The sequence below is a fragment of the Danio aesculapii genome, chromosome 24 (assembly GCF_903798145.1).
Source record: "Danio aesculapii chromosome 24, fDanAes4.1, whole genome shotgun sequence".
In the NCBI taxonomy this organism is placed as follows: Eukaryota; Metazoa; Chordata; class Actinopteri; order Cypriniformes; family Danionidae; genus Danio; species Danio aesculapii.
In genome coordinates, this window is record NC_079458.1 from 26,604,992 (window position 1) to 26,749,170 (window position 144,179).

General features: G+C 36.5%; 4 protein-coding genes and 1 pseudogene across 5 annotated transcripts in view; 2 read left to right on the top strand and 3 right to left on the bottom strand.

Annotated features, from left to right (window-relative positions):
* Positions 1-32,357, top strand: part of tmem108 (transmembrane protein 108) — a 138,868-nt gene extending 106,511 nt beyond the window's left edge. For both annotated transcript variants that reach the window (XM_056450866.1, XM_056450865.1), the window contains exons 3-5: positions 25,126-26,298; positions 26,527-26,678; positions 30,351-32,357. In XM_056450866.1, the coding sequence (XP_056306841.1) occupies positions 25,126-26,298; positions 26,527-26,678; positions 30,351-30,467 (1,442 nt within the window). In that variant the 3' untranslated portion in view covers positions 30,468-32,357. The remainder of the gene's footprint in view (positions 1-25,125; positions 26,299-26,526; positions 26,679-30,350) is intronic.
* Positions 32,358-37,140: 4,783 nt separating this feature from the next.
* Positions 37,141-47,884, top strand: cdv3 (carnitine deficiency-associated gene expressed in ventricle 3). The gene is made up of 5 exons (XM_056450505.1): positions 37,141-37,552; positions 40,866-40,942; positions 44,078-44,214; positions 44,309-44,474; positions 46,578-47,884. Exons 1-5 carry the CDS (start codon positions 37,358-37,360, stop codon positions 46,702-46,704), a joined length of 702 nt encoding a protein of 233 aa, XP_056306480.1. The 5' UTR covers positions 37,141-37,357; the 3' UTR covers positions 46,705-47,884.
* A 5,795-nt stretch (positions 47,885-53,679) lies between these two features.
* On the bottom strand, positions 53,680-111,244 carry vps41 (VPS41 subunit of HOPS complex). The gene is made up of 29 exons (XM_056450799.1): positions 111,052-111,244; positions 110,177-110,215; positions 98,431-98,538; positions 90,807-90,884; positions 90,650-90,724; positions 84,666-84,728; positions 84,141-84,206; positions 79,318-79,437; positions 79,091-79,237; positions 77,570-77,636; positions 76,707-76,804; positions 74,536-74,665; positions 70,047-70,162; positions 69,902-69,958; positions 69,724-69,785; positions 69,537-69,618; positions 69,111-69,203; positions 68,868-68,995; positions 66,367-66,511; positions 66,097-66,138; positions 64,717-64,767; positions 64,497-64,634; positions 63,790-63,844; positions 63,467-63,607; positions 60,627-60,763; positions 57,803-57,902; positions 57,636-57,680; positions 55,436-55,515; positions 53,680-53,910 (listed from the first exon to the last, which is right to left on the bottom strand). The coding sequence occupies exons 1-29, from the start codon at positions 111,070-111,072 to the stop codon at positions 53,830-53,832; spliced, it is 2,565 nt and encodes an 854-aa protein (XP_056306774.1). The 5' UTR covers positions 111,073-111,244; the 3' UTR covers positions 53,680-53,829.
* A 25,542-nt stretch (positions 111,245-136,786) lies between these two features.
* On the bottom strand, positions 136,787-139,238 carry LOC130218645 (UPF0606 protein KIAA1549-like). The gene has a single exon (XM_056450890.1). It carries the CDS (start codon positions 139,182-139,184, stop codon positions 136,845-136,847), a length of 2,340 nt encoding a protein of 779 aa, XP_056306865.1. The 5' UTR covers positions 139,185-139,238; the 3' UTR covers positions 136,787-136,844.
* Positions 139,239-142,947: 3,709 nt separating this feature from the next.
* LOC130218695 (uncharacterized) overlaps positions 142,948-144,179 on the bottom strand; it is a 2,714-nt pseudogene continuing 1,482 nt past the window's right edge.

The window sequence follows — 144,179 nt, forward strand, 5'->3', positions numbered from 1 at the left end:
AGTCGAAAATACCAAGTAGGTTTATTTCATGTATTTGTGGTTTCATGTAAAGTTTCTTCAAGTCTTTCTGAAATGAGGAGTCTCACACAAATGCCATTTGCAGTACACACATATTAATGTTTACTGATACCATGCGGCTGTGGTGATTATAGCGGTTAAGAATTGCAGAGCACATAGTCTTTTTTACAAACATGAAAACATCTCTAAAAATGAAAGTTGAAACAGATATTTTAAAGAAAAAATGTTCTGTGGACATGTATATACATGTTATTATAGAAACGTGGCACCTGTCAATCAATTCGGTGGGTGGAGAAACTGCACTTCTATGTCACGTTGTGGTGGGCCACAAAATCACAGCGATTTGGGTCCTATTTTAACGCCAGGAATTTAAAAAAAGATATTTATTGTGTTTATATCACTCCAATATGACAGTGGACACACTATACGTACTGTACTGTACATACAGTTCTTTACAATCAGCTTACAAAAGTTGATTTTCATCATAGGTGCCCTTTAAATATTTTAATTATTCTTTTTATTTATTTTTTTTTATAATTAAATCACTTTCTATACAAAAAAACAACAAATATGCTTTATTAATAAGTTGCTTAACTAAGCAAACCTTGCCAATTAAAGTAGTTTAAATGTCTTCTGTAGACATCAGAAGAGCATTATTGTTATTTTGGCTCTTTATTCAGAACACTCGCAGAATATTAGTATTTGCAACACGTGCTTGATATCAGTCTGGCTGAGATCCAACATGAAAGTGTGAAATGCATCTTGAACATAAGGTCAGACAGAGAAGTCTTCCTCTGCTGTAGAACAACTTTAAACAGAGATTTCATCATCACGGCAAATTCTGTTAGACTCCATGCTCACAGAAATCCAACATGAATGTTAACGAAACCTCTGACACCAGTCAATAAAATCCTATGAAAAGTACTTTTCAGACTCAGGTGGATTGTAGTCGTTCATTCAAACAGATCTCAATGGAATTTGTCTGGGATTTTTCTTTTTTCTTTTTCAGCGCTTTGAGAGATTGAGGTCAGTTTTTGATTTGAATGTTAGTGTTTGTCAGCTGAGCCCTGTCTGACCTGAGCTATATAGGGACACTGAAGACCACTGCTGTTCTGGCGTCTCTAGAAATTGGTCCAAATATACTGTGTGAAATCACATCATAATCACATTCACACATAAAGCATAAATACTATTCAACTAAATCCATGTTTATTTATTTAGCGCTTTTACAATGTTGATTGTGTCAAAGCAGCTTAACATAGAAGTTCCAGTAAATTGAAACTGAATCAGTCCAGTTTTCATAGTTGAAGTTCAGTTCAGTGTGGTTAAATTTTACTTCTGGATGTCCAAACACTGAAGAGCAAATCCATCAATGCACTGCTCCACAGTCCCAAACCAAGCAAGTCAGTGGCCAAGTAATAGCCACTTATATTTTTTTATATAGTAGCACAGACATCTAAATGTAAATACTACTGTTTGTGCATCTAAAATTATGTTTTGTAATTTAGAAATTAAGGGAGATATTAGCAATTTGGGTAACTTTCTATGAAGCTCATGTGTATTGTGCTTAAAAGGTTTTCTTTAATGCATTATAGAATGTGCATAGTGTCTTAAACAAGTTGTATCATCTTATGAATAATCGTAACAGTTACAAGAATAAACATTTAAATGCATTTAATGCAATAGGGCATGTGTCAATATTTTTGTTATATATTCAAATGCATTAAATACAATTAGATCCACATTCATTTGTGTGTGTGTATGTATGTTATATTTAACTTAGATATAGTTACAATAAAATGCATAGAACTGTAGTACCATGACTCTTTCCTAAACGTGTGTGTATATTTCAATCTAACATTGTTATTTGATTAAAATTAAAAAGACATGAGAGTTCTGAAGGGGCGGCACGGTGGCTCAGTGATTAGCACTGTCGCCTCACAGCAAGAAGGTTGCTGGTTCAAGTCCCGGCTTGGCCAGTCACCATTTCTGTGTGGAGTTTGCATTTTCTCCTAGTGTTGGTGTGGGTTTCCTCCAGGTGCTCTATTTTCCCCAAGAGTCCAAAGACTGCGGCATAAGTGAATTGAATAAACTAAATTGTCCGTAGTGTATGAGTGTGTGAATGAGTGTGTATGGGTGTTTCCCAGTACTGGGTTGCAGCTGGAAGGGCATCCGCTGCGTGAAACATATGCCGGAATAGTTGGCGGTTCATTCCTCTGAAATAGAAATTAATTTGTGGGAAAATGAATGAATGAGTTCTGAGTAATAGTCAAATTGCAATTCAGAGTCCTCTACTTTTTCCTGTGCCTTTGAATGTGTGTGCCTCTGTTGCCTAGCAACTTTTTGCTGACTGACACATAACTTTGACATCAAAAGCATAAATTTGTTTCAGACGTGTCTTTTAAAAACATTTTCACTTTGATGACGTATGCACTTTTGAGTGTTGTCTAGTAATGTGTAAACAATTATAGGACATATTACAAAACAATATCATTGTGTTGATTTTTAGGCAAATGACTTCATAATATATGATGACAGACATTTAATGCTTAATTCCAAAAAAATCTCAATAGAAGCTTTGAATGTACGTAAATACTGCATGATGTACTGCATATGAACGGTCAGAATGAACCATTATAGAATTGTAATATGTTATAAAATTCTGCTAGTTCCAGAGTTAAACATTCTTCATAGTTTAGTTGTGTTAGCTCAGCTACTACCTCATCAGAATTAAATGCAATTTGTTCTTGCTACTCAGGACAGTCCCCCTGGCGAGGCCTGAGGTTAAGTGCTTTGCTCGAGGGCACACTAAACATCAGTTCAAAGATCAGCATCTGCGGAGTTTAAACATGCAGTTTTAGTTACCAGACACTTTAACCCCTTGTAGATATTAAGTTTATAGTTGAACAGGTAGAAAATAAACATTTTCCTACCAAAACACCTTGCTGCTGATTTTACCAAGTAGATGATGTCTCAAGACCAGTATTTTGTAATCATATTTAAATTTTCTTGTTAATTTACCCATGTTTGCTTCTATTTTCAGAGATTTCATGTAATTTCGCTCCATTAGGAAAATAAAAAAAATTATGTCTCCTACTTGATGTCAAGTTATAAGCTGAGTGATTTCTTTTTTTTTTTACAAAATGCTTGATCGTTGTTGTGCAGTAGGATATACTAATCGGCGATTTGTGGATTTGTGCCAAATGACAACATTTTTGACCCATCCTGATCTAAAGTACCTATAACGTACTGTATCGTACTGTACGTCTATACGCTTTTTACAGTTTCTATTCTAATTTGCAGTTAATTGTAATTAATATCTGTGTAAACCAGAAGTTTCTGAGACTTTTATTTCAGTATGTATATACTTCCAACTGAAATTGAATATTAAGCTAGGGGCAGGGCTATTTGCACATCATTCTCTTATAGCAAACTAACAGAGAGATTTGCACATCATTCTCTTGTAGCAAACTAACGGAGAGATTTGCACATCATTCTCTTGTAGCAAACTAACGGAGAGATTTGCACATTATTCTCTTGTAGCAAACTAACGATGAGTTTGCACATCATTCTCTTGTTGCAAACTAATGGAGAGATTTGCACATCATTCTCTTGTAGCAAACTAACGGAGAGATTTGCACATCATTCTCTTGTAGCAAACTAACAGAGAGATTTGCACATCATTCTCTTGTAGCAAACTAACGGTGAGATTTGCACATCATTCTCTTGTAGCAAACTAACGGTGAGATTTGCACATCATTCTCTTGTAGCAAACTAACGGAGAGATTTGCACATCATTCTCTTGTAGCAAACTAACGGTGAGATTTGCACATCATTCTCTTGTAGCAAACTAACGGTGAGATTTGCACATCATTCTCTTGTAGCAAACTAACGGAGAGATTTGCACATCATTCTCTTGTAGCAAACTAAAGGTGAGATTTGCACATCATTCTCTTGTAGCAAACTAACGTTGAGATTTGCACATCATTCTCTTGTAGCAAATGGTGAGATGAGCATGGTTAAGAAGCTGTCAAACTAACGTCAACAAAGAACCAAATCTACAAAAATGTGGAAGCAAATGCTTAGACTTTGATTGATTGGATTACCAAAACTAAATTTCAGGGGATTAACTTGCACAGATTAACTGTTCACAAATAAAAATGTCTGCTAGCAAAATAAACATTGTAAATTTGGATTTCACATGGTCTTTAAAGTGTCAATTAAAATGCATAGTTAAAGTATAACGTGCAGAAGTAAATTAATATTTTTTTCCCTACCAGCAAATGTTAATCAATGCAAAAGAATCCAAAAGACACCAAATACAAAAGCAGACACTTATTCGCTACACGGCCATCACCATGATTGAATCACTGATAGATTCTCTACAAGTAGATGTAAACATTGCTGAATTGGACTCAGGCAGGGTTGATGGCAGTCACAAACATCAAAATGTACAGTAGCCTATGTCTTTTATTGACATCCAATTATTCATAGCTACAGAAGTAAATCTGACTAGCTTGTCCTGCGTTTCAATGGAAATCTGTGTAAGCTGCCATTACGATGCATTTTAATGGAAATCAGTGTAAGCTGCCATTACGATCCACTGTTTTGCCCACCATGAGACTAAAAACTCAATATAATAATGATAAAAATACATATTTTCTTTAAAGCTTAACATTTTTACATCTTCGAAGTAAGAAACTTAGTTTGCTAGAGTGAGTTAGCCTAAATGCTAACAAACTGATTGGCTGAAGCAGGTTTTGTTCATCATAAATCAGGTACGTCATAATAAAAATGTCCTCAGGAAATCAATCATTTTTTTAAATCAAAAGGACCAATATGTGAAAGACCATTGCTTGTTAATTAGAAGGGGACGTGCACTTGGTTTTGAACAGAAAGTGTGCTTGTTATGTAACGAGTGCAGTTCATGAGTCATAATTACTGTTGAAACTAAACAGTACTGATAACAAGTGCAGTCATCTTTGTCTCTCTGTCAGTTTGTTTGTGTCCTCTGTTTCTATCTGCTCATCTGTAGAAATGGCACCATTTGTTTAAAGTAAACGTAATTTAACTCGAAGGCTTTTTCATGTGGTAATGGCGTGATTGCTGTTTTCCCTGAAGTGCAGATGGAATTGTGAGGCTATTTGAATAAAATGGCTTTTGCCTAAATTGGAATTGCTCCTTCAAAAGCCCCAAAGCACTGTTTCTCTGTATTGTCATTATTTCATTGTCACAACTATTTTGAGCAGTGACATTACTTATGTGTTCAGAATTTCCTGTTTAAAGTGTTTACTTGCTGTGCAGCAGAAGTAATCTGTAAATGACAGACTTGTATTCGGTAAACAAATTGATTCCTTCGGTGCCCAGTGCATCTTTCTTGTCCTCCATCTTGATTGGATAAACATCTCAACGTTCAAAGGCATTGCAGAGAACCAAACGCAACCCAAATCACAAACAGGAAGTCAGTATCAGAGGGTGTTATGGTTCCCGCTTTATCTGTTAGCTCACATCTGCACCACCCTGCACCGCCCTCAACACAGGAAGTGCCCATAGCGGCCCGCAGTCCTCTGGGGTAAATAGCCCTAACTTTAAAGGACGCAACTCCTAAAAGAGACACCAGTGGAATTTATTTATTGGATGGATTCATTGTTTTGGTTTGGTTCACATTTATGGTTTAAAATAAACCTTTTTGTGAGTGTCAGAGAGAGATTTTATTTAGCATCTCACACTCTTAGCATGGACTGTTGAATGACAAAGGGGAGACTTTTTGTTTTGTTTTGTTTTGTTTTTAAAGCCTGCCATTCAGTCATTGTGAAAATCAGTCAGTCAAGTGAAATAACAAAGGCTACAAAAACATTTAATATGTTTAATATTAACGGTTTAATATTTTTAAAAAAGTTTTATTAAATTTTGTACTCTAATTTATTTGGAAAAAAGACTCCGCAGTAAAGCCCTTTGGTTTGTTTTCAGACAGTTTCGTCTACCAACCATTAAAAAAACATTTGGGGAGAATAAGATATTTACTTGGCAAATAATCTGATATTTTAAAGGTGCTGTATGTAAATTTTTGACTCTTCTAAAACATAAAAATGCCATAACATGTATGCAGATATTTAAGAAACATGCCAAAGTAACATTCTCGAACATCTGAAAAACAGTGCTGAAGTCAGTTATTCTGCTTTGAAAATGTGTTTTCCCTGCCGGAACGATGTCTTTGTTTTGGTTCTTTTAACCCTCCCAATGCCAGTTTAAATTGTATTTCAGCACCCCAGGTTGCCTTGTTGGAAAACCGCATATTTCATGAATTCGTTCATTAATTAATTAATTAATTCATTCAGAAAGGCTCTCTAAGCATGTGCCCGTGACCGAAACGCAACGTCCAGTGGACAGTAGCAGACTCCAAAATGAAACGCAGATTCAGAATTCCACATGAGGTTCTTAATTAGCAAAAATATAAATATTACGAGCATAAACATTAGGTGAGCAGGTTACATTGTAACCCCGTGTCCTAACAACACACTACTTGAGATTTGTAGTCACAAGCAATTTGGCTGTTTGAATCAGAGGAAACATGACAGAAATTTAAATACAGCCATTAAGAAGCACAGAATATGCACTCACTCATGAAATGGCAAGGTTTATAATCTTATTAATACATACTAAACCTCTTTAACATTATTAAATGTACATGCTGAATCACTTAAACATGTTGGTTTACACTGAGTCATAGTTCTAAAGTTCAATTTCAAATGGTTTGTTTAATTTTCAAGATCTGAGGTCAACTATCTGCTGCTGCTTTCAGTAGTATGGCATTAAATGTCATGTAAATTGGCAGTCAAAATCACATTGTTAGCATTTAACACTGAATAAAGCACATGAGGTGTACCTGAGGTGATCATTGTCAGTTTTCTGTTGTTCAGCTGCAAGAAATAGAAGCCATTTCTAATATATCAATTTGAGATGTTGGTTAGAACAAAAAACTCCTTTTAATATGGAAAATATTCCATACAAAGATTATTATTTTTTAATTGCATGGGAGCTTGTTTCTGCCACTGAATTAAAAAAGGTTACAAATTGACTTTTGACAAGGCTTTTTTTGTCTTGCAATTTTTTATGACATATATATTTGGAAATGTAAGAAAATAGTATTACCTTCCTCTGAATTAGACATTAGTCATTTAAGCATCAGGCAATTGCAGAATTGTGTGTAAAAAAAAGTAAGAATTACAGTTTATTTTTGCCAATTCTGACTATTTGTCTATAAATTTTCTTCTATTTATCTATTTTAAGGAACTGAAATAGACTGCGCTATAGATCAACTAAAAGCTGGTCTAAAGTTCATTGCAGAGCGAGTTGTTATGCACCTATGCAGGTCCAAATGCTTACACATTGCTTAATACACACAGGATGTACAGCAATACACAAATATCTTTAAAACAAATTAAAGGATTAAATTGTTACAAAAATTATTATTTTCTACATAAATATAAAAACCACTACCTCCATACCTTCCTCATGTTTGGGGGGGTGGGGGGTGGGGTGGGGGGGGCTTTTTCAGTTTATTCATGACAATTTGCATTTGTATAATGTTATTATCATTATGAGTATTATTTATATGCATATTTATATTTGTTTTGATAAAAACAAGTTTACATTTGTCCACCTGTGGGGTTTTGGAGACATATGCATTACCATGTGGGGCATAAGAATAGGTCGTGGGTTTTGATATAACTCTGACCACACTTCGTTATTATTGTTCATTTATTTATTTGCTGGAAAGTAAAACTGAATTTAGAAATAGTTTTAAAACAAATCTTTTTGCTTAACAAATGAAATAAATATGTAGGCTAATAAATGTCTTCAGTGGAGTGCGTACACCTTTTCCTTATCCATGAAATGAAAGGAGTAAAGTAGAGCAAAAATAAAGAGTAAAGAGGCCGAATGGAGGAGGCTCGTTCTTTATCCTCGTGCTGCAGATGGTTTGTTTAACTGTTTTTTCGCTAGTGAAGCATTCATTTTTTCCACTTACAAAGTCCGCCGTGTAAATAGTAAATGCGCCATGGCGCGATGCAGCTGACTCTTAAAAGGAATCGGAAATGAGACTCTGACTGGTTTAATGCATGTTATGCTCAGAACACACATAACTCATGAAGAGCATGAGCACAACCCTGTTACACCATGCGCCATGGCACAGAGCATATTTTACATCCTTAAAATGGCAACAGTGGATTCAGACACACCGTTAATGCTTTTGCGCCGTGTGCTTTAGACTTTGCACCGAGACCGTTGAAATAGAGCCCCTAGTAACCAGCAGTAAACAAAGCGAGTATAATGGAGACAGTTGGTTGGCCACATGGGTGTAGTGTTCACTACATCATGGTCTGTTCTGCAAATGTGTTTCCATCTCTTATTATTTGCATTAACTCGTTCTCGCAACCACAACTAAAACCATTAAGGCATTTTTATTTAAAATTAGGCATTTCCATCACTCTTTTTCTCTCTACTTGGAAATCTGCAGCTACTGACCCCATTTTAATTACTTTTTAGTGTGTTTCATAACTTCCCCCAGTGCATTTGATAACACCACATGTAAACGTGTCTCAAACGGTTTCTGCATCTTGCACAGTATTTTATTGGACTTGTGTCTTGAGGCTAAAGTCATAACCCAGAGCAGAACACTAACTTCAACTGCTGTCCCAGACCAATTAATGTGACAGAGATTAAACACTATTTATCAAAGACTGAGGGGTCAAGCGAGGATATAAAGGTTCATTACCAAAAGAACAGTGTTTACATCTGGTCTTCTGGGAAACTGCCAGAGTTGCCAGTTATTGAGTATCTCAGCAAAGCACTGTTCTAATGCTTAGGCTAAACATCCAGAATAGCCCTTTTCCCTGCTTCTTCCTGCTGCATTTTCTTCTAGAAAATGTTCACAGTGAATTACAGTATCATTGAAAATCATCACAGTGAAGCAGCGTTTAGGATGTAGTTTTTTACCATAAGGTAGCTTGTTCAATTTCCCACTGGACATGTCGCCGTTCGGCTTCATGTGTGCACCAGTAAAGCATTAATGCTGATGTCTGCTGTTGAGTCCTGTTTTCTGATGTTCCTTAGATTAGTTCTTGTGTGTAGTAATGAAGTGGAAGTCATTTAAATCTTCTGCCACACATGCAGATTCCACTGCTTGTTTTGACTGAAAAAATGTCAAGGTTTTGCAGAGATGTCCAAAGGCTGTATTTATCGATGGTTTGTGTGTACTTTATAACAGTTTAAAACTAATTTCTATACAAAAACATACATTTTTAATATAATATAATATAATATAATATAATATAATATAATATAATATAATATAATATAATATAATATAATATAATATAATATAATATAATATAAATTTGGTTATATATCCCTAATGATCCATCAATGAATGTTAGTTGATGTATTTACTAACATTAATTACGTATGAATAATCTTGTAAAGAATTTATTAATCATTGTTCAACATTAACTAATTAATTATTAAATTCTAAAGTTGTTCTTATTAACATTAGTTGTTGCACTGTGAGTTAACATGAACTAACATTAATTAACTTAAATAACATTAACTAACGTTAACAAAGATGAATAATGCCATAATAAGTGTATTACTCATTTTTTGTTCATGTTAGTAACTAATGGACCATTATTTTAAAGTGTTACCAAATATAAATGTAAACATTATCATTGTCACAATCACAAGCGATGTAATCCTGGCAGATCGCTGGTAAACACGCAGATAGCTAAAGGACTACAAATCTGCCTGTATATGGTCTACAAGTTCCAGTCATGAATCGCTCACACGCACCTGTTCCTCATTTGGCAGATTACACACACTCATGGCGTACACACACACACACACACACACACACACACACACACGCACATGCACACACGCACGCACACACACACACACACACACACACACACACACACACACACACACACACACACACACACACACACACACACACACGTTTACACATTGTTTATTTTACGTTGTTTGCTACCTGCCTTCTGATCACTTGCCTGTCATTTGTTTACGACTGCATATACCCGTTTGCTCCTGTATTGACTGTTGCCTGCCTGACCACTCCTGAAATTAAACCTGCATTTGGATCCGCACACCTTTGTCCAGCGTCCCATTCACATTACAGTCATCATGAAATACAAATATTTTGGTTTATTGTTACCAGTAATAAGATTAAGCATAACAAAAAGACTATTACTATTTAAAATCATTATTAAAAAATTAAGCGAATAAAAAAATAGATACTATACATATTGCTATCGAGAAAGCTAAATAAGAAATTCAAAAAAATGTAATGGCTGTAAATAAATTTGTAAATAAATTTGTAATGACTGTATCAAAGTAATATTTAATATCTATATATAATTTAATTTATTTACACAACAGTTCTGTTTGGTTCCTGAATCTGATTGGCTGGTAGCAGTGTGCTATTCTCCAAATAATAGCACTTGTAACCCTTCACCCTTGTGTATTACTACACCCACATACAGCATCAAGCAGAGGACACTCTACATTTTGACAAATATTGCTGCTGTTGGACAACATAATGTACTTTTTTTTAGCTTTTTTTAGATAAGAATGTAGCTGTTTAGAATTATAACTATGCAGTTTATTTATAAGGATAGTGCCTATTTTAAATATTTATCATTTCAGAGAGACAGCGTGTCGACGGCCATTAGCCTGTCATTGAGCAGAGCAAAAATAGTTAACATTGTTCATCCACTAGATGGCGACAGAGACTGCATAATAAGCCTTTAGAGAAAAAAAAATCATCATTTCCAACTACAGCTGATCAGATTATTATTAAACTTACTTTCTGAGTCGATCTCTCTCTTTTGTATGTTGTAGTGCCGTATTTAGACCATATAATTGTAGTGTATTGAGTGTGAGATGGGACTCACATATCAGAAATATGTGTTTGGCCACTCTTTGTGTAACCCTGAGTTGCTTTTTGGTTGGCCATCTGTTTGTTTCTAATGAGTCTCCTGTTTTAGTTACTGCAGATTAGTTCAGTAAAAAGAAAGAAGAAATGCCTGCATGTGTTTAAGGTTTTTCCTTATCGCAAACACAACAGTAATCTGGTAGTGATATCTTGATTGCAACAGAGAAATACAGGGAAATCTCTGTAGACTGATGACATTTCATGCCGTTCATCCTTATAATCTTAAAATGTGAGCAAAATCACCTGTTTTGTCATCACTTTAGACATTACGCTAGAGAATCATTCAAATACTAGCTGTAAAGTGGCGTGTGTGAAGTAGCAATGATTTCTGCTATTCTGATTTTCTTTTTCATATACATGATTATGGTGTCGAACTGTTGTATAAACGCAATATCACACGAGCAGCAGTGCCATGTGGCTGTACATCGTCACTGGTAGGACACATGCTAAATAAAAAAATAAAAACTTGCTATGATTAATAATGCTAAATAAAAAGTCCGAAATATATAGAATTTAATTACAAATTACTAAAATTATAAACACACATAATTATTGCTAAATAAAATTTGTGATTTTTTTTTATATTTGTTGCAAAACCTGTTGGTGATAGCTAGTTCACCAATAACTAAAAACTTCCAAGAAACAGATTGTGAGATTGTTTGCAAATGCCCAAGCTGTCTTAATGAAACCAAAAACTTTCAAGCTTCACAAAAGACAAAAAATCTGATTTATTATGTAATGTAAATTCTGTAAATTATTCTTTGCATCATTTGCGCATATTAAAACCCCACACATTTTGCTGAGATCAGATCAGTTATGACAGCATATATTGAATATCTGCTCCATTCGTTTCAGTCAGCTGTTTCAGTCTCGTACTGCAGACGCCATCTTGGCTCTGTGTCTCCTGAGGTGAAGTTAGTCTGTAATATTGAGTGATGGATGGGAAGATAAACCATAAACCCATGCAATCTGTCGAGGCCGTTTGAGATATCAGTATCTGCAGCTCTAATGCGAGAAACTTCAGACAGTTCAAGGATCACAGGAATCATCTATCCCTGTCAGATATTAAATGCAGGACTTCGGGAAAGTCACAGGCTGCTTAAGCATTCTAAAGATCTTTAATGCAGAATGTTTACTGCATAAATTTCACTTCTAGCATCATTTTTTTTCTGTTAGCTATTGGATAGAGCTTGGCTTTTATCATGAATTAGAATATATTTTAAAGGGCACCTATGGTGAAAAATCTACTTTTCAAGCTGTTTGGACAGACATATGTGCATGTATGGTGTAAAGACCGTCATATTGGGGTGATATAAACACACTCAGTCCTTTTTTTTCAATTTAGCAACATAAAAACGGTGGACCAATTGGAGCGGGTTTCAAATCAACCACAACTTTACATAGGAGAGCGGTCCCCCCGCCCACTGAATTGATTGACAGCTGTGCGTATTAACATGTCCCGGTATCACATGTATAATCATATCAACAAGACCAGACGTGCACAAAGCAACCGGGAATAAAAGGTCTGTTCAGTTTGCTAGGATCATCAATCATCATCAAATGTGATCAAGAGTGAGTTTCACATTTTTAAAAAGTTTTAAAACAGTGCACGTGTGTAATGAATTACAGCGATTTACTCATTGGTAAAGTTCTTACTGTAGTATTTCTCACAAACGCTACATGAGATCTGCTTCCTTTAAGTCTGTCTGTTGTCTGACGCAGCCGAGGGAGAAAATTAAGGCACGCAGAAAGGCACGTAGAAACGGTGGGCGGGGAGGACTAGCCTTAAAGGAGCTGTACACCAAAACCGCCACCCAGTGCAAAAATGTATAAATAGGAATTTAATAAAAGGTATAATAAAAAATCTGATGGGTGTTTTGAGCTGAAACTTTACAGACACATTCTGGAGATGCAAAACACTTATATTAAATCTGAAAAAAGGGCTAACCTAGGTGCCCTTAAAGAAAGATACATCATAATCGCTCCACTATTTCCTCAACCATAGTGAAGCTACCGTCAAGAAAGTGGTTAAATGGTAAACGAACAATTATATAGATAATGTCTCACTATTAATATTAGTTGATGCATTAATTAACCCTTTCATGCGTAAGTTTTAAATATTCCAGCTCACCCTTCTGCATGAGTTTTTTTGTGACCGTTACCAATGCCACCGTTACCTCGGTGGCCATCTTTGAAAGCTTCTCAGGCAGTATGCTCAGGGAAACATCAAATTCTCCAAAACTGTTTGCTAAGCTTACAATTACATTACATAATTGGATCCCCCAGTAAAATTAAATAACAACCGTCTCATAAGTTTAGTTTCTAAACATTCGAAGCAAACAAAATCAGCATTTTTTCAGGCTGCCCGATCTAATGCGCATGTGAAAGGAACGAGATTACAACACCAACCTCATTTATGGCCATTCTACACTTTATCATACTCTGGTTAATGGTCTTCCAATCGCGCTGCTCTTCTGAAGTATTTCACAACTTGGTCTTGATGGTGAATCTCGTCCAGAAATTACAGCGACTCTTTGTTTACTAGTTTGTGAGCGTTTCAGTAGTTACTGCAATGTGATGTGCGTTTGACAGGGCAAACTGTACCTCACGTTCATTTCGTACAGATTACAAGACCAGAAAGCTTTTGTTGACAAAATATATTGTGAAATTTATGATACGCCGATTCTCAAGTATGTGATGGAACATATTTTGTCTCTATGATGGGTAATGGGTGCTGCCGTTGTAGCTAGAAGGGATACAGCTACGATCTGAAGTTAACGAGAAGTATTTATATTAAATATTCAATTACACATTCATTTTATTTTATTAGTTTCTACCCCATACCCCCACCTCAGCCCTAAACCCAATCCTCACGGTAATGTAAAAATATTGTTTGTTGTACAGTGTCACAAATATTATGCTATACTGACGTGAGTATTTTCAGCTGTATCCTATCTAGACTTCACCCTCTCCTGCAGCACGGTGATGTTTAGATGGGATAGAGCTGAGTATACTTCTGTCAATATAGCATAATTTTTGTGACACTACACAAAAAATAATATTCATAATAATACAGTATATAATATAATATTATATATTATAATAATAATTTAATAATATATAAATTATATAAATACTTTCTTTAACTTCCAATCGCAGCTGTATCTTTTCTAGCAACAACCACAGAAGAGATCCAAGCTGCTGGATTTAAGTCATGTTTAGTCATAATTTTCTTCCGAAATTTCTTGAGAAACTGTTTATCTGGCAGAGGAATAGAGAAAATATATTCCAGTAACATAAACAGTGTATATCTTATATGAATAGTTATATAGTGAATATTATATGACATAGTCCAGTTATATTGAAAAAATAACTATTATCGCCATCTCTATAGACATCCGCGTGTCTTTTACAAACCCTAAATGGTATGTTTTACTTGTAGTTATTTGTATTTGAATGTCTGAAACCTAAAATAAATGTTGTTTGTTTGAAAGCAAGGATAAATTGTGATTTATGACAAGCACTTCACACCTCTTTCTGTGCCTGACGTGCGCTCTGAACGTTCTAATCACACCAGTGTGATTGTATGCTTCAGGGACCAGTCAAGGCTGATTACAGCGGTCTGATCGTACTTGTGAAAGGGTTAACTTAACCCGTAACCTTTGTTAATGTTTGTAGCAATACATTATATAAATAGTATAACATATAATGTGTGTACTGCAATATATAAAGTGAGAAGGGAGAACTATTATAAGGCTTATATAGTTGGAGGTTTGTTGTTGTTGTGAAATTTGGTTTTGTGATAGCCATCTATTAATAAAGCAATTTCCAGACTTAGGGAACTTACTAATTGTACATTTGGAAGTATAAAAACATAGGATTGTTAACAAGTGGAGACATATGTAGCGGAAACCAGCTAGTGAAGTTCTGTGCAGGTAAATCTCACTCCTCTGACCTCTAAAAGCCTCCTTGTCAGAGCAACCGACTCCCATGCAAAAGGTTGCCAGTTCGATCCCAGCTTAGAGCAGGTTGAGTGGTGTAGGACCAGGGGGGTTTACACAAACATTGGACTGTTACGTTGTTGAAAAATCTAGTTTATAAGAGATTAAAAAGTATATTGTGTTTTTTTGCGGATATATGCTGACATTACTCGTGCTTAAATCTTTCAAACATTTAAATATTTAAATACTGTGAAATATTGATATTACCTTTCAATAAGTATTGATTTAATTATCTGTTTTATAGCTTTGTGGCACTTTCTTCTTGTCTTTGCTGTTTTTATATTATACGTTTTGTATAAGCTCCCTAAAAAACAAACCAAAACCTGTGAACACTTATTTGTCAGAGAAAAGGCTTTCTAAATTCCGAATGCACAGATGGCAGCGCATGTAATTTTGTAATGAAAGTAATTTTTTAGCCCCAAAACAGAGGAAGCAATTATTGTGAGGTTAATCATTCCATGTCCAAGCCCTAGCCTGTCAAACTAATTTATCTGCTGAAGAAAAACAGTTTTTTCATACGCCTTTTTGCATTTTCTCTCCTCCCTTTTATTCGTAATCTCTGTAGTTTTGTACAGTCCTGGTGTCCTGTCAGTCTCTTGAGTTTCACAGCTCTCCTCTTGTCTTCACAGCACCATTCACCCCATTACATAACCAATGTTCATTAAAGTGTTCTTTTGCTGGTCTCTCCACAATTGTGGTTTTACAATGTGCTTTCATTTCAAAGATCCCTTCTATTTCAATGTGAAAAAGGTGGTCGGGACTTTTTGTGCCAGTTAGACTTGGTTAGACCTTTACTACTGCTTTTGTGCTTCAGCTAATTACATCTCTTTTACCCTGACACCGCATGTACATTAACATAAATGCCCACATACAACACACACACACACACACATACAAACACACACACACACACACACACATGGGTAGGTTTTTATGTTTTATGCACTCAGACATTTACTTTTGCTGCTTGTTCAATCTACCTATTTAAAATGAGTTGAAACAACACAATTTTACAGTTGTTTTTGGTACAACATAACTGTTTTATGTTGAATGCATCAAAATTTGTTAAAACAATTAAGTTAATTTAATCAATTTGTGTTGGGACAACATGAAGGAATTGTATGGAATCCACCGTTTTTTGGGGACTTTTCTATAGAGTAATGAATAGATGTAATGATTGTTATACTGTACAGACTGTATATTCTGTCCTATTCCCCAACCACAACCCTCACAGGAAACATTCTACACATTTCCATTTTCAAAATATTTCATTCTGTATTATTTATGAGCTGTTTTCTTTATAGGGACCAAAATGTCCTCACAAGGTCAACATATCTTGTGAGCTACCTTAACAATATAATACCTTGGTCATGTCCATGTCACTATACTCTTTTGTGTTCTTGTAAACCACATAAACCAGAACAGACACACACTCACGCAATTCAACATGAATACTCTGGAGGGTCGAGTAGCAGAGCTGGTACATATATATATATATATATATATATATATATATATATATATATATATATATATATATATATATATATATATATATATATATATATATATATATATATATACACCTGTACTGTTGTGGAAAGAATTGTAGGGCACACACGAGTTGACAAGCACAACCGCATCGCTCTACATCTGATAAATTTCTAAAACTTGTTCAATTTGGTGTTTGTCCAACGCAAATAGAAAGCAATGTGATGTGCGGCGGTGGTGCTTCTCGCAGAGAAGGCTGTTTGTCTGATATTTATGAAACAGTTCTTCTCTCTCAGCTGCCAACGTTGTTGTGTTTAGCAGTACACTCAAGCAGTGTAACACATTTAAAACAGCGCTCCATCTTTTCAGTTCAGGGTGTTGGAGTGTTCGGAAAAATAGAGCATACACCCCCCTGCCACTTTATTAGCTACACCTGTCCAACTGCTCGTTAATGCAAATTTCTAATCAGAATGGTCCGAAAAGGAGAAAATATCCAGTGAACGGCAGTTCTGTGGGCGCAAATGCCAGAATGGTCAGGTGAGAATGGCCAGACTGGTTTGAGCTGATAGAAAGGCAACAGTAACCCAAATAACCACTCGTTTACAACCGAGGTATGCAGAAGAGCATCTTTGAATGCACAACACGTCCAACCTTGAGGCAGATGGGCTACAGCAACAGAAGACCACACCGGGTGCCACTCCTGTCAGCTATGAACAGGAAACTGAGGCTACAATTCGCACTGGCTCACCAAAATTGGACAATAGAAGATAAAAACATAGAAGGAAAAACGTTGCCTGGTCTGATGAGTCTTGATTTCTGCTGCGACATTCGGATGGTAGGGTCAGAATTTTATGTCAACAATATGAGAGCATGGATCCATCCTGCCTTGTATCAATGGTTCAGGCAGGTGCTGGTAGTGTAATGGTGTGGGGGATATTTTCTTGGCACACTTTGGGCCCATTAGTACTAATTGAGCATCGTGTCAATGCCACAGCCTACATCAGTATTGTTGCTGACCATGTCTATCCCTTTATGACCACAGTGTACCCATCTTCTGATGGTTATTTCTAGCAGGATAATGTGCCATGTCATAAAGTGTGAATCATCTCAGACTGGTTTCTTGAACATGACAATGAGTTTACTGTACTCAAATGGCCTCCACAGTCACCAGAACTCAATCCAATACAGCACCTTTGGGATGTGGTGGAATAGGAGATTTGCATCGTGGATGTGCAGCCGACAAATCTGCAGCAACTGCGTGATGATATCATGTCAATATGGACCAAAATCTGGAATATTTCCAGTACCTTGTTGAATCTATGCCACAAAGGATTAAGGTAGTTCTGAAGGCAAAAGGGGGTCCAAGAATAGTGGTTGGGATGAGAAGAGTAACTTGGTAATCTGTAAATATATAATTTTTTTGGGGCTCAGTACATTTATTTATTGTGGTGGGGATAGCATGGTCGAACACCCAAGAAGCGGCCCACCCGCTGGAGAATGGCTCGCTTAATTCAGCTGGTCATAGTCCAGGAGATTCTTGGCTGGTAGCTGCTGTGTGGCAATCTGGGCTTTGCCCGACAACAGTGGTATGACTCTCACCGGCCACTCGACCTGCGACCAGCCACACGCCTGTGCCATCTTTTCGAACAGGTCGAGGAAAGCTTCCAGGTCATTCTGGAATGCCACTTTCTGAGGGGGAATGGGAGGGAGAACAAGCTCGCTGTCCTCACGCTGGACTTCCACTAGAATACAGAACCATCGTTCTTGCTCGTTCTGTATTTCCACCAGCTCCTGATGTTTTTCGAGATGGAGAACCATGAGCATCTGGATAGCTTCCGCAAATGAGCTAGTATTTCGGCACCACTGTGATAAAGTTCATTCTTGTTGTAAGTTCTTGTCCCCACCACATTCGTTATTATTTTTTAAAGAATTACTGTTGTTCTTTTGAATGATTAATCAAATATGCATCTAGATTTCCACTAAACTGTTAAGCAGCACAATATTTATGTTTGATGGGCGCTGAAAACAAGGTACTAATTTTGTCATTACAGTAATTAATTAATTGAATTTTTTTTTTAAATGCAGTTAAAAACTATTATGTTAAATGGTAACTTGGAATAAGACTATACTGTATTTTTTATCTGGTAATGGCATCCTTGCTGAACATAAGAGACTTCTTCTTAAAAAAAAGATAATAATAAAACAAATCACAGTGCATTAAAAGTATCAAAGTGTACAAAAAGTATACTATGAAAAGATTCAACAATAAATTAAAATAAGGTACAAGACCGGTTTAATGTATCAACAAACTGTTAATTTGTAACAATAGCTGTTAGATTTAACAAAAATCAACCCAGTAGACATCAAATGCGCCTTTAGCTAAAGTAACACTCATAGAACGTGTATGGTCCAGTGCTCATCTTGCAAAGTACAATGTGTGTTTTCAGCCAGTGCTGTGATGTATTATATGCTGTCCTCCTCTGCCTCCTCCTCACTATTACACTGTGAGTCAGACGAGTGTGAGGAGTGTGTGTTTGTGTGTGCTAGCATAAATGTCACTAGAGAGTGAGTCATTCATTGATAGATGGGAGATAACCTTGGTAAAGGCCAGTGTTTTTAAAAGCAAAAAAATAGTAGTATGACAAATAGTTTTCTCTGCTTCATTCTCACTTTCATTCAAACACACACATACTGTATGTCACTCGTGGATTATCGTGATTTACACACATATGACATGTTCCTGTATCATCCTTTGTAGGCTGGAACATCATTCCATTTAAACAATCACAGTCGAGATTCAGACAGAACACCTACAGTCTCTTCAAGGATTGTCTGATGTATATTTTCAGCTATTGCAGAAACTGTCTGAAATAGTCAGATACCATATTGGATGCCATTACCCTACCTCTGGAAGTCATCCAGTGTACTCAGTAGAGTTGTCAGAATTACAGGTTTCTAAGTTAACTACATTTTCTGACAGTATTACAGTATCGAATATTCATTATCATTAAAAACCGTGACTGATTATTGCGATTTTGAAAACTTACTGTAAATCCTTTTTACATTGCAATTAGATGTTATGTAAATGAATGTTTATGTACACACGCACACACACACACGCACACACACACACATACACACACACACACACACACACACACACACACACACACACACACACACACACATATATATATATATATATAGTTAAAGTATGGTGTATTTCTACTTCACAAAATTTAATCGCAAGTCAAATTGCAATATCAGTCAAAAATATAGATATACTGTAAATAGATATTTACATCAAATCGCAAAACCCTGTTTGGCTTTTATAAAGCAGCCTTAGGTACACTCAAAAAATTACTTTTGCTGCTTGATCAAACTTAAAATGAGTTGAAAAACGGGCCTGCATGGTGACTCAGGGATTACCACTGTCACCTCACAGCAAGAGAGCTGCTGGTTTGAGTCCTGGCTGGGTCAGTTGGCATTTCTGTGGGGAGTTTACATGTTCACCCCATGTTCGCGTGGATTTCCTCCAGGTGCTCCAGTTTCCCCCACAGTCCAAATATATGTACTATAGGTGAATTGGGTAAACAAAAATGGCCGTAGTGTAACAAGTTGAAACAACACAATTCTTAAAGGGCACCTATTTTACCACTTTTACAAGATGCAGGATAAGCTCTTATTGTCTCCAGAACGTGTCTGTAAGGTTTCAGCTCAAAATACCCATCAGATAATGTATTATAGCCTCCAGAATATGCTAGTTTTGGTGTCTGAGTACAATGCAGCTGTTTTTGTAGCTTGTGGCTTTAAATGCAAATGAGTTGCTTTTCCCCGCCCACTTGCGTGTCCTCCTGTGTTATGTCAGATAGGCAGCAGTCAGTGACAGAGACAGATTCGGATGAAGCTGAAATACAGCTCATTAGTCAAAAATACCAAGTAAGTTTATTTCATGTATTTGTGGTGGAGTTTTTTCAAGCCTTTCTGAAATGAGAAATGCCATTTGCAGTACACACACATGCACGTTTACTGACACCATACGGCCGTGGTGATAATAGTGGTTAAGAATTACATAGTGATTTTACTGTCTTTATTACAAACATGCTCTGTTTTAAAAACATTTTAAACTTATAAACTTAAACTTGTAACATGTTTTAATCCCAGTTTACTTGCAAAAAATGTTCTGTGGACATGTGTATACATGTTATTATAGAAACAGGATGCCTGTCAATCAATTCGGTGGGCGGGGAAATTGCACTCCTACGCCACGGCCTCAAAATCACTGGAATTTGCCTCCTATTTTAATGTCAGGAAATTAAAAAAAAAGAGAGACATATTTTGTTTATATCACTCCAATGTGACTGTGGACACACTATATATACAGACAGTTCTGTCCAAACAGCGCCCCTTACGTTTTTTGAGGACAGTTTAATTGTTTTATGTTCAATCTACTTATATTTGTAAAAATGATTAGGTCAATGTAACAGATTTGTGTTGAGACAACATAAAGGAGTTGTGTGTTTTAACAGTGTAGTTTTGTGAAAAACAAGATAAAGATATATGTTCCTGTGAGGTATTTTCGAAGTGTAGGTTTAGCAAACATAACCTAACATAGAAAATCATGTTCAACACACACACACACACAAAAAAACTATGTGTGAATACAAACATAAGTAAACAAATCCAAAATTCACAGATCATTGTTTATGTTGTTTGCCACAAAACAGCATAAAGCTGCAAAATGTATTTGTTGTTTGGTCATTTTCAGAAAACTTGGTGGAATGCCTTAAGTGTGTGTGACAATTATTTTTAGCACAAATTTTAAACAGTTTTACAAAACCGTGGTAATATTAATAACCATGAAATATTTAGTCACAATAATTGTAAAATGAAATTTGCATACGTTATATGTCTAGTACTCAGATTGTGTTGAGATTGATGTGTTTTTACTAAATCATTTAAAGAAGAACTTAGCTATTTAGAAAATTTATTAATATTTAGCATCATGTTTGCAAAATTATCTGTACACATAATGTTTAGGCGTATGTGCAGTAGATTGATTTCTAAATACAGATTGTCTGTGTATTTAGTAGTAGGTTACATATGCTAGTGCAGTGTTATTAGGTTTAAATAGTAACAATAACATGCTAGTTGTTTGTTTGTAATATTCTGTTATATATGCTAGCATGCTATTCTACATGACATGATGAAAATAAGATTAGCATGTATGTAAGCTACGGTTACTGTTATGTATCATTGTTTCATTTCGATTTATGGAAGACTGAAAGAACAAGCCAAATCCATTGGTGGTTCCTGCTTCCTACTTATGACACAGATTTATGCTAATGCAAGGGCATAGATTAGCTCTTGACATTGGTGGGGACATACATCCAGCACATGCATTGAACAGCACAAATTCTGTTTCGCGCTTTTAAAAACATGAATAAAATACTTAATAATATAAAATAAACACTTAATAATACAAATAACAATCACGTCCCATGCTGCAAAAGTCAACTTACATGATTTTACTGCAGTCCGCCTTTGAGGAGGTATGAATGTAGGGAAATTTAGAAAGGTGTGTGACGCTATTTAGCAATTTTAGATTGATTAATGTTTTTCGTAATCATGGAGGCCAAAATCACAGTCTTTGTTAATAGTATTACGGTGAACTCGTAGTGAACTTAATTTTGTGCAGGTTACTAAGGGTTGACTGAGCATTATTTTATTTTGAAGTCGATTCAATTTTTGGTAGGGACATTTCAGTAATTGGTGGATATTGGTGCATATCATCCCCTCCGTCCATGCCAATTCTACGCCCTTGTGCTAAAGTATGCTAGTCTTAATGTCTTGAAAGCTATATGTGCCATACATTGATTTGTAAAAAAAAAAAACTATTTGTTCATGAAAGGTTTTAAGACCCAGCAAAATCGTCTGATGACTGGGCATCCCTGCTTCAAAATGAGTGGGACTCATGTTAAAAGTAGTTACCTTTAACCTTCATGCTTTGATTTCAGAAAACCAGTTTGGGTAAATTTAGACAGTTCATGAACTCAACTTTAAGCAAGGAAATGTGCATTGTTGCTGAGGGAAATTGGATAAAAATGGGAGTCCGACTTTTGCAATGTTACATTCACAAAAGTTTAGAACTCGTTGTTAGTATGCTACATACTGAATACTGGTATATATGCTATATGATGCTATAATAGTGTTATATTGCTTATAACAGAAATAATAAAGGTAACATACTACACTGTAAAACCCAGTTAGTTAATGTAACTTAAACCATTTGAGGAAACCATTTGCAACAAACCATTTAAGTTCAAAAACTAATCCTAATGAGTACTGTGAACTTAATCTATTTGAGTAAATGGACCAATTTGATCAAAGTAAACCCAGATAAATGAAGAGAACTCAATCCAACTGAGTGCTGTAAAACCCAATAAATAATGCGGTGGGATTGGTTATATTAGCATGCTAGTATACTAGTATATTGTCTATAATGATGTGAACAATGAGTTGACTTCTGATTTTTCTATGTGATTTCAGTATGTGAGGTTTATTTATAAACTAATTTTGAAAGCATCGCATGCTTATGATTGACCATGCCTGGTCCCGCATTAGCTAACGCATGATTCACCAATCGGATGATTCCTAACTTACTATAAATAACCAGAGTTTCTTACCTCAGGTATCATCGTCTTAAAGAATCCCCCCTTCCACCCCTACTCCTCCTCCCTTTTCCTTGATAGGGTGGCATGGTGGCCCAGTGGTTAGCAGTGTTGTCTCACAGCAAGAATGTCACTGGTTCAAGTTCTTACCAGGTCAGTCAACATTTCTGTGCGGAGACCTGTTCTCCCCGTGCTCCATGGGTTTCCCCCGGGTTCTCAGGTTTCCTCCCACAGTCCAAAGTCATGGGACATAGGTGAATTGACCAAAATTGGCACCATAGTTGAGCTCTTAATCAGCAGTTTTTTTTCTCCATAATCTCTAAATTGTTATTAGCCATACATAAGCAGGGCAGTTCTCGAGACCTACATGAGCTCAATCTCCCCTCGCACCCTGTAAATGGGAGGGAGCCCCAGGCTAGAGGATCTTATGAGCTCAGGGCTCTCTTCTGGGACAGCATGCCAAACATGCTTTATAATCAATCATCAGCTAAGTGTGAACTCTTGAAATCATATAACATAATTTTTGATTATCGTCTAAATACAATATTATTGACGGGATGAATCTCAAAATACCAAGATAATTACTCAACCCAAACTATGTGAATAACAAGATCTGACATATTTTAAAACCATTTTGACAATTGTAATATTTTTATTTGGTAAATTTATCCAAAAATAGTTTGCTGATAGGACTGCAGTGTGTTTACATTGGATCAGGGAGCTCATTTTCAGAAGATTTCAGAGGCTGTGTGAACCTTCAGATCCACAGCTTGTTAAACGCTCTGGGAGTCTGTTGAGGATGTTTGCAATAGGGAGCAAGCTTGAAAGCTTGTGTCTGATCTAAACGCGCCACTTTGTTGTGAAATAAGCAGCGATTCATGTTTTATTTACAGGATGATGTTTTATTAATGTTGTATTAGATTGGTAAGACTGGATAGGAGATACTTTTTTGATTTAAAAAAAAAAACAGGACACTATAAGGACTGTCAATGCTTATGTACTGCAGTAGTGAATTTTGAAATCAGCATGGTCATATTGTCATCACAGTCATGTAGGCTTCTAGCATGGGCATGCTTGTGTTTGATATGGAAATAAGGAATTAGCATCAGAGCTTGAATGAAACGCTGTCTGTTTTCTTTCTTCACAGCTTACTCACCACTGGTGGCTTTTGATTGGTAGAACGCTCCAGATTCACTAAACATCTATGCATACACAGTTCTTGTTGTTAACTAATGCACAACTGTATATGCAGAAATGTATTTGTTACCAATTCTGGTCATACCGTGCAGTTGGTGGATGCTATAACTGCACCTTAAGTAAAATTTCATTAAATGTTCATTATGAAACACTATGATAAAATATAAAGTGGATAAATACAGAAGCTTCAAAGGATTCCGTGTGTATTGTCTAGAGTGAATGTCATATTTTGAAAACCTACAAAACACAGCAATGACAATCATTTAGTTTGAATTGAGGATCGTTCCATGTCTTCTTGATATAATTTGTGATGTTGCTTTCTCATCTCTCACCATCCTCCAGCTGAATCTTGGTTTCTATGGCAACTACAATGTCATTCAGATGAAACAATGACCTCACTCTGATCATCAGGTGTCATAAAACAGGTGTCACAAAAAAGTTTTATGGCTACTTTACTAATACACTCGTGTCATAATACACTGTTTAGAACCAAAAGACAGGACTGGCCCACATTTAGTGATGCGCTTAGTAACCTTATCAGCATTCAATCTCTAATTAAGCAACCTGACTAAGACTACTTATCTCAGAAAAGTCATGTAAGAGAGTCATTATGACCTAAATACAGCTTTAGTCAATGCTTTCTTTGTTTCGTACATTGTGTATATGCCTTTAGTGTTTAGCATAAATGCATGACTTGCATATTATTAGTACTTAATGCCTGCTTTTCCTTTTGCAGGCGTTCTACTGATTCTGTTTGTGCCAGCTGGGTTGGTGGTCTCCACAGAGGAGCTTCACCCCAGCCAAACCCCTCGGGACCTTGTCTCCATGTCCACGAGCAGCAGAACCCTTTCACCAGGGCTCTTGAGCTGGCAGGAGGTTTCCAGTACTGGGAATCTGCACAACCAGGCACTGGCCTCTCTAGAAGCCATCCGTAGACCCACTGCTGTTGACTTTTTCCAGACACCGAAGACCACTGTACATTCTGCCATAGTTCAGACAGCAACAGTAGGGGTCCATCACTTTGCTCCTAGAGATCAGGCACAACCAGGAGTCCCCTTCAATAAAGCGGAAGTGCCTGAACTGACCTCTGGAAGCATATTCAGTAGAACAAACTCTAAGGTTTTCAGCACTAGAACCCAAGACCAGAACTTCAGCACTAATACAGATAAGCCGAGTACAATCAGTAGAAAGCCAGTGAACCAATTCAAGCCCTCTGGTTTGCTTCATTCAAATCAAATCAGTACTACTGGGTTGGTCAGTGAACAGCGAGCCACAAATTCTGGCTCGGCTCATTCTTTTGTCTCAGGGACTGAACGTGATGTGGAAGACACTGGGAAGATGAACAAACCCATTGATCCTATTCAACATCAATCATCACCTTCATCCTTTTCACTCTTCAAAACCCACAGAAGCCAGAACGTGAACAAGGTGTCTGTGCACCACACCATTACATTGCGAGATTTGTCGATTACAGAGAATCCCACTCTCCCATTGGAAACTGTGGGAGGAGCTTTGGCACAAACTTACATAAGGTCTCCTCCTCCAGCTTTAGCCCCACCTTCAAACGACATTAGCACTGAGAGCGAAAACACTGTCGAAGTTGGCATCAATGGAACAACCAACATGACAGTTGACTTTCTTATCTCCCCGACTAATGCCACAGATGTTCTCAACAGCACTGACTCTTCACGGCCTGCAGCGAATGATTCGGATATCTCAGAGGTGCCCTCGACAGATAGTGGGAGCTTCATGAACAGGCAGGTCCCAGCCACGACACAAGGCCCATGGGGATCTGGAAACCAGTCAGGTCCAGCACTAGGTCCTCCTCATGAAAAAAACACCATCTGCCTGGACAAAATGGACATTGTGTGGTTGGTTCTTGCCATTAGCGTGCCTGTCTCTACATGCTGTGAGTAACCAATATCACACTTCCTCCAGCTTTCAAAACTTGTAGTTTCTGCCAGCACTGACACAAACTTTTTCCAGGGAAGCAGGATAGCTTAATATTCCCTTTTGTGCCTTAGTGTATTTTCTGAACTTTCTGAAACACAAAATTCAGAAATGATTGATGAAGTCCTAAAGCTTACATGGAAAAGAGTTAGATATGGAATAATAATCTGTCTCTTCATCTCTTCAGCCGTGCTGCTTACTGTATGCTGTATGAGGAAAAAGAAGAAGTCTGCTACTCAGGAGAACAACTTGAGCTACTGGAACGATGCCATCACAATGGATTATTTCACCCGTCATGCTGTGGAGCTCCCACGCGAGATACAATCACTGGAGGCTGAGGTACTGACAAAGACCTGGAAAGACATTTCAGCCTCTGCTTTCTGTGTGTTTAAAGTTGCTATGTGACAAGATGTAGCTTTTCTTACATACTGTGATGTACATTCTGAGTCAAACAGATTATAGAAAATGAAAGAAACATAGATGTAGAGCAGGTACTTTGTTCTGTTCATTGGTTGCTGATTAGCTAGACTGAATTGAGCTTACAGTTGATTATAAGAATGAGACTGGGATTTCATAGACAAAGTTACAAAGTTCTCCAAAAAATTTTAACTCTATCAATAATAACTCACACTCATATGTGTCTTCACTCATTTAGCCTGAATACGTTTGTATTCAGTATGTATTGTGTACATACTACAAAAGTAACAACTTCTCTTCAGTGTCAGTATAGGGTGCTCATTCAGGAGCATTGCACACTGATGTATAGGATAGCCCTGATGCTTGTTTGTTTGGTTTGAAACAAAACACAAAGACATCCGAGGTATATATCAGCAGGTGACCGAGCATGGCACAAACAATGCTCTCATGCATGCATGCTCTATACCAGGGGTGTCTAAACTCTTTCCTGAAGGGCCGTTGTCCTGCATAGTTTAGCTGCATCTTCCTTCAACAGACTTGCCTGGAAGTTTTAGTAAACCTAGAAAGAGCTTGATTAGCTGCTTCAGGTGTGTTTAATTGGGGTTGGAACTAAAATATGCAGGACACCGGCCCCTCAGACCCGAGCTTGGGCATCCCTGCTATATACTGACACTGAGGAAAGGAAACTGCACGAAAATATTCTCGTAGATTAATATTCCAATTGATACACTGAAGATACCCTGATCTGTTTTGAGGATGATTCTCTCAGATTTTATCTAAAGTATCTTCATTTGTGTTCAAAGATAACCAAAGGTTTGTGAGGGGAGGGAGGGAGTTGCAATAACATGAGTAATTAATTACAGAAGTTTTGTTTTTAGGCATCACCTAAAGATTTTAAATCTTAACTTTTCAGGGTTATGGGTTTTACAAAACACCCCAGAATGTTTGCTATATGTACTATAGAGTGGTTAATATTCATGCCCTGACATGCTGAGCCTTGTTCATGTGGTTAATATGGGTTTGAATCAGGCTTGCAGCATTCCCCCCTCTTTTCTCTATTATTTCATTAAACAAATAATTTCATTTATACTGTCTCTGTAAATACTGCACTTTAAAATACTGTAAAGATGCAGAGGAGACCAGCAAAAAATGAAAACCGATCTATACAGTTTTTTAGCATATAGTTTCACCAATCACTGTAATAAATCTTTCACTGAATTTGATGCTTTTATGAACAGAAACACTTCTCAGTTCATGTGATTGGCACAAATATACAGTAGATATTCATAGCTTATTCCTTGCTGGGGTATCATTAAGAAATGAACAGTAATCATTGCAATCAAGACGATGTGCACTTGAAAAAAACTCACTTAGTGGTAACTGAGAGTGCCTTAGCATGGTTTACAATTCATGTTATATATCGCCACCTGGTGTGCAGAGACCAGAAATGTCTCATTTTGTTAACCTATTGGTTCCTAGTTGGTGCCTATCTCCCATGTCAGATTATTACCATCATCCATTCAATGACATCTTCATTTTCAACCTCTCCATCCTTCTTTTACCCCTCATTTTTTCCTGCTTGCTGGCATTTTCTGACAGGAATATGACGACGACGATGATGATGACAACGAAGAATCATGTTTTGGATGCCAGTGGTGTACAGGTGTTCATATCACCCTTTACCTATCCTAGAGGAGCAACAGTGAAATTCATTCCCTGCTTTAAAATCACTTTATTCAGTTGTCACCTTTTTTCAGTTGACTCCCTTAGTTTTTGATAGATTAATAGATTAATTCATTTTAATATCTGAAGAAAAAATTCCTTAAAGGAGCACTGCGGTTTTTCTTTTTTCTTGAAAATAAGCACATTTTAAAAGTCTCCTAGAGTTAAACAGTTGAGTTTTACCATTTTTTAATCCATCCATTCTCCCAGGTACTTCCAGGTTTCCCAGGTACTCCCAGGTAAACTCAAGGTACTCCCAGGTCTGCTGGGAGTACCTTTAGCTTAGCATAAATTACTAAATCTAATTAGACCATTATTACCTTGCTTAAGTTTTTTCAAAATAAGAGTTTTGATAATGTTCCTATTTAAAGCAGGACTATTCTGTATTTACATTGTGTACTAATACTGATGGAAAATTAAAATTTGCTATAGGTTGATATGGCTATGAACTATACAGTCATACTGGCTTAATAATCAAGGATCAATCACTTTGCTGCCATTTTAAACCTGTTAAAACCTTTTTAATATGTTAATTGTATAATCCTATTCAATGATTTATGCTAAACTAAGCTAAGCTAAAAGTGCTGCCCCAAACCATAGATTTTTACATTAGATGTCGTTGTTTATTGGAAGGAATGCATCAATAGATCTGCCATTTTGGTACAGGGTAGCATTCCTTTGAAATTAATGTGGGACCATAGAGCCATAGATATATACACACATATATCTATGATCGGGAGTTTTCCCGGTGGTCAGTATGCAAACATTTTTTTTTCAACTACGAAAATTATAATTTGACATTGCTTTTCTACATCGATGGATAAGTGATCACACGGGCATTTCTGACAAAGAGCATGTGTTTGTGTGCATGAAACTTTATTATCCACCCTCCCTGTTAAATTTGATCTAATCCACCTTTCTGATCTAAAAGGTATATAACATTTTTAATATATAATAATTTAGGGTGGACAGTATGCACATTGAGGCTCAGGCACTGTTATACTACCAGGCACCCTTATAAGTTACTTCAAAAATTAGTCGTTACTTCACTTAGCCGACAATAATTAATAGTTTCTGGCACCGCATTGTCTTTTTGTCAAATTTAATTTACTTTTTTTGCTGATTTTATTTAACAAAACTAGCATAAGCCTAGAATTGAGTGCAAGTTGGTGCTATTTTGCCTTATGGTCAAGTGACTATTATCATCAACGTTAATTGTTAAGCACAAAAGTTCGTAACATATAAAATCATACAAAACAAAATCTTACCTATGAAATGTTCTGCCTTTATCCTTTTTTTTTCTTTGTTTGCTCATTACTACACCCCTATGCAGCACAAAAGTCCAGCATCTTCAGTCTTGACTAGGTACGGTTTAATGACTTTTGTCCTGGGAGCCCTGTACAATTACGGTGGCAGTATTGACGCATACTCAGGGTCCCTACGCGATATCTAGAGTACATATCTATGCCACCAGACCTGGAGAATGGCTAAATGAATTCAAAAATAGTAAAATTCAACTGTTAGCAGACTTGCAAAATGTAAAAAACTGGAGTGTTCCTTTAAATGTGTGAACAAACACACAATGTTAGACTCTAGAGCCTCCTAATTAGTTGTCTTCCCTCTCAGGTGCAATTTAACCCGCTTCTTCCTTCATTTCCTCCCATTCATTTTACACACCGTCTCTATGGCAATAGAGCTCAATTACCTCTCCACATAAAATACATGTTTGTGTCTGTAAGAGCATAGATCCTGAGAAGAATACCTGTATCTTTCGCCTTGGCTCTAGGATCAGCTGCTCTTGAGTGATTAGCCCTTAAGTTAGCATAAAAGCAAGTAAACAGTGCTAATGTTCATATGCGTTTTGTGTTTCAGGAACAAGAGACGTGTCTGCCCCCTAATGGAGACTACAGTGATAGCGGTGTGGTTCTAGTGAACCCGTTTTGCCAAGAGACTCTCTTTATCAACAGAGACAAGGCTTCTGATATCTAAACACATTATATTAAAAAGAGACAAAATCCCTGACGATTTTTCTGTCCCTTTTGTTTGCTCGCATTTTTAAAGAATACACATATATATCTACCAATAAATATATAAACATAAATGTGGTGAATCTTCAGAGACTACGGTTTATATACAGTATGAAACTGGTTTCAAGGAGCTGACAGAATATAACGAAAAATAAAAGAACAAATGTGATTTACTATGAGCGGGAGCCCCTGCATATTTTTCTGATGTGGATTTTCTACCAACGCTTCATTGTGATAAGGGTTTTTATGTCTTTTTTGAATAAAAACAGTGTGGTTGCTCTTATGTTCCAGTGGCTTTGGTGGTGCAGAAACATGTAAGGATGCTTGTGTGACGTTACCCAAAACACTTAATATGATTACCCTAAAAAAAGCCTGCCGCACTTGAATTCAGTAAGGGGATGGAGGGGTAAAGGGCATTGATTCTGAAATACTTCTGGAATGAGTCCAGTGGGTACTGCAGCAGCCCTCGCTTCTCTTTTGGAGGAACTTGAGTCGTATTTTTTGTTTTGTTCGCATTTGATGGAGGACAAATCATGACTGCTTTGTCCCCAGATGAGTCACCAGCCAAAATACAAAATGACAATTGTCCCATAGATGTTTTCGTGTACGTAAATGTCTTGTTGCATGCATCTTTTCTGATTTTAGGTGTATGTGTGTCTTTGAACTAGATATCAAATGGGATTTCATTTCAATCAAGAAGATTTGGTTGTTACAAACACCCTAAAATTTCATTCACCTCAACACCGTTGCACAAGCAAGTATAAAAGAATAAATAAACGCCAATGAAATGCCTCATACAAAGCCCTTTGTATGGTAATGCTACTGTGCTCCATATTTCACTGTTCATTTGTATGTGTTTGTGTTCAACCTCCATAAGCAGGGCTAAGCATTATACTGTATAACTGTAATAGAAATGCATTCTTTTTATTATAATTATTATCAAACCACTATATTTGTTTATTTGCTACGTCATGCTCTGATGAAAACGGCACTACTATTGCTTCACAGGTTGGCTAAATATATATATATTTTGTTAGAAGATATATGTTTTTTTCCTAGTGAAGCGTGAATGAGCGTGCTTGTGGTTCTGTCTGTCTGTCTGTTTGTCTATGTCTCTTGTGTGAACATTGACAACAATAAATGAGACCAAAATAAATTCTCTTTGATTGCTTACTGCTATATTGTACTTTTAGATGAATGTCAATGATATCACTGGATGTAATAGAGTGTAATTGTTAGATATAAAGAGACATACAGAGAAACTATTTTGTTTTGTACTTTCTTCATTTCAAGACCATATCGTGATCTTTTTTCTTTATACATATCTTATTTTTGTTCTGAATGCTTAGCAGACTTTGGTAACACTTTAGTTTAAGTCACACATCACAGTATTCGGAAGTCAAACACTCCTTGCTTTATAAATGACTAATTAGCTGTTTATTAATAGTTAGTAAGGTAGAAGTTGGGTTTAGGTTTTGGGTAGGACTAGGGATGCAGAATAAGATTATACTTTATATCTACTAATGAACAGTTAATAACTTAATAATAGACAATAAGCTAGTAGTTAATAGCATGAATTGTGACCTAAACTAAAGTGTTACCCAGACTTTTTATATGTATGTGGTTTTATGATCTTTTTTGTTCTGTTTTTTTTTTTTTTTTTATTGTTTACATCCAGTTTTATTACGTTGTTTGCTGGCATGGGTTTTATATATGTAAGGAGATGGAGGTATTTGCTCAGCTGACAGGAAAAAATGCTCTCACATATTATGAATCATGTCTAATCTTTTTGTAGCACATAAACTGTACTTTTTACTGCTGAGCAATACAAATAAAAAAGGCTTTAAAGGCTTCTTCAGTCTGATTACTTTTTTGTAAATCTGTCTTTGGGGTTTTAAAATGTCAGTATTTAAAGGGGTGGTCCACTGTGTATTTTTAAGGCTTGGTTGTGTTTATAAGATGCAAAGCAATGTGTGCTCATGCTTTTCATATATCTTACTTTGATTATATACAGCTACTCAGCTAACATAAAAATGACTGCAATATTTTCTAGTTCCTCTGAAAGGCCCACCCACAAGAGGCTCTAATTGGTCCGCTAACATAATATGCGGTGATTTGTGAATTGGCTCCACGTCACTTCCTTAGAAGCGCACACTTTTGCGCTGTGTAAACAGTTCAGTCAGAGCTGCCACGCCTTACACAGCTTACCCCTGCTCTTTAAAATAAAATCTGACAGGTGTTTTTTACATATATTCAGAATAAACATGTGTAAGTAATATGAAATGTTCACATATCTTTTGTGAATTAGTTATTTGAGATGTAGAATGCACAGAAAGCAGCCGCATAGAGAGACACTGCTGAAGATTGTGGCTGTTCACATAGGTTTTACTCATAAATATGAATTTGTAGCTAAATTGTTAGCAGTGCCAAACAGCATTTCCAGTTGCTTACATCCTTGTTTACGCCCTCGTTACAACATACCGTTAACGCTAGAAACTATGCCTGTAGCTGATCAATTTTAACAAATAAAAATACTTACAGGTTGTAGCTCACAATCCACAGCTTCATCGGTTGGAGGAGTTTTTAGCTGAATCCAGCACTGAACTGGGAGAGATTCTGGAAGCTCTCCTTTGTCAAATGCTAGCTATATATTTTTTATAATTCTCTGGAACATAATTAAGCATGTAAGTGCTTCTCTCTTTGTGTCGTATTCTTTGGAAGCCCAAATACAGAAACAGAACAAGCTCTTAGAAATAGCAGCATTTGGATGGCATTTTAGCTTTTACTGCTTTAACATTACAGCGTCTCTGGCCACGCCCCTTTAGTGCGCAGTGTGTGTGCGCAAGGTGAATGTGCGTAACAGAAAGCCCTTGTGATCTCACTAGCCCCGGTGTATTTTTTGTAGTCCCCAAATTTCGTTCGCCATAGGCTTTGCGAAGTTAACTCTGTTAAAGCCAATGTCTCCTTTTGCATTGAACTTTAGTGCATTACATTCAGAGATGTTGTTTATGTTCACACAGCTACATTACACATCAACTAAAGTTTCAAATATGATATCGTAGTGGACCACCCCTTTAAAGAAAAATCTGTTTAAAGAAAGCAAAGATGCGTTAAAATGCCAATGTTTTCCTACTGATTTAAATGGGTCAAAAGTTTCTGGAATCTGCCCTGTTCACTCTATATGCTGAATGAAGCTTTTCTATTCACAAGCTGTTCAGTGTGACACACGACTGGGACATTCAGTTCATTCATTCGTTCTCAAAAGGCATCAGATGTTTGTAGTCTTTTATAAACCCTTTTATAAACACTTGTCTGCATGCTAGGATTCAGTTGGATGCTATAATATTTCTTTTTCAGTTATTAGAGGAATTTAGCTATAAAACATACTGCTATCACTTTCCAGTGTCTGATTGTGCTCCATTCAAAAAGAGCAGGTTTTATGGAACAAAAGCAAAATGGAGGGTATCATTTTTTTTTATTTGTCCCTTTTGCACATTTTGTTGATTGTAATTTACATTGCAACTACACAACAATTAATTCTCATTAGAGTATGCTGCTTAATAGCTGCTGATGGTGCTCAAATAATGGTCATTGTCCTGACTATAATGAACTTTGCAAGTACATGTCAACTTACACTATAACCTTACAGTCCACTAATGCTTTGAGAATTAGTTGACATATAGTTGCAATGTAACTCACAATCATCAAAATGTGTTAAAGGGACCATCAATATAAAGTGATACCAAATGCAGTTGTGATTGTTTAATGACAAATTTAACTAACATTGACTGTTTTACACCACGTTCAAAACAACCTGCAAATGCTAAATGTGTAACCAACATACTGTTACTGTTTGCCAGATCAATTTGTAAACTGATTACTTGGTCACATATCATTACTTTAGTCATTAAAAGCTGAACCTGGATGACAGCAGAGGACTGTTGTCATCAATCATCAAGATACAATACCATCAGTTACATATTGTATGATTCATAAGTGTTTTTCATTTATTTATGCTTGTGAATTGCATTATGGGATCTTGATCTCTGCTCTGTCGACTTTTGATGTTAAAAATTCTACTCTGCAGTTTATCAAAATGACTTTTATTGGCATTTTAGTAGTTTGAAATAATATAATGTGTAAGAATTAAATTTAGAGAAATAAGTCTGTAAAATAACAGAAAATGTACTAGTAGCTTATTACAAGGTTTTTGTACCTTAATTTACAACATCAGTTCAGACAAAATATCACATTAAACTATTAAAATGTTAATAAAAGTCTCTTTTTCTAACTTTTTAATGTTAAAATTTGTTAAAAGACATATAAAAATAAAAGAGGGAAAATATAAAAACATGAACCACAAAATCCAGAAAACTGCAAATTTACAAATATCTTTTACAGTGCAATCACATACTTTTTGTTAATTTGCATTGACATTTATTCATCAATTATTGATTTAGCAGACACTTTTCACCCAAAAAAAAAAACATACAAATGAGGGATTTAACAAAAGATTCATCATTAATCAGCATCTGTATTTCTTGTTAAAATAAATGTAGCTTGAATGTATGACACTGTATAGGATTGCTTTACAAAAACAGTTTAAGATTTTTATGAAATGCACTAGCAGACATGAGCCGGTATGAGATTCTGATGGTATGATAACCTTGGATATAAATATCTCGGTTTCACGGTATTATGATTACTGCTCTAAAATATATTCTTTTTAAATGTCTAAGTGAAAAACAAAAGCCTTTTCCCCTTTGAACACATATTTTATTTTGAGAAATATTTAAAATATTTTGGAACAGTAAACTAAATTCTAGTTCAGGCTAAATTCTAATGAATTATTGACTTCTGATGTCTTCATTTGTTTCAAAAACACAGATTTATTTATTTTTTTTACAATTAAAAACGGCATATTTGGATATCTTTTCTGCTGGAGATACTGTTGACTAAAACAAAAAAATGTACATAAAAAATCTTATACCTTAGGAACGGTATAGTATGGCAGAACATTTTGACGGATTTAAAACTTTGACTTTTTCAAACCATGGTATACCTTGAAAATGATTATCGTCCCATGCCTAGTTCCAACATATCTTAGCTCTTAAATTTAATAATTAATACCAATGATCAATATAATTCAAAATGAGTCTATATTAATAAATTGTTGGCTGAATTTGGGATAGTGACAAACTCTGTCCAAAACAGGCTGTACAAACAAAAAATAAAGTTGCAACCGTACTGAAAAGCTAGTATGCTGATTTTGATGCTGGTCTTGCTGGTTTCAATGCTGGTTTTGCTGATACTGACCAGCATTGAAACCAGCAAGACCAGCATCAAAATCAGCAAGACCAGCACCAAAACATACCTTTCTAGCATATGCTGTTTTTATCAGCAGGGGAATTCTCATATTTTCAGAAACAAATGTAAACATTAAGTAGTCTTCAACTAACAATTGTTCAAAAATTGTTTGAATTAAGGTAAATTGCTATTTTTCATTTTTTTTTGTTTTGTTTTGTAAATCACAATTTTGTTTGGATGTAGCCTAGTACTGGTTTTGATCTATTTCTGCTCTTTAGAATGGAACTATTTTCTGTTCATAATGTGATTTTTGCAAAACTGTGTTAAATTTGACTTGCACACTTCATTATAATATTTATTATATTATTCATCACAATAAGTACACGTGAACTCACGACAATTGTGACAAAAGCAATTTACATTGTCCCCATTTTTTAATTACTAGGTAATGAGAAGTGAAAATCAATGATGTTTTGACAACTGAAAAAGAAAATCCCTTTTTTAAAATTCAAATTATGTTTAAAAAATGATTATGTTATATTAAAAAGCTCTTCCAGTTCTATTTACACAGCAGAACAGGAAGTTATTATTTCCAAAATATTTAATCAACTATATTCTTGTTGTTTTTCTTCTGAAAAAGGACCCTACGCAAAGCAACCATATAACTGTAGGGCCAGATAGAATCTGCGGACATTTTTTTGCTATTTCTGCGCAGAATTTTGTTAAAAATCTGCGGATTTATGCGCAATGATTTTAGTATCATAACTAAAAACTTAGTATATAAAATAAAAAGTAATACATTTTTAACTTTTATTTAATGTTTACAATGCAAAACTAATTAGATCCACATTATTTAGTAAAAAAGCAAGCCTATCATATTAAATATCTTCTAAAAACAGAAAATGTTACTTTATAAACTGTAAGTAAGTAAATCATATGAATATTTTCATATTAGTCAATAATATTACTGAAATTAATTTAAAAACTGAATAAATATAAATGTACACACATTTACACAAGTAAATAAACAGAATCAATGATGGGCTAAAAATCTGCGGAATTCCGTGTAGGCCTACGATGAGTTAGCTTTTGTAATGGCGATGCTTTTCTAATAATATCAGCTGAAATACGTTTAATTTGTTTCTCAACAAGTGTCGTATTATAAACACCGAAATGAACAACAAAATTGTTGCACAATCTGGTAAAATCACCGTGCAGAAAATCTACACCGTTCGATCTGATTGGTCGAAAAGTAACTTTGTCGTTCAGCGATTGGACGGTAGAGCTGTCAGTCCCAAAAGCTGCTTTCTCATCCGGGTCAGCTCGAAACCAACACTATCCGGTGCATTGGGCGAGTGTGTCACACTTTCAGCTACTGAGTGTGTCATGCTGCTCTCAGAACACCATTAACCTGCGGATACACACATGAAACACGCGGATTACCTGGCAGACACGCACACAAGGGCTCATTTGTTGTCGTTTCAGACGCTGATCTGATCATTTCTAAGCTTTTTTAGTGTATAGTTGAGGATATTGGGGGATAAGATGGCGGATGTGGCTCCGGCCGGCGTGGAGAAGAGTCTGGATGACTTCTTCGCCAAACGCGACAAGAAGAAAAAGAAGGAGAAAGGAAAGGGAAAGGAGCAGGTGACCGGAGCAGCAGCAATGCCGGTGAAAAAGATGAAAAAGGAGAAAGAGAAGTCGACGAAGAGTGAGAATCAAGACGCGCAGATGGAGAAGGTAATGTTAAAGCTCAGTTAAACAACACACACGGGCTGTGTCACGAAAACTAACGAGCTCCCTTAGTGGACAGCATTTGTTGGCACTAAGGGCTCGTGGACGTTATAGCAGTCGTAAGCAGTTCAATCGGTTATATGAAGGCCAAATAACAACACTGACAAAAATGATAACGTGATGAATAAAGAGAAAATTAGTGTCTAGCTATCATCCTTTTGTTTCTGACAGCTGCTAACTGTTACGTTGACAGTTATGTTCATAAAACGTGTTCTTTTATTACTATTTACGCAACTTCAGGCTTTTTTGTCTTATAATAAATGAATTGAGCTTTTACTTCATCAGCGAATGTTACTGGATCAACGTGAATGTGTTTAAGTGATGAGAAAATAGACATTTATATGTGACCTGTGCCCTTATAGAGAACTCGCGTTTGGTCTTGCCTGTAGTGACGTATATTGGGTGATATGACATCATACTGACATTTATTTCATGGGGCATTAATCTTCTGTCAGTCCGCGGGGCTTTTATAACTGCTGCTGTAACCGTGTCCTTCAATGGCACCGTATGCTCGTTTCTCATGACATGAGAGTACAGAAAAGCTACATGTTAATTTTCATTTCACACCGACATTACAATTCAGGTTTGAACTTTGTATTTTATTTTAATGGAGAAACTATTTAAATAAATTGTGCTGCACCCCAATTCACAGATGTATGCCTTAAAACCATTATTGTAAAGGAGCAGTAGGTATGTATCGTGACATGCTACCATATCATAATGCCTTCTTTAAAGTCAGCAGACAATGGAAATTTCACGAAATCAGTTTTTTTTTAGTGTACATAAAGTCCGTAGAGTAGGCATGGGACGATAACCGTTTTCAAGGTATACCGCGGTTTGGAAAGGTCAAGGTTTTAAAACCGCCAAAATTTTCTGCTATACCGTTCCTAAGGTATGTCTTGGAATTTTTATTTAAGTTTTTTCTTTTAGTTTCTAGGACAACAGTATCTCCAGCAGAAAAGATATAACGTTACAAAGATGCCATTTTAAACTAAAGAAATCTGTATTTTTGATACTAATGAAGACAGCATTTGAATTATTTAGCTTGACATGTTTACTGTTGCAAAATATTATAAATGTTTTCAAAGGGGAAAACATTTTTTCGTTTTTTACCCAGACATTTAAAAAGAATATATTTAAGAGCAGTAACCACAATATCTAATACCCGGTTCTGTAACAGCACAACTTTCTCTTTCAGTCTGAACTAGGGCTGAACAATGTATTTTTTTTACCATTGATATTGCAATGTGAGCATCTGCAATAGTCACATCACAGGATTCAATTGTTTATTAAAGATTAAAAGATAAAGCTATATTTTTTAATTATATACACAATGATCATCTTATTTTTACCTTTGATTGTTCGATTCCTGTACTTGAATGCTGTTAGACTCCTCAGAAAACCAGCACTGTTTATTTTTATTTTCTTGCTTGTAGTTTATTATAATTTATGCAGATCCTATCCATAGAAACAAACTTAATCATCACAGTTGATCTAAATTATTGAAATCTTTGAAATAGAGCTATTCAAGCCATCTGGTGAAATTTTTTATATCTCAATGTATATTGCAGCAAAACAAAATATTGCAAAGTCAGATTTTTCCAATATCCTGCAGCCCTAGTCTGAACTGAAAAACATCTTCACATTTTTGATATGAAAACACTGATACACCCTGTGATCTCTGTAACGTTAGCAATCGTCTGATCAAGCGAAGATGCCAATTCTCACGTCCACGAGGTTTGGCCTATTAATAATTTTTTGCGTATAGACATCTGTGACAGTAGTTTTTCAGTGTGCTGCATCATATTCATTGTTCTGTTAGTGTAAGTAAACGTTTTGTTTTTGCAGTATTTGTATACAGTTTGTGTTTGTCTGACACACCTCACAGTTGTCATGTTACTCTTCCGCCCCACCTCTTGCTCGCCACTGATGTGCAGGTAAACACAGCGCCATCTTCTGTTCAAAACATATATAGTGGTTCTTTCAACATTTCTATTGATTTAAATCGTTACATATTTGAACCGATTTTCAACCAGCTCACGGTGAATTGTTACATCCCTATTGCTATGGTATTATGGTATATAGCTAAGCTGAGCTACCTTTACAGTACCTAAAACCCAGAATTGGTGCAAACTAAACCCCAAACCTAACTAGCTAGCCAGCTAATCTGGCTTCATAGTACCAGCCCAATGTCTAACAATCATCTGTAACATCCTTTTATACATTTTTTACAACAATGTTATGTGTGCCATTCTAGTAATTTGTTTGCCAAAATGTGCCTATGGCCAAACAGTCCTGTAGTCCTATTGGTGAGTTTAAGCAAGAGGGCACCGTCTAGCATACAGTACTAATTAAACAGAAATAATATTACAGTGTGTGATCACATTCACAACACTATTCTCTCTTGGACTTGGCCCACTGTCCTGCAAAGTTTATTTTCAGCCTGCTTCAGCACATCTGCTTCTGTGTTTTATATGATCCTGAAAAGCTTAAGTAGCTGCTTTAGTGTGTTTATAAGTAATGGAACATAATGTGATATGTTAAATCTAGCTTATTCCTGCATGTCATACTTTTAAATGCATTGAAGGGTTTGTTCTCAAGTTTGATGGTATGGGCTGACTTGAACATTTAAGTTTACAAAAGATGTGTCTCACGGACTGAATTTTAATAATAATAATAATTATTATTATTATTAGAAAAAATTATTAGTGTACATTTTTGTGTGTGTGTGTGTGTGTGTTTTAATGTAAAGATGGCTCATGGCTTTTCAGTTGAAATATGGCTGCAACACAATGACAATGAGCAACTTTAAAGTAAAACGCATCTTCCTTCAAATGGCTTAATAAACACACTGATATACTATTTGGCCTAATTCAGAATCAGTAACATCACAATAGAGAAGTTAAGGTTCAATAATATGGTTAGCTCACCCAAAAATGAAAACTTACCCTCATGTTATTCCAATCCCCTGAGACCTTCGTTCATCTTCAGAACACGCATTAAGAAATTTTAGATGAAATCTGAGAGCTCTCTCATCCTTCATGCCCCCCCCCCCCCACTACTTTGATATTAACTGAAGTCATTCAGTAATTTTTATACAAGTCATTCAAAATCAGTTTAATTGAGATTTATTATTTATGTGCCAATAACCCAAGCACACAGTTAATTATTTTATAAAGAGTTTAATAAAGTAGTTTTATAAGTTTCTGTGTAGTTTCATAAATTTCTCTGCTCTGTTTTTGTCAAACTGTTTTTCCAGGAGGATGAGGAATGGAAGGAATTTGAGCAGAAGGAAGTGGACTACACTGGACTCAGACTCCAGGCCATGCAGATGAGGTGTGAAGCACATTATTTAATGAAGTTAATTTGTAGCTCCTTGATAATACAAAAAATTACATTGTGAAATTTGGTAGAGATAGCTTGGATGACAATATTTTAAAGCATTTATCTGCTTATAAAGTAAATGTTTTGGGCAATGATGGTTCACAGAATTAATTGTTCAATTCAGTACTCTTTTGATAGAGCAAAAATAAAGAAATTTCCCTTGATTCTTAATGTCTAATTTATTAAAACTAAGATAATAAAACATGATCTCAATCACATGAAACATGACACAAATGCGCATGTATTTGACCATTAAAGCGCTCGCATTAAGATGGCGTTAGATGTGTGTGCTCTGCTCGTCTCTGAGGCTAAGCGCGCACACACACAACAGCATGCACTCTTTTACGTGTTTAAAAGCATAAATGATTGGAATGTACGTCAATGAATGATGCACATCCCGTGCTGCAAACGTTACATTACAGTACATGCTTTTAGTCATTTTTTATGGGAAACTGAGCTTTGCAGAGCAACACGTGTACAACTGGAAAGTGGGCGGTTTATGATGCAATAATCGTTTATCTTGAGTAATGTTTTTTCATAATAGTTAGAAGCCGAAATCGGAACCAGATTTTCGATTAATTGCACAGCCCTACTGACTACATTGAACATCATTGGAAAGGTTGTTTTGGTCATTCTAAAGTGCCTAACCAAAGTCTGTCATCAAAGTAGTTTGGTATTATTACCTCCCAGAATTGTCTTAAACATCAGCTGCATTCCCAAAGAGCGCTCTCACACCTCTAAAGTCCACCAGGCTTTCATTGTGTCTCCTCTTCTAAAGGACAACAAATTTATTATATAACAAAAAAGGCCCACAGTGACTGTTTCTACCACAACGAATTTCATATTTGGTGCCAGTAGTAAGGAAGTGACGATTTTGTTTTTGTTACTTATTGGATGGAAACAATGCTTTTTTAGCATTTTATTTGAAATTCCAATTTTTTTGTGTACGTTTACTAGGCCTGTCACAATAATTAATATATCGACTTGTCGCACAACGCATGGGCATGACCTCAATCATTTTTTGCGAAGTAATAATAATAAAAGTTTTATATCGCCCATACTTAAAGGCCAATTCTAGCAACGTTATAGCTGTTTGTGCAGACTTTCTATCTCTGTTGGAGGTGTCGATGTCCATATGGTTAAAAAACACTAGTATTTACTTTAAACTACTGTAGTATATTTTTATGTGGGTGTCTGACAACTGAAAACAGATATGATAGCAGATATCACAGCCTCGGTTACTTTTTTTACCTTGCACTTTTTTTGTTAACATTTAATATTATTTATTTAGGATAAGCGTTTTCACATTCTGATTCCAATGCCTCATTATTAAATAGTTAAAATCACTATAATTTAATTAATATTCTTAAGAATAAAATATGTTCTTTGGAAGAGCGTACCTGCATCGTGAAGATATTGTATTGTCATTCTGGCATTATATAATCAGTGGCATAAACTGGTCTTAAAATGACAATAATATCGTTTATCGCAATATATTTTGGTGCTATATATCGTACAACAAAAAATAGATATTGTCACAGGCCTAACGTTTACTTCACATCTTTGGATGGAAACATAGCTATTTACATGCATGCAACTCATGATATCATCTGTGTTAAGGCTGATTTATATCTTCTGCGCACCTCTCAAAAAATGTAACTACATGTCGCAACGATGTGTTGCGCAAGCTCTGTGATTGATAATTTTGGTAGCAGCGACAAACGTTGGCGATGCTGACAGCTGTGAACCCGATGGAGCAAGTGTTTACAAGTGTCGAGTCCTTGAAACTTTTGTTTTGTGTTTACCCTATGATTAAAGTTGTTGCATGTTCGCTGGTTCCCATCTCTGAATGAGCGAGTTTTAGCTGGTCATGACGATCACTCTGTTTAATTCAATGACAAACACAGCATGCCAACTTGTATTGTAATAATACTGATTTTATTTAGATTTGTCTTACATCTATAGATGTATATAATGCTAATCGCATAGTAAATCCATTGTACTGATGGACATTAGTTTTTCCATGTCACTTTAAAAAAAGCCTGTTTTCAGCAGCTACATTTTGACCTTGATTTTTAGCTTGCTTAAACACAAATGTCTCAGTCACTCTGAACTGATTTGAGCTTTGCCACATTACAGCGCATTCCTGTTAAAGAAAACAATGGCTCTCATCCAGTAACATGTGCATGCACAAGTCTTAGTCCAAAATGTGCGTACAGATATTTTACGTGAAAATCATGATTCATCAAAAACATATCGACCTACCTAGAATTTATTCTAAAAAATGTAGTAATTCAAGAACAACTTGTACCACAAGTACGTAAGTATAATCATGTTCATAATTGTTCAAGTTCCTTTTCTTTCTTTTTTTCTTTTGTGCCATAATTGTCTTTAACTAGGACAAGTGTTGCTTTTTGAGGAATTTCCTTGTATATGGAGCTAATTTGGGCATGTATTATGTGAATTGCTGACTTCGTCATACCTGTCAACATTGGAATATGAAAATAAGGGCACCTGTAATGGAAAGGAAGTAAATTCCACCGTTTTGTATTTATTTCAAAGAGTTTTCAAGCCTAAGGCTGCATCCGAAATCATCATCTACTAAGTAGGTACTTTATTTGAATTTGCTACTCGATCATTAGAAAAAGTACGTTCTATACATTATGAATGTGAGCAGTATGAATGGAATTCGGACGACTGCATTGATCATGGATCGTGCATACAGTTTTTCTATGAATTTGGACATACAACTCTGCTCACAGACTGTTTTTAGTTTGCTAAATAGTATGGAAGTACCCGATTTCAGACACAGCCTAAGAAAAATAAAAGCATAATTTCACATTTAAGAGCAAGTGTCGTCCTCTGGTGGTTGAGGTGACTTGTGCATACAGGAAGGATCAGTTCTTTGATGATGTTTATATCCACCCTTCATTGAAAGATTACAAATATGGGGGAACTAAGGGAAAATAATTTAACGGCATGATGGCTGCATAAAATGCTAAAATATGAAATCTGAAAAACAGGATTGTTGACAGGTATGGCAATTATTAGTGAATGAGACCCATTGTTTATCTATGTGTCTGACAGTGATGAAAAGGAGGAGGAAGAGTACGAGAAGGAGGAAGTGGGTGAGGATGGCGAGATCATCTTGGTCACCGGTGATAAAATGTCTGGACCTTGGAATAAATCAGGGGGGGCTCCTCCTTCAGCTGCTTCAGCTCCGGGTGAGTCTTTTAAAGTCTTTTCAAAAGCTAGAAATGTTTGTGTTAGTTGAGCTCTTTAACACATTTAACACTAATCTTTATCATTTCCTGATAGTTGAGGAAGTTGAAGTTCCTGAGCCCAAAGCACCTGGTGTATATCGTCCCCCTGGGGCCCGGTTAACCACTACTAAGAAAGGCCCAGCTCAAGGGCCTCCAGAGATCTTCAGTGACGCCCAGTTTCCTTCACTCTTGTCCACTGCCAGACATGTGGAGACTCGCAAGTAAGACGTCAATGGGCTGTTTAATCTTTACTGTTTATTTCCTTTCTTTAATTTTCTGCAATGTTTGTACTCTGCACAGCATACATGTTTGCATGTGAGATGCCAAAAATGTTTGTTATTATTGACTTAATTGATTGAAGATATGTTTTAGTATTTAATTATAAATATCAGATTAAAAAATAGCAATGCTATTTACTCTAATTGGTTTAATTGCATGAATTCCTATATAAAAATGTAGATTTATGAAAGTACAACTGAAAATCTTTCATAGCTTTGTTAACATGCAAAATTTAGAATCTTAATTATTTCATGCATCTGAAGTAGATATTATTGCATCCAAGCACCAAAAAAAAGTGTTCACCGATCCGTTTTAGAAATAACAGTAATATTTGTATTTTTAAATCTATATTCACTTAGTCCAGAATCAAAGTGATCTTGGAACTTAAGAGTTAGAATCTAACCTGACGTTTGAATTGAGACCCAGCCTCAGACAAAAAGACGATAATAAAATAGATCAGTAAATTGTAAATTTAAATCTGATTGGATGTGCCATTTTATTATTATTTTGTATTTAATGCAGGTCTGTGTGAAAATGTTAATTTTTTTTTTTTTTATTTGTGATGGTTTTTGATGAATAAAAAAATTAAGTATATTAAGTAAAAATGTCTCGTTAGTTTGTTGTTAACTGCAATAAAAATTTAATTAAAGCACACTTTAAAAAGCAGAGACCCAGTAATAATTCAATATTTACATTTATTTAAATGTTAAAAAAAAGTCGTAAACTAAGATTTTTAAATGCTTAGTCGCATATTATTTGACATGTATACTAAGAAGAATTCTCAAGTAAGGGGCTGGTGGGGCATTAACCTGAAAGTGTACCACAGGGGGAGTGTTTTAATATTTCTTTGTGTGAAATATAATAAATAAAATTAACCCCCAGTTTAATAAAATATAAAACATAAGATATCTAAAACCAAAAATAATTTATTAAGCAGTAATAATATTATGTTAAAAACACCACAAGTGTAATATTTGCTTCAGCATGTGTGTAGTAAACTAAATTGCATCTTTCATTTAGATGGAGACACACATCATAAGGACATCTTATTTATTTTTGTCTGTATATCTAGTTTAATAATCATAAAAACTACTGTAGTCAACGTTTGAAGTGAATCAAATAAGTTTGTCAAAATTGTCCTAAGAAAAGTATGGGTGTTGTTCAATAGTAGGGCTGGGCGATTTGTCCTAAAATCAAAATCTCGATTGATTGAACATTTTACCTCGATTATGATTAATTAACGATTATTTTATTTATTTATTTACTTATCTATTATATATATATATATATATATATATATATATATATATATATATATATATATATATATATATATATATATATATATATATATATATATATATATATATATATATATATATACATATATTATTTTATTTTTATTTTTTGCCTTCATAGTTCACTGACAAGTATTCTACAGTAACTATGCTCACAAATTACAAGTCAGAGATTTTTAAATGAAGGGTGCATTGCTTGATTTTAAAATAATTGAAAGAAACTCACACTATATACTATCTATGATTATTTATTGAACATCAACGCTGAACAACTGAAATTGAAGCAGAAGTATAAATTATCCTCAGACTTTTAAGGCTGATTTATACATCTGTATCTAGTGATCGGCGTAACCCACGGTGCCTGCGCGAAACACTCCGTAGGATCAAATCTTTGCATTGACTTAACATGTAAATCACTCGCGCTTGATGCTTCATCCACGCTGGTGTGAACGCAGCATAACGCCATGTCCCATCAACAAGTGACGTGACACAATTCCAGTGTAAAATGTTATTTAAACTCATACTGGAAACATTTAACACTGAATAAAGCACACACATATATATATATATATATATATATATATATATATATATATATATATATATATATATATATATATATATATATATATATATATATATATATATATATATATATATATATATGTGTGTGTGTATGTATGTGTATATATGTGTGTATGCCCCTACATATCCAATCATGCAAACTATTATTGCTTTTTGCTGTAGGGACAGAGAGATGGAGAAAACCTTCGAGGTGGTCAAGCACAAGAGCCGGGTTAGAGAAGGCGAAGGTCCAGGCTCCATGCAGCAGTTACAGTTAGATAATCAGTACGCCATACTGGGGGACAAATAATAGCCATCTCCCCTGTCCCCCCCAAGCCTACCGCCGACGGTACAGTAAGACTCGCAGGGGGCAAAAAAAAATGACCTGCAGCTGCCTGATGCAGTCCTGACTGAGCTGGAGACGTCTGTGCCCATACATACACACACAAACACACCCTATTAAACATATACACATGAAAATATTTTTACACACACATTTAGCCATTGAAGTCCTCTCATATACACACACACAAACACACGGACACGGCGGATAAAGGCCCTCCCTTATCAACTGCATTCAAACAAGCTGCAGCAAACAGGAACTGACTGAAATTTCCAAATCTGCTTTATAAACAACACCGTTCACCAAGACGAATGACACTGCATCAAACGAACAAGGCACCAAATGTTTATTACGGTGGATTTCCTCATGAGGTTGGTTGGCCGGCAGAGCCACTGGACATCAGCCAATCTTGAGAAAATGAGAAAAGCCACTTTGAGGATGGAGTATAAGACATTGGGTGAGAATAAAAAAAAAAACTGCTAACGTTTTTTTTTCTTTGCTACATCAGTATCGCTCCCAAACCATTGGATTTTTTTATTCTTGCGTTGTGATGACAGAAAGCTGGGAGTTTTTGGTTTTGGGCACTAGAGAGGGGAGACTACCTCAGTTACATATCTGTGGTTACTATGTCGACCAGGTTCTGGGCTCTGATTGGCTGCAGAAATTAACACCAGTCCAGCCAAAGAGGAGCAACTCAACGTTTCAACCTTAAACTTGAATATTCTCCTGTTTTTTTTTCCCCCCCTCTCTTCTTAATGCAAGATCTGTCGACAGAGGCGATAAAGTCTTCAAATTTACCTGTTAAAGTGGCCTTACTGTGGGGGAAAAAAGATATGAAAGCAATGGGAGAGAAATATATTTATATTTAGAGATGCGCAAAAAAGATATTGTTCTCAAAGGCACTTCCTGGTCGTGTTGCAGGTGAATGCCTGCTTGATGAAATCTTACCACTCTGAGGAGTTCAAAAAAACCATCTTCGTATCCCTCTGTGAGAATGTAGTTCTGTGCTAGCTTGTCGACATGCTGCGAATAATGGATGATCTCTAACAATGTCCCTTTAACCCTTTCATCTGTTCATCTCTCCTCATTTTATTTGATTCCATGATGATTGACAAACCATTATTAAAGCTTAACCTTTCTAATCTCATATCACGTTTCTGCTTTGGTGTGTGTTTTGCTGTGGCCTAGAGAGGTGCTGTAGTCATTGGATATCAGGATAGTCACCTAAAAAACCTCATCTTCAACATCTAGGTGACTTTTTTGCACTTCAGCAGAACATTGAAGCAGATTTCAAGCTGAAATTGTGCTTCTTGTTGATTCATAAATGCCAGGTGAACTGCTACCAATGATTTGAGGTGCTGTGGGGTTCACAGAGTTGAGCTCCTGACATTTCAGACAGATATTTCTGTTGAACTCCTGAACAACGTCTATTCAGCTCTTGATGACTTGCTCTCTCGTTGGCTTCAGCTCGTCACTACGTCTGATCTCACATGTGATCGAGTCGGCCAACTGGTCTGGAATATTTAGCATGCTAGATATTGGATTTGTGTCTGTGAGCCTCTTTGATGCTTCGTTCAGTAGTTCACACATAAAGACTGTTGATTGACAAGGACCCGCAGATTTGCATCCAATCACAGCACGATCTGTTTGCGAGCTCGCTAACTTGCAAATCGGACTCAAATCGGGCTTAAAGTCTAGTAGTGTGAACTAGGCATTAGTGATGTCTGGCTTCCACGCTACTCTAGAATCTTCACCCACGAAAATGGAGACTGTTTTAGTTTGGAAATGCTGGTGTTACGTTTCAGTGTAGATTTTAAACGATACTGTAATTCGATACCAATCATTGCTATATATTTGGTCACTTTATTTTGATGGTTTGTTTGTTGAATTTAAGTTACATTGCGTCTACATGCCAACTAATTCTCATTAGATTATAAGTAGACAGCTGGGGTTAGGGTTAGTGTAAGTTGACATGTACTTGTAAAGTTTCTTATAGTCAGTTAAATCCCTGTTGAAGCAGAGTATTAACAGATATTAAGCAGACAGAAATTTTAAAAACGTTAATTTCCTGCTAACATTTGAGTGCTGTTGAGCGCGTCCTTAAATGGTGCTGATTTGCCATTATGTTCATATGCTCAACAGAAATGACTGTGAGTGGCCGTGAAGGCCATCAGTTCACTAAAATCACAGCTGTTTACTGAGTGTAAGAACGTGCTAAAATGCTTGGAGGAAATTGACGTTTTAAAATTTCAGTACCGATTGGTATTGAATTCCAGTATCATGACAACTTCTTGACTGAAAAGCAAACATTTGAAAATGGAGGCATTGCCATCCCCAATCACTCTCTGATTGGTCTTCTGGACTATTGCGTATTGTTCCCCGATTCATCAAGGTCCTCTCATATGACGTTCATCATCATCTTAAATTCTTGGAACTTGGATTTAACTTAGAGTAGTGTGTCTCAATTCAGTACTCAGGAAAAATGCAGAGTTTTTTTTTTTCTCTTTTACAATGTGCGATATCAAACATTCCACAGCCACTGTCTCCCCTGCGTCTGTGTGTTTGTTTTGCCTCGGTGAAAATCAGCGGGTGCCCAAATGTAAACTCTCATTTTTATTCAAATCCTTCCTTCTTTCCCTGCCCCCCACACTCCCACCTAAACAGAGCTAGACACACCCACTTTCCTGACTTTTTCCAAACTCGAGGTGTGAAAACAGCCTGTTGAGACAGGGGGGTTTCATGGCCCTTTAATAATTCTAATTCTGCTTTTGTCCATATTTTACCCAAAGTTAGGGTAAAACAACAAACATTTTTTTAGAATGTACATGTTTAATGGTCCTTTTCAATATTGACTAGATGTAACCTTCTAGAACTATACTTCTATAAACCATCTATTTATAAGCTTGAGGGAGGAGGTGAGGCGTATTTGGGGTTGTACGCCCAGGGTGCTATTCATGCTAGCACTGCCACTGCCGACAAATGCCTGAAATCACAGGCAAATCGGTTCACGTGAGCAACAATCACACAGTGTGAACTGTCAAAGATGCGATATGAGAGAATCGCTGATGAGTTGCTGACACCCGTGAGATATTTGGCATGCTAAATATCTAGACCTGTCGGCGATTCAAATCATGCCATGTGAGTTCTGATTGACAATAACATTTGCGATCAGCTACAGCCAATGAGAGAGCAGCATCCACTTGTATGTGTATGAAATGAAAGAAATGAAGGAAAAACTAGTGTAAATTTGGCATGAGCACCTGTGTGTTTAACGTGTCATCAGAGCGATATCACGACCGAGTCGAAAAAAGTTGAAGAGAATTTGCTAATTCCCTTCAAAACCCAAGTGAGCAAAACAAGTCAATTTTCTACCCCACTAAAGTCTTTTTCCATTATGTAGTTAATAATGAAAGATACTACATGGCCTGGCGTTGTTTCCATGTCACTTGCCACGTGTTCGGTTGTGAGACGTAGTTTGTGGACCAAGACAAAGTTGTCACCGATTCGTCCTATTGTAAATTTATACAGTGTGAACCCCCTAATGCCAATCCATTTTGCAATGTGAACACAGCACCAACGAAATGCTAGCTCAGATAGTCATGCAGTGTGAAAACATCAGTGACATAAGTAGTACAGTGACAATTGTGCAGTCTGAACTGTAGTTGCACACATATCCATATAAATATCCATTCAAAAAGATCTTAGACTCACCATTTATTTATTTTTTTCAGTGGCAAAAACTCTCCAGTGTATTAAATATTTACCATCTTGTAAAAATACAACTAGGTGAGTTTTGTGTCATGCACTATATGCATGAATTTATAAACATTTCAAAATCATTGTATCTTAAAATGAATGAGATTGTTAAAGAACTTCAGCTAGGTTTTCTGTTCATACAAACACCCTGCATAATATAACAAAGCGTGGTTAGAAGTTGAGGAAATTATGTATTGCGTTAAAGCAGTCCAATTACACTCTCGGATGTCCCAAAAATGTGTGCCTGAAATTTCATCTTAAATGCCTTTTAAACATTTCTGTAAAATGCCCATTTTAGGGGGCAGAAGCAAAAACGTTTTTGTGAGTATGTTGAAATACAAATGAGCTGCTGTTCATGTTGTTTTGCCATCACAGCCAGGTGCCATTAAAGTGCAGGGTTCATACGGTCATGGAAAACCTGGAGAAGTCATGGAATTTTGACATGGCATTTTCCAGGCCTGGAAACGTTTTGGAAAATCAGAAAAACCCACAAAGTTTTGGAAAAGTCATAGAAAATAGATATCTGTATACTTGAATATAGGTTATTAACTTCTTTTCTGTCCTTGGCCAATCACATACTCTCACATTATTAGTGCGATGTAAGCATTATCTAAATCAACTTTACATAGACATAAATATAAGCTAAAACTAAATAGATTGAGTTTTCCGATATGCTGTAATAAATTTTAACCTCTATTGTTTTTTTTTTTACCACGCATATGTAGATATTGCATGAAACATTAGTTCATGAAAATTTATTTGAAATCTTGGAAAAATCATGGAAAAGTCATGGAATTTTAGAAGTAAAAATGTCTAAGAACCCTGCAAGTGTGTGTGCATATATAAAAATAAATTTCCCCAAATCGTTTATATTTCATCAATTTTTATTCTTTACAGAAATCATAAATGGCCTGAAATATACTCACCAGTAACTTTATTAGTTACACCTGTCCAACTGCTTGTTAAAGCAGATTCCTAATCAGCCAATGACATGGAAGGAATGTGAATGCATTTAGGCATGTAGACATTTTCAAGACAACCTGCTGCAGACATCAGAATAGAGAAGAAAGGTGACATAAGTAACTTTGAACATTGCATGGTTGTTGGTGCCAGACAGGCTGGTATTTTCCTGGGATTTTCACACACAACCATCTTTAGGGTTTATATAGAATGTTCCGAAAAAGAGAAAATATCCAGTGAGCGGCAGTTCTGTGGGCACAAATGCCTTGTTGATGTCAGAGGAGAATGGCCAGAATGGCTCCAGCTGATAGAAAGGCAACAGTAAGTCAAATAACCACTCGTTAAAACCAAAGTATGCAGAAGAGCATCTCTGAATGCACAACGCGTCCAACCTTGAGGCAGATGGGCTACAGCAGCAGGAGACCACACCGGGTGCCACTCCTGTCAGCTAAGAACAGAAAACTGAAGCTACAATTCACACAGGCTCACCAAAACTGGACAATAAAAGATAGGAAAAACGTTGCCTGTCTGATGAGTCTCGATTTCTGCTGCAACATTCAGATGGTTGGGTCAGAATTTGGCATCAACAACATGAAAGCATGGATCCATCCTGCCTTGTATCAACAGTTCAGGCTGGTGGTGTAATGGTGTGGAGGATATTTTCTTGGCACACTTTGGGCCCATTAGTACCAATTGAGCATCATGTCAATGCCACAGCCTACCTGAGCATTGTTGCTGACCATATCCATCTCTTTATGACCACAGTGTACCCATAAAGCGTGAATAATCTCGGACTGGTTTCTTGAACATGACAATAAGTTCACTGTACTCAAATGGCCTCCAAAGTCACCAGACCTCAATCCAATAGAGCACCTTTGGGATGTGGTTCACATTGTGGAAATATAAATGTACATAATCTAGTTCCAAATTAGCAATAATCTATATATAACTGAAAATGTATATTCTTTGGTTTTTAATTAGCTAATTTCTTTCAAAACTCTAGCTAGGGTGTGACAGACCTTTAAATCTCTTGGTTTCCTGAGCACTGACTGTGCCAAAGTGATGCAAATGCTAAAGGCATCGTCTCAATGACCCTTCTTTTGATTTTGGGTGATACTTTCAAGCTGGTCAAGTGGCAGGACAGGTTCTGTCTCCAGTACTTCATTTGCATACTTTGTGTTCATGCTAAAATGCAGCATGAGCGAGTACTTCTATCAGGAGTTGGGAACCTTTTTTCAGCAAAGAGCCATTTCTGATTTTTTTAGCAAATGCATTTTTTTAAAGAGCCATTTGGATGTATATACATATATATCTCAAAATGCCTCTTTAATAATGCATTTGCTACTGTATTACTAAGATTACAAAAAAATATTACAGTATTACCAATACTATATTATTATTTATAATATTACTATAAATAATACAGGTGTAAACAAAACCTACTTTGTCCATGCACAACTCAAAAATAAACAAATATGAAGCATCACATGTTGAGCAAGTCTACGAATGAAGAAAGAAAAGTTTATAGTATTTATTTTCACCATCACCACTCATGAATGTTGTTTGAATTGAAGTTACCATAGAAATGTTTTGCCCTTTATTGTGGGCACGTATTTTTGGTCAAAGAGCCACATGTGGCTCAAGAGCCATAGGTTCCCTACCACTGATTTATATGCTGATGAGATTGGGGCTGGGGGCAGATTCACCCTGCTGATACTAGTAAGGTGTACCTAATAAAGTGGCCTGTAAGTGTATAAAACGACTGCTAACACATTTAATACTATTTTATAATAAACATATGGAAGTAGCCACCATTCATGGAGTGACTGAAAAACATTTCTAGTAGTATTGACTTTATGGAGTGGACTTTGTAACTTTTGGGGAACTTTGTGGATTTTATGCATTGTCAACATTACCTTAAAAGCAATTGAAAAAAAAGCATAGTAAGGCCCCTTTATAAGTTCATCCAAAATGTTACGCACCATTCGTGTCAATGGTTATAAACTTGTATAAATTTCTTACTTCTGTTAAACACAAAACAAGATATTCTCAAGAATGATAAAAACTAAGAGCTTTTGACATCAATAATAGGAAGAAAAAAAAATACTATGGAATCACATTTTTTCTTTAGTGTATCTCCCTTTGTGTTCAACAGGAGAAACTCAAACACGCTTGAAATGAGTAGAGGGTAAGTGAATGGAATATTGTGGCAACAGGCTTCTGAGGTAAATTATGGAAGTGCTTTATTGGCGCTGTTTATGTTAAACAATCACATGCAGATCACGAGCTTGCATTAATAAATACCACCAGTAAAGGGTACAGGTTCTACTGAGCGAGTGTTAATTGACTAACTGTTGTTCTAGTGAGCAGAAATTATTATTTCTTCATCTCCAGGATGCCGCTGCCTGGTCCTCTGCGCTTCGCACTGCAGATGTTACAATACTGTATCCCTGGGATCTGTTGGAGAGCACACAATATACAAAACTGATCAACAACAGCATTTTTTTTTTAAAGATAAAGGGTCAAAGGCAGCACCTTATTCAAAAGTGTGTCATTTCCAAAGTAATATCATAGCACTTTGTATAAATTGGTCACTTAATCAAAAAGTTACAATCTTATGCATATATTTTAGTACTTTTTTGCTTGTCCCCCAAGAACATGCCTCTTTTTTTAAGGTGTTTTTTGTTGTATGAATCTGTACAAATTAGCCACTTTTTGGACAATAGGTCAAATATTTAAGTTTCTTTGTGAGATCAGGTTGTTATTTCTGCACATTTAGCACAGGAGTTCCCAAACTTTAAGCCTGCAACCCCCTGCAAGTAACAATGTCACCCCCACTGTTTTCAGAAGTGGTTATAAACATACAAATATTGCATACAACAGTACACGCACGCACGCACACACACGCACGCACACACACAAATAGGCCTATATAAACACGAGCAAATTGACAACAAAAAAGTGCAACAGTCTAGTAACAACCATAAACATTTAAAAATATTTTCTATATACTTGTTTAATTTAATAGTAACCTAACCTAATGAGACTGGTGATTGCTTACAACACAAGCCTTTTCTTGGTTTAATCTTAGACACCGCCACTAGGAGGTCATGGCCCAAATTTATTTTTAATGTATGTGAATGCCGTAAAGGTGTCCGAAAGTTCAGGCTAGTGCCTTAAAGTCAATCTGACTGTCGTTAATCTCACGTAAATACCCCAGGGGTCTCAATCCAATGGAAAAAATAATTAAAAAAAAATCAAGAATCAAAAGGCTGACGGCTTCTTATTTGCACGTTGTGTTTTTATCAGAACTATTTTTATCTTCTGTAGGTTATGGATATAATATGGTCATTTTAAAAGTTGATTAAAATTTATTTGATTTTTGGAAATCACCAAGGACCCATTCATCCCCTACCCCCCTCCTCATTGTCCAAACATTCCCACTATGGGAACCACTTATCTAGCATCTTAGATATTTATCAATTCATTTTCATTCGGTTTAGTCCCTGTATTCATCAGGGGTTGCCACAGTGGAATGAACCGCCATTTTATCCAGCATATGTTTTACACAATGGATGCCCTTCCAGCTGCAACCCAGTACTGGGAAACATCCATACGCACTTATTCACACACATACACTACAGCCAGTTTATTTAATTCACCTTTAGCGCATGTCTTTGGACTTGAGGGAGACACAGGGAGAACATGCAAACTCACACAGAAATGCCAACGGGCCCAGCCATGACTCAAACCAGCAACCTTCTTGCTGTGAGGCGACAGTGCTAACCCCTAAGCCACCGTGCCACCCTGCATCTTAGATATCACTGGTTGAATTTTAGTACTGGTCAGGACGTTTAAACAATATTTGCACAGAGCCACTTGTCTTAGAAATCAATAAACCCACAAATGTTTTGTGAATGCTTCTGCATATGATATCAATAACTTGACCATTAAAGGCTTATGGGTAATAAAGAAGACTTACAGATCCAGGCGACGGCAGACATTCTTTGTGGAACATGTGTCTGCAGTGAAACACCACCACACTGAATGCTTGAGCTGTGTCTGAAACGAACAGGAGTCAAACTGACTTGAATGCAGTGACAGACAATAACTTAGGTTTCGTCTGATATAGCATAATTCTCTATTGTACAGCAGGACAAAAATAAACAAAACAGATGTCAGAATTACAGAACTCCTAATATAGCTAAACTAGATTGACTACTTCCAGTAAAATTCTGAGAAGTGCATGTGGGGGGAAACTGATGGCCTTTGATGATGATTTAGGTTGATACCCAAATAAATAGGAAAATCGAGTTGAAATGAAAGAAAAAGCTGTATGCTCCATCAGGAAACTGTGCTCATTTAAGTTGTTTTTTTCAAAGGCTATTACCAATATTTACATGTTTTTAAATTTATATTGTACCTTATATATACTGTATAATTACACTCACCGGCCACTTTATTAGGTACACCTTACTAGTACCAGGTTGGACCCACTTTTGCCTTCAGAACCGTCTTAATCCTTTTTGGCATAGATTCAACAAGGTACTGGAAATATTCCTTAGAGATTTTGCTCCATATTGACATGATAGCATCAAGCAGTTGCTGCAGATTTGTCGACAGCACATCCATGATGCAAATCTCCTGTTCCAACACATCCCAAAGGTGCTCTATTGGATTGAGATCTGGTGAGTGCGAAGGCCATTTGAGTACAGTGAACTCATTCTCATTTTCAAGAAACCCATCTGAGATGATTCACGCTTTACAACATGCAGCAGAAATCGACACTCATCAGACCAGGCAACGTTTTCTAATATTCTATTGTCCAATTTTGGTGAGCCTGTGTGAACTGCAGCCCCAGTTTCCTGTTCTTAGCTGACAGGTGTGGCACCCGGTGTGGTCTTATGCTGCTGTAGCCCATCCGACTCAAGGTTCGACATTCAGAGATGCTCTTCTGCATACCTCAGTTGTAACAAGTGGTTATCTAAGTTACTGTTGCCTTTCTATCAGCTGGAACCAGTCTGGCTATTCTCCTCTGATCTCTGGCATCAACAAGGCATTTGCACCCACAGAACTGCCGCTCACTGGATATTTTCTCTTTTTTTGGACCATTCTCTGTAAACCCTAGAGATGGTTGTGCATTAAAATCCCTGTAGTTCAGCAGTTTCTGAAATACTCCAACAACCATGTCATGTTCAAAGTCACTTAAATCGCCTTTCTTCTTCATTCTGTTGCTCAGTTTTGATCTGCAGCAGATCGTCTTGACCATGTCTACATGCCTAAATGCATTGAGTTGCTGCCATGTGATGGGCTGATTAGAAATGTGCGTTAACTAGCAGTTGGACAGTACCTAATAAAGTGGCCGGTAGGTGTATATCTACAGTTTCAGGCATTCATACTAAGAAAAACAAAAGAAAAGAAATGATTCGTAAACCTTTATCATGATTTTCAGAAGACATTCACTCAAATGTAATTCAGTGTAACAATAGTTTATCGAAATGCATTTTAAAAGAATCATTTGATGACATTAAAAATCTGTTTTCCGTCAGCGCCAAATGTGATGGTCTAGTGGTCTGTGCAACAACATAAAGCAAAACTTGACAGTAGGAATCACAAATTCATATCCCGACTCATGGATCTTTCCTGATCCCATTGCCCCCGCTTTCTCTCTCAATTTACTTCCTGTCAGTATCTATACTGTTCTATCATAATAAAGGCAAAAATAGCTAATTATATTGGTATTTTTGTAATACAGAAAAGCCCCAACTAATCATTGTATTTTGCCACTATCCTTCAAACCACTAGGTTTTATATGTGTTAACCAAAAGTGTATGATCATTTAAATATATGTATGCAATCATTTATTCTTTAACATATATAAGCGTTTCATGTTCAAATAAATTAGTCTTAGTGAAAGATGATGAAACATTATTCCACCCATATTTTAACTATTTATTTTCCCCAAAATTATATAAAACGTCAACATGTTGTTTAAAAGATATTCAATTTATTTCTTAAATTCAAACAGATGCGTCAATTTAATTGATATGAAGTCACTTTTTGTTACTAGTAGTTAGATGCAGACATAAAACACGAAATAAAGCTGATCTTTATTCTACAGACCCAATTACATGGACACATGCACACACACGCACTGACATAAACAGTAAATTAAAGTGTACCTGATGGTAGAATAGGAGTGTGACACGACTCACAGATGTTTTCCTCTACAAAATCAAATTAAGAGAATTACTGTTCATTCTCCATCAAACGAAAAAGCTGCTAATTTGACCTGATCTTAACAGAGTGACTTAGTCTTCAAAAACTGGAAGATAAAATGTTTGTTTACCATCCACCCGCACTCCTCTCTTCTGTGTCCTGTGCATCCGCTGGAGAAGAGACAGAGAATCGGCCACCAGGATCTTCTTACAGCCTTCCCGCAGTAAAATCTACAGGACCAATATTAAGAAAGATGCTTTCCATTAACACAACATGATCAATCAAATGTATCTGAGAGTATATTAGGATTGTGGCCCAAGACCCTATTTACACTTTAAATGAAAAAGCGTTTTGGGCGTTCAAAAGTGGACAAAAGAGACAGGATAGATGCTAAGTGAATGAGCCTCCCTTGTGTACTCTTAATCAACCAAAATGTATTTTTCTGATCTGTATTTTTCTGTGGTTGTATGTACTGTATAGGCAAGGCAAAGTTTATTTATAGAGCACATTTCATATACAATGGTAATTCAAAGTGCTCGACATAAACAAGAAGATTAAAAGAAACAAAAAAATCATGTATTAAGAAATAAAAACAACAAACAATTAAATGATTAAAAACAGGTTTAAAAGGAATATATATATATATATATATATATATATATATATATATATATATATATATATATATATATATATATATATACACACACACACACACACACACACACACACACACACATATATATATATATATATATATACACACACACACATACACACACAGTTGTAGTCAGAATTATTACCCCCCCTGAATAATTAACCCCCTTGTTTATTTTTTCCCCTAATTACTATTTAACAGAGGGATTTTCTTAACACATTTGTAAACAATAGTTTTATAACTCATTTCTAATAACTGATTTATTTTATCTTTGCCTTGATGACAGTAGATAATATTTTACTAGATATTTTTCAAGACACTTCTATACAGCTTAAAGTAACATTTAAATGCTTAACTAGGTTAATTAGGTTAACTAGGCAAGTTATTGTATAACAATGGTTTGTTCTGTAGACAATCGAAAAAAATATAGCTTAAAGGGGCTAATAATTTTGACCTTAAAATGTTTTTTAAAAAATTAAAAACTGAAAAATTTCTAGCCGAAATAAAACAAATAAGACTTTCTCCAGAAGAAAAAATATTTTCAGACATACTGTGAAAATTTCCTTGCTCTGTTAAACGTTTGTGTGGGTTTTCTCCGGGTGCTCCGGTTTCACCCACAGTCCAAAGACATGCAGGACCTGCCTATTTTAAATATATATAATTTCTGAGATGCAGTGCATGACCGGCATCCATCAGCCTGTCATACTGAGCAGAGCAAAGACGGTTGATGTTCTGCCACAAGATGGCGACAGAGACAGCATAATAAGCCCTTAGAGAAGAAAAACTCTCTCTCTCTCTCTCTTTCTTTTTTGCATGTTGTTGTGCTGTATTTATACCATAGTCTGATAGTGTTCGCCTTGGCTTTTTTGTTAATTATTGTGATATCCCAATTTCAACAGAGAAATACTGGGAAATGTCTCTAGACTGATGGCATTTCATGCTGTTCAACCTTACAATCTTAAAACATCAGCAATATCTCCTGTTTTGTCATCACTTTAGTTATTAAGCTAGAGAATCATTAAAATACTAGCTCTAAAGTGATGTTTGTGAAGTACCAACGGTTTCTGCTGTTCTGACGTCAGCTGCGGATGTGAATGAATGGCAGAAGAAAGTAATTCCTCATACAAAAGGATTTTTAGACTTTCTGTGTTTGATTTTCTTTTTTATACACACGATTATGCCGTCGAACTGTTGTACAAAAGCTATATTACACTTGTAGCAGTGCGATAGGGCTGTATATCGGTGCGATAGGGCTGTATATCGGCACTGGTGGGACGCCTCCCACCACATATGTGTCTGTTTTGTTGTCTATATATAAAATTAAGAAATATTTTATTTCTTTATGAATAAAACATCGTTTTATGCAAGGAATAATGTGTTTTCGTCACATGAAAAGACCAATCATTCTACACTCATTTTGGTGACTGAAATCACATGCCTGTACATTGTGTTAAATAAAATTAAACAACATTAATGATTTTTACAGCATCAGAGTTGCTTTTTGAGAATGCAAGAATATAGTAGTTGAAAAATTCTGTTCAAGAATGAGGTCAGTATGCAGTATGTAGGTGGTGTTTTGTGGATTTTCAATAGTACTGTATTTTTGTGGATATTCGGTAGTACTGTATTTTTGCAGTATTTGACCACATGAGTGTCTGCACTATGAAAGCAATCTGATCAAATGCATTTTCAGCTACCTCTGAGTTCAAAAGTGCACAAACCCAAAAACTGAATTTAGAATCATCAACTTGTGATTGTATCTACCTAAATGCATCTGTGTAAATGCTTTTAACTAGTATCAAAAAACATGACCACATCACACCAGTCTTTTGCTCTTTGCACTGGTTGCACCATCGAATCACTTTTAAAATTCTTCTCTTGGTTTTTAAATCACTAAATGGCTTGGCACCTTCTTATTCTATCAGACCTGTTGACTGGAACATCAGCCTGGTCGGTCTCTTCCGTCATCAAACCGGAGATTATTATGCATCCCTAAGTCAAGGCTAAAATGCAGGGGTGACCATGCTTTCGCAGTAGCTGTTCCTACAATGTAGAATGCTCCGCCCCTCTGTATTAGATCTAAATGATCTCTGTCTGTTTTTAAATCTAGGTTGAAAACTTACCTTTTTGCCATTTTATCAGTGCGAATTGTTTGTTTTAGCTATACTTTTATATCTTTCTTTTTGTGATGTTAATTGTGCAGCAATACAATTTAATAGTGCTATATAAATAAAATTAACATTGACATTAAATACGGTCAAAAGAATCATGTTGTTTTAACCAGTATTGATCAGACCTGTAGATTGTAGTCCTGTAGGATTTTGACCAGTGAGTCTCTGAGGTTAGGAATCTCCATCCCTTCTTTAATGCGATGAATGAGCAGGATTGGGTCCACATGGGTTCCAATGTTATTCAAGAGTCCTGTGATAAAAGCTAGAGTAAAGACAATTAAAAAAAGATAAATATAAATACTATTTTATTTACATCACTTTCTCACAAACATGTGTCATGAACCAGACCGAGACACTAGTAATAGTCAAATCAATCAATTTCAACTGTTGAAGGGGTCATATGAAGTTGCTAAAATGAACATTATTTTGTGTATTTGGTGTAATGTGCTTAAGTTGTTTTAAGGTTTCAAAAACACATTGTTTTGCACATACAGGATATTAATATTGCTCATCTCTGCTCTGCTTTCTGAAACGAGTTGATTTTTTATACATTTACAATGACCTTTTATGTGAAGCTGCTTTGACACAATCTACATTGTATAAGCGCTATACAAATAAAGGTGAATTGAATCGAACATTTCATTGTTCTGAATGGTGCAATGTTCTCTTATTGACCAGCTATCCACTGTGTTGTGATTGGCTGAATACCTCAAGCAAGTTATGGAGGTTCAGGGTGTCCGCGGGGTCTTAAAAAGTATTAAAAGTTGATAAATCAATAATGAGAAAATTAAGGCTCTTAAAAGTCTTAATCACATTTTTACAAGGTCTTAAATTTTGTTAAAGCCTTGTCCAAAGTGTTTGACTTCAAAGAAGCATAAATATAAACAACAGCGATGTCACGTAATTTACAACAAACGCAGGAAGGTGATGTGGTGCTCTCCACATGTAGCGAAACATATGGGAAAATGTAAGTTTGTGTACTCCTAGTTGGAAAAAGACGAGTTTAAACAGTGGCTGAAGCCTGTCGCTGAAAACAACTGCGTGATTTAATTCAAGCTTTTTTGGCGATGAGGGTCTTAAAATAGAGGTTACCTTCCTTATAAGATTTGCAATATCAGCTTCCAAAGCAATACTAACAGGTGATAACTTTGTTGTTATGTTATCATATATTTGCCATGACTTTAGCAGAACGTATACACTTGTACGGTTTTATGTTTGCAAAGTAGTATGTTTGCAAATTTTGCAATAAACACACAGTGTCTCCACAACAAGGTGGTAACAGAAACCAACGTTACAGCAATAATCAGGATTTTTTTTTAAATATCTGTGGTGGTGTGGCCTAAAACTACAGACTTTGTGATGGCTTTTCTCAAAATATAAGGCATTATTTGCTTCAATACTTATGTTCTGCTGTCAAAAAAGCATTCTTTTTTTATCTCCAGAATAATTGGACTCGCAAAATCCTGGAGAAATGTTAAGCTTACTGTCTTTGCGTATACATTTTGGGGGTTTGTAGACAGTTTTCCCACCAACCGATATAGATTTGTGGGGTCATGTTTGAACAAGATGTTTTAGGAATTCTTTTTTCAAAGAATATAATTTTAGATTTGAGACACATACTTTAAGTCTTTTCAGATCTTATATATTCATTTGTTTACAAATTTTTATTCTTACTTATATTATATGTGTAATTGTATCTATTGTAATTTTTTTTAAAATTTCTACTTTTTGTATTAATACCATATTTTAAGCACCTAGGGTCTGAGAGTAAAGCAGTTTCGATTGTCTGTATGTCCTGCACATGTGGTTGAATTGACAATAAAGCTGATTTTGACTTTGACTTGAAGACTCAAAAGACAAAGTAAAACATGAAAATGCATCCTCCTGATGACACGGCTGCTTGTCAGGTCCAGATGAATTACCTAAAGTACTTGAAAATGCTGAGAGTGTGCCCTGTGAGTCACGCAATATTCTGCTTTGTGTTCTGATTGGCCTTTTGTCCACTGGGGTTTCACACTTGTGGGATTTTCATGAGAATTATCAGGATTTTGCAGGAACATTTTGTTATATCTGTGGCCTAAAATGACTGATTTTGTAATGACTTTTCTCAAACCATATGGCACTATTTGCCTCAATTCTTGTGTTCTGCTGAAAAAAAAGTATATATTTTTTTATCTCCAGAATAATCTGAAAAAATCCTGGAGGAATGTTAAGCTTACTGTCTTTGTGTATACATTTAAGTGGTTTGTAAACAGTCTTCCCACTGACAGATGTAAATTTGTGGGGTCATGTTTGAACAAGGTGTTTATGGAAATTATTATTTCAAAGAATATCATTTTAAGTTTGAGACTTAAGTCTTTGAGTCTTTACAGTAAGACACAGTCTTGTACGTAAGACTCTAAAGACAAAATAAAAATGCATCCTCCTGGTGACACGACTGCTTGTCAGGTCCGGATGAATGACCTAAAGTACTTGAAAATGCTGGGGGCATGCCCTGTGAGTCACGCAACAGTCTGCTTTGTGTTCTGATTGGCCTTTTATCCACCGAGGTTTTACACTTGTGGGATTTACGTGATGTGCCTTTTGGGATGGCTTTTCTCAAAACATTTGGCATTATTTGCCTCAATTCTTGTGTTCTTCTGAAAAAAAGCCTTTATTTCAAGAGCAATTTGACTCCTGGAGAAACTAAATAAATGTTATGCCTACTTAGCGTAAACACTTAGGTTGTTTGTAGACAATCTTCCCTCAGACTAACATGGATTTGTGGGATCATGTTTGAAAGGCATTTTAGGAAAAATATTTTTAAAAGAATATCTCAGAGCTTGAGACTTCAGTTATTGAGTCTTGACAGATAAGTGCACATTGCACTCCAAAGACAAAGTAAAACAAAAAATGTGTCATATGACCCATTTAAATAGCATTAGCCTTATTAAAGAACAAATAAATTAAAATTAATATCTCATACGTGGTTTGTCTATTGAGTAAGAGATGAGATCCTCCCAGAGTTCTTTGTCATCCTGCTCTTTGGCAAACTCGATGGCCTTGTCCACATCTGCCAGCTCCTCCATGATCATCTGCAGAGCCCGTCTGCAGTTCCCCATACGACCTGACAGGAGAAAGCTTTGTTTATCACAAGCACTACTGCCAGACGAAAGCTTTTACTCAAACATACTGACATTCAACACACAGTAACTTATTTTCTGATGCACTGAATCACATTAATAATGTAAATAACTATAACATGTTCAGTTTATATGACAGAAATGCACAGATGATTTCAGAACTAACTGAGCAGGAAGACTGTCTCTTCTACAAAGTGCCTCTGCTGACAGATTTCCAGAGCCTGAAAGAAATCAAAATAATAATAAATAAATAAATAATAAATATAAAAAACATTAATGGAATAATGGACAACTTAAGACATGGCAATGATGCTAATTCTTCTCCAGATCAAATTTTTTAAATGACATATTTTAGTTACATTTTTTCAGACATAAAATAGCTTAATTCTTTAATAAAGAGATGATGTTAATGTTGACAGTCATAAAAATGGTCAAAATGTATTATTGCTTAAAAACTTTAATCGTATACTATTATTAATCTTATTAAATGTATATTTCTAAAAGTTTTAATATGCAAATGTCATTACTTTCTTGGAATTTTGTCAGTGTTTTAAAATCAAAAATACTGGTTAAAATATGGCTAATTATTTAAATGCAACATTTAAATATTGAGATTAGATTTTTGTTAAATATTGTATAAAAGCCTTTAAAAAACTTAGAATATAGTAAAAAAAAAAACACTAGCATTATTAAATATTATTATAAATGAATAACAACATGTGGATGAACAACAACATCCACAACTTGACAAAAAAAAAAAAAGAATATTCACCTGAAACAGTGACTATCATAATAGACAAAAATAACAACCCAGCATAAGTAAACATGTGACTTGCCCCATAATGTTTAACATTACATACATTCTGTACAGACCTTCTCTAGTGGGCAGTGCATGCTCTCTCTGAGGAAGGGCAGCAGGTTTGGTCGGTCAAACTCAGCATATAAACTGATCTGCCTCTCATGATACTTCTGTCCCTTATGGTGGTCTCGCTTAAACAGCTTGTGCAAATACTGCAAGAGAAAAAAAACCACTACTGTATTATGGATCTTTCAGATTCATCTGCATGACTTTAACAACTCATATTCAGCATACCACATGTAAGAGCTCGGGCCTGTCTTTTAATTCCTCCACCACTTTGTCCATCTTGAAGAAAGAAAGACACAGACGTTCATCTGTACTGAATGTTTAGATCAGTTGAAAAGAACATTGCACATTTTGGGGTAAATAGGGTCATCTTGCAAGTCACTTAGAGTAAAAACATTTTTTTAATCCATTCAGTCAAACTCTGGGTCTGGTGAGAGCACTTTTAGCTTAGCATAAATCATTGAATCAGATTAGACCAATAGCATTTCGCTCACAAATTTTAAATAAATGTTTCAATAATTTAATAATTTCAATAATAATGTCCTAAGACCGAATGCAGCAGGTGCAATGATATTATAGTGCAATGTTACCTAGTTACTGGGGACTACTTTCAGGTTCTGCGCAATATCATTGCTCCTACTGCAGCTGTGGTGTGGCAGCAAAGTTCCTTGATTATTATGCCAGAATGAAAGTATAGTTCTAAGCCATATCGACCTAGAAAATAGCAATTTCATTTTCTGTCAGTCTTAACACACAATCTAACTACAGAAGAGTCAAGCTTTAAATAGAAAATGTTATTGAAATTTTTATTGAAAATAATCTGATTCTGAAAAAGAGGGTGATATTGAAATTACCAAGGAAGAGTGGAAAAGTATTTTTTAAAACACAATGGAAATCAACATCCTCCTTAGTCTGGAGGGAATTTGGTTGGAAAAATATCATTCGTTTTTTCACCAACCCTGAGCAGAAGAGATGTAGTCTCTTCAAAAATGCAGTCTGCTGGAGACTATGTGGCTCAAATGAAGCGAATCATACACATATATTCTAAAAATGAAAAAAAAAAAAAGGGTAGACTAGATGCCACAATACAAGTAAAAAAAAGTACACAATTAAATTGTAATTGAAAAGCAACAAATCAGTTTTATATGTTTTTTTTGATGATGATTTACAAAACAATTATCAGTGTATTGTTTTGATTGCTCCTATAATGTTCTTGATGCAATAATGTAACTTCGGCATTTATTTATTTAAGTAAATGTTTTGTATTTTATAATTTCTTTTATTTCTACATTTCTGAATTCCGATGTTTGGTTGTTTTGTATACCCATTGTGGAAAACCCTATATACCATACATCTGTTTGTAAATTTGGAAAATGCAATTAAAACTAAATGAGAAGAAACAAAGAAAATAATCTGATTCTGAATCTAATTTGATTCAATGATTTATGCTAAGCTAAGCTAAAAGTGCTCAAGCCAGACCCGGAGATCTGCTGAATGTATTTAAAAATTGAAAAACTTATCTCTAAGTGACTTGTAAAATGAGTCCATTTACAAAAAAAGTGGAGTGTTCGTTTAATCAGAAGACTAAGGTCACTGCACTGAACTCACCGATATTTTATCTTCATTATCCAGCAGCATGTCAACAGCTTTCTGAGAAAAAAAAAAAAAGAGAACAAAGAGGCGGACATATCCTTCAGACACATCTCTGTGACTATAAATCACATTCTTCCAATGTCATCTATAATATATATCATCGGCCAAACAATCCATAACTTCCTGAACTTATGCACTTGACATTTCCTTTCAAGTTTCCAGTATTAAATTCTAAAACAAAGGTCCTCAGTGAGGTCAAAGGAATTAAAAAAAAAGATGTTGTACCTCTTTGTCAAAATCCATGAGCAAGACAATCTTGTCCTTGATGGAGGAGAACAGGTTGTGTTTGTGAATGAGCTGGTAAACATCTTTGTGTCTCAGTCTCAGGTAGATTTCCAGAGCTCGATCATAACGTTGATCATATGTGTATCTATACATAACAAACATATACATATTAGCAAACAGCACAGCGGTCACCAAAACATATACAATGGGGGGGTTTCCTTTTCATAGGGGGCCATACTTTTTTCCAGATCCAGCCAGCTCTATATTGAACGACAAGCAAGTAAATAATTGAATAAACTCAAAAACTCATCTGAATTCTGCCTATATTAAACAAGACTTGCAAAAGCGCATCAGTTCCACCATCAACACAATAACAATATACAGTGGTCCCTTGTTTATCGCAGTATCGAGTTACATTCTTGAAATAACCCACGATAGGCGAAATCCGTGGAGTAGTCAGCTTTATTTTTTTATAATTATTAAAGATGAAAACCCCTCATTACACACTTTATACACTTTTCTCAGACAGGCATTAACATTTCACACTTTTCTTTCTTGTTTAAACACTCTCAAAGTTCAAACTTTCCTAGAAAAATAAGTCCAGTATTATAGAATGAAACCAAAGATCAAAACCTGTTGTCACATTCATCGATGTCAGTAAAAAGTTCATAAAGCTTTATAGCTTTTGTGTGGATAATATTGACATCCAGCGTAATGACCTTTTTCCTGCAGTCGCTGATTCAAAAAACTGAAGCAGACCTCATCCTAAAGGGGGTCGCACAGTGGATGAGCTGCGCACATAACAGTTGGACGTATCGCACACCAGGCGCGCATATTCGCATGTTATTTAAAATTTAATTATTCATATGGTGCTCTGTGGCGCGGCAAAAATTTAAACAGTGTCCTGAGTCCTTACTGGGCACCGCAGGCAGCAGTGTGAGTACCCTGATATAAACCTTTATTTAGAATTCTAAAATGCTTGGCGCTGCATGGCACGACACACCTAGTGTGCGACCCCCTTTACGATGGTCTTGTTGTGGACAGTTACAACCCTTATTGCATCCCTTATTGCAACCCTTATTGACAAGTTCAGAACCTGGTAAGCCAACAAAGCTTGTTTACTGTAAGAAATATGTGCAAGAGAAGAATAAATGGTTAAATTAAATCATTTAAATTCAAAACAAATTAGAAGCAGACAGAAGCTGGACTTTGGCTTAAAAGTTGCTAGATTTGTCACTATTCACTATTTTGAAATAAAGTGCCTCTAAAGGAATCTAAAAAGTCACTAAATATTGCGACCAAGTCCCCAAGTTGGCAACACTGATACACAGTGATGTTTTGCAGTCTCAGGACATGGTTGTAAATATGATTCCCGTGCCTATTCTCTTTGACCAATAGGTGATCAGCAGTATGTATACATTTTGGTAAGGGAATGGCTTGCCTGGAAACTCATCAGAGAACCTCAGTAGAAAAGTGCCTATACACTACCTGACAAAAGTCTTGTCGCCTATTCAAGTTTTAGGAACAACAAGTAATAACTTGACTTCTAGTTGATCATTTGGTATGAAAAGTGGCTTATATGAAAGGTAAAGGCCTCTAGATTACAAATATTTTACCAAAATAAAATATAATCATGCCTTGATTTTTCAATATTTAATTAGAACAGTGATGTCTAACTTTGCTAGGACAAAAGTCGTGTCACTTAACAGAAATAATGTACAGTCTAGAATATAAAGTCATGGTGAGTGGAAAAAGAATGAATATTGTGTATGACTCCCATGAGCTTGGACGACTACATCCATACATCTGGAATGGCAAAGAAAGTGTTCTTGCAGGATTCCCAGAGTTCATGAAGATTCTTTGGAATTATCTTCAATGCCTCCTACTTCATCTTACCCAAGAGATGCTCAATAATGCTCATGTCTTGTGACTGGGCTGGCCAATCCTGGAGCACCGTGACCTTCTTTGCTTTCAGAAACTTTGATGTAGAGGCTGAAGTATGAGAAGTAGCGCTATCCTGCTGAAGAATTTGCCCTCTCCTGTGGTTTGTAATGTAATGGGCAGCACAAATGTCTTGATACCTCAAGCTGTTGATGTTGCCATGCACTCTGCAGATCATTTGCAGGCCCCCATACTGATTTTAACTCCAAACCATGATTTATTCTTTCTCAAATTTGACTGATTCTGAATCTTGGGTCCATGCAGGTTCCAATAGGTCTTCGGCAGTATGTGATCATTGGGATGCAGTTCAACAGACGGGTCATTGGAAAAATCTACCTTCTGCCACTTTTCCAAATGATCTTGAACTAAAAGTCAAGTTATTATTCGTTGCTCTTACAACTGGGATTGATGACAAGACTTCTCTCAAGTAGTATAGTTCTATCTGGTGGGACACCGCCCCCAGTCCCCTCTTGGTGATAAGCCTGCAAGTATGATCATGAGCCATACCTAAAAATCATATTACAAGCCTTTATAATGTGAAATTAACAACATTCACTCACAGCTCTGCGAGTGTGGTAAGGAGAATGCTGTTGGTGGGGTCCTTCTTCAGGTGTTCAATTACTGCCTGAACTATAGCCATGTTGTTATACAGCTCTCCAGGCCACTCACGAATCAGTGTGGCAAAACCCTAGGGGAGAGATCAATTAATTTCCTTACGTCTATAAAGAGGGAATTGTCTTGGTTGTCTGATGTCATCCAATCATATTTTTAGGCCTTAGTCTATCTAATAGGTTACCAATTACCTCATAGTCAGTCTTGAGGAAGTCATGAAGGATCATCTCATAAATAGCTGGTCGAAGGCGCAAGTCTCCTCTCGGTAGGTACTGACTAATGGCCTGAGAGGAATAATGGAGCAAGTGGTTAGCTGACAAAATAGCACTTGTAAACAGACATTTTTTACAGTATAATATCACTAATTATAATAATAATAGTAAAAAATCTATCCAAATTACAATAATAATAATAATAATAATAATAATAATAATAATAATAATAATAATGACGACATCACATTATTACTATTTTCCACATTATTGTTATTATTAATATTATTATTATTAATTTAATATATTTTTAAACTGACACAAAATTACCATATCATCCTAATTACAGTCATCAAGGGCATGAAAATATAATAAACATATAAAGTACAAATTCGACACACTCACTTTCAACTGGCCAATTGTTTTGAACCTGTACACTTCATTCTCCCAGAGATCCATATTCTTGCCTAGCACTTTTTGACACTTTCTGTCAATGAGAAATGTGGTGAAAATAAAGAAAATGAGTATAAATCAAGGCTTCCAGGCATATATGGCTTACAGGTGAATAAATCAGACTCTTGATGACCCGTACCTGGCAGCTGTGTCATAATCTCCTCTCTCCACCAAATGATTGATGTACGCCATTCCAATTTTCTACACACAGAACACATTCAGGAAGTACCCACATTGTGATTACAAATTATGCAAGAGCTAATAATAAAACTATTCTTCTGCACGTCACTTTATCCACATTGGCCAGATGTTTTTACCTGTACATCATGCCTTTTAATATTTTTAAAGCTGATCTCTGCTGCCATCAGTGCTTCCTGTGATAAAGGTCCAAATCAAGTCAGAAATCATCAAAGCGCAACTTAGATTTTTAAACATTATTTACTTATTTTCTTAGACATGCACCTCATATTTCTTCTTTTCCAAAAGCCAGTCAATATGGTCATCCTGGTCTCTTTCTTTAGCCACTACGATGTCTTTAGGACTGATGATGTAGAATAGAGACTCTCCCTCAGAGTGTTCTAGAATCACACACAGATGAACTTTAAAATTATGATCACTAGAGGGGTCTTGTGAAATGCATTGAAATACGCAACTTTGCTTCATGTGTGAAACAACTGTGTGAAAACATAAAGACAGGGAGGGACATTGAAAGTAGCTCCTACCCTCTTTCAAATAGCCAATAGCCAAAATTGTTTAACTATACATTGCTGCAGCATAGACATTTTTATGGTCGAGGGATTTAGGCCCAATCCCAATTCTACCCTTTAGCCCTTCCCCTTCCCCCTCATTTTGCGCATTCATGTGGAGGGGTAGGGCTAGATAGCACTTGAAACAGATTTTCCAAGACCACACTAGAAACCAAGGAGTATGAAAAATATTACTATGGCGTTCGTGTTTTACGATCAGGTTTAAAAGAAAAAAAATATTTATAAAAATTCTAATAATAATTTTGGCTATCTATAATATATTTATCAATATTACTGCCCAATGACTTCAGCCCCAAACAAAGAGAAAACTGAAGTCATTGCATTTGGGAACAGAGATGAGGTTCTCCAGGTGAATGCGTACCTTGGCTCTAAGGGTCAAACATCAAAAAATAAGGAGAATAATCTTAAATGTTATTCTGGAGTCAGATATGAGCATCAGTAGTCATGTCAAAGCAGTAACTATATCAGCATACTATCATCTCAAAAACATTGCATGAATTAGATGTTTTGTTTCCAGTCAGGACAGTTGCAGCTCATCCAGAATGCTGCGGCCAGGATTCTGACCAGAACCAGAAAACCAGAAAGTACATCACACCTGTCCTTAGGTCATTACACTGGCTCCCAGTTGCATTCAGTATAGATTTTAAAGTAATATTACTTATCTATAAATCACTAAATGGCAGAGGACCTCAATACATTACAGATATGCCCACTGAATACAAACCTAACAGGTCATTCAGATATTTAGGATCAAATAAACTAGAAATTTCAAGGGTTCAGTCAAAGCAGGGTGAATCCGCCTTCAGCTACTACACCCCCCGATGCTGGAATCAGCTACCAGTAATGATTAGATGTGCTCCAACATTAGGCACAATGAAATCAAGACTGAAAACACATCTGTTTAGCTGTGCCTTTACTGAATGAGCACTGTGCTACGTCCAAGATTGCACTATTATGTGTTTCTTTTCTTTTCTTTTTAACATTTTAATCTGTTCTTATATGTTTTTAATCACTGTTATTATTTTTATTCCTGTTTATGTAAAGCACTTTGAATAGCCACTGTTTATGAAATGTGCTATACAAATAAACTTGCCTTGCCTATAATCTATAATAATAACTCCTTTATAGTCAGTCCCTCCAGGATTTTGCGATCGCTGAAAATTGCGAAATCAAGCAAACTGTGCAAATTTTTTTTCAGAAATTCCATGGATTTTCCGCAAATTCGTGGTCTAGACGATTTCTGTGATGTCATCACAACACTGATTCACCCAAAACAAAGGCCATGTGGACACAGATAACCTCCACTAAGCCATGATTTAAAACACATCATGATTATGGGTGGCAGTTTATACATTTACGCTGGCATTTAACCAGACGTAAAAGACACCACATGTTAAATATGAGTAAACTTACAAAGTCACATTTACAATCAGGTCCAAAACAATTTGGGACATTAACACAATTCTAATATTTTTGGCTCTATAAACCAACACAATAGATTTGAATTGAAATGACCTTTAACTGCAGACTGTCAGCTTTAACTTGACGATATTTACATCCAAATCAGGCGAATGGTGTAGGAATTACAACAGTTTGCATATGTGCCTCCCACTTGTTAAGGCACCAAAGTAATGGGACAATTAGCTTTTCAGCTGTTCCATGGCCAGGTGTGTGTTATTCCCTCACTATCCTAATTACAATAAGCAGATAAAAGGTCCCGAGTTAATTTCAAGTGTTCTATTTGCATTTAGAAACTGTTACTGTCAACTCTCAAGATTAGATTAAAAGAGCTGTCACTATCAGTCAAGCAAGCCATCATTAGGCTGAAAAAAACAAAACAAATCCATCAGAGAGATAGCAAAAATATCAGGTATGGCCAAAACAACTGCTTGGAACATTCTTAAAAAGAAAAAAAAAACACACCAGTGAGCTCAGCAAAACCAAAATACCCAGAAGACCATGGAAACAACTGTGGTGGACGACGGAAGAATTTTTTCCCTGGTGAAGAAAAAACCCTTCACAACAGTTGGCCAGGTCAAGAACACTCTCCAGGAGGTAGGTGTATGTGTGTCAAGGTCAACAATCAAGAGAAGGCTTCACCACAGTTAATACAGAAGGTTCACCACAAGATGTAAACCATTGGGGAGCCTCAAAAACAGAAAAGCCAGAGCAGAGCTCTAAAAAAGCCTTCACAGTTCTGGAACAACATCCTATGGACCTATGAGATCAACTTGTACCAAAGGAATGGGAAGAGAAGAGTGTGGAGAAGGAAAGGAACTGCTCATGATCTTAAGCAGTGAAGCATGAGTGTGGTAGTGTCATACTTTAGGCATGTATGGCTGCCAATGGAACTGGTTCTTTTGTATTTATTGATGATATGACTGCTGACAAAAACAGCAGGATGAATTCTGAAGTGTTTCAGGCAATATTATTTGCTCATATTCAGCCAAATGCTACAGAACTCATTGGACAACGCTTCACAGAAAAATGACAATGACCCAAAGCATACTGCAAAAGCAACCAAATAGTTTTTAAAGGGAAAGAAATGAAATGTTATGAATTGGCCAAGTCAATCACCTGACCTGAATCTGATTGAGCATGCATTTCACTTGCTGAAGACAAAACTGAAGGCAAAATGCCCCAAAAACAAGCAGGAACTGAAGACAGTTGCAGTAGAGGCCTGGCAGAGCATCACCAGGAATGAAATCCAGCGTCTGGTGATGTCTATGCATTCCAGACTTCAGGCTGTAATTGACTACAAAGGATTTGCAACAAAGTAAAAAAAAAAAATGAAAATTTGATTTATGATTATTATTCTGTCCCATTAGTATCGGTCCCTTAACAAGTGAGAAGCACATATGCAAAATGTTGTAATTCCTACACCGTTCACCTGTAAATACCCTCAAATTAAAGCTGACAGTCTGCAGTTAAAACACATCTTGATTGTTTCATTTTAAATCCATTGTGTTGGAGTTTAGAGCCAAAAATGTTAAAATTGTGTCGATGTCCCAATATTTATGGACCTGACTGTATATATGTAAACAACAACACTTCTTTTACTTTTTTATCTCTGCAATAATTCAGAGGATTTTGATCTTCAGATATATAAATACAAGATTTTTTTTAACATACTGTTTCCTTTAACAATAGTGTGGAGATGCATTATTTGCATGTGATTAATGCATTTAGTTGCATTATAATAAAGAATATATAATAAAGACTTTTGTCTGTGGTATATTTTTTACAGCAAATCAATGCAAAATAATTCCGCAAATTAAAAAAAGCCACAGCAAAAATTGTGATTTTAGGCTGCAAAAATAAATAAATAATAATCACACGAAATCCCAGAGAGACTGTGTAGTAGTACCACAACCAGGGCCGGCGCGTCCATAGAGGCGACCTAGGCGGCCGTCTAGGGCAGCAGAATAGAGAGGGCAACGTCCGCGACAGCTCTCTCGCCACCCGCGTCCTTAGCAGTTATAACAACTATATAACAACATAATTTTACACCTGACACTTGATGACACTCGAATACACTGTCAGAAAAAGCCAGGTGCCTGGTATTTACCTTTTTACAATGTCTGGTATATCGATAGTGTTTTTTTTCTTGTGTTTACATAGATGAATATGGCCAAGGTGTAAATACACAGTACAGTTACAAGCTAATTGGCACATTATATGGTTATGATAACCTAATATTGTTGTCTTTAGTGATTTCCTGAAGATAAATGACAAAAAACTGGAACAACTACAGCAGTCGTCATCGTCAATCTCATATGAGCACTTGAGGACATATGATAACTTGTACGGGTGTTGTGGTGGTGTCCCATTTCTTAGGTGTAAATTTGTAGCCTTTTCCCTGTTTCAAGGGCCAAGAGGAACGGGTAGGAGTAAAATAGAATTGGGATTGTGCCTTACACTGCAGGTAGGTTGGGTTAAGGCTAGATTGTATACAGCTGTGTACACATCAATATATCATACTTTTGTGACAGCAAATACTGTGTTAGAATTACATTAAGGGGCATGTGCAGGTATTAATAAGGTTACTGTAAGGGCTAGGTTTAGAGTTAGGGTAGGCGTAGAAATTAATGAAATTAATATGTAGATATTAATAAAACATAGGAATTTATTTGCTCAAGTGTGATATTTGTCGCTGTATTACAGCTATTATTGTGTCTTCATACCAAGCCTGTAGTCCCTGCACTGGTTCTCCTGGAAGTTGCGTACAGTGAGGGCGTCTGATGAGATCTCTTCACATCCCTCTGGTAATGGCTGGATGATGTCTAAACGAGGCCGTGTTCTAAACTCCTCTTCCTGTCACAAACACAAATATTTATTAACAAAGAAATTTTACTTTCACAGCAATTCAAAGCTGGGCTTACTAACATCTTACGCGAGCACAAACACTCTTCTGGTGGCAAATCCATTTAGTAAATACACGACTCAAGATTTACTAAGGACAAGCATTGAAAAATCAGGTGTGAATTTTTGTGGCAGACCTACTGCATGTTTATTTGTAGGATACCAAATTTAATAGAGAAGAGTATTAAAATTAATCAAAAAAGGTTTATTAAACTTGAATTGAAAAAACTAACAGGAAACACAAATAAAACGTTTCCCATTTTTGGCTACAAACGTTGTCGTGTAATGGCCCAAAATCATTGGTTCTCAAGCTTTTTGACTTTGAATGAATGTGAAATGTATTTTTACAAATATGCAGTTTCTACTGTTTAAGAGATCTGAGAGTTTGAGATACAAAAATACATTTATTTTAATGTTTAGACTATATTTATCTATATTCAATGTTCATCAAGGACAGGTTTAAATTTTGTTATTTCTCCATGCATAAAAATGTGTTCCATTTAATTAGATATTTTCTTTCTGAACAAACCATACATTTTAATCATATATACTTTGCCATGACCAGTGTTGGGAGTAACGCATTACAAGTAACACGAGTGTGTAATAATATTACTTTTCTAAGTAACGAGTAAAGTAAAACATTACTTTTAAAAATGAAGAAATACTATTTGAGTTATTATTTTAGTGTACTGCAAGTTACTTTTTAATTTAGTTAATTAGCTTTTAAAAAATAAATAGCTAAATTAAAAAGAATGTAGTCACGTTGAATCCCGCACACAATGAGAGAATGCAAGAACAGACAGAAAGGAAGATGGCAGAGCCTTACATTTAAGCGATGGAAATATTCTCATTATTTTGAACACATGGAAGAAAAGCAAAAGAGGATTATCTGAATGATGAGACAAAAAGTACAAACTTAGCAAACGCATTGCTTTAAACTTTCATTAATCTGTATGTATGGCATGTAGGTAAATTAAGGAATTACAGTGTGTTGTTAATTTCAGAACTCCCCTAGATAAAAAAAGAAGATGAAAAAAAAACCCTGCACGTTCTGAAAGATATCAAGCCTCATCCAGGTCAAAAAAGTAATGCAAAAGTAACTCAAAAGTAACACATTACTTACCATAAAAAGTAACTAAGTAATGCAACTCAATATTGTAATGCATTACTTTCTAAAGTAACTTTTCCCAGCATTGGCTGGCCAGCATAGGTGTAACACCAGTTTATATACCAACCAAGTATAATAGCGCAGCACCAATATACAAATTATACTATATATAATAGTATGTTAAAACTTTTATATCTATCTAATTTATATCTATTAAATCTCAATATCTATTATTGGATATTCCCATCCGCCATCTGATATTTTTATAATTGAAAAAATATGATATTATGATATCATGATAGTATTATAGTATGATCAAGTCAGTATTATTAAGTTGTTATGCTTAATACCAACATAACATTATTTTACTTTCACAAAAGATATTTGAAAAAAAAATAGACATAAGTTTACATTTATTTACTATGCTTTCTTTCATTTAAAATTCATTTTCATTTAACTAATTTAGTTTTATGTGTGGACACAAAAATTACTTTGCCCCTCATGTATTGAAACTCATATTCATTATAAATATTTCTTCTTCACTAAAATTACCTCCTAATTATCCATTTATTTCCAAGCTTTTTCAGTGATGTATATGGAAAATAATGAAAATCTTTGTTTTAACAGAAGCTGCCAACTTCTGTGCAAATAAAAAGGCATGTTTCAGTTCTTTATTTTTAGCTTGATTTAATCTTATTTATATATATATATATATATATATATATATATATATATATATATATATATATATATATATATATATTTTTTTTTAATCATCTTACACTTCAATTGTATATTTGATAATGCCTCATAAAGTGTCTCTCTGCCCTGTGATTGTGAACCACTGATCTTAGAGTTTGTCAGAGTGAGAGTGGATAAAATTACCATGTGATCAGAATTCTCTTTGACATAGTACAGAGTGACCAGCTGATCTGCCAAAGGTGCCAGTCCACTAATGAAGAACTCCGTCTCAAATGCTGACACTACATTCAAACAAAAACAAAAAGTAAGAATTAAGAGTGAGTAAATTATAAAAGAGCTTCCATAGTCTGTTCACCCAAAACTGACAAGTCTGTAATCATTTATTTACTGTTTACTTGATTACTTACTCTTTACTTGTTTATTTACTCTTTATTCACTCTTCACTTAACGTGTCAAACTTGTTATCTACTGCCGAACACAAAAGACAACATTTTAAAGAAAGATGGAACTGGCAACCATTGACCTCCATACTAGGCATGGGCAGGAGTATCAAATGAATCACTGACTTCTGCTGTCTTCATTAGTTTCAAAAACACAGATTTCTTTACCATTTAAAACAGCATATTTGGATATTTTTTCTGCTGAAGATACTGTTGTCCTAAACAGTCCTAAAAAAACAAAAAAAAAGTGTACATAAAAAAATCTTACACATACCATAGGAACGGTATTACAGAAAATATTGGCGGTTTTAAAACCTTCACTTTTCCAAACCGCAGTATACATTGAAAACGGTTATCGTAACATGCCTACTCCATAGTATTTATTTTTCCTACTATGGAAGTTAATGGTTACCCGTTTCTAACATTCTTCAAAATATCTTCTTTTGTGTTCAACAGAAAAATAGATACTCATAAAGGTTTGGAAGCACTTTAGTGAGAGAAAATACAGTGAGGAAAGTTTCATTTTGTGGTGAATAATACCTTTAATAATGCTACATGTTCTCATTATGTGTACGTTTATAAGAGATTCAGTGAATGTAACAATACCGATCTCAACATAGCGACTGGGTAGATCTCTAATCTCTGTTGGGTCACGCTCTTTAACAGCACAGATCTAAGGAAAACAAAGTTAAATAATATTCAACTCAATTACAACTGATTCACAAATAGTACAAACAGCAGTTTGACATTATTAAACACACAGACACACACGTTTTGCTATCCTGATGGGGATTCTCTATAAACTTAATAATTTGTGTACTGTACAAACTGTTTATTCCACAAACCTACCCCTAAACCCAACCCTCAATCAAACAATCTACATTTTTAAAATACCTTAAATACCTAATTCTGTATGATTTATAGCATTTGTACCCCTATAACAAATGCCCCATGAGCCTGGTTGCATTCAATTTTAAGTCCCCACTGGGATATAACCAACATAAAATCACACTTATGATCTTATATCTTAGTAAGGATAATGCCCAGACTTTCAATGTTTTTATATGAGATTAATATCTGTGGCCTAACCCTACCCCTAAATCCAACCCTCAAGTGAAAATCATTAGATACTAACAAAAATGTGTTGTGGTGGATTTATAACCCTTTTTTATTAGTGAGGACCAGCCAAATGCCGTCAGTAGTGAGCTGTTTTTATATTTCACTGTAAGAGTGAGGACAATTCTTGCCTCACTTGTACAGTTGAAGTCAGAATTATTAGCACCCCTTTTCTAAATATTTCTTAAATGATGCTTAACAGAGCAGGTTTTTGCAAACATTTTCACAGTATGTCTGATAATATTTTTTCTTCTGGAGAAAGTCATATTTGTTTTTTTTGTGCTAGAATAAAAGCAGTTTTTAATTTTTTTAGGACAAAATTATTAGCCCCTTTAAGCTATATATTTTTCGATAGTCTACAGAACAAACCATCATTACACAATAACTTGCCTAGTTAACCTAATTAACCTAGTTGAGTCTTTAAATGTCACTTTAAGCTGTATAGAAGTGTCTTGAAAAATATCTAGTCAAATATTATGTGCTGTCATCATGGCAAAGATAAAATAAATCAGTTATTAGAGATGAATAAAACTATTATGTTTAGAAATGTGTTGAAAAAAATCTCTCTGTTAAACAGAAATTGGGGAAAAAATAAACAGGGGGGCTAATAATTCTAAATTCAACTGTATTTCTAAACCTGTATACACACATACAACAATATTTCTGTTTTATAAGGACTCTCAACAGGTGTAATGTATTTTTATACAAACTATTAATGGCTTATTGTAAACCCAATCCTCACAGGAAATTTTTGACAAATTTTGAATATTTAACCATTTTGAATTACAAGGACACAAGGCAGGTCCTTATAAACCACCTCAACACTGTACTACCTAGGTCATACCCTTGTCATTATACAAATTGATACCAATAAGTCATCATAAACCATCAAAATCAGTACACACACACACCTTAACAGAACAAAACATTGTACTACCAAGGTCATTTTCCTGTCATTATACAAATTTATACCAATTCGTCCTCATAAATCATCAAAACCAGTACACACACCTTAACAGAACAGCCCCAGCCGATGATTAACGTGGTGTTGTCTTTCCAGCACAGACTGCAGAGATACATATCCGGCCTAAGACTGGTGTTGTCCCGCAAAACGTTAGTGATGCGCTGTTTACTGCTGATGTCATAGATTTTCACACCCTGTCAGGCAACAACATTTTAGATCAAATAATGGCCTGTGAGGAACGTATCATAATTAACATATCTTAATCTGTCCGTACCACATTGTTTGCCCAGGCGATGAGATTTCCTCTCCATTTCACACTGGTGATGTTTCCCTCTCCTTCATGTAGAACTGAGGTCTTCCAGCGGTTCAGCCAGTTCCTCTCATACAGCAAAAGCTATGAAGCATATTTCATTAATCTCAGTGAGGATAGACATTCACCAGAATCAAATCAAATATGCTGTATTCTTTGCGGTTAACCAGCAGAGGGCAGTAGAACATAGAGCACAAATATGTATCAAACAACTGGGCCCAAGTCAGTGTGACTTACTTTGTAATGTTTATGTGGTTACACATCACAATAAGGTTCCGTTAGTTAATGTATATTTGCTAACACTGACGTAAAATGAACAATACTTGTACATCATTTATTAACCATAGTTGAATGTTAATTTCAACATTCACTAATGTATTATTAAAATCCAAAGCTGTACTTATGAGTTGACAACGAGAACGAACAATGATTGTCTTTTGTTAACAAATGACTAACGTTAACAAAGATGAAGAAATATTGTAATAAATGTGTTGTTCATTGATTTGTCATGTTAGTAAATACATTAACTAACACTAAATATGGAAGCTTATGGTTTATTCTCTGGGAGAAGAAGATAAGCTGCTATCACTGCCATGGTATCCTCTAAAAGTCTAGAGATATTTACTACATAAAATACCAATGTTGTACATTTTATATTACTTTCAAAATGTGATAGTCATGTTAAAAATGTGTAAGAAGGTCAAGCCAAGTCTAAAACTAAAACATTTTTAACTTACCAAACTGCAAAATTATAGGTGCACACAATGGTATTCTCTCACTTGTCATATTGCATTACATCATGGTTACAAGCCTCATGAATCACATTGAAGCCTATTGATTCAATATATAAACAAGCAATTACAAATATGGACTTAAAGTCTATGTGATGGCATCATTGTGAGGTTTTATGTAAACATAACCCTTTTAGACAACACAATTCTTCAGGATTTTTTTGGACAACTTAATTGTTTTATGTTCAATCCACTTAGATTTGTAAAAACCAATCATTTAACTTAATTCCTTCATGTTGTCCCAACACAAATCCATTGTTTGGAAACCAGCATTTTTCAGTGTCATCCCTTGTTATTTTGAACAGAAAATAATCAACCACTCTAAGAATTGCTGTGTCCTATGATAATCATATTTAGATCTCAACTGTCAGTTGTGTGTGAATTGTAAAAGTTGACCTGTGTAAGTCTACTTAATGAAATGTTTGACTGCGGACATGCCTTTATTTGTGTATTACAGTTTGAAATGGGTCTGTATTTATAAAAAGTAAAATGTCAGTAGAGAAAATCTATCTATCTATATACATACATACATACATACATACATTAATACACACATTTTAACCACATTTTATTTCTATGTGACTGTTTTTATTCTATATATTTATATTTGTCAACACACACTTTCTTTTTACACTACATTTCTTTATATAGGCTATATGGCATATTTAATCATTATTACTTATTTGCGCACTTTTATTACGAATGGGCTATATGCACAGCTAGTTTTTCAGCCAATTATAAACTTCTGGAGAAAGCTTAATGTGACTATTTTCATTTTCATAAGGTTCCTTTTACAGCATCCATGTTGTAATGTAATAACAACACATTTAGTATTAAATAGACTTTAGCATTAATTTAGTTGTTCAAGCATAAAATGAGATGACAGACCGTGTAAACCGTCAGGATCAGCACAGAAACTCCATTGAAAATACTGGGGTAAGATAAACTGTCACATTTTAAAGACACGGCGGGGGAAAATGGAATTGAACGCAGTGCTTCATGTCTGATCTGATATCCACTTTATTTTTGTATATCTAACAGGCAGTGAAGTATACTGAATCTTAAAGAAATCAGACCTTAAACTTGGCAATTTTATAATGAAAAGACAGTTCACTTGAACCGCTGAGGCTGGCTGGCTGAAATTAAAAGTCTGTTTGCATATCCCATTATTTATCAATGTAAGAAATAGTTTAGTAGACATTTTGGTAATAACTTACTTAGTAAATATAATCCTTCCTTGTAAGTTAACCATTCATTAAAACAAAACATTTTATTACCTTATATATACTTTCACTCACTTGATTTGTGTATTTCACCAACCACTTCTAATAATCCCCATCATTTATGGGGTTTAAAATGTTAATGGACTTGAAGATATTGTGGTATTTATTATTTATTTATTTTTTTCAAATTTTGTACAATGTATTTCCCGATAATACAAGTATTAAATCAAATCAGCGTATTACGCAGATTCATTGCCCTTTCATGTTGCTCAGGTCATAACCAGGCAGAAGATTCAATAAAAATAATAGCACAAGCAGTATCAAAAACCATTTAAAAAAAGCCAACATCTGGTTCAAACTTTACACAATGGGACATTCATAGTCACTTAAGCACATACAGCAGTACGACACAATGAAACCTCAGAAACAATAAAAGCAGACACTGTAGACAACTCATAATCTGACAAGAGAATAGTCTTGAACAGCGCGTTTAACGGTTTCCTTTGGTAAGTCTGCAGTTGTCTGACATTATTGGGGCAAAAAAAAGTTATTTCTTAAAGGTCTGTGTGATAATAATCATGTGGAGAAAGCAGCAATGCACTTGGCGGATAACCTTGGATTGAAAGTGTCAAAAACGCCACACACAATCACGCACAGCCGACCTGACCTGACTGCGGAGAAAGTGACTGAAAGGAAAGACGGTTCAATGTCGCTTCAGTTCTACACTTTTGGCTATGTTAACAGATCACAGCGCAGCAATAGGAGATGACACTCCAAGAGCCGAGCAGACGGAATTGAATTGCCTTTGACAAGACGCGTCTTCAGTGGAAGCCGTATTGATTTTCATGGCAGGGCTGCATTATGGGGACCTTAAGCCAGGGAGAAAGAAGGAAACAAGCAGAAGTGGGAGGAAAATGCAGAGGACTCGGCCACTGTGGCACACAATGGATACCGTTAATTGCTTCTGATGAGCACAATGCGGTAACGCTGCGAAGCCATTTTATAAGAATCAACCACAGAGGATAAAAATCTACGATTTATAGAAACGGAGAAGTCTCTGTTTGAGTGGTTCAAAATTCATACGTCTCAACAAAATCTAACAGTCCACTTTACAAAGAACCAGTGGCATTTATTCAAATTCACTGCACAAGTTTTTTTTGATGTTGTTGTTGTTATTTTCAGCCACAAGTTTCTGATCAGTGCATAGAAACAGAGTGCTTTTATGACAGCCACAAACCCTGCTTTTATTTCTATAGATGTAGCGGGACGTATCAGACTATGGCATCTTGGCTTGGTAGCATTGTGTCCTTTGAAAAATGAGCGTATTTGTTTAGCCCATAAGCCAAAGAGTGTTCTACATGTTGCGAACACTATGGCACTCTATGTAATGACAGTTATTTATTGCGCAAGAAGAGACAACATCTCTCTAGTGAACAACACTTTGGAGAAAATGGACCACTCTCTCTCTCTCCCTGATGTTGACCCCAGTGTAAGGCCAAGATGGTAAGAGCGTTTCATGCCAAACAGCTTCAGTTTGAGAAACCGCTATACAACGCACTCAACATGACAAAAAATGACTCCATTCTAATAATTTAGCTTAACCTTCAGTGTTGAAACCTTAAGAGCATCAAATGGTGGAAACCTCCAAATGAATGTTTAGACTTTGTCTGGCTTTCGATTTTTATTAAGTCATTCGAACACCTATAAAGTGGTCAATTAATGTTTGTTTTTAAATCAACAATTTTTTTTTATTTTTGCTGCATCCAGTCTTTCAAAACTTTGTGATAGTAAGATGTATTAAAATGTTTGGGTTTATAAATTAATATGTATATGTATGTATATATGTATACGTATGTATAGTATATATATGTATAGTATATATATGTATAGTATATATATATAGTATATATATATATATATATATATATATATATATATATATAGTATATATATAGTATATATATATATATATATATATATATATATATATATATATATATATATATATATATATATATATATATATATATACTGTGTATATATATATATATATATATATATATATATATATATATATATATATATATATATATATATATATATATATATACTGAGCATATATATATATACACTGGGCATTCGGTGTGATCAGCCCTTTAGAGCTGATTTATACTTCTGCGTCTAGTGATTGACGTGACCCACGGCATCTGCCTTGCGCGTAGCCGTGCATTTATACTTCAGCACGCTGTTTGATTTGCTCTGCAATAACAATTAAGAAAAGCTAGCTGGCAGTAGGTTTTCATGTTCCTTTGTATCGAGTTTCTTCGCTGGTGTTTTCTGAACGTTACAAGTGGGTAAAACTCGCTAATTCAGAGCCGGGAACTGGAGGATGTGCAACAACTTTAATTATAAGGCAAGCACAAAACAAAAGTCTCCATCTGGAGTTCCTTCTCAGGACTTGCTCCATCGGGTTCACGGCTCTTCACCACTACCAAGCCGACCAATCGCAGAGCTTGCGCTACACATCGCGCGGCATGCAGTTAAATTTTTTGAGAGGTACACGTCAGCGTCAGCCACGGCAAAGGCTTGCGACTGCAAGCAGGCTGCGCCGGAGCTTACTCGTGCGCTTGGCGCAGAAGTATAAATCAGCCTTTAGTCTTCCAGGTTAGACGTCACAGCTGCAACACTTCACACTGTGTAATTGTGAAGGATCGAAAACTGTGCCTCACACACTCACGTTTTGAGTCTCAGATGATTCTGAAACAGGACTCACCTTATTTCCTCCAGTCACAAACTGTTTATTGTTGGACTTGCTGAACTGAGGGTGCAGCGCCACGACCTGGAATTGAACAAGAGATTTCAGTTCAGTTTACAGCAACACCCGAGTTAATATCAGTGTCCACTCGGTATTTCTAAAGCCATATAGTGGCTCAAAGGGGGTTAGACTGCATCCACTCTCAAAACATGCTCAATAAAGTCCTTTTTAACCCAGGAAAAGTTAAAGGATTGATCCCACAGTCCGATACACAAAAATATCAATATAAGGATATGACAGCACCAGCTCTCCTTAATGCGTGCCATAGGTGACATCACTCATGCTCAACAAACAGGAGGCTCATGCATGATATGAAATGCCCTAGAGAAATCAATTAAGACTAGTAGCACGGTGGAATTACATTGTTTTCGAGAATTATCAATGCTTGCTGTGACGGGAAATCGAAATCAAAGGGCTATTTCCCATCAGGCAGCAAAATCATTGCCGGGAGACCAACGACTTACATTAACAGCAATAAGTTACCTTGATGGGACAGTCAAAGTTTTCGTGGAAGCCCTCCCTGGTGTACAGGCCAAATACTTGCACCTGAAAAAAAAAAAAGCCAAGAGAGAGAGACAAATGAAGAAAGGCAGACAAAGATGTCTATCTGAGGCAAAATCACTGTGGTCTAGAGAAAACAGTTGACTTGGGCAAAGCATCAGACCATCCAGCGGGCTAGTTAACCATCTACCAGACTCCCAATTAGTGGAAAGGTCAACTCTTTCTGCCCTCGCACGCCTTTATGCTACCGACTTAATCGCTAGCAGTGCTGAAGTCCCCGACGGCTACAAACAAGCCGTAACACAACATTTCACCTACACCTGTCTGTATGAAAAAAGAGGAAACTAAAAAATGAGTGCGGTGTCTCAAAATAAGTAGAACTTTATCGAAAATCTCGCATTTAAGATAATGGTGGGAGAAAGAAACTACCGACTTTGAACTTTTCATGCTTCCTTTTCTGGTCAAGCTACATTTTAAAGTATACTTTTTTGTTGCTTCAAAAACATTATGCTTCAGAGTTTCTCCTTTTAAAAACTGTGCCATGTTTTGTTTAACAATGGCAGCAAAATATCTTTTGCTTCTGATCATGTTTTCACTGGCAGATTCTCATAATTGGTTTGGTATGGAGTAGAAAATCGAATTATAAATTTATACTTGGGCTGACTAGTATTCACATGGAGTCAACTGATCAAATGAAATCTTAAAAAATACAATAAAATAGCTTAAATTATAAAAACAAGCATCCAGACGTGTTTGGCTAAAGTAATGCTATTTTTACCAGTTGAAAAGATATTCAAGAGTATATAAAATACGCAATAAGGCACAAGACATGTTTGGCGTGATTTGATGCTATTTTCAGACCAGCACAACCCTAATTTTCACGTTTTGCGCCACATTGTTTAAATACCAAAGCCATTTGCGCAACTTTGTGGACTCATGGGTTTTCCAGTCTAAAAAGGAGGTGTGTTAAGGCGCAATGTCGGCACGTTGCCATTTCAAGAAACCAAAATAGACTGCGGCCGTGACCAACTGAAAGCTGGTCAAAGTTTAGGGCAAAGCACGTTAGTTATGCGCCTACGCAGGTCCAAAACGCTTACACACACATTTAATGCTTAATAAACACCGGATGTATAGCGATACATAAATATATTTTCATATGAAAACAAATTAAATTAAGGATTAAAATGTACAAAATTATTTTATACATAAATATAAAAACCACTACCACTATGCCTTCTTCATGTGGGGGGCCTTTTTTCAGTTTAATCATGACAATTTGCATTTGTATAATAATATTATTATTATTATTAGTAGTAGTATTATTGATTATATGCATATTTATATTTGTTTTAATAAAACCAAGTTTAGATTTGTTCAGCTGTCGGGTTTTAGAGACGTATGCATCACCATATGGGGCATAAGAATAGGACATGTGTTTGGATATTACTCAGCTTTTTCATTTATTCGTTTGCTGGAAATTAGAACTGAATTTAGAAATAGTTTTAAAACAAATCTTTGCGCTTAACAAATGAAATTAAATATGCAGACTAATTAATGTCTTCAGTGGAGTGTGTACACCGTTTCCTTATCCACAAAAGTAAAGGAGTAGAGTAAAAATAAAATAAAGAGAAAATAAAGAGGCTGAATGGAGGAGGCTCATTCTGTATCCTCATGCTGCAGATGGTCTGTTTAACTGTTTTCTCGCTAGTAAAGCATTCAGTTTTTCTACTTACAAAGTCCGCCATGTAAATAGCAAATGCTCCATGGTGTGACAACCGCCTCTTGAAGGAAATGTGAGATGAGACTCTGATTGGTTTAATGCATGTTATGATCAAAACACACCCATAACTCATTAAGAGAATAAAGACAACCCTGTTAGACCATGGGACATATTTTTCCGTCCCTAAATAGCGAAAGTGGATTCAGACACACCCTTAATGCTTTTGCGCCATGCACTTTAGACTTTATTCCTAGATCATTAAAATAGAGACCATAGTGACTAAGACAAGAAAAAACATGTATGGTTAAGAATTTATTCAATTTTGTGGTCCATTTTGTGATAATATGTTCAGTTTTTGGTGCTTTTACACATCTTTGATCTGTACTGTATTTACATTTCGGTCAAATTGCACCAAAGTTGGTTTATCAGCAGACCAAAAGCAACCTTTTCAATGATTTTGGTCTGTTTGCTGTGCAGCAACGGCGCCATTCACACATTAAACCACAAACAAACAGAGTAGCTGCATCAGAGTTCATGTTAATCAAATCAAACCTTCCAAGTGTGACCTTAATCCGAAAATCATAGCAGTAATAATAAATAAATCAAGCATCAAAGAGTTCTCCTCCTAAAAAATGTGTCATATTTTGCGTAACTGGTTGAAAAACAGTTGGTAAGTTGGGATTAACAGTGCAGAGGAGCGAACAATGGCCTCCATATCGATTTTAATTGGCGTAGATTTGACAAGATCTCGCCTTTGCCACAGTAACAGGAATAAGCGTGGTATATCATGCCACAGATCAGCCTGAGAAAGCCACACAAGGTGCTGATGATTAGCCTGTGTGGACTGATAACAGCCAGCTCATGATCAATAAGCAGATAGACGGAGAGCAGCGATAGAAATCACAGAAGAATCGAGGAGAAAAGGAGCTCTTTTTTTTTTTTAACCGCACATTTTAAAATGGACCAAACGCGCACACGCTGTTTCTGCAGGTGTCAGAGTTGACGGAGCTGGTATTGAGTGGGAAGACAGGCACTGCATCATATCTCGCAAACAGAAAAGATATGAAAACTGAAGTAAACAACTCCTTAGACTCTCATGGGGAAATTCACTAAGAAATGGGCAATGCTGAAGGTGTTGTTTATCTGCCCAAGATGTCGATTTAGCAACCGATTTACTAAATAAACCTGAAATTCAGGTAATGGCACAAGCACACTCAAAGAATGTTCTGAATGTGATTGTCAAGATGCATATCCCTATTTGCAGGCCAATTATGAATGTGGAGTTGTGAAGGATGCGGCAAACTACAAGCATACTTTACTGGAAGAGTATGAAATCACTTCATATGAACAGGTTCTTGAAAATGCCAATAGTGCATTAGTCATTTTATGTATGCTGGGTCTCCTTGAGTCTACTTTGAGGCGTGTTAAGACCCAAAAACAAAAGAAACCTGTATATACTCTTCAGAGTATGGTGGTGTTTATTTACTGGTCCACCAAAAATCCAATCAACCAGTAGTGACGATATAAACAAGTGCAACAAACCAACTGAAAAAGTATCACTAACAAAACAAAGAAAACCAATAAATATAATAATGCAAGTCTATACTCATACACTGTAAAAAATAATGCTGGGTTCCACACAGTCGATTTGTGTTGGGTGAACATGAAGGAATTAAATTAATTTATCTGCTTTAACAAATTTGAGTGGATTTAACATAAAACATAAAAAGTTGCCCCTAAAATATAAAGAATTGTGTTGCTTCAACTCATGTTAAATAATTAGTTTTGAACAAACTGTTAAAAATGTTTTGAGTGTATGTCCACAATATACAACAATGGGTTTTAGCTCATAGCACCACAGTAGAACCATTAGCTGAACGGATTGAAAAATAGTACTGCTGAACTCTAGGGCCTCTATTTTAATGATCTTGGCGCAAAGTCTAAAACGCATGGCGCAAAAGCATTAAGGACGTGTCCGAATACACTTTTCCTATTTTAAGGATGAATACATACGCTTTGCGCCATGGCGCATGGTCTAACAGGGTTGTGTAATGAGTTATGGGTATGTTTTGAGCATAATGTGTATTAAAACAATCAGAGTCTCATCTCCCATTGCCTTTAAGAGTCAGTTGCATCATGCCATGGTGCATTTGTTATTTACATGGCAACTTTGTAAGTGGAAAAACTGAATGCTTCACTAGCGAGAAAACAGTTAAACAATCTGAGAGCGAGGACAAAGACAGAGTCTGCTCCATTTGGCCTCTTTACTTTACTTTTACTCTTTCCTTTACTCCTTTACTTTCGTGGATAAGGTAAAAGTGTTGTTCGCTCTCCACTGAAGACATCCATTAGCCTACATATTTAATTTTGTTTGTTAAGTGCAACGATTTGTTTCAACTCTATTTCTAAACTCAGATTTAATCTGATTAGATATTACATTTTTTTTTCATATGTAAAGATATTTGTGCATTTCTGTACATCCTGTGTGTACTATTAAGCAATGTGTAAGCGTTTGGACTCGCATAGGCGCATAACTAACATGCTCTGCTAGACTGGTTTTTATCTGGTCAATGGCATGGTCTATTTCAGGTTATAAAAATAGCAATGCGCCAACAATGCGCCTTAACACACCTCCTTTCTAGTGGTGCAAATGGATTTGTTATTAAACAATGTGGTGCAAAACGTTAAAATTAGGGTTGCACTGGTGTGAAAATGGCAACAAGTCGTGCCAAACACGTCTTACGGCTTATTGTGCCGGATGTGTGATAGGGCCCTAGGTGACATAGCCTATTTAAAAAAATTTAAAAGCCTGGTTTTCATTTAAAAATTTCTTTATTTTTCTTGTTTGTGCTCTGAATTCATCTGTTTGTCAGTCTTACATTTTTTATTATTAGCAACACATGTCAACAATCCTATCAGTTCACAAAAAACAAAATCGGGCACCGCTCTTCTTCAGGGCCATTTCAAGTGGATGTACGTCACGATAGTGGGGAAAAAAAAGATAATCTTAACTTCGGTTTTAATGACGTTACACACTTTTTTAAATTATGGTAGTTTAGAGCAGCATGAGAATTCTAGTCATATCAGTGGCTTTAAATATTATTTTAATAACAATGAAAAATATTTCTTTGGCAACAAGCTGAAATAAGTTTGGGTAACACTTTACATAAGGTTCCATTAGTTAATGTGAGTAAATTTGTTTATCGAATTGAAAACAAACATCAAACAATGCATTTATTAATCTTTGCTAACGTTAGTTAATGAAAATAAACTTGTTCATTGTTAGTTCTTTTTAACTCAGTGCATTAATTGATGTTAACAAACACAAGTTTGGATTTTAATAAAGAATAAGTAAATGAAATCATTAGTAAACTATGATTAATAAACGCCGTACAAGCATTTTTCATGCTTATCGTTTTTCATGATTAACCAACATGAACTAATAGAACCTTATTGTAAAATGTGACCTAATTTTGTTTATACACTTCAGATTTTACATTTATATTTATTCTGGAGTAGTTTAACAAATTTAGTTTAGTTTGCTTTATTAACCCAAATTTCAACTAGCTTCCAATTTTGACAAGTTAGAGCAAATTCAGAAAGTTCGCTTATGCTTAGCCTTTTTATAACCCGCTTGCATTAAACTTAATTTCCTGAAATATCACTAGTTGCCAGCTCAGCACTGTTTGTCCTGGAGCAATATTCCCATTGACCAATCACGGCACTTGGATTTTAGTGGAAAAAACAGGAATCTCATCTTTTTCTAAGTCAAACTTAAACACTTTTTTTGTGTTTTAAGTGGGACAAAGTATATACATACTTCAAATTATATCAGATGCTTTTTGTTATTGTATTTTATAGTATAGTACAGTATTCTAAAGAGCAATTTTGATGGCATGCTAGCTCCAAGCCCAACATTGAATTACTGTCATTTACTCTCTTAAACATCATTTATTTGCATCTTAAATGTGTCATCTTTCATCTTAAATAAAAATAAATTAAATTTCAAAGGACATAAATTAATGAGCAGTCTCCAGAGTTTTAATTGTATGCAAAACACAACAATTAGGTAGATTTTATTTGATTTAAATAGTTTATGATTATTACATATTTAGTAAGATAAATTATTACAAAATAATTTTCAACAATTTCAAGCACTTTATCCAAAATCTAAGCACTTTTCAAATCTCCTGTACAGTGATGATCGCATGATTGTAAATGACTATTAATGAACATCAGATCTCACCTTTCCATCCTCAGAGCAGATGCCAACATGATCCCCGCTCTCATCCAAACTGATCTGATTAATTTTCACAGAGCTCTATGAGGAGAAAGAGGAGTTGTTAAGTTACAATCAGACAAAACATTCCATGCTAATCATACCAAGATAATTTCAGACTTACAATTTCAAACTTCTGCGTAACATTTCCTTGAATATCCAAAAGAAAAACCTTCCCAAAGTGCGTCCCAAGAGCCAGGAACTGAAAGCAACAGGAGACACAAACATGGCAGACACACAAGTCAAAAACCGCAGGACATCCTGCACTTATACAGAGCTAAAAGCTGTGGAGGAGGTATTAAAAATGAGTTTTACCAGGCATGGCTGCGAGGCCTTAGTGTTTGTGCGTGTATGAGAGAGTGTGTGTGTGTTTGTGTGTGTGGTTTCTGCTGGACCCTTCGAGGGCAAAAAGTGTGAAATTGCTGGAGGACAGGAAAGCCTATTTATCAGAGCGGCCCAGTGTGAAATAGCATTTTTTTACCCGACATATCAAAACGCTTCAACATAATATATGCGCCACAGGTCACACATCTCTGCCCTCTGCACCAACACTCTGCCTGTCAGACTAATGCAATTACATTTCAGAGTTTTACTTATGAAAACGTTCTGCATTATGAACTGTCAATCACCACCAACAAACTCAACACTAGTGTCATTAAAAATATTAATTAATCAGATGAATTAACATTTACCTTTCCAGTTAACAATCTGCAGAGTGTGGAAAAAAAATATATAAATTCTGATATAAGCATGCCTATTAATTATAAAACTTTTTACAATCATTTATTAAACTTGTCTTGGAGTTTTTAATTGCAATCTTTTTATAGTGTGCATTAAGTGTGCATTTAGAAACATTGAACAAATTTAACTTTAATAGTTAACAGCCTGCACAGTCTAAAAGAGAATTCTAAATATTATAAACATGCCTATAGACCATTTTGAGAGATGTAAACAATAACAATGTTCCGAATGCAGTCCTGTATTACATTTTTAATTTCCAAAGCTTCCAAGAATACAAAAAGTCCACATATTGATAGATGATGTTATGGCAGCCGTTATAACATTAAGATATGATTAAATCGCCTCCTGTTAGTTATGAAATCGTTTGGCAACAAGCAGGAAATCTTATTGGGCCAGTGACATCGCAACATTGAAATTGTCTATAAATTCATTATAAAGCTCACATAGATTTGACATTTATTTACATTATGAAATATCAGCCCACTTTACTTCTATAATGTGATACTGTATGTTTTCAAACCATTTAAACTTTAAAATTTAATTTAAAATTTAGTTTTTGTTACATAAATGTGTTGTTTATTCAGTTAAACAAAAGTTGTAGTAACTCCACTTTGTCACTATTTTGGGAATATTGTGGCTTGGTTTTCATCATTCATTCATTCATTCATTTTCTTTTCGGCTTAGACTCTTTATTAATCTGGGGTCGCCACAGCGGAATGAACTGCCAACTTATCCAGCTCGTTTTACGCAGCGGATGCCCTTCCAGCTGCAACCCATCTCTGGGAAACATCCATACACACTTATTCACACTCATACACTACGGACAATTTAGCCTACCCAATTCACCTGTACCACATGTCTTTGGACTGTGGGGGAAACCGGAGCACCCGGAGGAAACCCACGGGAACATGGGGATGTAAGGATGGCTATACAGGGAGCCAAGGATGACCCTTACAGGGAGAGCATGCAAACTACACACAGAAACGCCAACTGACCCAGCCGAGCCTCGAACCAGCGACCTTCTTGCTGTGAAGCGTCAGCACTACCTACTGCACCACTTTGTCGCCCGCTTTGTTTTTCAAAGATTTTTAATGTTTCAAAGGCTATTTGTGTGGATTGTATTAAACCATGTTTTTGATTAGATAGATAGATAGATAGATAGATAGATAGATAGATAGATAGATAGATAGATAGATAGATAGATAGATAGATAGATAGATAGATAGATAGATAGATAGATAGATAGATAGATAGATAGATAGATAGATAGATAGATAGATAGATAGATAGATAGATAGATAGATAGATAGATGGCAAAGATAAAATAAATCAGTTATTAGAAATGAGTTATGAAAACTATTATATTTAGAAATGTGTTGAGAAAATCTTCTCTCCGTTAATAATTCAGGGGGGTTAATAATAAATAAGTAAATAAATAAATAAATACATAAATAAATACATACATACATACATACATACATACATACATACATACATACATACATACATACATACATACATATATATATATATATATATATATATATATATATATATATATATATATATATACTAGGCTTGGGTGGTAATACGGTAATATGGTATACAGCGGGATCTAAAAATAGCAACGGTGTCAGTTTCAATACAGTTATACCGGCATAAAAAAATGCACTTAAACAGGAGACAAGTATTAAATAAAAAATATTATTTATTTAATGCCTAAAAATGCGTATGCGTGGTTGTTATCACGGGACAGTGTGGAGGAGTGAGAGAGAGGTGAGGTAAGATGGCGAGTCGCGCACCAAGTGACCTGGTATCGAAAAAGAACACCTCTGCAGTTTGGCAGTATTTTCGGTTTCGACCAAATGAGAAGGGATACGTGGTAAATACGAACTAGAGGTCTGCATTCCTGCTGCTGTACCGTGGGTGCCGTGGGACCTGACCAGATTTCTTGCGGTGCAAAATAAATTTCCAAATATAGCACGGGAGCGAGCACGCGCACATTCGTGTGGATGCTGTTTATGTGTGTGTGTGTGTATGTATGTGTGTGAATAAGAGAGAGCATGATGCTGTGTGTCGCTTGGTGCTCTCTATGTGTATGTGTGTGAATGAGAGAGAGCGTCCTGCGCAGATCTCTAATATGAACAAGACAAACAGGTGTCCGCGAACCTAAGGTCGCATATATGGTTTTCAGTTTCTGAATGGTTTAGGCACAAGCCAACAGTTTGGTGACACTGTCTGAGCCTTACATCATAATTATTTTTATTATGCACGGTAATACCGGATATCGAGGTAAAATTGGGAGGAGGTTTGACGTTCTCAAAATTTGGAGGTGAGGCTGAAAGTCCTTTCAAAGTAAATGTTAAGTTACACTATCCTATTCTTCCTAAATAAAGAAATATGGAATAACACATGAAGAGTTCAGAAGCAGAAACCGCTAAGTGCGATCTAAAATTTCAGTCGAAAAAAAATTTCTCAGCCTCTTCTGTTTATGTTGAGTTATTTCACTTTAAAGACCATGAAAAGAACTTATTTTGTGCCATAAAAGTGAAATTACTGAACCTACACATAGAAGCCTGATAAAAATTCTCATTTTAGAAGAAAATTTCAGATGGAATTTAGAGGTTTTTGCATCTGAACTCTTCACATGTAGATGTTTAATTGATTAATAAGTGCAGGAGAGTTTATTATTATATAAGAGTTTAACAATATTTTTAAAACAAGATGTATGTCCCTAACTCACTATCCTTCAGCTTAGACCCTGATTTATCAGAGGTTGTTGCAAAGGAATGAACAGCCAAACACAATGGAATATGTTTTAAGCGGCAAACACCCTTCCAGGTTTTTCCAGGTTTTATGTCTTACTTTAAAACACAATAGCACAACATTATGAATATAGCCCATATCAACAAAAGCTAAAAAATAAACATTTATTTTTTTAGAAACAAAACATATTCAGCTGGCTAAATCACCTAAATCACTTAATTAATGTTAATTCTATTAATAGAAAAAAAGCATTATTAATAAACATATGTATTATAATATTCTACATTATAATAAATTTTTATTTCTTAAATGACTTAATTGACTGATTAGGAGAAATTATTAATAATTAATTGCTGTTAATGTAATTAAAGGTGGCTGATTCGAGTGCTGGCTGGACCAGGAGGTCTTTCTGTGTAAAGTTTGCATGTTCTACCCATGTCTGCAGTTTCCCCTACAGTCCAAAGACTGAGTGTGAACGAGAGAGTGTATGGGTGTTTCCCAGCACTGAGGGTTTGTGCAAGGTTGCAGCAGTAAGCACATCTGCTGTGTAAAAAGAATTATGGCAGCTTATTCCACTGTGGCAAGCAGGGAATAAGTGGAAGGAAAGTGAGTGAGTAATTTGAGATTGACTTCAAGCATTTTATTTTTTTGATTATTACTTTTCACTTTCATTTGCCTTATTAAAGTTAAAGATTTCCAACTAAAAACACTGAATCTTAATTCATAATTACCAGTTTCATATATCAAATCACTACCTAAAGGCCCTTGGTGAATGAAAGCTCCAAATTTCATGTGCTCCCAATAGTTCCATAAGTTTTGTTTATTAGAGCAGCCTTAAGTCGATGTTGGGTTTATTATGTGCTTGGGATGACCATGTGCTGTGGATGCTTTCTGCATAGCATCACTATAAGGTAAAGCAAATAGAATGAAACCAGGCCACGTAAGGTGACGTTCAGCCATATTCCACCAGTAATCTAAAATTAATTTGACATCCCTTGCATATTTGGGTCTGCCAGCTGCACACTAAAGCTTCACAAAGGCACCAAGACACTCTATAAAAACACACACACACACACACACACAGAATGAGTCCATCTCTGAAACTGAGGTTACCCAGTGTCCAAACACGCACACACACCTGCTTACACGTGCACAGACCTTTCCCTGTGGCAGCACAGCGAGTCTCCCCATGCTTCACTGCAGTCTATAATGAAATGCTTATATTTACAGGCACAGTCGAGCATGTCCAGCAAAACCCCCCGCAATCTCCCCAAATAAAATCAGCCAAAAATAAATAAATAAAAGGGGTAGCCTCACCAGCCTCAGTGCCTCTTAAAGGGATTTATCAAAATGGAATTGCTGAAATGAAATTCGGATTCCTGCCACTTAAAATATGAGGCAACATTAGGCGGGAGGAGTCGCCGGCGTGTTCTAGGTGGCGGAAGAACACAAATAAAAGACTAAAGGGAAAGAACGACAGAGACAAACAAAGTGAAAGAGTGAATAAAGGAGGGACTCTCATTGGAAATTCAGCTTTTCAACGTCTCTTTTTCTTCTTGCAAGCTTTGCTATTTTTTTTGGAGAGATGGAAGAAAAGAAAGGGGAGGAGGGAGGTCCCTGGGGAAAAGCAGGAAAAGAGGGGGGAAAAGAATAAAAATCAATAGCGGTTAATAAAACATCAGGTGAGGAGACATAACTAGGTATGACTATTCCTCCACGGCGTCCGTGCATGAGTGAACTGGCTGCCATCACGATTAACCAGCCCACGTAGAATGTTCCACCAACAAAAATATCAAGCCTGGGAAAGAAAAAACTAAAAGAAGACAGGCTAAAAAGAGACAGAAATCAAAAAGCAGAGGTAATAAAGAGGAAATAAGCAAATGACTGGTGGCCCGTGAGCAGTGTGCGAATTATACATTGACCAAGAGAGGTGAAGTGATAATTGGATTTATCAAATATTAACATCAATATTTTGGTATTGATATTAATATAGATATTTTAGCCTCGCATGAGGGCACAAATTAATGTATAAATAACAGATAAATAACTCCTTTTATACGGGGCACCAGACAGCTTCGACTGTCAAAATAATTAACAATCAAATATTGTTAATTAAATATATACATGTAAAGGTGTTTATTATCTGTATAACTTGTAGAGTCTTTTATTGTATTATCAAAACAAGGAAGACACAATTGTAATAAATGTGTATTTATTACCAAAAGAGTAAACAAGAGTAACTAAAATTACTGAATATACAATAAATGAAGTGCATAGGTGAGTCATGAAGGTAATTAAGTTGAGGATTGTGATTAATAACCCTTATCTTTTCTAAAGACAAACTAGGTAAACCTGATCTACCCTATCTTAAATCTAAAATAACAAAAAACCGAGGCAGTTTTTGTTATTAATGAATATCAGTTATGAATATCGAATTAATTCAGGGCCACAGAGACCAGCGGTACAAACAGTCTGAACATACACTTCCATTCACACAAACACACACACAATACAAACACACATAAACACATAAACACACACACACACACACACACGCGCACACACGCACACGCGCACACGCACACACGCACACACGCACACACGCACACACACACACACACACACATATACACATATACACACAGCCATATACTTCATTGCATATTGGTGAATTGTGTTGATCATGCAAAGAAACAAGTACTGAAAACGTTTCACCACAAACATGTAATTAAATCTGTACGTTAGAAGTTATTTTGATATGTTATAGTTATATTATATGTTATACATTAATGTAGTTCTACAGGTAAATATATGGCAATGTAACTTTAAAAAACATATTCATCGAATTTCTGACTTATTTTTATATTTTATTTTTACCTGGATCACTGCTTTTTTATTATTTTTTTAATATATATTTTAGTAGATTTAGGACTATTGACTTACTAATACTTAGCTTTTTTTATTTACTATTTTTTATAATATTTTTTCTATTTCATTTCATTTCATTTTCTTTTCTTTTCTTTTTTCTTTTATTTTACTTTATATTTAATTTTTTTTTTTTTATTTAGTTTTATTTTTTATTTTAATTATCATTTCGAATTTAGTTTTTATGTATTTAATTTTATTTATTACAAACACAGTATGCCAAGGTCTCTCTTAGAGGATTGGAAAGTGGTATATTTACGTTTCTGTTCTTTCAACGTTCTGTATATTTAACGTCTTCATTGCCATTGATAAGCTTAACAAAGGGCCAGAGCTAAGTGTTAACTCTGCAGCATTTGTTTATATTGAATATTAATTTAATTAAGTTCCTGACTTTACCGCTGATCACTGCAGGGGGGTCAAATTTTTCGGTAATGTTAGTTTGCGTAATACATCCTTCAGTCATTTATGTATTCATTTAAATTACATCTAATTTATTAACAAAACATATTTAAGTTTTCAGTGTTTTGGGGGACATAGTGTATTCTGACCTACAGTATCCTTTGATTAGCTATTTCAAAGGTTACTGTAGGTCAGACTATACAAACTACGCATCTAAACGACTTTACTTTCAGGCTATATGTAGAAACAAACATCTATTTTATGGGAAAACAGTCTTGTGAACACTTACCGTGTCTATCGGTGGTCTAGATCTGCAGTTTCAAACTGTTGAATGAATTTTCTTTTTCGCATGACTAGTGCAATTATGCATTCACAATGGTATGAACCATAATGGCGGTGGTCAAATGTATATTTATATTATTTTAATTATTAACATTATTATTTAAAATACAGATCAGAGCAAACTATTTCTCAGTATTAAAGGACTGAACCCCCATTCACTGTTTTTATGTCCTTCAGGGGGGATAAAGCGTTAATTAGGGAGGTCAATCCCCCACCAAACCCCCCTGTAATTTGCGCCCTGCCTGTGAGCATTTGTGCAGAGAGGACAAGTCAAAAGAGCTATCTGTATTCGAGCAATCTTTTAACTTCTGTTATTATGGAACAAGTCTAACTGGGTGGGAGGTAGTGATTTGGGGTTGTTTTACGATATAGTCATATGCTGTATCCTTTCTATATTGAACAAAAGCTGAAATAATAAAAACAATTGTTCACAAAAAAAGTGCTATATTCTGTGTTCTAATAATAATAATATTTTACTATGTTAAACTTAAAAGAGGCGATTTAAAAATAAATGATTGTATTTATTACTGTGCCATTTGTAATACTTTCATTCAGGCTTTTGCAGTTGTGAGCACCTTGTCATGCACTGTCATGCAGCTGGCTGCATCCTTCTGTAAGATCTCTGTCACACCGTTGGTCAGTCTCTCGTACTTCAGTTTAGGCTCCTCCTCTGTGTCTTCTTCCTGAACACACACAAAAACACATCGATAATCATACATTGGTTTAGAATTTTAGGTTTAGAAGCAACAGAGTATTGAAGATTGATTCCTTCATTTATAATTACCATTTATGTTCAAACTATTATCCACTTAGTATTTTATTATTTCACTTACACATTCATATTTATAATTGTGTATTTATATAATCTTGACAAATAAGAAAACATGCTATAATAAAGCATGAATGAGACCACTTTGACATACAGGAGATACAGTTGAAGTCAAAATTATTAACCCTCCTGTGAATTTATATATTTTAAATATTTCCTAAATGATGCTTAACAGAACAAGGAATTTTTCACAGTATTTCCTATAATATTTTTTCTTCTGGAGAAAGTCCAGATTTTTTCAAATCATTTTAAGGTCAATATTATTAGCCCCTTAAGCAATATTTTTTTAATCGTCTACAAAACAAACCATTATCATACAATGATTTGCCTAATTCCCCTAACTTGCCTAATTAACCTAGTTAGGTCTTGAATACTAGTATCTTTAAAAATATCTAGTTAAATTAAAGACTATAGAATACACAAGACGTGTCACACGCATAGTTTTGAATGGCGAAAAGCATAATTATCAATATGGCGAATGAAGCCCCGCCTACTAGTAGAGGAGCCAATCATCGAGAAGCTCGGACCAGCTCGGACAAGACATGTGCTTTTACGACAGTTTATAGTTAACAAACTCACTGGAATCTCAGCGAATACTTGCTTCACGGACATGCTAAAAATATACAAATAAAGCTTCGTGAGGTACAGTCCATCCTATCCAACGCACATCACATGACAGCAACTATTTAAACACCCACAAGCGTTTAAACAAAGAGTCGCTTTCATTTCAGGAGGAGAATCAATATCAAGACAAAGTTGTGAATTACTTCAGAACACCAGCGCGATAATTCATTCATTCACTTTCTTTTCGGCTTAGTCCCTTTATTAATCTTGGGGGTCGCCACAGCGGAATGAGCCGTCAACTTATCCAGCATATGTTTTATGCAGCGGAAGCCCTTCCAGCTGCAACCCATCACTGGGAAACATCCACAAACACCCATTCCCTACGGACAATTTAGCCTACCCAATTCACCTATACCACATGTCTTTGGACTTGTGGGGGAAACCGGAGCACCCAGAGGAAACCCACGCCTACACAGGGAGAACAAGCAAACTCCACACAGAAACACCAACTGACCGAGCCGAGGCTCAAACCAGCGACCTTCTTGCTGTGAGGCAAATGTCCTACCCACTGTGCCACCATGCAGCCCCCAGCGCAATCCGATGATTATTATTCAGAGGATGATAATGTGTAGAACAACCATAAATGAGGTTGGTGACGTGATCTTGTTCCCTTTGAGTGCACATGAGCATTAGCTCAGGCAACCTGAAAAGAAAAAATTTGTTTGATTCGAACTTTTAGAAACGAAACTTATGAGTTAGTTGTTGCTTAATGTTATTGGTGATTTCAAATATGTATGTAATATCGTTAGATCGTAAGATTGGCAAACAGTTTTGAAGAATTTGATTTTTCCCCATTCAGACAGAATGCCCAAGCATACATGCCATACTTAGATGTTTCAAAGACGGCCCTTAAGTGATATGACTTGCCTTAAAGGGATTTTGGTTAAATATGATGTAATGTCATCATGGCAAAGTTAAAAGAAATCAGTTATTAGGAATTAGTTATTAAAACTATTATGTTTAGAAATGTGTGGGGGAAAAAATCTTCTGTTAAACAGAAATTGGGGAAAAAAATATACAGAGGACTAATAATTCAGCATGGTTAATAATTCTGACTTCAATTGTATTTACTTTTTTACTTGAGTTTTTGACTTAATATTGAAATGTTTTGATTGTTTTGTTTGATTTTACACGTGGCAACCTAAGTTAATGTTCACATGATATGCAGGCAAAACAAATGGAGAGAGATAAATGTCAAAAAAAAGGTATATGTTTTGGTGAGCTTAGTTTTTAATTAATATTATATTAAAACCTTTTCTTTTACACTTTGTTTTTTTACATCAACCTACTATAGTATAGCAACACATTAAGCATTACATTTTAGGCCAGACCAACAATATATACCATGTTAACTATTAATGGATTAATTAATGTATGATGTTTACACTCATTGTATTGAAACAACATTTTAATCTGGGACAGCATGGTATTTTTAATAATATAATACATTTCTGTTCATGTAAAATGGACACAGGACCTGTAAATTTCTTTTATTCATTCATTCATTCATTTTCCTTCGGCTTAGTCTCTGTTTCAGAGGTCACCACAGCGGAAACTGCCAACTGCTTAGTCCTTTTATAAATCAGGGGTTGTCACAACAGAATGAACCGCCAACTCTTCCAGCATATGTTTTCCACAGTGGATGCCCTTCCCATCACTGGAAAACACCCATACACTTTCATTCACACACATACACTACAGACAATTAAGCTTATTCAATTCACCTATAGTGCATGTCTTTGGACTGTGGTGGAAACAGGAGCACCCGCAGGAAACCCACGCAAACAGGGGAAGAACATGCAAACTCCACACAGAAATGGCAACTGATCCAGCCAAGGCTTGAACCAGTCACCTTCTTGCTGTGAGTTGACCACACTACCCACTGCGCCACATTGCTGCCCAGACGTTTTTATGGTTGTGTATAAATTTTTGTATACTTTTATTCAGCAGGGATGTATTCAACTGACCAAAAGTGACAGCAAAAATATTTATATTTTTCCAAAACCAATTTTATTTAAAATGTATAAATAATTGTGTTCTATTAAACTTTTTAGAATTTATTAATAATCATGGAAAGAGAAATTTGCACAAATCATGCCATCAGAATGATTTCTGAAAGTTCATGTAACACCAAAGTCAATGCAATTATGAACTTTAAATATTCTGTTATGCAATCACAACAATTAACTCTATTTTCTGAATAATTCTGAAACATAATAACATTCCACAATTAATAGCAAACAAATAAGTCCCGGTAAGCATTACATTTTTGCAAGGTAGGAATCTATTACTATATATAGAGTGCTCAGCATATACAAGTACACCCCTCACAAATCTATCTTTTAAATTAATATTTTTAATAGGAAGCTATACAATATTACATTTGTGTATATGCATTAGATTAGTCTGGAGCTTATCTAACAAAATAACTTATGATAATGGTCCAAAAACTAGTACACACAAATGTATATGCTATAGAAAAATATTAAATTCACATTTTAAAAAGAGGAAAAATCAAGAGTTGCAGTTTGAAATTTTTATTTTTTTTTGCTTGAATTTACTATCTCTCAATTTCTAAATATGTTTGGTGACTAAAGTATTATTTTAATAAATATATGTGTTTAATAATTCTGTTTTGTTTAATTACACCAAAATACACTGCCTATATTTACTGAGAAATGGATAAAAATATAAATTTTTAAAATGGGGTGTACTCAATTATGCTGAGCACTGTATAAACATATACATTATAGCAACATTATAGTTATTCCAAAGTAAATAGTTACCAAAAAAGAACTATGAACAAACCACAGCCAGTTGATGTGTTCACTATGTTGTTTTATTTTATCAAACATTTTCTCTCCTCATCACCAATACCCCCATTGTCCATTTCCTGTTGTGTCCAGATGTGAAATTTCTAATGCCTGCGCATTTGTCATGCTCTACAAAGCCATTACAGACAGGGACGAAGAGTCTGAGTGAGGGAAGGAAAAAAAAACACTGACAAACTTTCTACAGTGGGGAGGGGTGGATAATATTTCTCCTGTTTCATATCCCATAATTTCTTTCTCTTGTTAGTGTTTGCCATCGCCACGCCGATGTGGTGGATGAGTGTTGTGCCTCATTCCCTGCCGCTCCTAATTGGTGCCCTGGGGAGCAGAGGATGAAGGGAAGTCTGTCTTTAATTGCCCCTTTTCTGGAGTGGTGTGACCATCCACACTCTTCTCTTTTGCTCATCCCTCATTCTGTCTCTGTCTTTCTAGTTACAAACTTTGGTGGAATGCTATACAGAAGCATCAGGGCTCTAATGTCAAAGCCCAACCCAGTATCTTCCTCATTTCCACTGCGTGACATCACGTTTAGAGGCTGTGGCTTGTTATTGTCATCATGAATTCTGTCAAGCTATAAAAATGCCATAAAGTACGAGTTCTTAAGACGTGGTTCATCTTAGAGCACATTTCCACATATAGTCATCTCACTTTCTTTTTGCCAGAATATATTTGTAGCGAGAATCAGGTTTAAAGGGTTAGTTCACACAAAAATTAAAAGTCTGGTATTAATTACTCTCCATCATGTTGTTGCAAACCCCCAAGACCTCCATTCATCCTCAGAACACAAATCAAGTTAATTCAGGCCCTGTTTACACTAATAAGTTTTAGTTTTAAAATGGTGTCTTAGAATGAAAACAATCCAATTCAACACTGTTGTTTCATCTAGCCTTTCTGAAAAGATCTCTGTCCACACTACACCACTGAACACACACATCACATGACCACATCTGAGCTCCAGGCAGTAAGCTGGTGCTTTTAGCCCACCTCCCCAGGTGAGAGCAGCGCATGACAGACAGTTCATCAAGGATACACAGCTGGATTTCATCTCACTATAATTGTTAAATGTGATAATTAATTCAACTTGTCTCTATCTAATGACTCTTTGGTCTTTTGTATGTATAACTTGTTCTCAGGTAACGTATTTTGGCTAAGCGCAAAGACAAGTAATATACAGGTATTATTTTATATAACCACGTACACCGATTCTGCACATTTGACTGATTGCTTGCCTTTATTTCCTATACTGTATAAACTTATTGTAGGTTATAATTTTATAATGGCCATTTTTGATTATTAAAACTGATAATCAGCAAAAGAGACAGGGTTTGTTTCATATTTTTCAATGCAATTGAAAGGAGGCAGTTACAGTGCATCCAGAAAGTATTCACTCTTTTTCCACATTTTTTATGTTACAGCCTTATTCCAAAATGGATTAAATTCATTTATTTCTACACAAAATACCCCAATTTTTTAATTGTTGCAAATGTATTAAAAAAAACCTGAAAAATCACATGTACATAAGTATTCACAGCCTTTGCCGTGAAGCTCTAAATTGAGGTCGGGTACAATCTGTTTCCACTGATCCTTCTTGAGATGTTTCAGAAGCTTAACTGGAGTTCACCTGTGGTAAATTTAGTTGATTGGACACGTTTTAAAAAGGCATACACATGTCTATATAAGGTTCCAGGGTTGACAGTGCATGTCAAAGCACAAACCAAGCATGAAGACAAAGGAATTGTCTGTAGAACTCCGAGACAGGATTGTCTCGAAGAACATGGCTGAGGGAGGTTACAGAAAAATTTCTGCTGCACTGAAAGTTTCAAAGAGGACAGTGGGCTCCATCATCTGCAAGTGAACCACCAGAACTCTTCCAAGAGCTGGCCGGCCATCTAAGCTGAGTGATCAGGGGAGAAGGGCCTTAGTCGGGGAGGTGATTAATAACCCAATGGTCACTCTGTTTGAGCTCCAGCGTTCTTCTGTGGAGAGAGAAGAACCTTACAGAAGGACAACCATCTGTGCAGCAATCCACCAATCAGGCCTCCCCGCCTGGAATTTGCCAAAAAGCATCTGAAGGACTCTCAGACCATAAGAAACAAAATTCTCTGGTCTGAAGAGACTAAAAGGGAACACTTTGGAGTGAATGTCAGGCACTACGTTTGGAGAAAACCAGGCACCGCTCATCACCAGGCTACAGTGAAGCATGATGGTGGCAGCATCAGAGGGAAAGATGAATGCAGCAATGTACAGAGACATCCTGAATTAAAACCTGCTTCAAAGTGCTCTTGACCTCAGACTTGGGTGACGATTCATCTTCCAGCAGGACAATGACCCAAAGAACACCACCAAAATATCAATGGAGTGGCTCCACAACAACTCTGTGAATGTCCTTAAGTGGCCCAGCCAGAGATCAGAGAGATCTGAAAATGGCTGTACACCATTGCTTCCAATCTGATAGAGCTTGAGAGGTACAGCAAAGAGGAATGGGCAAAAATTCCCAAAGACAGGTGTGCCAAGCTGTCAAAACATTCCATGTGACTTTTGTGTGGGAAAAAACTGTAAAAACAAATTTAACCACCAATGTCTTCTGTATCAGATCAGGATACACGTTTACTGAAAATATACACTTAAAAAAACTTTACATTTACAGTAAAAACATAGCAGCTGTGGTTGCCAGAATTTAACTATACATAAAATGCTGTAAAATACGATAGGAGCGTAAATGAAATGTCTATATTTTGCGGTAAATTATAATTTTTTTGAATTTTTTATAATTCTTAATTAATATTCATACATCAGTGTTTTGAAGTACTAAAATCTATGCAACATAACTTTGTTACAGAGACAAAAACACAACCATAAGCATGTTTGGTTGACAAAGTCATATACTGCACCAAAGCTCATCAAAAATAACTTTTCCTGCAAGCAGAGAAACACTCTAATATACAGAAGGAGCTCAGTGTTTTTCACGCAACTACTGAGCATGGTAACGCACATAAAATTAAATCATGCAGTAAACATTATTTATCAAAATTAGATGCAAGACAAAATTTTAATGTGCATAACCAAGGTAATGTCAACAAAAATTAGCATAAAAATCGAAGTGTCATGTAGGAAATTCTGGAAAGGCAAATTTAAGGTTATTTAGCGTATATAAGGAAAACATACTGTTATCCAGGTTAGAGATTTTTACTGCATTTTACAGACTAACCATTGAAATCACAGACATTTTTAACAGCGTAGACAGAAAAGCTTGTGTGTTGTGCAGCTTGCTGTAATGGCAGTACATTGAACTGTCCATAGTAAACATGCATGCAGATGACCTGACATGGGAGAGAATATATAGGATTTTATACGATTATAGTTAGAGTCACATGGAATGTTTTGACAATTTTTTTGTTGCGCGTTAATATGGAGACATGGTAATATGTGGCTGTCAATCAATTCGGTGAGGGGGGAACCGCACTCCTATGTCAGGGGCTTCAAAATGGGAGGGATTTGGATCCTATTTTAACGTCAGTAAATAAAAAAAGATACTTATTGTGTTTTATTAATCCAATATGCCTGTGGATACACAATACACACAGTTTTGTCCAAACACCTTACAAAAGATGATTTTCATAATAGGTGCCTTTTAAATTAAGAAGCATTTTGTAGACAAGCAAAAAATATTGTCTTGTTTTCAATTGAGTTTGTTTTGTAAGTGAGTTTTTCCTTCAAACAAGCAAAATTATCTGCCAATGGAGTAAGCAAAACAATCTTATTTCAAAGCACAAGCAAGATTATTTTGCTCAGCCCATTTTCTGATTATTTTTGCTTTGTTTTAAGGAAAAGTTATTTAATTTAAGCATATGATTTCTGAAAACAAGACAATATATTTTGCTTGTGTAGAAAATGCATCTCGATTAAAGGATTTTTAGATATTTGGACTAGAAACAAGATAAAAACGATTTATTTTTGCAGAGTACAGAGTGAAATGTATGTTATGAATCTATATCATAAATAACTACTAAAAAATAAATTAATTGGAGTATAATTTTAGTTATTTCAAAATAAAACCTAGATAAGATGTTTAATATTCTTTTTTTTTTTTTTTACTTTGAAATTAATTCAGAATTTACTTGATTAAAATCTTTTCAGAGGTGTCCAGAGAATTTCTCACAGGAGCAAAAGAATTACAGTACATTTAATAGATAGTGTTTTTTTACATGATGAACGTTTTCCCACTGACAGTAAAAATTTGCCACAGTCTTCAACACATCAGGAAGTGTTAGGAAAAGATATAATCCAGCGGATAGAGACAGAGCTCTACAATTATGAACAAAACAAATCTGTGGCTTACAGTGATTCCAAAGGAAAATACAATCATGCTCTGCGAGGTGTCCGGGTGCATGCAGAAGACAGTTTGTGGACAGGAGATAGAGGAGATTGCTCCACGGGCTGAGATTTCATTTACGACGAGGGCAAGGCTGCTGTTTCCTTCTTTCTGTTTTCATTTTGAATTGAGGACTAGAATGTCTACTTGACATTTCATTCACTGTATCACTTAAAGGCAAACTCCATACCATTTTCAAAAGTCTTTTCTAGAAGCCACACTCAAGAAAATGGACACAATGTAATAAAATCTTTTACAGTGGCTCTCATTCTACACAGAATATGTTACAGGTGAGTTATAGAGTTCTGCTGATATAGAAGTTTACATAACCTTACAAAGCTTCAGACTAACATTTGAAAGCAACTGATGCCGGCAAGTTCTACAATCATGAAAAATCGTTCTCATTTTCATTACTTATTTAAAATTCAACCTTAATAAACTAACTGATTAGCACGAACAGATCTGGTTTATAAACTAAAATACTGTAATTAGTTTCCATTTTTCTATCTGTCTGCATCAATATACCAATAACAATACAGTTCTATTTTAAAGTTTTTAAGCTTTTTGGGTCAAGTTGATAAATGTATTGTGTGGATTTAACTGCTGGTCAAATATTTGGCATTCAAACAAGTACTATTTTGCTTTTGTTGAAGTTTGTGAATCCCCTTGTTTTTCTAAACCAGTTAAACCAAATGTTAGGAAAAATCCTTTCAGGCATAGTTCACCTCAAAAATGAAAATTCTGTCACTTGTTCCAAACTTTTATGAGTTTCTTTCTTCTGTCAAACACAAAAGATGATGTCTAAAATCAAACAAAAAGTGCTCAGGGGTAGCTTAAATAATGTGTTGGTGCTCTTTGGATAAGGGATTGATCAGAATAAACAGCAAAAATTAGTCCAAGACACTCGAAAAATGAGGAAATTTTTTTTAAAAAGTCTTTATTCCCATGGCTAATCCCTAAAAAACCTATGTGTTTCGGCAAAGAGCTCCCTTCATCCGGTGAACACTGTTGCCGAAACGTATAGTTTTGAAGAAAGCTGAAAACCTGTAACCATTGGCCTCCATAGTATTTGTTTATCCTACTATATTAGTCAGTGGTTACAGGTTTTCATCAGTCTTCAAAATAGGGATGCACCGATCCAAATACTTGCATCGGATATCGGTTTGATACCGCATTTTTTGTTGGATTGGGTATCGGCCAGCTGGTACCGATTCAAATTCGATCTTTTGCATGCGCTTTATTCTGTGTAATTTATAAGCCAACAAAAGCCATGAAGGTAGCCTATTATAAGGCACTAGAAAGTTGTCATGTAGGCCTACTATGTCCCAAATGTTCTAAAGCCATTCTATAGTTTAATGTGAAGCACAGATGAATATTCAAGTGGTTAAATTCATGTTCAGTTCAGCGCTTCCCGGCGCCGCGCTTGTAAACTATTCTTCATTCATTCACAATTCAAACTGCGTGCCGCATTGACGACAACACGAAAACATTTCTTCAAGACTATTTGTTCTTGTTAATATAAATAATCAGTGGAGAAATGCATTTAGTTTTGCATTATATGGGTTCCTTTTGACCTGCAGCAAGGTGTTCATTGCTGTTTCTAAATCACGTTGCACTGTGTCTGTTAGATCAGCAAAATGCATTCGCTGATTCATAACACAGGAGTAGAGAGGGTTATTACCTGCTCTTCATACACAAAGTAGGCCTACCTGAAACTTTAAATTAGAAAAGGCACAATAATACATTGGACAGATCCTCCACGCACTCATTTCTTCCCTTTGTGCTGCTAAATTTTACCGGCTGCGCAGATGTGTTGTGCGCCGATCTGTACAATTATTCTCACGATGAGTTTCTGTTCTCTCATCCTTACGACTGAGTTTATTCTTCCGAGGGGAATACTTTCAGTGCTGCGAATAGTTTGTAAAGCCTGGCTCATTGTGGTCAAAGTAGTTGATTAAATTAATAAAAGTGAAACTGACGGGCACAATATGGATTGTCATTAGCATAAAAAGGGAATGTTTATTAAGTCAAACTGGCCTCAGACAGTTTAGTTTAATCTGCATCAAGCCTGCAGGAAAATATCAGGTTTTGCTAAAAGGCTGGTTATTTTACCAATGATTAGGGTCAATAGTAGTAGCATATTACAGATTTCAAGAAAAATCTTAATATTAAAAGGGAAACATAAGCTGGACCACAACATATGAATGTCATAACGAATGCTCAAATAATGTAGTCTAGTTTACAGCAAGTATCATGTTTTTAGTTAGATTATGTCGTCTGCCATTCAGTAGGCCTATTGGATTTTTACTAAAGAAGATTTATTATTTGAGTTTATCACTAGAACTATAGAAACTGTATTAGGCTTTACAAAAAAAGGCTCAGTATCAGGATCGGATCTGTATTGATCAATACTCAGAATTTTGGTATCGAGATCGATTCGGTTATAAAAAAAATGGTAACGCTGCATCCCTACTTCAAAATCTCTTCTTTTGTGTCCGACTGAAGAAAGAAACTCATAAAACTTTATAACCACTTGAGGGTGAGTAAATAGCGAGCTATTTTTTATTTTTGGGTGAACTATCCGTTTAATGTAATTTTATTATCCTTTTTTTTGTTCACATTTTTATATTCTGCAAATAAACTTATGAGCAGAAGAACATCTATAGCAGGGTGCCCAAACTCGGTCCAGGAAGGCCGGTGACCCGCAAAGTTTAGTTCCAACCCCAATCAGACACACCTGGACTAGCTACAGTAATCAAGCTCTTACTAGGCCTTTTAGAAACATCCATGCAGGTGTGTTGAGGCAAGTTGGAGTCAAAATATGCAGGACACCAGCTCTCTAGGACCGAGTTTGGACACCCCTGATCTACAGTAAGCAGTTATTCAAGATACTGCTGTGGGTTCAATGCAACTACCTGTAAATACAATACAACCTAAATACAAAGTCATGTGTGCTCGTTCACTAAACTAGTACTAAGTAGCTCAAATGCATGCACTTGGCAACAATGTGTATTAAGAATGTTAAGCTGACACCTATATTTCAATCCATAATAATAAACTAAATCTTTGGGAATATTAGTAATATTGTAGAACAACACAGCTTGCACAACCAGAGTCTCAGTGAGGTGCAATTACAAAAAAAAAAAAAACTAAGAATATAAAATTTTACAAAAAAACAAAACAAAAAAAAAAACTGAATTTATTTTCTTTACTCAAAAAACAAACAAAAAAAATCCAAAATGGCTTCATTTTCATTAAAAGACCATCATCAGCCAAACATAGTGAGTATTAATGATGATGATTGTAATAATGCATTTTAACACTGTCATTTTAATCAATGATTGATAATTTAATTGCTTATTTTCCAGGTAATTGGCTGTACTATAAAATGTTTAAGCATTCAGACACTTATTGTGAGTCACATTTATAAAAGGACAGTATTATAAAAAATTATTAAAAATCAAATTGACACCTGCAAGATTCTCACAGTTAACTTCACGTTTCTACATATTTCAGTAATGTTTGTCTAAGAAAAGCACCCAAACAAATGCCACTTTTCTTTAATATTTTGTTATATAATGCTGTTCAGAACTATAACTGATGTGAAATTTGTGTACTTTTTAATTAATGCAATCAGATCAGCACAATACAGTCACTGATTTTACCTCAGACTCGTCTGTGGATTCTTCACTTAGTTTTCTTCCCTGAAAAAAATTAGAAGAAATAGATCTCTTAATGTTTGAATTAGATGACAACAAAAACAAAAATAATGCTTACATGTTACTACAAATGTCTTATTTTTCATATTAGTTAAAGCACTTACTTGTTTAGTAAATAAATGTATTTTATAGCATTTATTATTACTATTATTAGTTCACAGAAAAGATCATATTCATGCTAGTTCTCAATTCATATGTTATGTTCATATTTGATCTTAAAATGTATTATTATACATTAAAATTTGCATTAACTGAAATTAAATTCATGGCACAAAATTATTGTTTGTTGTTAGTTCATGTTAGCTAAAGTTAACTAGTAAATGAAACCTTATAGTAAAGTGTTACCAAAACATTAACAATTTCCTACATTTTCCCCAGAAATAAATGCGTTGGGTGGTTCTAACCCAATATTTAAGACATACAAATACATAAAAACCATTAATTTAACAACATTCTTTAGTAAACCCGGTGTCAAGCGTGCTGAAAAAGTTGGTTTAAGGAGGTCTCCTAAACTGCTCTGCTAGCAAGTGTCCAAAAGCCAGCAAATATGGGAGCAATTAAAAACAGAATTGTATTTTTTCAGGGGTAATAACAGACAATAATAGCAGTGATATCAATAACAAGTCAAACTGCCATGCCAGTTTGACTATTTCAACAATAACACGTCTTTTAAACAATTCTAATAAAATATAGATGTACTATATATGTACAAGCGGAATCTTGAATAGCGTTACGAATCAAGCTTATAGTAAAGCGACATGCAAAATCAAGGGCTTTTGTTATTTTGACAGCTGATGTTTTGTTCCAGCAGACTTCCCTACCTGCTCCTCCACTTCCGCCATGGTACAAGCTCCAGACGTGATGTTTTAAGGCAGATTTCGTTTTAGTCTGACAATTTACAGTTTACCGACAACTTTAATAATCTTTATTTACACCCAAATCGGTTATTTAGCACAATAAACCATCCAGGCTAGTCATGCGCTGTTCATTATTACGGCCACTGGGTCACATGACAAAAACAGGAAAAGCTACTAGAGCATGATGGGATTTGTAGTTTTATTTTATTTTCTTACACATACGATCATTTGTTGTGTGTAATTGGTTACAAAGCAACTAGTTATTGTAATTAAATTACTTTTCACCTTGAATAGTGAAGAGATTACATTTCATTTTTTAGGTATTTTTATTAGTCTTCAACATGGGCGTCGCTAGGCCACTTTTAGTTTTTTTAGCCCCCCTATTTTTCTATTTAGTCCCCCTGAAACCTTTGCTAATTTGCTCACTTTTGCTCAGCTCATTGACTGTACACTATTGCCTCAGTCCCCTTTAGATTTTATATGAAAACGGCGGCAGACTCCATTTTAACTTGGGTTTCATTTAATTAGCAGGGGCTAATTAACGCTTAACGCTTGATCCCCCTGAAGGAACATCAAAACAAGATGTATTGGGGAGGTCTGCCCTTTAACAGTTAAGAAATAGCTTGCTCTGATCTGTATCTTAAATAATATTATACTTAAAATAATAGATAACTTAAATATACATTTGACCACCACTGAAATGGTCCACATTGTAAATACGTTTGCACCAAAGATATTAATTCAGCAGTTTAAAACCGGCAATTCTACAGCCAACATACAGCGTAAGTATTCACAAAACATGTTTCTTGTAAAATAGGCATTTGTACTGTAGATTTACATTAGCACAACAGTTAATGCATTTCTCAAAACAATTAGTACAAACTGCAAAACCTAGTTGATAACCTGCAAAAGCGTGTCACTTGCTCAAAATGCAAGTATTTATGTCAATGAAAGAGTCAGTGCCATCAAGATGAAAAGTCCTGACACCATTGTTTATAAACAAGATAGTCAAATGGATTTGTCATGTTTTCATTATGACAGTTATTCTGCAATAGAGTTTTCCAGTGCAAAAAAACTTCCTGAAAATGCTCAAGACAGCCCTATATACTATTTGCACAACCATTTGAAAACTACAGTAAAGTTAGACATTACTATAATTAGTGAGGTATCTGAGTACAAGACACATTATGTTTCACATTTTTACTGCATATGCTCTTTACAATTCAAATTTTTTCACAGCATTGTGCAAAAGAATAAATACACCCTTATTTACAACAAACATAAACTTCCTTTGGGTAGAGCTGTGCACAACTGTAAACAATATTGCAGTACATATTGCAACTCAACCTACTACATACATGGGTCTGTAAATCATTCATGAAACTGTTCAATTTAGAAGAAAAAAAAAGATATATATTTTTTAAATAAAAATAGCTTGACAGATTTTGACAACTAGTTCAAAGTTTTTTTTAATGTAATGACTCAAGTATTGAAATGAGGACTATTAGTTTTATATGGAATGACTATTCAGCAATCACAACAAGTTTAGTTAATTTTGACTGACATGACATAAGCAAATGATAATGTTATAAAACAGCAGAGAGTTGTATGAAAGCAATTGATGCAAACGTATTTGCAATTTGATGGAAGGAATGAGAAACTGCTACTATGTGCACAAACGACTAAATGTTTTGAGAAATGCATGAACTGTTGTGCAAATGTAAATAGTGTTGTGAGAAAGGCACTAAAACAACTGAGAAAAACTGTAATATCATTGATCCCCTCAATATCCCTAAAAACACTGAAAACGTAACAACTTTGATTAATAAACAAGTTTGATTAATTAATTTGATTAATTATATGTAATTGAATTAAATATATACATTTGGTTCAATGACGTATATTACCAAACGTAATCGAAAAACTTGACCCCTCCAATTGTTAAATGTATAATTCGCACCGGGACCTACCATACCTCTCTCTCTCTCTCTCTCTCTTTATATATATATATATATATATATATATATATATATATATATATATATATATATATATATATATATATATATATATATATATTAATTAATTAATTAATTAATTAATTAATTAAATAACTAATTAATTTTTTAATTCCATAAGGAGCTGAGCCCCTGAAAATTACACTAGCAAAATAAATTTGTTGCTATAAATATAGAGAAGTAACTACATATATTTGTAATACTAAAATATATATTTTATATATTTAAATGGGTCATTCATTAAAACATTTTTTTTCAATAAATATACTTTTTAAAGTTTAAGTGCTAATTGAAAATGAAAACAAAAAGGAGAAAGGCACAGATTTAAATTATGCATTGAGTTATGTGGATTTTTAGTATTTTGTGTATGTGTGTGCATGCACATGTTTTAATACATTTTTATTTTAGTAGAAAACATATTTTCGTCGACCTTCACATTCTATTAAATCAAATCATAATTCAAGATCTGCATGTGAGCATCGGATTTGAATGTCACATTCAAACGTCCTGTCTTTTTAAATCAGCTGACTTTAAAGAATCTCTGTCATCTACCTTTTGCTTATTCTAATATATCAGTCAAGAAGGAGACATGTGATGGGATATAATTTGACATTGTTACATTTGTAACAGATAGACCGCCATAGGACAGGATCATTTGAGACAGGCTGTCAATGTGTCTCATATGTTTATGCTGATAGTGGCTGGCAGGGCAAGCTTTGCCATATTTATACAGGTAATGAGCTGGAATATAAGCTCTGTTTGGGCTTACTTAGCATTTATTGAAATTTGCTGGGCAAAAAAAGTATGCAAATTAGCTTACAAACTTCGAAAATCCATATTTGAATAATAAATGTTATTCATATAAAATTAAATCATAACTAACAATACATTAATAATAAAGACTGAAATCAGTTATAGGAAAAAAAGTCACAAATTTTGAGCATATTGTGACCTATATCAAAGCACAAGTAAAATATGATCTACTTTTATTGTGCAATTTATCTGTAATGCCTTCTGCAGTGGGTAAAAGCTCTTTAAATAGTTGAACAGCTGGGGTCATTGCATCTTTGCAACATGTATAGGTTCACATTCTAATAATTTATGAGAAATGACCCACTGCGCCTCTGCTTATTGCCTTATTGGCTCAAGCCTTATAATGCTTCAGGCTGTTTTAAATTATTCACTGATAATGTCCTATCAATTTTTTCCTTTCTTTTTAACTTCACCGATTTTACACATCTTATATCCCTCAAGGATTTGGCTGTCTACAGTAACAGGTTAAAGCACAATTTCTATTTGGACGAAACAGTTGCATGGTCTTAATTGTTCATATTTGTTCTAATTGTTTTCTATTTCCATGTCTGTTAACAGCAATTGCATATCTGTAAATAGAATAAATATTGTCTACTATATTATTTACACACATATATACAGACAGACAGACAGACAGACAGACAGACAGACAGACAGAGAGACAGATAGATAGATAGATAGATAGATAGATAGATAGATAGATAGATAGATAGATAGATAGATAGATAGATAGATAGATATACAGACAGACAGACAGACAGACAGACAGACAGACAGACAGACAGACAGACAGACAGACAGACTGATTGATAGATAGATAGATAGATAGATAGATAGATAGATAGATAGATAGATAGATAGATAGATAGTCTATCTATCTATCTATCTATCTATCTATCTATCTATCTATCTATCTATCTATCTATCTATCTATCTATCTATCTATCTATCTATCTATCTATCTGTCTGCCTGTCTGTCTGTCTGTCTGTCTGTCTGTCTTTCTTTCTATCTGTATGTCTGTCTGTATATCTATCTATAAATCAATCTGTCTGTCTGTTTATCTTTCTATCTATCTATCTATCTATCTATCTATCTATCTATCTATCTATCTATCTATCTATAGATTCGAGACAAGATGATGAGACAAGATGGCGGCGCGTTCGGTTCGCGAGGCTCAGCGTCTCTCCAGTTTCTGCAATTTTGCAGTATTATTCCTGCTCATTTCGGGTCTGTTCGTGCAGAACAGCAGTGCCTTTACATCGTACACCCGACAGGACATCTTGGATATTGGATTGTGCATTCCGGACAGTTTTATTAACAATCTTCGACTCATCCCTGAGATCGCCAGAACACCCGGGTCTGAGAGACCTATCCGGCCGGGCGGAAGTGCTCGGAGGCGGCGCAGAGAACGTAAACAAAGACGGGGGAAGCGCGGCGGGCTAAGAGCTAAGCTAAAGCTAACACCACACCGGCTCTCTTTACCCAGCATCTTTCTCGCCAATGTACGGTCACTGGTGAACAAAATGGATGAGATTCGACTGCGCATCAACCACAGCAAAAGATTATGGAACTGTAATGTCATGATTTTCAGAGAAACATGGCTAAACAGCGGGATACCAGACAACGCTTTATCGCTAACGGAGCATCAAACATTCCGAGCAGACAGAACGGCGGATGACTCCGGTAAGACCAGAGGCGGAGGATTATGCATTTATATTAACAAAGCTTGGTGCACAAACTCTGTCGTCGTTGGGAGACATTGTTCTGCTAACCTGGAATTTCTCATGGTTAAATGTAGACCGTTTTATCTGCCACGGGAGTTCACCTCCACCATAATAACTGCCGCTTATATCCCTCCCGACGCTGATGCCAAGCTAGCTATGAATGAACTTCATGCAGCCATCAGCAAACAACAGACTGCTCACCCGGAGGCTGCTTTTATTGTTGCGGGGGATTTTAATCACTCAAACTTAAAGACGGTGCTCCCCAAATTCCATCAAAATATTTTCTGCCACACAAGGGGAAACAAAACTTTAGACCAAGTTTACACAAACATGGCTGAAGCATATGCTGTGACCCCCTCCCCCACTTGGGTCAATCAGATCACCTTTGTTTGTTTCTCATCCCCAAGTACTCACCCATCGTCAACCGTGTGAAGCCATCAGTAAGGACCATCAAAGTGTGGCCAGCGGGGGTGGACTCCACACTCCAGGACAGGTTTGAACACACAGACTGGAGTATGTTTGCTTCCCAGGCCACATGTGGCTCTCAAACAGACATTGACAGTTACACTTCCTCTGTTCTGGAATATATCAACACCACCATAGACAGTGTTACAACCCAGAAACAGATCACCACATACCCAAATCAAAAGCCATGGATGAACAAGGAGGTGTGCCTCCTGCTGAAGGCACGCAACACTGCCTTCAGATCAGGGGATGCACAGGCCTACAGCACTTCCAGGGCTAATCTGAAGAGGGGCATCAAAAAGGCCAAGCACTGCTACAAGCTAAAGCTAGAGGAGCACTTTTCCAACTCTGATCCTCGGCGCATGTGGCAGGGCATCCAGGCCATCAGCAACTACAAACCCAGCCAGTCCACACCCACAGCCACAAATGTCTCCTTCCTGAACGAGCTAAATGACTTTTATGCCCGCTTTGAAAGAGACAATACAGAACCCTACACCAGGAACACTACCTCAACCGACCACTCACACATCACACTCACCTCCTCAGAAGTCTACACTGCACTGAGTCGGATCAATGTGCGTAAGGCTGCTGGACCAGACGGTATTCCTGGGCGCGTCCTCAAAGCATGTGCAGAACAGCTCGCTGGGGTATTCACAGACATTTTCAACCTGTCGCTTAACCTAGCAACTGTGCCAACATGCTTTAAAACCACCTCTATTGTGCCAGTGCCGAAACACTCCAGCCCAACATGCCTGAATGACTACCGCCCTGTAGCACTCAAACCCATCATCATGAAGTGCTTTGAGCGGTTGGTCCTGGCACATCTGAAAGACTCTCTGCCATCCACACTGGACCCACATCAGTTTGCCTACCGTGGCAACAGGAGCACAGAAGATGCCGTCTCCATAGCACTGCACTCTGTCCTCACACACCTGACAATAAAAACACTTATGCACGAATGCTGTTTGTTGACTTCAGCTCAGCATTCAACACTGTCATACCCTCTAAGTTACTGATCAAACTCAGAGACCTGGATATCGACACGTCTCTCTGCAACTGGGTTATGGACTTTCTGACTAACAGACCTCAGAATGTTAGATCAGGCCACATCTGCTCCACCACCGTCACACTCAACACTGGTGTACCACAGGGCTGCGTGCTGAGCCCCTTCCTCTTATCCCTTTTTACCATCAACTGTAGGCCTGTGAACAGATCCAACACCATCATCAAATTTGCAGATGACACCACAGTGATTGGTCTAATCAGCAATAATGATGAGACTGCCTACAGGGAGGAGATACAGCATCTGGCCACTTGGTGCACCGACAATAATCTGCTCCTTAACACCAGCAAGACCAAGGAGCTCATTGTGGACTTCAGGAAGGGACGAACAGGCTCGCATGATCCCATCCACATTAATGGGATGGCCGTTGAGCCTGTCTCATCCTTCAAGTTCCTGGGGACCCACATCTCTAAGGACCTTTCCTGGACCACCAACACCTCCAGCCTGGTCAAGAAGGCTCACCAGCGCCTATTCTTCTTGAGGCAACTTAAGAAGAACCAGCTTTCATCAGCCGTCTTGGTGAACTTCTACCGCTGCACAATAGAAAGCATCCTGACCAACTGCGTCACAGTCTGGTATGGAAGCTGCTCTGTTGCTGAGCGTAAGGCACTGCAGCGGGTGGTAAAAACTGCCCAACGCATCACAGGGACTACACTGCCAGCCATTGAGGACATCCAGAGGAAACACTGTCTGCGCCGCTAACGCAGTATTCTTAAGGACACCTCTCACCCTGCTCACAGACTGTTTTCTCTCCTGCCTTCCGGCAGGCGCTTCAGGCTCCCGCGGACAAAAACCAGCAGACTGAGGAACAGCTTTTTCCCCAGAGCTGTCTTCCTTTTGAACTCTGCCCCTCACTGACTCTTTTGCCCCCCCAATACACCCCCCACACTCCTCTAACTTAAACTCCTCACAATCACTGCACTATTTAACATTTGCACATTTAAAGTTTGCACATATTCATTGCACTGATTCATTTTTTTGAACTGGACATACCCACTGCACATGGACATTTATAATTATGTTTATCTATCTGCACACTTCTGCTACTAATAGCATCCTGTACATATATTCATTTATTGTAAATCTGTTCATAGCTAATACAACCTGTATATAATGTTGATAGTACATCCATCTGTAAATATCACCATGGTTTTTCTATAACTGCACTTTATAACTTATACCTATATCCTGCACTTGCTGCCATTGCACTGCTGGTTAGACCTAAACTGCATTTCGTTGTACTTGTACATGTGTAATGACAATAAAGTTGAATCTAATCTAATCTAATCTATCTATCTATCTATCTATCTATCTATCTATCTATCTATCTATCTATCTATCTATCTATCTATCTATCTATCTATCTATCTATCTATCTATCTATCTATCTATCTATCTATCTATCTATCTATCTATCTATCTATCTATCGGTCTGTCTGTCTGTCTGTCTGTCTGTCTGTCTGTATATCTGTCTATCAATCAATCTGTCTGTATGTCTGTCTATCTTTTTATATTTCTATCTATCTATCTATCTATCTATCTATCTATCTATCTATCTATCTATCTGTCTGTCTGTCTGTCTGTCTGTCTGTCTGTCTGTCTGTCTGTCTATCTTTTTATATTTCTATCTATCTATCTATCTATCTATCTATCTATCTATCTATCTATCTATCTATCTATCTATCTATCTATCTATCTATCTATCTATCTATCTATCTATCTATCTATCTATCTATCTGTCTGTATATATGTATACATGTATACATGTATGTAAATAATATAGTATTTTGTTTTATTAAGTTTAAATAGTAATTATAATTTTAGCAATTGTTGAGTAACCAGAATTGTACTGAGCTAAAATTTTAAACCTGAACTAACCTCAAATTACAACAAAATGAATCAATCAGTGACATTCTAATCGAGTTAACCAGGCAGTGCTGTACATCACATATCTTCAGTACATGCCCTAATAACATGATTTGCAGTCAGTCTCCTCCTATATTACTGCACTCATCTCTCCTGAGGAAAAAAGTCTCTACCTTAAGTTGAGAGTGAGAGCTGCTCTCCTAGGAAGTGACCTTTAAGTTCCATTTGGTGCGGAGGTCACGGTGGTGTCTCATCTGACACACTCAGATCTGCACGCACTCACTCACTCACTCACACACACACACCTATCTCAGCCCCTCACCCCAGTTTGAGTCTTTCAGCCTCCTGAACCTGCTTTCGACACTTTGCCATCACAGCACATTATTTATTAATATCTGTTGTTGTACGGCTGATTTTGACCTGTCTTTTGAGAGGCTTTGGTTTCAACTCATGCTTCACAGCACAGTCATTATGTTACAATAGCTTTGTTCACACATTAAACCTGGTATAATTACCAGAAAATACGCTGGCCCTAATAATTACAAATATACACTGTTTTTATGAAAATAGCATTCCATATTTTATCAGTAAGATAGCTAAGCTTTCTGCACCAGGTAATTTAAAAAGCTGAATAAGAATTCAGGTATAGGAACTAGCCACCAGACTGGTCCTAAAGTTGCATGCATTTGCCTAGTCATGCATTGACATACTGTATACTCAGGTCACTGGCCAATCATGTTGTGACAAATTAGACTATTCCGAACTATTTTAGTTCTACCAAAATTTCAGCTGTTGAACTTTATTGTCCTGTATTTAAACTGTGTTTATACTTCATTGTTGTGCATATTTGCAATTTTACTGCAGTTATACTTCTATCTTCTATATACTGCTGTTGTACTGCAGTTTTACTTCAGTTTACTGCAGTTATTTTTTGTAAGGGGTGACCAAAATCCAACATCTGATAGATGTGATAGTGGTAACATCCACACAACGTCAAGGTGTAACATGATTAGACATTGATATTTGGTTGATTTTGGGTTGATTTTAGGTTGGACATTAGACACTGACATCGGCCTGACGTTGGGTTCTGATGTCAAACCGATTTTCATTTCCAAACAAAATCTGACGTCCCCATGAAGTTGGGGTATATTGGGGAACAACATCAATATGACATCACGTTGATGTCCTGTGCCTGCAGGGTTCATTAGAAATGACCTGTAAAACATGTGCCCTTTCTTAGGTTGGAAGTTTACGTAGAAATGCTGCATGAAACAGCTATACAGGGATTGGACAACAAAACTGAAACACTGCCTTCAGATCAGGGTATGCACAGGCCTACTGCACCTCCAGGGCTAATCTGAAGAGGGGCATTAAAAAGGCCAAGCACTGTTACAAGCTAAAGCTAGAGGAGCACTTTTCCAACTCTGATCCTTGGCGCATGTGGCAGGGCATCCAGGCCATCAGCAACTACAAACCCAGCCAGTCCACACCCACAGCCACAAATGTCTCCTTTCTGAACGAGCTAAATGACTTTTATGCCCGCTTTGAAAGAGACAATACAGAACTCTACATAGGAACACTTCCTCAACCGACCACTCACCTATCACACTCACCTCCTCAGAAGTCTACACCGCACTGAGTCAGATCAATGTGCGTAAGGCTGCTGGACCAGACGGTATCCCTGGGCGCGTCCTCAAAGCATGTGCAGAACAGCTCGCTGGGGTATTCACAGACATTTTCAACCTGTCGCTTAACCTAGCAACTGTGCCAACATGCTTTAAAACCACCTCTATTGTGCCGGTGCCCAAACACTCCAGCCCAACATGCCTGAATGACTACCGCCCTGTAGCACTCACACCCATCATCATGAAGTGCTTCGAGCAGTTGGTCCTGGCACATCTGAAAGACTCTCTGCCATCCACACTGGACCCACATCAGTTTGCCTACCGTGGCAACAGGAGCACAGAAGATGCCGTCTCCATAGCACTGCACTCTGTACTCACTCACCTGGACAATAAAAACACTTATGCACGAATGCTGTTTGTTGACTTGAGCTCAGCATTCAACACTGTCATACCCTCTAAGCTAATGATCAAACTTAGAGACTTGGATATCAACGCGTCTCTCTACAACTGGGTTATGGACTTTCTGACTAACAGACCTCAGAATGTTAGATCAGGCCACACCTGCTCAACCACCGTCACACTCAACACTGGTGTACCACAGGGCTGTGTGCTGAGCCCCTTCCTCTACTCCATTTTTACCATCGACTGTAGGCCTGTGAACAGATCCAACACCATCATCAAATTTGCAGATGACACCACAGTGATTGGTCTAATCATACCATCATACCATCATAATCATAGAAGCATACCATCATGACTGTTGCATGCCCAGAGTGAAGCCTGGGTGTGGATCAATGATTGTTTGGGCAATATCATGGCATTCCCTATGTCCCTATGCCAAAAACTACCAAACAATTCTGGATGACCATGTGCACCCAATGTTTCAAACATTGTCTCCTGAAGGCAGTACCTCGTATCAGGAGGATAATGCACTAATACACAGAACAAGACTGGTGACAGAGTGGTTTGATAAACATGAAGGTAAAGTTGAACATCTCCCGTGGCTCGCACAGTCACCAGATCCAAGTATTATTAAATAATTTCGGCTACACATTTTCTATGTGCACATAAGGCATATTTGTCTAAAATATTTCAGGTAATCCATCCATCTCACAGTTGAGGCATATCAAAATGCCGATTAGACAGTGTGATAATTACATAAGTGTGCCTTAGGCTGGCCACAATATGTGCAGTGCAGTTTTATCACAAATCACAATGCCACAGATATTGATTTGAGGAATTATGCAGTAGCATTCTGACTGCAGTAATGTCCACCAGAGCTGTCTCCCATGAAATTCACTTAATTTCTCTACCATAAGCTGTCCCAAAGGCATTTCCAGCATCCAGCCTCACAACAGCAGACCACGTGTAACCACACCAGCCCAGGACCTCACGATCCAGCATCTTCACCTTCAAGATCACCTGATTGTCCACCCAGTTTGCAGTTGTTTGCAGACAGTTGCTGCAACAAAAAATTATTTCTGCACAAACTAACACAAAAATAAATTACATTTCACAAATCACATCATCCTCATCAGGGTATCAACCTGACTGCAGTTTGTTATTTTAACTGATTTGAGTGGTCAAATGCTCACATTTGATGCCATTTGGGACTTTGGAGAAGTATTCCCTTCATGACTAAATCCCAGTTTTCACTTTAAAGGGCCGATAGCAGACAGTATCACATGGGTGAGCAGTTTACTGATGTCAAAGTTGTGAATTGAGTGGCCCATGGTGGTGGGGTTATGGTATGGGCAGGCATATGGGTAACATACTTTATTTTGATGGTCCAATTGAGTACTAGTAGACTGTCTACTTAATATCTGTTGATACTGCTCCTTCAACAGACATTTAACTGACTATAATAAACTTTGCAAGTACATGTCAACTTACACTAACCATAACCCCAATCTAACAGTCTAATTATAATCTTATTAGAATTAGTTGGCATGTAGAAGCAATGTAACTTAAATAAAAAAAAAAACAGACCATCAAAATAACATGTGACCGGCATATATTTTGGACAACAAACACAGCTGCATGTTATTGATGGCATTTTGAATTCACAGAGATACCACAGTAAGATTTGGATTCCCACTGTTGTGCCATTCATTCAAGAATGTTAACTCATTTTGAAGCATGAAAATGCATGGTCCCATGTTGCAAGGATCTGTACACAATACCTGGAAGCTGAAAACATTCCAGTTCTTGCATAGCCTGCATACTCACCGATTGAGCATGGATGCATGGATTGTCATATAAAACAGTGTGCTCTCGTTCCTGTCAATATCCAGTAAATTTGCACAGCCATTGAAAAGTCTACAGGCCACAATCAACAACCTGACCAAATCTATTCATCCTACCACTGCCCTATATTCATCCTATCAAAACTCTTGCTCTAGAACTTTTGAACAGATTAGTACATAGGGACGAACCCTTCAAAACTCTTACAGAATTGAGTGAGGAATGAAAAAAGAATGTACAGTATTAGTTCACTATTAGTCTTAATCTCAGGCATCACATCTATTGGCATATACCCTAAGCTGAACATTTGAAAAATAAGGCACGCACAGTTTATTATACTTTGATATAATTATCTTACTTATATACTTATTGATATACTTTGGCAGTTTCTGTTATGAATCTAGCCTCTGTGGTTCCTCCAGCTCAACTTCAGGCGAGAAATCTACAGAATCTTGACTGGGAGGGGTACAGTCTATATGAATGATCCCTAGGCAGTGGGATATCTTGTACCTATCACCATACCTGTCATCCCTCTCATTTTTCCCGGGATTCTCCTGTATTTTACAGTTCTATCCCACTATCATCCCGTAAAGGTATTTTCCCGTATTTCTCTCGTATTTTCATTCTTTCTTTGAAGGGTGGCAAATAAACATTAAAGAGCCAAGCCTCCCTCTATGCAACCTATACCACCGAACCACCAGGGGCCGCCCTTGCTTTTAAATGTGAATCTGTTCTGAGCTTTTGCTTTGTTTATGCATGAAAACACTTTGACTAAATATAAAAACGGTGGGATTCCCTTCCTTTTCATTAGAGGTGCTGGCTCCCCTTCATATGCAATCCTCATTGTGCTACATAATAAGGTGGAAATCTCTTATTATGGTGGGCATATCCCTTATTTTCACATCCCAATGTTGACAGGTATGCCTATCACTCTCTGCAAATACCACCCCAGCATTATTTGCTTCTTAGGGTCAGGAGCTGCTTTTAGGGCAGACTCTATCCTCTAGCCTTAGTGCCTCCCAATCACCATCACCAGGACTCACTCACATCAGTACTTTAGTGCTGTATTTTCCATGATCTCCATACTTAGATGTTCTCCTTACCTGTTTCCTATTTCACTTATACCAGTGTTACTCAGCCAAGTTCCTGGAGGACCACCAGCACTGCATGTTTTGGATGTCTCCTTTGTCTGTCACACTCATTACAGATCTTTCAATCTCTGCTAATGAGTTGATGATCTGAATCAGGCATGTTTGATTAAGGAGACCCTGGTTCTTTCTCAATTCCAACAACGCAAAAAATGGACTTGCATTCTTGTGGAAACCGGTCTTGCCAAGTTAGCTCTTAAGAGACTGCGAGAACACAGACTGTGTCCTGTGAGAAATGCGATGCTGCATTCTTCCCTGGGTCTTCCTGATGGTCACATGACCTTCATACATTTTTAATGGAAAATTATTTAAACATTACAGCATTCATAAAATGATTAATTGTTTTTCCCCTCTCCACAATATAGACTATGCATTAAAAACCTTACAAATATACATCGCACAAAACAAATAAAACAGATTTTAATACGAATTTCAGCAAATAAACACCCTAAGTGTGTTTATGCCTTTATTGAGATTTTCTTGTTGATGTTTACTTTCAACGACTCATTTAGGGAAACTCCTGAGACAAATGAATTATATTTCTGAACTTTAATAATAAATCTATATAAAATGCTACACTTCCCACCTCATTTATTCAGTCGCAATGACTTCTGGTACTTCTCAAGTGAGTTTTGTGCTCAAGTCTGCATTGATGCTTCCTCCATATCTAAAACACATCCAGGAACTTTCATGCGTCCTCCGTTGTTGTGGTCTTGGAACTGAACTTTGGCAGTTGATGATGACGTTATATGAGAACACGAATACGCAAGATCGCTGAAGAACGCATATTGAGAAACGGCCACTGTGCAGAGCTGGTTGTCCTCCAGGAATGTGGTTGAGACACACTGAGCTAGACTATTTAAGCACATGGGTGATTCTAGAATTGCGGGTACATCTTGGATCTCTTCTATTATTTTTCAAAAGAAAAAAACAAGCAAAAAAAGGAACAATTGTTGGAACTTTCGGTTTCACGATGTAGTAGGAGGTCACACTCTGTCCATGCTCCAACTTTTTCCTTAGTTTGTGTCAACTGCAGCAGTCAACATGATTTAAAGTGTCTTTTAAGAGTTCACACTTAGCTGATGATTCATAATTAAGCATGTTTGGCATGCTGTCCCACGAGAGAGCCCTGAGCTCAGAATATCCTTGAGAGGAGAGTTTGAGATCAGTACGTCTCGAGAACTCCCCTACTTGTGAACTGCTGAGATATATTTGACTAAGAATTGCCTTAGGATTTTATTTTGAAGTAGTCAATTTACTTATGGTGTATGTCTTTGGATGGTGGGAGGAAACCGGACCACCTGGAGAGGGCTGGACCAGTGGCGTTTTTGCTGTGAGGCAACAGTGCTACCCACTGGGCCACCATGCCACCCTATCAGGGAAGGGGAGGAGTAGGGGTGGAAGGGATTCTTCAAGACAAAGATGACTTGAGTAGAAAGCTCTGGTAATTTATAGTGTGTCAGTATTCATCTGATTGGTGCAAATATACAGAGCTAATGCGGTACCAGCTGTGTTCAATCGTAAGCACGTGATCCGCTCAAAATTAGTTTATAAATAAACCCCACTTAATGGTCAGGGAGCGAAGCGAATGCAGTAATAAGCAGAAATAAAAATTAAAAAAAACTTGCGTGCTACAGACAACGAAGCCCCAGGCCAAGACTTCGAGGTGTCTGATATGGTGACAGAGCCTGTTCCTTTAACAGCAAAGGTGCTCATGTCAGAGCTTGAGAAGTGAAGGCAGAGTTTAACAGAGGAATTTACTGCATTGATGAATTCTTCCTTGTCCCCTTTACAAACATCTTTGTATGGCATTTGCAGTACATTGGCTTCTCATACCGCCACTATTTCGAAGATGGAAACGGCCCTTACAGATCATAGCGGCACAATTACCAAGTTTGATAACGAAGTTACTTCAGTAAAAGATGAATTAACAGTATATCAAGTTATCTATTTAAAAAAAAATCTGTATGTTTATATTGTGACCTTTTGTCTTGGAAAATCAACTTAATTCACACTCTATTTTTGGCTGTCTCTAGCCACTGAATCAAACATTCAGCTTAAATTATTATGATTTAATTAAGTTTAAATGAAAAATACATATTTTGTGTGTGTTTACTCTAGCAAGGCAAGTCAACTTCAACTTTATTGCCATTACACTACATTTGTGTAAACTCTGTTGTGGTTTTAAAAGTTTATCAATAAATTAAACAGCAATTATAAACAGAATCAAATGTTCACTATTATATTTAATAATTTTGCATTATTTTACTTTAATAATGGATTCAATTTACTGTAATTATATATTTTATAATTCCAGCTTAAGAAAACATGAATGGAAAATTGTATGAAATAAATAAACTGTGCTTGCAATTCTGGAATAAGTCACATCCACTTTCATTGCAAAGTCTTGATTTTTTTTTTTTTTAAATTGGTTTGCCTGTTATGACCTTGGACTGATGCCCTATTCTGCCCCTTTGCTATTACTGTTTTGCCTCATTTGCTTGTGCTTTACTTGTATACAGTATGTTTGCTGCCTGCTCTTGCTGTCTGCCTGTTTATTGACTTCATCTCTGTTTTGCTTTGGCCATTGTTACTGTGACTGACCACTGCCTGTCTGCATTATTGCTGTTGATTTTCTTTCATTTATTTATTTATTTATTTATTTATTTATTTATTTATTTAATTATTTATTTGTATAGGATTTTCAGATAATGCAAACACGAACAGTAAAAAACAATCAATCAAACTAACAGACAGGTCCCAAACATTGAGAATAAATAGTTAAACACTGAAAACAGACATCCTGTTTAAACAAAACATATCAACAAAAGAAAAGCCAAATATATCATTCCTAAAAATAAAGATTTTGAGGTTTTGATTTTGGATAAATGAGGAGAGGTTTCCAGAGCCTTTATAATTCGACTTTTGATCTGGCCTGTGATTCAGATTGTAGGGTAATTTCTCCAGAGGAAGAAAGGCTGACAATAACAGGTGAAACCACTTCAAAATACATTTTTTAGATAAAAAAAGCGAGGCTTATAAACAAAGGCTTACAGTCACCATGAAATCAAAATTCTTATTTTTATATTTTATATAGCAGTGCTTGTTATAAACAGTGTATCTGTGCATTATTTTGTAAAAATTTGTTTGCCATTTAGTACAGGCATATCAGTAGGTGTCTCATTTCTGAGCTGAATTTGTCCATTCTTCAATCTTCCTTCATTTTGTTAGCAATGACCATCTTTCAACAATCCAACCAGTTCCCAAAGAATGAAAACATGCACTGCCCTACTTTTTTCTTTCAGGACTGTTTCAAGTGGATGTACGTCACAATAGCTCTTTAAACAAAGAGTCGAAAAGATCCTTATGAGTATCATTCAACAGATAAAGTGTTATTATTTTTTCTGTAATCTCCTTGGAAATAATTTTCATAACGGCTGAATATTTACAGGACAGAATATGGAAGCTTACTAGCTTGTGTCTGTGTTATCACACCACAGTCTGCCATGTTTATTCTCAAGTCTCGGAATAATTGTGGTATTTAAATAAATATGGTATTTCCTTTGTTCATATTTGGAACACTGGTTGATGATCTGGTGGACTGTCTGTCATACACCAAACAAAGGAGCAAATCGATGAAATCTACAATGCTTTTGTTATAATGTTTCTGGTCCCATAATGTTCAAAGACCTTATAGCTGTGAAGCGACAGTGCTAACCACTGAGCTACCATGCTGCCCATTTTGAAAGTCATCCATGATTAAAAACAATTAATCTTTTAGTGCATACCCAATCTTAGGGGAATATTTGCACCCCTATCCCTTCACACTCTATTTCAAGGGTCAAGGGCAACACATAGTGGTGGAGGTATAAATTTAATATAGGGATTGGGCCTAAAGCTCATTTCTGGTTATATGATTTTGTTTTCCTGATTTCAGCAAGATTTGTTTGATGTAAAATGGTTAAGGAGATTCGTAATTGACAAATGGTCATTCAGGTCATTCTTCTTGTGTAGTGTGTCATAGTAAGCAGTGCCATATTCAATTTAATTTAATTCATGTTTATTTCTATAGAACTTTTACACTGTAGATTGTGTCAAGGCAGCTTAACATAGAAGTTCTAGTAAACTGAAACTGTGTCCAGTTTTAGAGTTGAAATTCAGTTTAGTTCAGTTCAGTGTGATTTAATTTTCACTGCTGAAATTTAAAACACTGAAGAGCAAATCCATTGATGCACAGATCCACAAGTCTCAAACCAAGCAAGCCAGTGGCGAGGAACAAACTTCACCAAATGACGAAGTGAAGAAAAAAAAAAACCTAGAGAGAAACCAGGCTCAGTTGGGCATGAACATTTCTCCTCTGGCCGAACTACCTGTGCGGAGCTGCAGTCTAGGCACCGGAGACTGGAGAATGCTAAACATCCATCGTGGAGAACTGCAGGGGCGAGTAGGTCACAAGCAGGTGTTCAGGCTGGCCCACAGGATCAATGCGAAGACTTGTCTGTCACTGAGGTCTTTCAGGAATCCGTCTCACGCTCTCCCCTTCTCCATGACCACCACAGTATCTGCTCAGGATTTGGCCTGGTCTAAGATGGATACCTTGGCATAATTTCTTCATAGGTCTTGAATCGCATCAATGGCACTGCATAATCTCTAGGGGCCTCAGGATGAGTGTTCCCACGTGAAAATAGAGAATAATATCTGCAACACTTCACTGCAGTGCAAACTCGGTCCTGGAGGGCCGGTGTCCTGCACAGTTTAGCTCCAACTCTAATCAAACACACCTGCTTATAGATTTCAAGTGATCCTGAAGACACTGATTAGCATGTTCAGGTGTGTTTGATTAGTGTTGGAGCTAAACTGTGCAGGACACTGGCCCTCCAGGACTGAGTTTGCCCACCCCTGGTTTAGCATGTTTAATTTTTCCCCATCATTACATTTACATTTAGTCATTTAGCAGACGCTTTTATCCAAAGCGACTTACAAATGAGGACAAGGAAGCAATTTACACAACTATAAGAGCAGCAGTGAACAAGTGCTATAGACAAGTTTCAGGTGTGTAAAGTCTAAGAAGCAAAGCATTAGTAAAAAATTTTAGTGGTATAGCCAGAGAGGCAGTTGCAGATTAGGAAGAAAAGTGGAGACTAAACAGTTGCGTTTTTAGTCGTTTCTTGAAGACAGCAAGTGACTCTGCTGTTCTGATGTAGTTAGGGAGTTCATTCCACCAACTGGGCAGATTGAATGTGAGAGTTCGGGAAAGTGATTTCTTCCCTCTTTGGGATGGAACAACGAGGCGACGTTCATTCACAGAACGCAAGTTTCTGGAGGGCACATATATCTGCAGAAGTGAGAGCAGATATGAAGGAGCCAAGCTAACGGTCACTTTGTAAGCAAACATCAGAGCTTTGAATTTGATGCGGGCAGCAACTGGCAGCCAGTGCAAACCGGTGAGTAGCGGAGTGACATGTGCTCTTTTGGGTTCATCAAAGACCACTCGTGCTGCTGCGTTCTGAAGCAGCTGAAGAGGTTTGATAGAACTATCTGGTAGCCCGGCTAGCAGAGAGTTGCAATAGTCCAGTTTGGAGAGAACAAGAGCTTGAACAATGAGTTGAGCTGTATGTTCAGATAGGAAGGGTCGGACCTTTCTGATGTTGTAGAGTGCGAATCTGCAAGATCGAGCAGTTCTAGAAATATGGTCAGAGAAGTTCAGTTGGTCATCAATTGTTACTCCAAGGCTTTTTACCATTTTGGATGCAGTGATGGTTGCTCCGTCCATCTGGATTGAAAAGTTATGGTGAAGAGTCGGGTTGGCAGAAACTTCAAGCATTTCCGTTTTCGTGAGGTTAAGCTGGAGATGATGATCTTTCATCCAGTGTGAAATGTCTGACAGGCAGGCTGAAATGCGAGCTGGAACCGAGGGATCGTCAGGGTGAAAAGAGAGGTATAGCTGGGTGACATCAGCATAGCAGTGGTAGGAAAAACCATGTTTCTGGATGACTGTTCCTAAAGATGCCGTGTAGATAGAGAAGAGAAGTGGCCCAAGAACAGAGCCCTGAGGTACCCCAGTGTTTAGATGCTGTAGGTTGGACACTTCTCCCCTCCACGACACCCTGAATGACCTGTCCGAGAGGTAGGAACTGAACCATTGAATAACAGTGCCTGCGACGCCCAGTGACTCAAGCGTAGATAGCAGGATCTGGTGGTTTACAGTGTCAAAAGCAGCTGATAAATCCAGCAAGATGAGGACAGATGATTTAGAGTCTGCTTTAGCCAGTCTGAGATCCTCCACGACCGAGAGCAGGGCAGTCACAGTTGAGTGGCCTTTCTTAAAGCCAGATTGCTTGTTGTCCATGAGGTTGTTTTGAGTAAGAAAGTCTAAGACTTGATTGAACACTACTTTCTCCAAAATCTTGGCCATGAATGGAAGCAGGGATACCGGTCGGTAGTTTTCAAGTAGCGTTTGATCCAGGTTGGGTTTCTTTAGCAGTGGGGTTACCCTAGCCTGCTTAAATGAAGTAGGGAATGGACCAGAGTCAAGAGATGTGTTAATTATGTGAGTCAGTGTTGGTATGACTGCAGGAGAAATAGCTTGCAAGATATGAGAGGGAATGGGATCAAGCGGACAGGTGGTTGCATGGCTTGATAGCACGAGATTGGACACCTCAGACTCAGAGAGCTGGGAAAAAGAGGTGAGTGTTTGTGGTGTTGGTGGTGTATCTTGCGTGTTTGTTGTAGGTGCAGCAAATTGAGCACTGATTTTTGCAGTTTTGGTGCAAAAGAATGTAGCAAAGTCATCAGTAGTGAGTGTGGAGGATGCTGGTAAAGGAGGAGGATAGAGGAGGGAGGAAAATGTTTTAAAAAGTAAGCGAGGATTGGTGGCACTGTTGACTTTCTGACGGAAGTATGTCTGCTTTGCAGAAGTAACCTCAGTCGAAAAAGAAGAGAGAAGAGTTTGGTATGTTATGAGCTGTTCAGGATTTTTAGTTTTTCGCCAAATTCTCTCAGCAGCCCGAAGTTTTGAGCGATGCTCACGGAGAACATCAGAGAGCCAGGGTGCAGGAGGACTGGCCCGGGTTGGTCTGGATGTAATAGGGCATAGTCTGTCTAGGCATGATGTTAGCGTGGAGCAGAGTGTATCAGTGGCACTGTTCGTATCAAGTGCAGAGAGTTTGCAAGATGGAGGAAGAGAGTTAGAAACATAAAAATAAAAAGGGTTCCATTATATGGATGACACCGAGCAATAGGAGCACATAATCTCTTCTGTAAATGGCTTTTAAAATGGCAAAAAAGTTACTTTTATTGACATTTTAATAGTTTTAAATAATGTAATATATAAGAAATAATAGAGAAATAAGTCTGCAAAATAACAGAAAATCTATTGGCAGTTTATTACAAGGTTTTTGTACCATAATAAACAGCACAAACCCAGACAATATATCACTTGAAACTATAAAAGAGGCAATAAAAGTCACTTTTTCCAACTTTGCAAGGTTAAAAGTTGTTGGAAGAAACATCAAGGTCCCATAATACAATTCAAAAGCATAAATAAATGAGGGGAAAAATAATAAAAATATGAATCACAAAATACAAAAAATTGCTAATTTACAGATTTTTCTCACAGTGCAGCAACTGTCGTAACCAGCAATAAAAATCCTGTAGTCTGAATAGGGCCTAAGTCTAACAGACCTAAAGAAAAGTCATATTGTTTTTCCACGTAACGTTTAAAATAGACCTCTCTGCTGGGCGACAGATGAATTTCATTACATGACCAGCACAAAGTCATTATAGGTTTTTTGTTTGAAGTGATTCTGCTGAAAAAAGAACAATGGCTAAAGGTCTCCTTCCGGCTTTGATTCTGCCTTGTCTTTCATAGAATGTAAGATGGTGATTCAGTTTCTCCAGACCTTTGCCACGGTCAGCGAGGGGACATGAGGTGAGAAAGAGATCACAACAGGACAAGCGTAGACCTGTCTCTCTCACTCTGTCTTGTCTTGCCCTCTGTAATTCCCTACTCACTATCGCTCTCTCTCTCTCTCTCTCTCTCTCTCTCTCTCTCTCTCTCTTTCTTAAAGTCTGTTTTAACACAATTTCTAACCTGCACCCCATCTCCTCTCCCCCCAGATCGATCCTGGCATGCTGGCGCAGCCTGACGTAGGCAGGGGGGCGAGGGGGAGTGCTGGCCCTTCCTCTAAACCTCATCACCCTCACTCTCCCCCACCGAGGCCTGAGAAGAAAGCCCTGCTGGGGATACAATCAACAAATTCTACTTCAGATCTTAGCCAATTCAACAGACTCCATAATGTAGCATTTTTGTTGCTGTTGTTGGAGAATCCAGATATTTACTGCAGCCCTTATGCAGAAGCAAATGCAAATAGTACAGTTTACACAACCCAACGAGGCAACATTTACTTACTTGCTTACTTGGGCTGTTTATACACTATGTTGGTGTTTCGTAACATCTAATTTTTATGAAGTGGGTCGAAGTGGATAAATTAAATTTAGTTTGATATTTATGAGGGGACGTTTGTAATAATAACATATTATATTGCATAATATAATCTTACATAATATTGTTTCCCAGTTATGAGAATATTAAAACATATTAATGTTTAAAAAGCAAATTAAAAGTCATTTGGTTCACCTAAAAGTGCTAACATTCATACAAGCTTTTAACTTTAATAGTATCTGGATGCAGCTTTGAGGATGCAAGCTGAGACTGCAAATTAGGTGATGCAATGTCAGACTCAATAGAGCTAGTGATGTCACTGTGAAGGGTAGGGTTAGAGGTGGGGTTACAGGTCCGCATCCAGACCCCTTTCTTTAACTTAACCTTTTAATGAATATAGTTTATAATATATGTAAATGAATTATACAAATTCATGATATAGAAAAGACATTTTAATTGATTAGTGAAGATATTGTGTATTCTTACACATTTAAGCAGTGGTGAAAAAATTACAAACACACAAATTATTGTAATTGAGTAGATTTTCTCAAGAATTATAATTTACTGAATAGTTTTATAAATGTGTACCTTTACTTTCCCTTGAGTACATTTTTAGTGCTGTAGGTACTTTTACTCCACTACTTTCCTTCAACCTGCAGTCACTACTTGTCTTGTCTATGAGGATTAGAAAAATCATTCCTGTGATTCCAGTAAATCGCATCATAATGAACTACCTCAACACATGGGCCATTTCTAATTGCAGTAAACTGTTTGGAAGCATTAAAAGTGTCAAAGACAATGTCCAAAATCTTTACACGCAATGACCCAGAGATTATTTAAACCGCATGTCACTGATGAGAAGATGACAGATGTTTACTGTATGATGACCAAAATAGCTTTAAACACCCAGCAGGCATAACATGATGTCTGATTGACGTTGTATGCCAATGTTGTGGGAAAATTGCATTTTGTTTGGAAATGAAAATTAGGTTGACGTCAGAACCCAATGTCAGGCCTATCACAATGTCCAACGTCCAACCTAAAATCAACGAAATATCAACATCTAATGATGTTACAGCTTGACATTGTGTGGATGTTACCACTATGACGTCTATCAGACGTTGGATTTTGGTTCATACCTGGCGAATAAGTGTCAGTATTTGACGTCAACATGATGTTGGTTTAAAATGTTGGCTTGACGTTGATTTGGTCACTTGCTAACACAACCTAAAGTAAACCAAAATTCAATGTCATTTCAAATCATTTTTGGACATCAAAATAACACTGTCCGTGGAGGCTGGCTAGACTTGAATTTTGGTCACCTGACATCACAACCTTAATCTAACCTACTGTATAATTAACGTCTTATGACGTTTTGTGCCTGCTGGGCAATAACTAAATGCACTACAGAATGTTACATTTACACACATCCACAAACATCCAAAAATTACATGTTACAGCATAATACTCACTAATTACTACTCTTTGAGTACTTTTGAAAGGTCTACTTTTTACTCATACTTTTACTCTACTTGCACTACATTTCTAGGCAAGTAATGGTACTTCTACTTGAGTATGATTTTTCAGTACTCTTTCCACCATGGTTTTTAAAGTACAAAAATATATAATTAAGTTAATTAATTACTTAATTTCTGCATGATAATTGCATCAAATCATTAATTAAACGAACTGAATCGAAATATTTCAAAACCATTAATCCAGCTGTAGATTTCTCTGGATACTCATATTTGTGATTTGAGATACATTTGTAGAATAAGAATTTTGCTATTATTTAGTATTCTAAACCCAGAATCATACTTCAAGTGTAAACAAATTGTTATTCTATAGTCCACTTAATTTCAATAGCTTACATAATTAGGCCTATTCAGTTCCAACTCATATTTTCCTATTAAGCGAACATACTATATTTATTCCTTAATCAAGTTCAGCAAATGCTTGCCACAAAGTAATGAATACCCTTTATTTTATGCCTCACATTAAACTGCATGCTTACTTTTTGATTAAGCAAGCTATTTTATATTCATGACCAATGCATAAATCACAAACAAACCTCTTTGTTATGTCCGTGGCACCGAAGGGATACTAATTTTCCCCAAAAAGAGGACTAATATGGTACATAATTCTCGTTTAATGTGGGAATTGGGCCTGAACCACACAATTATCTCCCAGTGGAGAAAGACAATGTCTTATTTCACTTACAGAGCTATTCCCTATAATTAGGATGCACCTCAGCATCATTGCTGGCCTGATGCCCTCAGTGGCAATTAGTATTTATTACACAGTTAATGACCATGACATGTAAAACTCAGCGAAGTGGTAAATTTAGAGCAGTCAGCGGTACTCAGTGGCTTGCTGCTAAATGTCGGGGAGTAGCTGTTTGCCAAAGTGTTCTACCTGTGTTGCAACTAAATTAACCATCTCATGAATGCACAAAGAACACATTTAAACAAATGGGTTATTTGAACAATCTCACTGTTCTTACCGCTCCTCTCTCTTTTACTGTAAACACATCCCATGCCTTGCATTTAGAATTTTAACTGATTAAATCCCATTAAAGCAAAAAATGTAAATTTTTTGCGCATTTCATTTGGAATTTATTCAAGTAGGTGTTAAAGGGGGTTTCATTTATTAAAAATGAACCCTTCTTTATCTACGATTCACTAATGCACTGTCACCAAGCTTAGGATATTTTTTTCCTTCACAATCTACTTAGCAATGATTTATTGATCGTAGCCTCTTCCTTCATACTGAATTAGCAGCCCTTCAGAAAATCACATTTTCTCACCTCTCGTGTGTGTGTGTGTGTGTGATCCTGGATGGGGGTTGACAAACCGGGGGAAAACAAACTGGGTGCCTTTGGTTAGTTCTGCCTCATTTGCCAACATTTTACATTTTATTTAGTATTCATTCATTAATTTTCCTTAAACTTAGTCCCGTTTTTCATCAGTGGTCGCCACAGCAGAATGACCCCCAATTTGGGAACGCCAACTTATTCAGATATTTTACACAGCGGGATGCCCTTCCAGCTACAACCCAGTACTGGGAAACATCCATACACACTTATTCACGCACACACTATGGACAATATAATTTATTCATTCTCCCCTTCAACTTAGTCCCTTTATTTCTTAGGGTTGGCCACAGTGGAATGAACCACCAACTTATCTAGCATATGTTTTACGCAGCAGATGCAGGCACAACAGAGCACTGGGAAAGCACGTATACACACACTATGGCCAGTTTAGCTTATTCAATTCACCTATAACGCCTGTCTTCAAACTGTGGGGGAAACCGGAAAACCCGGAGGAAACCCACACGAACACAGGGAGAACATGTAAACCACACAGAAATGTCAACAGCTGGGACTAAAAGCAGCAACCTTCTTACTGTGAGGCTACAGTGCAAACCACTGAGCCACCATGTAGCATTTTTAGTTACATATATTTTCCTTCTTGCAAATCAATTTTAACTGCACAGATTGGACAAAAAAAGTGCTATATAAATAAAATTTGATTTGGGACCAACTGACCCAGCAAGGACTCAACCTTGTTGCTGGAAGGTGACAGTGCCCTAACAACAGACAACCATGCAACCTAAGAGTAATATGGTCAAACAAAGTTAAGAGTTTTATAGGCACACTTTTTATTAGATAAATGTTCTTTTAAAGGTTTATAATAAATTTAAAAAATGATTAAAGAGTCCTAAAATGTAAAAACATTCCAAAAATCTAAAGTTGTCATTTAATCAAAATGTCAATAATTGACAAAATGTCAGATAGAACCTTATAATTCTAAGGTGATGATATACATAAAAATAATAATAAAAAAGAACAGCTAGATATTCAACCACTATGCTTTATTCATTTTCTTTTCAGCAGAATCCCTTTATTAATTTGGGGTTGCCACCACAAAATGAACTGCCAACTTATCCAGCATGGTTTAACGCAGATGGCCTTTCAGCTACAACCCATCACTGGCAAACATCCATACACAAACACTACAGTGAATTTTTAGCATACCCAATTCACTTGTACTACATGTCTTTGGACTTGTGGGGGAAACCTGCACACCTGGAAGAAACCCACACGAACATGCAAATGCCACACAGAAATACCAACTGACCTTCTAGTTGGTGAGGCAAACATGCTACCCACTGCACCACCATGCCGAACTAGGAAAAAAAATAAATAAAAAAAAAGGGGGGGGGGGGATGTAAAGCATGTCAAAAAAAAAAAATAAATAAAAATAAAAAAAACGCAGTCAACACAGTTCAGCTAACAATTTATTGGCAGGGAGCAAACAGTAATCAGAAAAATCAAACAGACACCTAGGACTTGACTTGTTGCAACAGCTTAAGCAACTTCCGTGATGAAGGCCTATTGCTTCCAGCAGATCCAGGAGCATTTTGATCTGTGACAGTCTGATAATTCACCTGTGATAGAATTGGAGGTTCAGGTTGCACTGACTGCAACACAGACTCGTAGTTTGAAACTATTGGGCTGCTCCAGGTTTGGGAACTTGATGGCACCACCACTGAAGAGGTCTGCAATACAGGCTGGAAAACAGTCTCATAACTTGACACTACCTGAGGCTGGTTGCTGGACTGCACTGGCACAGCTGGGGAAGAGCTAGACAGACTAGCGGGGAGCATTTGAGGCTGGGACACAAACTGTACCGGAACAGAAGACACCTGGTTAGGAAGAACTTGTGCCTCAAAGCTGGAATACTCCAGTTTGTTAGGCTTGACTAGGGGCCAAAACACATCTTGCCATAGCTTGGTTGGAGGCTGGTAGCTAGGCTGCTGCAATGGTCTTGAAGGATGACCAGTGGGCTGAGCTACATAAGTATAACTCCCTGGTCCAGAGCTGGCAAGAAACAAATCACTTGGTTGGACTTCTAGTACAACTGGCTGTTCACTTTGAAGCACTACGGACTGCAAGCTAGGATGTCTAGGCAGATGTGCTGGTCTGAAAGTAGATGTGAGGGGGCTGGGAATGTTAAGATCAACAGGAATCGGGTCACTGGGCAGAACAAAAGGCTTGATATCCTGAGCTAGAGTTGGAGGACCATGTGTAGATTGAGAGTCATGTCTCCGCTGGTAACCGTGCTGAGGTAACTCATGGCATGAATAAAGTTTGGAGCCAATCTGATGAATCCCATGGGACTGCACTGGCTTGAAAAGAGTTTGCCCATTCTGATTGACAAAAGAGTCATAGTTGGACTGTCCTGCTTGCAGATGACTTGGTCGGGATGATACAGATGAGCTGACCTGTGCTGGCTGTTGGACACCTAGCTGTGCCACCAACTGGTAGCTAGCTTGTGCTGGTTGAGGAGCAAGTGGGGCTGCAGAAAAGCTAACCATTCCTGGTTGTTGAAGACTAGGTTTGGCCACCAACTGGAAGCTTGTTTGTCCTGGCTGTTGGGAAGCAGACTGGGCCTCTGATTGGTAGATGGCTTCTACTAGTTGTGGCACAGCGGGCTGGCTAGCAGACTGGTAGACCGTTTGTGCTGGCTGTTGAACAACAAACCGGGGCCCAGTCTGGTAACTGGTTTGTACTGGTATTTGGCTACTGGACTGATCTACAGAAGTAAATCTTAGTGTCTGGAGAGGACTATTACTGGAAGGCTTAGATCCAAAGTGAGGTTTACCTTTGTGATGCTTGAGAGGAGTAAGCCCACCTGACGGAGACACAAAAACATAACTTCCATCTACTGGTTGTACATTATTTGACTGGGAAACCGATTGGCTTTCCTGAGACAGCTGCTGGCTGGAAACCTGGGCCAGAGAGGCATCAACCGCCTGTTGAATTTGCTGGCTACTGGGCTGGACCACAGAGAGGTCAATGACACTGGGAGCTTGTATGACGCTTGGTTGAGTCACAGTTTGGGCACTGGACTGCGTTGATTGCTGGCTGCCTGACTGGCTCAAAAATTCATAGCTAGCTACATCTAGGCTACTTGGCACACCACTGTACTGTAATATTGACAAGCTAGATTGTGAGGCTTTGGAAGGTTTTGAGGAGCTGATCGGTGCATTGTGAACTGGCCTGGAACCAGTTTGATGGGGTTTACTTTTCAGAGGCTTAAGGGGCCATCTACCAGATGGCACTGCAGATTGGAAGCTAGTCTGAGATATTTGTTGACTACTGGGCAGGGATAACTGCAGAGGGTTAGACTGGGCCACGGTTCCAGAACTTTCTGGTTGCTCACTGCTGGACTGGGAAATGGTCTGCACGAATTGTTGGCTGCTGGGCTTTGCCACAGACACACTGCTAATTTGAAGTGGAATTGAGGAAACCTGCATTGGTTTAGAAACAGAATAACTGCTTTGCTGCAATGGGGCCAAGACAGAAGAACCAATTACTTCAGAGGCTTGGACAGTAGTTGACTGACTTGAATCATACCCAGACATGCCCATGCTCAATGCATTTCCCACAGAACTGTAAACAAGACTACCACTTTCAGCGGAATCAACATGAAATCCTTGTTGGCTTGTAGTATGGGATTCAGAGCCTGGTTTTCCACTTGTCATGGGAGTGCCTGAAGAGCCAGTCTGAGATCTGTAGTTTCCAGTCCCAAAGCCCCATTTAACTGCATCCTTGCTGACTGGTCCAGCTGCATCAGTTAGGCCATAGAAGTTATAGAGACTTTGTTTCACTTCCTGCATGGACAGACTAGGACTATTGGATTGAAGATGGCCTCCACTGCTGCCAGGGCTGGATCCATAGACTGCAAAGGAAATCCCAAATAGCAGAACAAGCTCAGTTACATAATGCTGGATTTAAGAAAAAAATATATAAAAATAAAAAAAATCCACTTACCAGTTGCAATATCATCACCACATGCACCAAGGGCTAAAAGTACTGCTAAAGAATAACTACAAAAGGTAAAGTGGTCATTTTAAATACTAGGTAAATGGTAGAACACACAAATAACACAACCAAAACGATATACCTCAAAAACCACATTGTTGTAGTACGCACAGCAAACCAAGTCAAAACAACCATCCACTACCCTCAGCTCAAAAGCTATAAAATTAAAAAAAAAAAAAAACTTCACCAAACAACACAATACCACTTCTGATCTGGCCTTTTTAATAGTGTGTGCAACTACCAGTCAGTTTGCTAGATTATTGCCTCAGACCAATCAGTTGTCACAGGAATGTCTAATGGATCATCATTAGTTTCAGGTGTCAATTGTTGCACGCTATTTTCATGGTATGTCATTTCAACAATACATTTATCCTAACAAATTAGCTTTTAAATGAAAACGTATACTCTCTTCATTAAATGAAGAAAAAAGTAAGAATAAAAACAAAGTATTTCGCATAACAAATATATATATATATATATATATATATATATATATATATATATATATATATATATATATATATATATATATATATATATATATATATATAAAGTCTGAAATTGACCAGTTTACTTCAAATGTGTGTATTTATTATTTATATTCAAAGCAAGACCCTCGTCAGCTTATGCTAACTTATATTATGCTGAATTGTTGTTCTGCTAAATGCAGCTATGCAGTTTTGTGGACCTCTAATCCTGTTTGCAACATGATCACAATAAAGAGGTAGAAAAACATTACTCATGCAACATTATTTTCTGTTAACTTAGTGAGAAGAGCGTTCAGTGGGAGAAGAAAAGCAAAAACATTGATACTCTTCAATGAGAATAGCTGTCCAATACTCAAAGCTGTGGTATGTGCATTCTACTGCAGAAACACTTGCTCCTTTCCCTTGCAAATATCTAGTTGCAGTCTATATTTTACAGTCTATGGTTTCAGTCAACATATTCTATATTATACCATTCCACAAAGTTTTACATTAAATGACTATCCCTCTCTTATACTGTAGTTTACACTCGCCATATTTACTTATTGCATGTGAAATGCATCACTGCCCTTGAAACATTAAGTAAATGCACTGCAAATTGATGGAAGCAAGCAATAATGTGCCATGTCTCATATAGAAAAGTTTAACAAAACCATGATAATATTGATAACTGTGATCATTTTGGTCACTTTAGTAATGATACAAAATTTTCACACTGTTACATCTCTAGTGTCCAGTTGTTTAAGCTGATGCACGTTTGAACATTGTATTCAACATTGTAACACACACAGATACACACAGTTTTATTGAAAAGTCAGTGTTAAATAGAATGCTTTCGCATCTTATTTTTTGTCATTAAGGCTATTTCATTATGTTCAGTGGTGTATTGAAAGCTGCATAGGTCCCAGAAAGAGTGAATGCAGGGCTTCTTACTTCCATAGTCAAAACAGCGCATACAAGTGCCATTATTATTATATTTATTAATGTTTTTTACTATGAGAATGCAATAAAATCATGCTTTTTAAAAACATTTTAAAAATATTTTTAATTTATAACTTATAAAAAGCTAATGAAAGAATCCAATAAGCTTTTCACATTTAAAAATGTCCATAATGCCCCTTTCTGCAAGCATTTTCTTGCATCATGTCTAAAATGGCCATCTGCTGTGCAAACTGGCGTTCAGTGCTGAGAGTAGCTTTTAAAAGCCTATCCTAGCTCATTGTGGTCAAACGACTTGATTAAAAGTCAGACTGAAACATACCAGCACAATAAATGATTTTGTCAATAGCAGCAAAATAGTTTAAAATAGGCTAATTTATCTTTGGTCATACAGATAGTGTAAGATATTATTTGAAACTGTGGATTTTCTATTTATTCTAGTTATGAGTGGGAGAGAGGGAGAGGGAACGAATAAGATGTGTTTTGAGGCATGCAGTTCTTATTTTACATTTGGTTTTGTTAAGTATTCAAGTGAAACATTTCATGGACTACTGTAAATGAGATTTAATGCATTAGTGTATTCGCTTTGGTCATTAATTCAAATTAAACAATCATTTTTTTTTAGTTAATGACCGATTTAACAAACATCAGATATCGACTGAAATGACCTCTAACATTTGCATTATGCATGTCCTACATTCTTTTATGCCACTGATGATGTTACAACTTACCCTGGTTGAAATCATAATGTTATCTGACCCCATGATATGTTACAACTAACACATACCATGGGGTGAAGTAAAAAAAAAGAACATTTTTAAAGAACATGGTTGCATTTGTATGCTGGTTTTTTAGTTACACTTCATATTGCAAAAAATGTTTTGTCTGGGGTTGGGCTTTGGAATTGTTGTGGAATGTCCAGCTAGATCTCATGAGGGAACATAACTATTTTATGTATTGTCAGAAAAGTGTAGTTTTTTTTTTAAAAAGAAAGCACATCCCCAAACCCCACCCTGGAAGATGAGCAAATCATACTAAAGACATCATATAAACGATATGAATTAGCTACTAAATTAAAAACTTAATACTTACCATGAGAATGCGGTGGGACTGTCTCATATTGATGTTTTGCCGATCAGACTTTTCACACAAAAGCAATTTTATTGCAGTCAGTCTTCAAAAAAACAACAATATTCATTAATTTTTCTTTAGGTAGTTCCTGATTTATCAGGGGTCACCCACAGGGGAATAACCCACAAATTACTTTGGCATATATTTTACACTGCAGATGCCCTTCTAGCCACAATCCAGCACTAAGCTAGGAATCACCCAATCTGCATAGCACCACCCAGACCCTCTTATACACAGACACTCATACACTTCAGCCAATTAGTTAATCCAAGTATTACAATTAAGCTACGTTCACACCGAGCTTTGTATGCGCGAAATTCTGTCGTGCAGCGCTGCGAAAGGGGGCAGGATTAAACAAGATGATTAGACATTAAAAAAAAGCGAGCGATTGCTCCATGTTTTAAATTTCTGTCCAGAGAGATCCTGTTTTGATCCTCGATTGGTCTCACGCAGTCAAGTGATGTGATTTCGCAGGTCAGAGTTCACCAAGCTTGATTTGCACCGCAGCAACATGCGAAACTTGACGCATGACCCCGCGTTTCCGGTCTGACGCATTCGCGTGCATATGAATGGAAGTCTATGGGAGGAAAAGCCAAGTGTGACCACAGCTTTAGTCCTATACCACATGTCTTTCGACACTTGTTAAAATCATGTTCTTTTCAGAGTTAATGAAAACAATAATAACATGGTTATAAAGCTACATATGCATCTGCTTTGTGTTGGATAATCAAAATATAGTCTGACATAAGTAAATTTAGCACGTTAAAGTAATTAAATGCATAAGAAAACAGGAAGTTAAAAAAAAAAAAAAAAAAAAAAACATAAAGCTGTTCATTTAACAACTAGTAGTGTAATTACATATGTACGTCAGCACATTGGATTTTTCCCTTTTCTTGAGGATAGAGAGAGAAGGAAGTCTATACTGTACAATCCATTTACTCTTAATTTCTCAAAGCTTCTAATTTCTGCAATGCGGTTAAAATAAAACTTACGTCCACACAGACACATTCCCAATAATTTATTGACATCAAAGTAAACAAATCAGGAAACTGCAAACACCTAGGACTTGACTTGTTGCAACAGCTTAAGCAACTTCCGTGATGAATGCCTATTGCTTCCAGCAGGTCCAAGAGTATTTTGATCTGGGACAGTCTGATAATTCACCGGTGATGGAACTGGAAGTTCAGGTTGGACTGACTGCAACACAGACTCGTAGTTTGAAACCATTGGGGTGCTCCAGGTTTGGGAACTTGATGGCACCACCACTGAAGAGGTCTGCAATACAGGCTGGAAGACGGTCTCATAACTTGACACTAGTGGGGGCTGGTAGCTGGACTGCACAGGCACAACCGGGGAAGAGCTGAACTGAGTGACAGACAGACTAGCGGGGAGCATTTGAGGCTGGGAAACAAACTGTACAGGAAATGACACAAGGTTGGGAAGAACTTGTGCCTCAAAGCTGGAATACTCCAGTTTGTTAGGCTTGACTAGGGGCCAACAACACATCTTGCCATAGCTTGGCTGGAGGCTGGTAGCTAGGCTGCTGCAATGGTCTTGAAGGATGACCAGTAGGCTGAGCTACAAAAGTATAACTCACCGGTCCAGGGTGGCAAGAGACAAATCACTTGGTTGGACTTCTAGTACAACTGGCTGTTCACTTTGAAGCACTACGGACTGCAAGCTAGGATGTCTAGGCAGATGTGCTGGTCTGAAAGTAGATGTGAGGGGGCTGGGATTGAGATCCACAGGAATCGGGTCACTGGGCAGAACAAAAGGCTTGATATCCTGAGCTAGAGTTTGAAGACCATGTGTAGATGGAGAGTGATGTCTCCGCTGGTAACCGTGCTGAGGTAACTCATGACATGAATAAAGTTTGGAGCCAATCTGATGAATCCCATGGGACTGCACTGGCTTGAAAAGAGTTGCCCATTCTGATTGACAACAGAGTCATAGTTGGACTGTCCTGCTTGCAGATGACTTGGTCGGGATACAGAGGAGCTGACCTTTGCTGGCTGTTGGACACCTAGCTGTGCCACCAACTGGTAGCTAGCTTGTGCTGGTTGAGCAAGTGGGGCTGCAGAAAAGCTAACCTCCTGGTTGTTGAAGACTGGGTTTGGAAACCAACTTGTAGCTTGTTTGTCCTGGCTGTTGGGAAGCAGACTGGGCCTCTGATTGGTAGATGGCTTCTACTAGTTGTGGCACAGCGGGCTGGCTAGCAGACTGGTAGACCGGTTG

Bases quoted from the DNA above. Each gene is read 5' to 3' on its own strand.
- cdv3 (XM_056450505.1), top strand. From the start codon at position 37,358: ATGGCGGATGTGGCTCCGGCCGGCGTGGAGAAGAGTCTGGATGACTTC. The intron at 37,553-40,865 runs GTAATGTTAAAG...CTGTTTTTCCAG, and splicing joins AAGACGCGCAGATGGAGAAG to GAGGATGAGGAATGGAAGGA. The intron at 44,475-46,577 runs GTAAGACGTCAA...TTTTTGCTGTAG, and splicing joins AGACATGTGGAGACTCGCAA to GGACAGAGAGATGGAGAAAA.
- vps41 (XM_056450799.1), bottom strand. From the start codon at position 111,072: ATGGCGGAAGTGGAGGAGCAG. The intron at 110,216-111,051 runs GTAGGGAAGTCT...AATTTTTTTCAG, and splicing joins TGGCGGAAGTGGAGGAGCAG to GGAAGAAAACTAAGTGAAGA. The intron at 57,681-57,802 runs GTAAACAAACAT...TTGATTTTGTAG, and splicing joins GAGAGGAGTGCGGGTGGATG to AGGAAAACATCTGTGAGTCG.
- LOC130218645 (XM_056450890.1), bottom strand. From the start codon at position 139,184: ATGCAGGAAGTGAAACAAAGTCTCTATAACTTCTATGGCCTAACTGAT.